Source organism: Miniopterus schreibersii (genome assembly GCF_964146895.1).
Source record: "Miniopterus schreibersii genome assembly, chromosome: 5".
In the NCBI taxonomy this organism is placed as follows: Eukaryota; Metazoa; Chordata; class Mammalia; order Chiroptera; family Miniopteridae; genus Miniopterus; species Miniopterus schreibersii.
This window is the reverse complement of record NC_138106.1, coordinates 47,830,280-47,936,796: the sequence shown is the minus strand read 5'-3', so window position 1 is coordinate 47,936,796 and position 106,517 is coordinate 47,830,280. Positions and strand designations below refer to the sequence as shown.

Here is a 106,517-nt window from a genome sequence, read left to right as displayed (position 1 = left end):
CATCCATATCTGGCATCGCGTGGGTCGTTCTACTCACTAAGCCTTAAAAGGGCTACAAGGATTTTATTTATTACAATTTTACTTTAGACCTCACCTATTTCCAAAGAGGATTGAAGGCAGGTAAAAAGGTTAGAAAATAAAAACTTATGGATAAGAAAAGAAGGAAAAGAAAAATACGTGTTTCAACGTTATGTTGGGTTCCTGTGGTTCAAGAATGGAGAGAGTGGAAGTAAGGCTGGGAACAGAGTGGCAGGTCCAGGCTCAGGGCCTCATGACTGGAGAGGGCAGAAACAGCTGTCAGTGAATGACCATGTCACAGGGCATGTGTTTGGGATGGGCACCGAAGCGGCCTATCCACGGGAGTTCCTGGGATAGAGGTGCTCAGTGTCTTTTTGATCAACCTGAGAAGAAAGTACAAAGCTGGTTAAAAAGCAACAGAAGAGACATGCTGGTAAATTTGAACTTGGAAAGGAAAAATTGTACTGCTTTGAAGGGGGTGATTTGTACTGATGCTACAGGATGATATTTGAGATGTTAACCACTGTGGGGTTTTTTCTTCTCTTTTTCCTTTCCTCCATCTCATTCTGGCCTCAGGGCAAGGGAAGAGAAAGTCCCCTGGACTTTCTAGGCCTTGTGAGTGGCACAAGAGGGTACATCTAGTTCCTAGGAGTGGGGTTGGAGAGAGACAGAGAGTGAGAATGAGGGGACATGCATTAGAGGGATGTGGTCTGGACTGTCTCCCCCAGCGAATCTGTTGAGGATGTGACCACAGCTCAGGGATCTCTCTCACTAGTGCAATCTCCACTCAAAGGAAGGTCTAATACTACTCAGGCCAACGCCAACTATGAGTCCCCTAAAAGCTGCAAACAGATACCACCTCCACCTAACGCTGCTGGGGGAACTTCTGCAGAATCCCATCTCGCTCCAGGAACTCAGTACCATTCTCAAGGGGAAAGGGAAAATCATCTTAAATTGACTAAGTTTTACATAAAAATGGCTAAAAAATACTGAATTTTATTGCATTTATTTGAAAGTGACTAGAATATATTTCTTTCATCAAGCAGAATAGGGCCTCGAGGTCAGAAATTAATTTGAGTTACAAGAGAATGAAGTCACATGTTTGCACGTCATAATCTGGATGTGAAATTTGTACCTTCTAGTCTGGTTTTTATTGCCCTTGTTGCCATGGTAACACCTCAATTAACCAGAGCTTTAAGTTTCAGGAATAACCCCAAAATGGAGATGAAAACTATTTCTAATGGCAAACAGTCCCTGGACATGGAGTGACAATGAAAACAGTAAAAGTAGAAAAGGTCTGAAGAGCTCACACTGAGACCAATTGATTTGAATGCCAGATGCCTTTGCATTTTTTTTCTCTCTCTTCTACCACTTCTTAGTTGTGTGACCTTGGACAAGTCATCCAACCTCTCTGAGACCAAGGCCTGTGGTGGGAGAACTGTGAACATGCCTGGGAAACCATGAGGAGCTGCACATGTGCGGTGCGTAATTCCCCTACCCCGTGATGACTTCAGGTCACACTGCATTGGATTAGTCCCTCAGCCCCCAGTGGAGTGTTTGGTGGGTGCTAAATGTTCCTTATGTGTCGACCTGAACTGAACCGAACAGACTGATGACAGCTAGTAAGTTCAAAATGCTCCCTGGAAAAATGAAGAATCCAAGAAAGGGGATACTAGAGGAAGGAGAAGAAACAGGGCAGGAAGCGGAGCCGAATGAGCATGACAGGAGAAGGGGGGGGGGTCAGGCGGCAGCGCCCAGAACCCACCCACTAGCTGCATGACCTTGGCAGGTGAATTCCTCATTGTGGACCCCATCTGCCAAGCGGGAATGGTAATAGTACCTACTTTCCCAGGCCCACGCCAGGATTCAATGAGTTAGCAGAAATGAAGTAGCCGGTGCACAGTAAGCGCTCAGTGTGTATTTCTATTAGTAGACATATCCACAGGGCATGTGAAAAATGGGTACATTCATTACTAATTAAAGAAATGGAAATGAAAACAAAACACCATTGTCACCCGTTGGCAAAGATTATTTTTTAAAATTATTTACAATTGTACAATTCTTCAACACTTCACATTCTACAAAGATGTAAATGAAATCGAGGGAACGGTGACTGGGGAGGAAAGGATTCTTTTAAGGGGATTTCTTTGGAGAGAGTTGTGCTGAGACACGCACACACGCAACACGAGTGTGGGGTGCCAGTGCCTATCCCCCACTCCGGGTAGTGAAGAGGGGTCAGCAGAGCCGCTCGGGGTGCTTGGGAGGCTGGGAGTGAGAGAGCCGCCCTGAAAGAGACACAGCGGGAAGTCTCAAAGAAACACCTGAAAGTGCCCCCAAGAGAAAGAGTCAGCTTTAAATATTTGCTCTGCTGTGACAGCACAAGGCCACTGCATGACAGCATCGGTTAAATAAAAACTTTCTTTTCCTCCATCCCACTCCACCTCCTGCTGTGATCACAAAGGGTTGGGAAGCAGCAGGTAGTGAGAAGAAAAAAAATCGGATCCCGGCTGGGGGAATGGGGAGAAGGCTTATCTGTGAATGAAAGATAAGAATTAAAGTGCGAATAGAATTAACATTCTATTACTGAGATTAAGATTGTGTCTGCATTTAAAGGGATCACAGGCTGCTTTTTATTTAAAAGTGAGTAGAGTTTATATATTCAGGAACGGGGAATAGGTTTCCTCCAGGAAGCAGGTTTAAAGAGACATGGGAAGCAGAAAAAAACCCACACTTTGTTTCTTTATTTCCTCCTATGTGTACTGTTTACTAATTGGGTATTTTTTTCAGGCAGCACTCAGCTGTTGCTGCCCAGCATCCAGCGCCCTCTGGTAGCAGCACCCTGATTTCCCTGTGGGGAGTGACTCCACCCCATTGCTGCAGTTTGGGGAGGCACGTTAACCAAGGTGCCTAGGAGAAGGGCATGTAGCCACGCTAAGACAATTGAATTTTCCAGACTTCAGACCTTGAGGGCAGGACCGGCATGCTGGAGTTAATTCATTCCAGCAACTGTGATTAGTTCCGCTACCAGGTCTCTGGAACTTCCCTTGATTCTATGGGCACCCCATGTCCTTCAAATAAATCCGCTTTCCACACAAAGTAGCCATTGCCAGTCTCTGCTGCTTGCAATGGGAAGATCCTAAGTGTCAAACTGGAGGGAAACCGTATGTGCCAGAACAGAGTTGGCGATGTGACAAGTGTCATCCAATCAGAGGGACAATCAGTTCCACTAATGGAAATGTCACAGAGCACATCTCAGCTTCTGTGGAATATGGACAGTTATAAAAGGTGGCAGGTAGGGAGGCAGAGAGAGAGCCAGGTATATGGGTAGTTATGATACAATTTTTATTTCTTATATTACATAGTCATCCTCTCTTTGGCCCAGTGTCAATTGAAATGGTAAATGGATTTGAATGAGCAAGTGTGGGGGATGGAGTCCTTGTATTTTCTGAAGAGCTGCTTTGGCATGTCCAAATGAGCTACAGAATTAGGAGGTTATACCAAGTTAATGAAAAGTAATCACTTTGTCATGAAGCTGTAGACCAGTTTTGTGGCTTTTTTCAAGGAACTCTTTTCTGAATAGTGTCTCTCTTGAGCAGTTTTATAGTGTTTCTGAGACCTGTTTATTATTATGTGAGGCTTAATAATCTTTATCCCAGCAGGTGAATCCAATGTCCTGGGGTTTAAGCAGAATAAAACAGATTAAAATCAAGAAATGTGCATTGAGCCCTGTAGCAGACGTTGTTGGTGCCCTGCCCAGTAGCCATCCCCACCCTCCAGCATCACTTCATTGCTAATAGAATATGTGCACTGTTCAGATATCAGGCAGTCATATTTCAAGGGTGGGTCACCTCAGCCCCATTCCAATGGACAGTCTTAGTCATGCAAGATAATTCTATTTATTTTGCTAGTGATTGGCTTTGAAAAGGACTTGTGACTGAATTCTGTCCAGTGGGATGATAGTACCCATTTGCTGGGTACAACGTTCCAAGACAGGTTTCTTAGTGTTAAACAGGAGCACAAGAAAGAGGTTCCCCCTTTTCTGCCTCTGGGTGGTGGCATGTGAGGCTGTAATGCCTGTAGACGGTGCAGCTATCTTGTGACTATGGAGAAAGCTAGCTGGTGTACTTGGGGTGGCAGAAAGGAAAGACAGAACTTGGGTCATTAATAAGGATAAGCCAATGGGATTGGACAATCCTAAAACTGCCTTACCTCTGCTCTAGCCTTCTTTGTTATGTGAATTCATGGTAAATCTCTTTAGTATTTCAGTCATTTTAAGTTGTTTTCTCTTATTTGAAAGCCTTTCCCTTCGGGGAGTTTGTAATCTCTCCTTATGAATTTCACAGAATGAATCTTCCAAATCTATGGTACCATTTGCTTTTTGACAAAGATGTTTTTCCTAACTGGCACTAACATCCTTCTAAACCTTCTATGAAACATTACTTGAAACCACAGGACTCCCCAGGTAAGCAAAGCTGTCCTATTACTAGGTAATTATAAAATGCTCCCTGAGGTTATGGTCTGATAATATTTTCACTGGCTTCCTGCCCTCCCCCGCCACCCTTCCCACTCCATGTTGCTTCCTGACCTGGCCTGTGGGCGGGAGGCGGAGGGGAATCCTGAATATGAAGTAGTATTACAAAACAAATGTCAGGAGCAAGCTGCTCTATCATGTAGATACTGTAGAGGATTTCTCCGGCCTTATGACAATATTAAAGGTACGGCTTTCATATCGCTTGGGCCTGAGAACCTGTTGCAGAAGTCAAATATTAAAAAGAACTTGAGGAAATCACAACGAAAGGCATATTTGAAGAAAAGTGTCACCTGAGGAGGAGGAGAATGATAACATCAATGATTTTTGAGTAAGTTGGTGTCAAAACACCGCTGCACAACTTCCTGGCGATGGCGAAAGCTAACCCTCCTTCACATGCAAGCACAAGCCTCCTACACATGAGACACGGTGGGTCCCAGTCTAGAGCACGGCGGTAGAGAAGCAGGAATAACTGATACAGTTTCCACGGCTGCCGAAGGGTTAAAAGACATGGGAGGCCACTGCAAAGAAGCAAAAGCTGTTCTGGGGGACCCAGCAATCCCTGGAGAGAAGGCAGCTCTAATCTTTGATTCGCTAATTAATTTTTCAGAAAGGTAACTTGCGGTCCATTGCCCCCAAGAGCGGACAGGATACAACCTTCACTTAGCTTTATGAGAAAGGAGCAAATAACCAAAAAGCAAGCTGACTTTGGGACTTTTCCAAGAGAGCAATTTGCAGAGCGTTTCCTGGGGTTGGTGATCATTCAGCCCTACGGGCCATCCTGTCTGCCACACTTGCTGCAGTGCATGGAGATGGCTGGTGTTTGGGAGGCTGACAGGAGAGTATGTGACCTGGAGGGGCGCCCCAGACTCTAAGGCCACCTGTCTCCTACCACTCCTGCCTCCTGTCTCCACCTATCCCTAGTTGTGTGACGCTGGGCAGATCCCTTATCCTTTTTCAACCTTAGTTTTTCGACTTGTGAAAAAGCAGATCATAGGCCCACCCAGAAGATTATTGTAAAGATTAAGGGAGATAATGTGAATGTAGTGGATGCTCATTGTCCAGGGAGGTCACCCTAGTGGGGCCGTGGCCCATGACCCTTGGCCACAGCAGATTGGTCCGAGATGCACATCAACAAAACTAGGCCAACTAGAGTTCTATCCAGGGAAGTTTAGGAACTGAAACAACCTGGAAAGAAAGACTAGTCTCATACTGAAACTGAGGACCAACAAATTGAAGATATGAGGATTGCTCTGTCTGCAGAACAGGAAAAGGTAGTCGGCAGTGAGAGAGAAGAAGGAAGGAGGAGCCCAAAGATCTGCAGAGAGGAGAAGGAGCTTTCCCTGGGTCACCCCAGTCCCAGGGCTCCAGCCAGCCCCAGTCAATTCTTAGCTCTTGGATTCAATTAGAAACACCATGGATCCCACTGACATATCTCCATCTTTGCCTAGCTCAGCAAGAATCTTTTTCTAATACAACCAAAGGAGTCCTTCATGATATAGGGCACTATAGGACAGGGGGTCTCCCTCACTCATTCAACAAATATGTCTTGAGTGCCTGCTCCATGCCAGGCCTGTCCTATGGGCCGGGATACACAGCTCCCATCCTCGTGGAACTTACAGCCCAGGGAGAAGTACAGGCATTTCAAAATAATCACCAAATAAGTATATGATATAACTTTCAGTTCCCTTTCCTTGTGTTATTAGAAAAAAAGCTAAATTATGTCCTGTTTAGACTCGGGAAGACAGAGAAGCACCTTAATGGGGTTAAAGGTCAAGTCCTGGTACTTCAACAGTTAAACTGCAGTCGTGTGGAAAATGCGCTAATCCCCACAGACAGGTCCCTCCTGCAAGAGGAATGAAGCTTAGCTGCGCCTGCCTCCGTGGGCCCTACGTTTCCCATCATCACCTTTATTGCTCTCTTTAAATCCCGGGGTTTCAATTTCCCTTCCCATCAGAATGATTCTGCTCATAACAATCCCGGACCGCGCTCCCTGCTATTCTGTAGCCCCAGGCTGCTGCATCCGCATCGCGTGAAAGAGCCACCTCTCCCAAGTGGAGGGCCGCACACGCCCCAAGGAGCTGCATTGTCAATGATTTATGACTCCCGGGCCTCTGCCTTTTGAGGAAAATCACTTTATCAAGACGAAAAGTCAGCGGTGGGGGTGGAGCAGGGCTTCCTGTTTGGCTCCGTGCACTCCGTTGCATATTCCTGAGGCTGCTATATTTACAAGTCATCAGGACTGCATCTGAGTGATGTTGAGAGACATGACTAAATATTGAACAGAGCTGTGTGACTTGCCTTATATTTATTCAGTTATGCTTTTCAGGATTTAAATGCAGGGCGGGGGGGGGGCGATGGTGGATGTAGATAGAAGGGGCAAGAGGCAGTCTGCCTGCAAACATTTTAGGGGAGACGCTTTGCTGCCTCTTAGTTTCCCATTTAATGAATCTGAATGCCCTCGGGGTTCACTAGCATCATCTTCATTGTCATCAGTATCATGGTCATCACATTTCAGAACCAAAAGATTCTTGAGTATCCTCTTAGTTGAACCCATTGTTTCACAGAGGAGGAAACTGAGGCTCAGAAAGGAGGAATGATGTGCTTGGGGTTATACTGTAGAATTGGGGCTGGGGCTAAAAGCCAGGTCTTCTGACCTCAGATTCATTATAATCAAGTCTTTTGTGCTGGGTGAAGTGCTGGGCAAAGCCTGAAGCATCAGATGTTGTCCAATGGTCTCAGTATGGTATGTAGCCACCTAACATTAGGGCGCTCCCAGTCTCAGACAGAAATGTGAAAAAATACACGAGGCAGAATTTCTTACTATTTGTTTTCATCTAAGTAGTAATGTAAATCATATTACAAAAATGTGGAAGCAGGCAAAAGAAAAAATTAACTCCACCATCCCAATGCAGTATCTGTTAGCATTTCTCTCTTTTCCTTTCTAGTTTTTCCTTTTCATTTAGATCTCTCTGCAGGCAGTTGTGATTATAGTGTGTTTGCACAGTCTTGTACCGTGTTTTCATTTAACTTAACGGCACAAGCGCTTTTCCATATTATCGCTCTGTCTTCATAGCCATAATTTCAATGATTACTTAATTTTCTACCAAACAGATGTATCACAGTTTGCTTACCCATTCCTATATCATCGGATATTTAGGTCTCTGCAGTTTTCCATTAATATAAATAATGCTGCAATGAACATCCTAAGCATATAGCTTCCCCGCATATTTATGTTATTTCTCTAGGATAGCTTCCAACAGTTGAATAACTAAGCCAATGATCCTGAACAGTTTTATGGCTCTTGATAAGTATTGCCAAATTGCCTGCTAAAAGCTTCTTACCAATTTACATAAACAATTTTGAATAAGAGTCTAAAAGTGACCAAATAAAAAAGTTAGCAAGGAATTAAATAAGAACTACTTCTTGTATGCACACTGGGTAAATGCACTCTGGGTTGTATGCTGTGGGATAATCCTATCTCTCTCATAGGGTTGAAATGAGAGGAAGAAAGTAGAGGCCTCCAGGCTTCTTGGCTTTAGTTCTTGTGGCTGCACAATAGAATCACCTGAAATACTTAGCAAACTGCTGATGTCCTGGGCTGGTCCCTGGAAGAGTCTGGTTGAATGGCCTGGGGTGTGGTCCAACTCTGAGACTGCAGACATTCCATGGGCAATTCTAATGGGCCAGTGAGCTCCTCTGCGTGGACCCAGAGGTAGGCAGGGAGGCTGAGGTCAGCAGAGGCAAAGACCCTGAATGATGTCCCCAAACCTACTTCCTTCTCTGCTTCCTGTGCCTCAGGGAGCCCTCAACCCATGGGTGTGGCATGTCTCCCACCACTCCTCCCATCCTGAGGCCGGATGTGACTGGCTGCATCCAGCCCCCACAGCCCTGACTTTGGAGGCCCAGGATTTCCTGTGAGGAGGAAATGCCGAGTATCACAATGCCAGGGACAATTATGGAGCCTGCCAGCCTGAGGGGCCTTAAAAGGATGGGAATCCCAAATACCCAACATTGAGGGACGTTCATAGTGTGTTCAGATCATGAAGTGTCACACAGCCATTAAAGAGACTGTGCTAAAATGGAAAGCTCTTCAAATACCGAATGGAAAAAGCCCAGTGCAGAAGAGAGGTAGAGAGGGTGGAGGTAAAACTACGCACTGTGTGCAGATTCGCCTGCATGTGCTCATGAGGTGTCTGAAAAGACAAATAAGAAATGAACAGGCCCTGGCAGGGCGGCTCAGTTTGCTGGAGGATCATCCTGCACAACAAAGGATTTTGAGTTCTATTTCCTGTGAGGACACATACTTAGGTTGCAGGTTCCATCCCAGGTGGGAGGCACATAAGGGAGGCAACCAGTCCATGTTTCTCTCTCACATTGATCTCTCTCTCTTTCTCTCACTCTCCCCTCTTCTCTCTCTGAAAATCAATAAATAGATCCTCAGGTGAGGATTCAAAAAAAGAAGGAGGTGACGAGGAAGGTGGCCTTAGTAGGGTCAATTGAAGGCGTGGGGGCGGAACAACAGAGGGAAGTTGAACTGCTTGCCTCAGGCCCTTCTCTACTGCCTGCAGTGTGTGTTTCAAGCATTTATTACTTTCCATTTTATTTTTTAAAGAATATTATAAAGTCTGCCAAAGAGTTGAGAAGCAGGGAAAAGTGGCAACCATAGTAAGAATAATAATCTTGTACTTTTGTTATAAAACATTGCAGTTTCTAAAAAGCGCTTCCACTATCCCTTTTGAGGTGAGTTGCATCACTATGTTTCCCATTTTCTAGACAAACTTTGAGAAACTGAAGCTCAAAGAAGTAAAGAAATAGCGAGGGCTAGTGAGAGTGGACTGGAGTCCAAGGCTCTGACTTCCAGGCTCTGACCCCAGCAGCCTTTCTACAATTCCATAATTCAGAATTAAATCCCAAAGGAGCAGGATTCTGATGTCCCAGGAAACACTGATTTTCATTTGCCATGGCTTTTCCTGCCCCCACCCCCACCCTCACACCGGAGCCCTGGGTAGGCAAGGAAGGGTGTCCAGGACTTGGCTCCCAGAGCAGAAGGGAGGTGAAGAGCTTGGCAGCTCACCTTCGGGGAGATCGGTGGCAGAGATGAGGTCTAGGAGGGAGGCAGGGCCCTGCCCGGAGGTCCTGTGACTGTGGCTCCTCGGCCTCCCAGGGTGTGGGAGAGAAGGTAAATCGGATGGAAGTGTGCATGAGGAGAGGGGGAGACGCAATCAGGGATCACTGAAAATGCACTGTGTAACACGAAGCTTACCAGCAGCACTTCAGGCAGCCCAACCCCATCCAACTCTAGTAGTAAAGGGTTAACCACCAATCACTGCTGGAGTCTGGGCCTGAATTCCCCCAGGGCTGGGGCAGAGCTCTTCAGAGCAAGAAAGAGAGAGAGAAAAAATAGCTCAAAGTCCACCGGAGTCCCATAAAACACTGCACCTGCAGAGAGAATCCTTTAAAGGACATTTGTGTGCCTGGTTTCCCGACTGCCTCCACTTCACCTCTCCCCACTATACCTGGAGTGCTCGGGGACCTGGGGAGAGATGCATCTTCCTCACCTCTGTGTCCTCTGAAGCACCTCGCCTGCTGAGGGCATAAAACTCCTCCGTAAGTACACCCAAGTAAATAAAGTGGAGGCCATCAGATGGTGATGGCAAGTACCTATTCCATTTTGCTAATTTATTTATTAATTTTATACACTTTATAAATCATAATCTATAATTTAATATATAATATATACAAATTTCTATAAATTATTAATTTATAATTAATTTATTATTAAATGTGTGAAAAAGAAGCTGGCCTTTATTGACTCCATTTTACAGACGGAGACGCTGAGGCCCACAGAGGTAAGGGAAGGTAGGTTGCCTGAGGCCACACTGAGTGTAAGAGGGAGCCAGGCCCCATTGGGCAGGGTGACTTGGGGTCCACTGACTCTGCCACTGCCCATATCACTCTCCAAAGACAGTGCGTTTGTCAGAGAGCAAGTGCCGAACCATAATTAGGCAGCAGGAGGTTTTCCACAGAAGGATGAGGTAGTCAGAGTGGTGGTTTCAGGGGTGGGATTGATAGGGGAGGGTTTGGGGTTGTTATGTAAAGAATGAATCTGTGAGATGTGTTCATCTGACGGAAGAATCTATCAAGCCACACTTACGATTTGTGCACTTTCTTGTATGTAGGTTATGCTTCAATAAAAATTAAATTAAAATGAACTAGCTAGCAAACAGTCCCCAGGGCTCCTGGTGCTGTCTTATATAGCAGGATGACTGGTTAATTCTTTTTTTGCCCATGGAGTGAGAGACGGTAGGTGTTGGTTCCCCTGGAATCTCTCCCTGCTCTGCAGCCTCCTTCGCACGGCCAGTGAGCGGTCATCCTGAAATAAAGGCCCAGTCAGGTCCTCCCCTGCCTGCACTTCCTCACTGGCATCTCGTTGCCTCCGGAATAAACTCCACATTCCTTGGCAAATCCAGCCACATTCCAATCTAATCTTTCATAGAAGAGGTAGCATAAGACCCTGGGCTCTACCATCTGTTGGCTACTTGGCCTTGACCAAGTCAGTGAAACTGATCTGTAAAGTAGGAGTGGTGGTGATTTCCGAGATTGTGGTGACGACAGCAGAGATTATGCACGTGGAAGGCATGAGACAGTGTCAGACACCCACTTAGCACTCAAGGAGTGTTTGCTATCACTTCTCTTTTTCACTTGACTACTGGGACACAATAGCTTAATTCCTTGCCATTCCCTGACCCCTTCGTTCCTTCTCACTCCTACATCTTCTTTACTCATCCAAATTCTTCTCTTCTAAGAGTAACTCTGCTGTCACTGCTCCAGAGAGGCTTTTCCTGGCCCCTCTTCCCCCTACTCCCAGCATGGAACTTCTCAACCCTCCAGCACTCTTTTAGTGCTTTGTCTGGGCTTCTATTAGAGCACTTACTCTGTGGCACCTGCTCTGCCATTAGTGCTTTTGCAGGGGACATTCTCCCTTTCTGTAGTATAAACATCTTGTTCATCTCCAGGAACCTCCCGGTGAGTGACTGGCAATCTGCGCACTGGAGTGGACAATGCCTGAGATGTTTGTCCAGCAGGTGAGCCATATCCCAGCCCTTTCTCTGAGATGGCACGCTGTCTCCAGCAATTATTTGATGCAGTGTTACTCCATGCCCCTGCTGCCCCCTCCAGCCACTGTTGATGGGACTGGGGATGAGCCATTGACCCAAACTGGGCTGAGCAGAATATTCAGTCCTGTGAATTCAAAAGGGAGGGGACATTTGCTGTCAGTCAGGCCAGCATTGCCCGACCCGGTCTATTATGGGTTGAATTATGCATACCCCCCCACCCAATAATGTGACCTTATTCGGAAATAGAGTCTATACAAATGACCAAATTAAGATGAGGCCATTAGGGTGGACCCTAGTCCAATACGATCGGTGTCCTTGTAGAAAGAGGAAATCAGGGACAGACACGTACAAAGGAACAATCTACGTCTATAAGCCAAGTAATACATAAGGCTACCAAAAACTAGGAGGGAGGCTTCCAACAGATTCTCCCTCATAGCCCTCAAAAGGAACCATCTTGCCCTCATCTTAACTTTAGACTTTTCTACACTCTGGAACTGAGACACTGTATTTCTGTTCTCAGCCACTCAGTTTGTGCTCCTTTGTTACAGCATCCTTAGGAAACTAATACACATTCTTTTGGTGAACTTCTCCTCCCCTCTCAAGCATATGGTTCAAGAAGAGTATACTCCTCTCCCATCCTCTTTCCTTGTGGCTGTCACCAGCATCACCACCACCACCACCACCATCACCATCGTCATCATCATTACTAAAACTTAGAGAGCCTTACTTTTTGGTAGGCACTGTCCTAAGCATCCTAAATTTAATCTTAATAATAATCTATGAGATGGGCCCTATAGTTACCCCTCTTTACAATCAAGAAAACTGAGGCACAGGAAGGTTATGTGCCAAGTGTCACACAGCTGATAAGTAACAACGCCAGAATTTAAACCCAGGCCATCTGACTCCAGTCTGTGTTTTATTCTTTACCCCTGTCAAGTTCGCCTCCCACTTAACCCAGGGATGGAGACATGCCCCAAGCTGGATCAATTAGAGTCCACACTGGAGATTTTTCTTAAATTGGAATTGTGGAGTAGAGCCAACCTTCTCTGGGGGCAAGCTGTATCAGTTGTCATCAGTGTCCTTTAACATGTGGCAGGAGCAGGAGGGGTGAGCAGGTGGGGTGAGTGGAGTAGGAGGCCCCAGGGGAAGGGCCCTGCCTGGATCCAATAGCAAGTTGGGTTTCAGGTGGAGAGTGCAGTGTGAGCAGATGGGTGGACAGGTATGGGGTGCCCTGCAGCCAGGGGATGCTGGAGGAGAGACCGAGGCAGGGCTGCTGCTGGGTCATCAGCATGGTCAGCCTGGGCGTGAGGTCTCTGGCCCTTCTGTAAGTGTCCTGCAAGAGGAGTGAGCCCCCTGCTCCTCCGCCTCACTGGTGTCCCATGGCTGGTGCAAGGGCTGTCGTGGGCAGCAGGATTTCCAGGGGCTCATTTATCTCCCCATTTCTCATCTGTGCCTTAAGAAAAGGACACAAAAGGCACAGATGAGAAATGGGAAGATAAATGACATCCAGTCCCTGTTACTGTCTGTCCAAGAGGCCTGGCCCCAGCCCTGCTCTTCCCAAAGCTTATTTATCAGACCCATAAATTATGCTTTTGTCCAAGCTAGTTATGCTGGGCGTCCATCCTTTGCAAGCAGAAGATTCCTGAATAACACACCTACAAATTGGAAACCGGACTAAAAGACTCCATTCCCATTGTGTGTGGTCTCTTGAGTGGTGGGGATAAAAATAAACCTTAGCTCCTGTGGGGCACCAATCTTCTGCAAGGGTCAGAGTACAGACAGAGCTGGGGTCTGCAGGGGAGATGGAGAATCAGATGCTGCAAAAGGCAGAGAGTGGGTGGAGAGAGAAGACCATAGAGCCCTGAGAGTTCTTCTGTCCTGAGGCTTGGCTGCATCCTGCCCTTGGGTTCTGTGAAATCTCCCTGTATCCATCTAATCAAACCCCATTTTCAGTTTAAAGTGGCACATGTTGGTTTCAGTAGGTTGCGTGCAAAGAATCATAAATAATACACACGCAGTAGGAACTCAATGCTGTTGAATATAATTGAAGGTTTTTAAGCAGAGCAGTCAATAGGATGGGGACTACTCCTCAGGCACGTTGCTCTGGAGCCTGTATGTAGGAGAGACTAGTAGGGGGAACACGGATAATAATAGAGAGGTACCCGCAGAGGCCAGTATGAGGGGTGAACGGGGCCTGAGCGACCTGAGAGACGTGGGGGATACCGAGGGAAAGGACTTGGTGGGACCGAGAAACTGAGGAGATGCGGGAGAGGAGAAGAGGGCGTCAGAGAGAGCTGGAAATTTGAGCCTGGTGTCCAGAAGGAAGGACGAAAGCACTCAGAGGAGGGAAGGCAGGGTCTCACCCACCGACGCTGAGCTGAGGCGCAGTGACAGAGCTAATTAGTGACTGAGCAGAGAGAAGCATGTCCTGCGTTCAGGAGAGGAGTTGGCTGTAGAAACAGAGACTGGGAGGAGGGGGGGAAGGGGTGTGAGGGGTCACCCTCAGCTAAGAGCTGGAGCTTGGCAGAGAAGCCAAGGCAGTTTTGTTCTGGTTTTTCATGGGTTTAATTATTTATTTATTATTGATTTTGAGAGAGAGAGAGAGAGAGAAACGCCGGTGTGAGTGTGGAGCATGGATCAGCTGCCTCCTTGCTCAACCCCTATCGGGGATGGAGCCTGCAACTTGGCCAGGAATCGAACCATCAACCTTTCAGTGCACCAGAGGAGGGTGCCCAGCCAACTGAGCCACACTGGCCAGGGCCAGGGCCAGGGCCAGGGCCAAGGCCAAGGCAGTTTGAAGAGGACATTCAGGAAGAAAAGGCAGGAGGCACCTTGCTCAGGAAGTGAGGGAATGAAAAACAGAAAGGGCAGCTGAGAGGAAAGCAGACCGGCATGTGCAATGTTGAATGAACCGAGGAAGGAGGCAGTTTCCAGAGGGGGACTGAGGTGAACGGTTTCCAAATGGCAGACAGGCCACAAGAGGCCAGTTCTCAGGGGTGTGGAACAAGGCGTTTTAACTCACTGAGGATGAGGCCATGGGGAAGCCCCAAGGGACCAGTGAGCGGGTGCTGAGGGTAGAAGACAGACGGCAAAGCTTTGGGGAGGGGTGGGCAGTGAGGAATTAGTGCCACAGCCGTCTGCAGCTGCTTTTGCCTTCTCAGGGGTTGGTGAGGATGATTTTACAACCAAGATACTATCTGGACAGCCTGTTTGAGTGAGAAACGTGAAGCCTTCAGGACATAATCTGGATGTGCTGGTGAGATCATAAGAAACCTGAACCTGATCTGTCAGGCCTCATAAAGGGGCAGGGGTAGGAGGCAGGGGCTGTGGGTTGGAGGCAGAGGGAGAAGATGTGAAGAAATGTTAACAGCCAGGGATCTTGACTGCAAACAGCATAAACTGACCCTGGCTAACTTAAGCAGAAAAAGTATTTCCTGGAAGGCTTTTTGGTGGCTCACAGAACCCAGAAGTGTATTAGCTACTTATGCCACCTAACAAATTATTCCAAAAGTTAGAGGCTAAAAACAACACGCATTTATTATCTCAGAGCTTCTATGGGTCAGGCATTTGGGAGCAGTTCGGCTGGGTGGTCCTGGTGTGGGGTCTCTCATTAGTTGTAGTCCAGATATCAGGTGGGGCTTCAGTGGTGTTTGACTGGGGCTGAAGGAGCCGATTCCAAGGTGGCTCACTTACTTAGATGGCAGGACAGCTCTGTACCGCATTGGCTATTGGCAAAAGGCTTCATTTCTTCACATATGCGTCTCTCCATAGGGCTGTGTGAGTGTCCTTATGACATGGTAGCTGGCTTCCCCCAGAGTGTCTAAGAGAAAGAGTAAGGGGGAAGCTTCACTGCCTTTTATGACCTAGTCTTGTCACTTCTGCCACATTCTATTCATGAGAAGCGAGTCACTGAGTCTAGCCCATCCTCATGGGGAGGGGAATTAAGCCCCAGCTCTTGAAGAAAGACATGCCAAAGGATTTGCAGGCATATTTTAAAATGAAAACCATTGCAGGAATATTGCACTAGACTTGGAAAACAGGCTGGAAGTTGGATATCCAGCACTCTAGCCAAGGTCACAGCAAAGCACAGCTGGTTAGGAGCGGACACTGTGGACCTTGCTGCCCAAGGAGGGGTGCCCCTCTTGTAAACATTCCCTACTTTTTTTGTAATACTTGCTCCAAAGACAAAAATCACTGGCCTAAGTAGCTGATTGGCTGACTTGGATCATGGTGCCCATACCCTGCCTGTAATAAGGCTTTGGGGGCTTCTGTAATATGAAACAGGATCTGGACTCCCACCAAGACCTACATATTTGTAGATCCCCCAAACTCACCCCCCCCCACCCCCCATAAGAGCAATGCCCATCACAGAAGGATTCCTGTCTCATTCTCTGATGGGAGTTTGAGAATTCAATTCTTACACTAACTCCTGGGGTTAGTGTAGACCTCATAGGTTAAGGGCTGGGTCTCAGAAGACTGTCCCCACTTCAAATCCCAGCCACAAATGGAGTCCCCAGGAGGCTCACACATCTGTCCAGCTGACTACAAGTTTGAGAGTTCCCACAATCTTCCACAGATTTGATAATTCACTAGAGTGATTGACAGAACACAGGAAAATACTTTACTTTTACTTACTCGCTTATTATAAAGGATACCACTCAGAAACAGCTAAATGGGCTGGGCATCTGGGGTGGGGGCACGCAGAGGTTCCATGCCCTCTCCAGGTGCACCACCTTCCCAGAACACCAATGTGTTCACCAACCCAGAAGTTCTCCAAATCTTATTGTTCAAGAGTTTTTTATCTTAATCTCCAGCTCTCTACCCCTCCCCAGAGGTGGAGGTGGAAGGGGCCATAACTTCCACCCTCTAATCAGGTTTGGTCTTTGGGTGACAGGTCCCCATCCAGAAGCAATCTAGGGGCCCACCCTGAGTCACTCCTTAGTATAAACTTAGATGTAGTCAAAAGAGGCTCTTTATGAATAACAAAGGACACTCTTGTCACCACTTCGGAAATTCCAAGGAGTTCCAGAGCTTCGGAGAGAGGCAACGCAGCAGCAGGGTGATGGGGGTGGAGGCAGGGGTCTGAGGAGAAGCCACAGCCAGTGACGAGGTCCTTGGGATGAAATGCTAGGGCTTATATTATTTATTCCATGTCAGTCACTTGCTATTTGTGGTGTTGTCTGGTAGTTTCGTGACGATGCTAACTCTCCCGCAATCAGCCAGTCCTTCAATCAGACTCTGCTGCATTCTTGTGTTTCTGCTCGCCTCAGAGGATCAAGGGCAAAGGGGGCTGAGTCATGTTACCGAAGCACAAGGTGGAGAGAAACGGAAGCACCAATGAGATTCAAATGCTTCAGTGGAAGCCAGATATTGGGGCTCTCATCCCTGAGACTCCCCCGAAGCCCATCCCTGACTGTCCCCAAGGCTCTCCAGAGGTATTTGGTGGGGGATGGTGTTGGGTTTCCCTTCATATGCAGGGTGAGGTTTTGAGATATTTATTTACCTATTTTTTGTTCTGGGAAATTTTCTTAGATTACTGGTTTTTTTAAATTGAATTTTTGGAGTTACATTGATTCACAACACTGTACAGGTTTCAAGGGTACAACTTAACAAAGCATCATCTGCACACTGCATTGTATGTCCACTGCCCCAAACAAAGTCTCTTTCTGTCCCTATTTGTCCTTTCTTTGCCCACCTCCACCTACCCCCAGAAGGGCAATCCCACAGGTAAAAGATATGAAGGCACCCTGGATTTTGACACTTGGCTTAAGTACAAACTTCACCTTTTTAGTAATGTGAATGTTATTGTTAAGGAAGAAAATGGTGTCATCTGAGGTCAACTCTGGATTTAGTTTTAGCCAAGCCAAAGATTTTTTTTAAAAGAGCTAAATAAAGGCTGGACCCTGTAGGTGAAGCCAGTTAGAGAGCTCAATCTTGAGGGGGGAAAAAGAGAGTAAAAAAAACATGCAGAGATGACAGGGATATAATTCTCTGGAGGGAGTCACATGGGGAAGACGATTTGTCCTAATTGAAGGCTAAAGGGTTGGCTTAGCAGGTTTAGGCAACCTGCTAGCTGGAGCCAGGATGGGCAGGTGGAGAGGAGTGTGAGGCAGTCGGAAGAGATAAAGATCGATGCCAGAGAAGACCAGCAGAAAGTGCTCCTACTAACTTGAGATCTGGGCTTTTTAATGTGATGTTTTCTTAATGAAATGTCAGGAGGAAGCCCTGCAAATGAGTCTATGACAAAGTTCAATCAATGTCCAATAATGAGTAGCTAATTGTTATTCAATAACCAACCACGCTCTTTCCGGGCCTACCATAGAAACAGGGGCAAGCAGAGACACCCTGAAGCTGTCCCTTCTACACCCATTTTTGGAAGAACATATTCTACCCCAGGTCTGTGAGGATTCTCTTTTGGTTTTAAAATTACTTGAGCAGCCCATGCTGCTGTTTGTCCATATTAATGTTGAGGTTTTCTTTTGGCAAACCCTCTTGCTCAAGTTCATTTCAAACATTTAATGAGTTCCTGCTGTATGCCAGGCACTGGCCTGATCGCCGGGAGATAGCAAGGAAAACCAGGTGTAGTCTTTGTCCTCAAAAGTGCACATCTACTGTGTGTGTGTGTGTGTGTGTGTGTGTGAGACAGGGGTGGGGGGGTATTGAGGTATGGGGGTTGGGGTGGCTGAGAAATTAGAGACTACAGAAAATTGTAATAAATAAGGTGGGACAAAAGTAGGTTTACAGTTGCATGTATGCAAAACACAGTTTATTCTTGTGTTATTATTTATTAATTATTGTATTGTTTTCCATACCAACAACTGTAAACCCACTTTTGCCCCACCCTGTACTGTGCACTGGGCTATCAAAGAAGAGAAAAATATTCATCTAGTACAAATGCTAGATAGACTTTTTGCAGATATAATCTCTTTTAATCCTCAATATAACCTTGCGAGGAAAGTACTGCTATTATCCCCATTTTACAGAAGGGGGACCTGAAGTCACGTGACTTCTCTGAAGTCACACAGCTGGTAAGTGGCAGAGTCAGGACTCAAACGCATGCCTTTCTAAGGTCACAGTCCATGTTGTGTTTTTTTATTATTGTGGTAAAATATATATAACACAAAATTTATCATTTAACCATCTTTTTTTAAAAAAAAAAAAGAACTGAAGAGTCTTGTTATTTATTTATTTTGAAATTTTCACAATTCTTTTTTCATAGTTTAAATTGTTTTAAAAATTGTGGCAAAATATACACAACATAAAACTTGCCATCTTTACCATTTTTCACCATCCTGCTGAAATTCTGCACTCATTAAACAATATCTCCCCTTCTCCTCTACCCCTGGCCCATGGAAACCACTGTTCTACTTTCTGTGTCTGAATTTGTCACAGTTCATGCTCTTAAGAACCACGTTCTACCCAGGAAACTGTGGGAGCACAAAGAAGGGACATGTAGGCCCAGGCCGCTGGGGGTGTTGGTGGGGGAGCGATGATGTCAGAAGAGGCTTTTGGAGGAGGTTTGCTCAGGCTGGGTAGGCAGCCCAGCAGGGGAGTGTGGTCATGCTCGATCCCTCTTGGGTGGGACTAAGCTGCTCACCCAGATTTGGGATCACCCAATGATTTTCCAGCTGTATCTTCTTTGGAATTCACTCCTCCTTTCACCTTCCTTGTTCAGAGCTGACTTTTCTTTCTTTTCATCTCATTTCTCCCCTTCTTTTTAAATTGTAAACTTCTTATTGAAATATAACATATGTACAGCAAAACCCATGAATGTATTTGATGAATTTTCACAAGTGAATATACTCAGGTGCCTGTACTCAGATGGAGTCATAGAACCCTAGCACCTCCAGAGGCCCCTTCCAGTGACTACCCCCACCCTTCTCTCAAGGTAACCACTACCCCAACTTCTGACAAAGTAGATTAACTTTTGCCATTTTTGTACCTTGAAATCATACAGAATACACTCTTTTGTGGCTGGCTTCCTTCGCTCCTATTTTGGTTGGCTAATTCTCATCTGCATTTGAATGTCAGAAAACAGTCGCAGTGCTAGTCCCAGCCGAGATGATGGAGAGGAACTGGCTACACAAATATTAGGCGGCAGCACAATACTCAGCAAATGGCAGGACGAGAAGTTTCTGTGGCTGCTGCCGGGAAATGGATGGTGCCCGTTGAGGGTTGTGATGTGGAGGGACAGCACTTGCCCTGTGCTTTCCCCCTAATATTTCAAGAAGAATGACACTTAAAATTGTTAAACATTCCCAGGAGGGCCATAAATCCTGTTTTAGCTACTTTCAATTGCAGAATGAAATGGCCTGTTTTCTTGGCAATTTTTGTTTTCCCTCTCAGTCCCTCGCCCTCTGGTTCTCTGGCTCACAGGCCCAAAGCTTCCTTCCTTCCGCTCCCAGATGCTTCCCCCTTTTGGCTGTTATATTTCTGCAGAGTTCAGCCCTCCTCAGGACCCAGGAGCTTGTACCAGTGAGGAGATATAAGTTACAAAGAATCCTGTGGATGAGCTGATTCACCTTACCCTTCAGTTTGGGGACTTTTAAAACTTTGAGATATGATGTACATACAGTAAAGTATACAAAACTTAGCATAGAGCTCAAATAATTCAGCTCAATTATTAAGTCAATTTTTACATGTATAGACTGTCATGTAATCATCATTTAATCAAGATATAGAATATTTCTCTATTGAGCACCCAGAAAGTTTATTCATACTTTTTCCCTGTTGATCTCACTTCCTCCCCTCACCCCTGCCACTGTGATAGCCCCTATTTTTCTTCTATCACCATAGATCACGCTTGCCTGTTCTTGAACTTGAGGTAAATGGAATAATACATACGTACTTTTTTGTGTTTGGCTACTTTGTCTCAACATCATGGTTCTGAGATTCATCGACATTGTTTTGTGTACCTGTAGCTTGTTTTTGTTGCTGTTGTTGTTTGTAGCTTGTTTTTTTTTATTGCAGAATATGTTATTTACTGATCTTTCTTTTTAAGGACATTTGGATTGTTTCCAGTTTGTCAGGGCTGCCATAATAAAGTACCACAGATGGGTGGCTAAAACAACAGAAATTTTCTTTCTCATGATTCTGGAAACTAGAAGTCCAAGATCAGGGTGTCAGCAGGGTTGACTTCTTCTGAGGACCTCTCTCCTTGGCTTGTAGATGGCTGTCTTCTTTCTGTGTCTTCACATGGTCTTTCCTTCTGTGTGTGTGTGTCCTAATGTCCTCTTTTAACAAGGACACCAGTCATACTACATTAGGACTCACCCCAATGACCTCATTTAACCTTAATTACTTCTTTAAAAGCCTCATCTCCCAATACAGTCACATTCTGAGGTACTGGGAGTTAAAGCTTCAACATATGAGCTTTGTGGGGGACACAATTCAGCTCATAATAGCTACAGTGAATAAAGCTGCTATACACATTTTTGTATATATTTTGCACATGTACCGTTGTCCAAAATGGTTGAACCAATATACACTCCCATCAGCAACATAGGAAAGTACAGTTTCTCTACATTTCCACCAGCCACTTCCTTTTACAGATGAGAGACAGGGACCCAGAATGAAAAACAGAGAGGAGCTGAAAGGTCAGCTTTCCCATATGCAGATCACGAGCTGGAGATTTCAGAGCTGAGCATGCAGAGGAAGCCCGTCCCCAGCCTGCTTCAGGAATTTTCGAAACTCCCCAACACATCACCTCATCCAACCTCTCAATCATTTATCAAAAAGAACACTGAGAACCACCGAGGCTCAGGTCAGGTGCTAGCCTCTGAAGTTAGGTGGTCAAAAAAAAAAAAAAAGATGTAAAACTGAAATTCCAGTGGTAGTAACAGGCAATGAACACACACAACTAAGTAAGTAATTACAGATTGTGGTGAAGTGCTGGGTAAGGAATGAATGGAACTCCAGCAATAGAATAAGGGGCTTGGGAGTGGGAAGAGTAAAATTTCCTTTTGATGGGTTGTTCTGAAGGGCATCTCTGGGAAAGGGGGGGACATACGGGAGGGCCCTGAAAGATTTGAAGGTGCCAGTCAGACCAAGGGACAGGGCAAGTGTTGAGGCAGGGAGAATGGGAAGAATACTAGCAGTTCCAGGGGGTGGGAGACAGGAAATAATGGTCTGTGTGGCTGGATGTGAGTGGACAAGGGCAGAGGAGAGGCAGGAAGTGAGGTCTAGAGGGCCAGGTCCACAGCATGCTGGGCTCACAGGTCATGCAGAGGAGTTGGAGAGAGTAATGGGAAGGCATCGTAGGGTTTTAGGGGAGTGATAACCAAGATCCAACTGACATTAACAAATGTCATAGGGGGTGAGAGGAAGACAAAGCAGACAGACACTCAAGGAGATTTCCCTCCTGCCTCAGGGAGACACGACAGTGACTTGGATTCAGGAGGTGGCAGAAGAGAGTTTTGGAGGTGGAACTGACAGAACACGGTGATGGGGTGGGTGGACCTGTGGAGAAGTGAGGGTGAGTCAAGAATGACTTCTAGGTATTGAGCTTTGGATCTTGCGCGTATTACCTACCAACCACAGCCTGTACACTTCCTTGTCCATCTTATTGCTGTACACTTTGAGCCTCTGGATGTAGTAGGTGTTCAATTAATATTCTTGAATGATTAACTGATTGAATATTTTAGCACATGGTGTAAGTTCAATAAAAGTTTTTAAAAAATGTTTTAATTGAAGTAAAATTCACATAACATAGAATTAACCATTTAAAAATGTAGAATTCAGTCATATTTAGTACATTCACAATGTTGTGCAACCATCCCCTTTGTCCAAATATTCCAAAATATTTTCATCACCCCCAGAGGAGATCTTGTACCCACTGAGTAGTCCCCCCCCCCCCAGGAAACCACTCATCTGCCTTCTAGATATTTTACAAAAATGTAATCATACAATAAGTGATCTAGTGCCTGGTTTCTTTCTTAGCATAACATTTTACCAGCATAATATTTTCAGTGTCTATCCACAGTGTAGCATGGCTGGAAAATACTCCATTGTATGGACATACCACATGCTGTTTAGCCATTCGTCCCTCAAAGGATGATTGTTTCCACTTCTTGGCTATTGTGAACAATGGTGCTATGTACATTGATGCACAAGTGTTTGTTTGAGTCCCTGTTTTCAATTCATTTGAGTAGATAAGCAGGAGGGCAGTTGCTGCGTCATACGGTAATCTATGTTTAACTTTTTGAGAAACTGACAAACTGTTTTCCAACAGCTCAGTAAAGTTTCCTCTAAATGAAAAAAAGAAAAGGTAGGTGGAAGCCTGGGAGGCAAGGAAGAGGGCTTTTCCGATCCTCCACAAGCAGCACCGGACAGTGCCATTTGCAGGCTGTGTGGTCTGGGTCAAATTGCTTAAGTTCTCTGGGCTGGCTTTTCATCCTCAAAGTGGGGAAAACCACCTCTGTAAGCTGAATGAGATCGTTTCTAAAGTTCTAGGCACAGAGTAATCCCCCAAATTAAGCGCCTTCCCTCACGCCCTGACCTTGCCATTTCATAGCCCATTCAAGCTTCTACTTGGCCCGGGGCCAAGTCCGCACCTGTGGCGCTCAGCCTCGCTGCGAACTACAACTCCCAGCAAGCACCGCTTCCTGGACGCCTCGCCCCGCCCGGTGCGCATGCTTTGGCGGACGTGGCACCGGGAACTCGGAGGCGGGGAGCGGGTGGGAAGTGGCAGTGGCGTTTGGACCCGGCGGAGCCGCGGGCGCGGGAGCCCAAGTGGAGACCAGAGCCTGCCGTGGGCGGCGGCGGCGGGGATGGCGCGGGCCGGGCCGGCGTGGCTGCCGCTGCTGCTGGCCATCTGGGTGAGGCTTTGGCGCAGGGACGGGCCGGGGCCGGCACGTGCGCCCAGCGTGCGGGTCCGCGCTCCCTACTCCCGGCCGGTCCAGGACGCGCTGGGCGATGATGCCTCCTGCCGCCGGGGTAGGGGCGTGCGTGCCAGCCCGGCGGGGACCCCGAGGCTGCAGGGGAGGCAGCGGGGCGGCCCCGTGTCCTCTCCGCAGAGCGCTCCGGGGCACAGGGGCTGGCGGGAGCCCGGAGGCGCTGAGCGAACCCTCGCAGTGTGTTCGCGCCCGAGACACAACTTTGCGGGGGTGCAAGCCAGGGGGCGGCCACCGGCTAGGGCGGGACACCCGCGGGTTGGGGGAGGGTGCGTTGTGCCCTAGACTTCGGGCCCTACACCTGTGTGAGTGCGGCGTGGGAATGGGGTGCTTTCCACCTGCAGTGCCGGAAACCTTGCTTTAGGGCCACCCGGTTCTTGGTTTCCACCCTGGGCGGTGGGAAACTGCCGGGCCACACCTGGGTCCCCGCCCGCAGAGAGCTCGGCCCCTGCTCCGAGCTGAGACTGGCTGGAGCCTCGGCCACTTTTTGGCTGTGTGACGCGGCTTATCATTTACTGTATCGGATTTAGTCTCCTCACCCTTGAAATAGGGACGGTAAAGATACCCACCTCGAAAGGTTGCCCCGAGGGTCGGATGAGAAGTCGGAGGGGGAAGCTCTGTAAACTGCAAAATCATACAAGAGTGGAGGAGGGGTGGGCCAGGGCGCTGGGGGTGGCGGGCTCTGCAAGAGGAGTTTGCTACACTTTGTGTGTGTGTGTGTGTGTGTGTGTGTGTGTGACAGAGAGAGGGAGAGGGAGAGGGAGAGGGAGAGAGGGAGAGAGGGAGGGAGAGGGAGGGAGGGAGAGTAAGGGGGGGGGGAGAAGGAGAGATGCATCCAAGACATCCCTGGGAGGCGCCTGAATGGGTGTGCCCACAGGGCCCAGAGATGCCAGCGGGGGCCTTGGTGTTGGCCTTGGTGTTTCCCTGGGTGTGTGATGGGATAATGTGCCCTCCTTCCACATTTTTCCATAACTTCTGGTTTCCCTTATCTTAAGACCATCTTGACTTCTTTTTTTTCCTGAAGTTTCAAGGAACTTCCTGCTGTTGGCACCCTCTCCAACCCAGATTTTTCAGTTGTGTGTTGTTTTTTCTTTTGGGTGTGGCAAGGATGCAGGGCAAACATGAGGAGAAAGAGTGGAGTGTGGATTGAGTTGCTTTAAATACTTCCATCTCCCAATACCCTGCCCTTTGGGGATCACCAGCGAGGAGTGGCCCCTGTCTTCTGGTTGTTTGGAAGTGAATGGGGAAGGAAGCTCCCTGTTCCCCTAGATGTGACCATTCTCCGTCTGGGAGAAAACCAGTTGGAGGAGGGTAGTGTCCCTTCACCGGGGCGACTAGGTGTGTTTGACAGTTGGCCTTGGCAGGTCTCTGGGCTAGGCAGGACTGCAGGATGGTGCAGAGGGGACCATCTCCAGTGCAATTTCCTGTCAGGTCTTTGCACTTCGGCTGTTTTAGGAGGTCCCACTTTTCCTCTCTACTTCCTTTTCTCCTCCCTCCCATGAAAATAAAGGGCTTGGGAATCTGCCCGGAAAGAAGTTTCATTCAACAAATATTTATCAACCACATTTCTGGGCTCTGGGTTGGGTTTTGGGTGGAGAGCAAAATACACATTGACCCTGCCATCGTGTCTTGCCCTGGATCCGGCAGGGGAGTAAGTCCTGTGAGCAAATAAAGACAGAACAGTGAATACTAACATCGAAGGGCAGGGAGCCTCTACTGCAGGGGAGCCATATATTAATTCAGAGGGAGGGTCAGCCGGGGCTTTCCTGAGGCAGGGGGGTGAGCAGTCCGGAGGGGGTGTGAGAGTCAGGAGTTGAGGTCTGCAGGTGCCCTCCACCCAGGGGTTCAGAAGAGTGGGCAGGTTTGCTGAGAGCACTATAACCTGGGAGTCCTCAGCAAGGAATTTACGTTTTCTCCTTTCCCTAAGCCCTTGGCTTAGCAAGTGTGAGGCATAGGTGTATGACTGGTGGACACTAGGGTGGGCTTCTGTAAATCTAAACTCTGTGTCCCTCTGATAAGGGCTTCTAGGTACTGGGAGTGGTTGAGTCTCTTTATTTACTCAGTATTTACTGAGGGCTGACATGTGCACAGCGCTCGACTGTGACCTGGGCGGTCTACAGAGTTTCATGGACAGGGATGTACACCCACCACATGTTTGTAGTAGCAAAAATATGGAAATGGCATAAGTGCTCAACAACAGTGGCACGGTTAAATGAGTTTTGGCCCTGTCTATACCGTGGGAAGTGATGTTTACGAAGAATATTTACGTTTACTGGAATGCTATGTTTATTATAAAAATATTCTGTGATGCTAATGAAGAATGTCTAAAGACATGGGAAAGTTTTCTAGTGTGATCAGTAGGAGAAAAGCAGGATGCAGCACCAAATCCTAGGGTGGCTGAAGATGGCTACATAAGTGTTTGAGGAATTAGCATTGTGTCTCAGTGAACCATGGTTGGTCTGGAAGGTGGAGCTGTGGATGGCTTTTGCTTACATCTTTGCTTATGCTTTTCTGTGTTTTCCAAGTTTTCTACATGAATATATATTAGTTTTTGATCTAGAAAGTTAATAAGGGAACATTTTTTAGAAGGTTCCTTTGGGGGCCTCAGCCTTCCAGAAGAATATTGGGGTAGAAAGTCACAGTCAACACTTGGGACACGTTGGTTCCAGCCCTTCCAGGCTGGGTGTCTTGCCCTTGGGGCCTGCGGCTGATTTGGCCAAGCTGTTTTGTCCCCATGCCTGCAGCTGGCTGCCCCTTCCTGCTGTCCAGCTCAGCTCCTTACTGCAGCTGGCCAACCCCTGGAGCTAGGCTGTGATGAAGTTTTTACTGGTCCACAGACAAATTGGAAAAATGACAATGGTGAATGTTTTTTCATGAATCCAAATATTTTCAGTTTAAAAACGTGTTCATTCTTCAGAGATGATGTTCGTATTTGGAGATAGGGAGTGGTTTACAGTATCCTTTTGAAAGGTGAAAATAGTGATGGCATATTGTGATTTTTTAAAAAGTATTTTCTTGATATAATTTACTTTTAAGTATATATATATATATATATATATACACACACACAACTGTATCCTGCCAATCTGTGAGATTCAAAAGTCTGAGAACTGTTGATCTAACAACTCTCGTTTTATAAAAGAAAAGTGAGACTTCAGGAGGGAAGTGACTCACTCAGGGCCACCTAGTTTCTAAAGGCAGAGCTGGGATTAGAGCCAGACTCCTGAATTATAAATTAGAATTCTTCCCACTCCCTCTCTGTCATCCCAGCTGCCCCCCCCCCACTTCCCTCCTCCAAAGCCACTGTTGGGGCTTCTGCCCCTGATGGTGGCATGAAGCTCAGAACCTGGTGGGTGGAGGTGCAGGAAGCAGGAGATGTTTGCCCCGGTCTCTCCTGCAGAGCTTTTAATGTACACGTATTTAGATTCCACATTATATATTTAATAGGCTTCTGTGGGTTGGCCTGGGGACCTAATTGCCATTTATAATGCTGTTTGGAACCTGGAGTGCACTTTTCCCACAGAAATAAACGCATTACAGAGGAAGTTTTAAAGCAGAACTACCATATAAGTTGGAGGAATGGCTGAGTGCTGTGTGAGTGGCAGACACCGAGTGCTGTGGATTAGGGCAAATGCCAGGCTGTGGGGTGCCTGGGGACAGGAGAAGGGCCCCAGCTCACTTCTCACAAGGAGGGCAGACTTTGAGCTCTACGACAGTGGGGATCCTCCCTGTGCTGGCTGTTGTGTCCCCAACAGCTGGCCCAGGACCTGGCATGCAGTCATCCCCAGTTCATGTTTGGTTGAAGGAATTCGTGTTGCCCACAGAGAAAGGAAACCTTTCCAGACAGAAACGTGGGCACTGAGGAGTGATGGGCCAGGTGGGCTGGTAGGAAGGATGTGAGTCTGGGAGTTGGGGAATGAGACTGCAGAAGTGGATCGTAAGGAAGCTTAAATGCTGACTTTGGGGACTCAATTCTGTACGTAATGGAGAGACATGATGAAAGCTGCCCTTTGAGTAGCAAGGGTTGGAATGGGAGAGACTGGATTAATTTTCTCAGAACAACACTTCATTCCTCTTACTTCTCTGTTATCTAGTGTAAGGTAGTGGAGAGAACATGGGCTTTTAGCCAGCTAGACATTCAGGAGCTGTGTGACCTTGGGCCCTGCCTCAGTTTTCCTGTTTATAAGTGGTGGTAATAATATCCATCTTGCAGAGTTGAAAGGATCAGAAATAATACAGGAAGCACCAGCACAGTGCTTGGCACATGGGAGTGCCCAGTACATGGGAGCCACAGCAGTCATCTCAAGTGGCTGAAGAAGAGGTGCTGAGGAAGCCCATTAGGAGGAAGAGATGAATAGTGAATGGGCAGAGCCGGTGTGAGCAGAGGCTTCCAGACGTGGGTGGCAATGCCCTGTGCTGCTGGGATTCTCTCCATCACAGTTCCTTGAAGCTGGGCTCTTGCCTGGTTCCTTGCCCCTCCCCACTGAGCCCCTGCACAGCCTCTGGATGGGGGGGGGGGCGGCTTGCAGAGGGGCTAAGGATTTAAGTGCTCTTTGTTTCTCTCTCCTTTCTTCTGAAAGTGGATCCTCTCTTGAGGATGGATATACCAACCACACGGCCTCCCTGGAGGGTTTGCCCAGCATTGTGGTTTTGTTCTGTAGGGCTCTTGTGTCTCGCTTGATCATTGTGGTAGGTTTAGAGGCTGTCTGAATGACAGTGGGCCTGAGAGTGATGCATGGGCTATAAGGACAGTCTAAGTTCTCTTACATTATCCAGACTTCGATGGTTTATTTGTTCACCACGTCCCCCTTCTCCCTTCTTCCATTTTTTCATACCTGGTGCCCTAGGTCCCAGTGGGAAGGGGGAGGAACACAGTGCTCAGCCATTGCCTAGCCCATTGCAGTTTCTCCTGCCTGGCCTATCCTGCAGCACTGAGTGGAGCCTTTGCCTGCCCATTTGATCTGTCGATGAGAATTATGATACACTGGTACATTGGAAGAGGGCTTTAGAGTTTGCAAAGCATTTCCACATAATTCATGTCTGTGTAGTCTTGAGTCCCATGTTAACTGGGTGAGAGAAGGTGATTAAATGCTGTTCCCGGTAGAGAGGGATGGGTGGGTGGACAGCAAGGTGGGAGGAGATACACCATTAAACAAGAGTGGGGGTGTGGCCTGGAAGGTGGAGGGATAGACTGATGGGCTGGGAAACAGTAATAGTTCTCAGTGGCTCACCTGAATGATTAAGCAGCCAGGTTGGAAGGTACTATTTTCTGAAAGAGCAACACCAGCCATTTTCCTGGGGTGTCTGTGAAACTTGCTCTTTAGCTCCCTGATGACCTGAGTAGGGGAGCAGGGGCCGCCAGCTGGGCACTCTTCCATCCTACCTTTCTCATCACTCCTTTCTTAGTTCTAGCTTGCTGTTCCCTCTGACCACCTCGGGTCCAACAGGACCTCTTCCCACACACCAGTTTACGACCACTTCTAAATAATTAGCTTTGCAGCCATGCAGTGGGGGGCTAAACACTTGTATGGAGTGTGGAGTTAGAAGAGCCTTTTTGCTCCGCAAGGTCATACTGAGTCTCCAGTTTTATGTGCACTCTGTTCCCAGATGGCCTGATGGTGAGCCTGAGCCTGGCTTCAGAGTTTCCAACTCATTACAGCTGGCTGGGCTTGGGGTTGAGGATCCAACCCCCCCCCCCCAAAGAATCCTACCACTCCTCCTCCAACCCCTTGGCACGAGCAAATGTCTGTAATTGATGAGCAGATTCTTTAATCCTTGCCTTAGAAGGTATTAATGGAGATTCAGGTCAAGGGCCCTAAGCTGGGGCTTAAACATAAAGGTGATTTAGTATCTGAGCCAAGACATGGGCTTGGCTGGAAGCTCTGCTGTTGGGCCAAGCAGGGCAGGCTCCTGAGGAACAAGCAGGCTTGTTCTATGCAGGGGTCTCACCTTGCTGGGTCTTGGGTCCTTATTTCAAAGGAGTGTGTGACAAGCTACATGATCCACATATGACAAGTGTTCATTCATTCCACAGGTCTTTCTTTTTTAAAAAAATTACAGGTATTTCTTGGGAGTCTTTTATGACTCAGACATGCCGTGCTAAGTCTTTGGGGACATAATGATAAATAAGATGGACACCACCCCTGTGTCCCATTGCTTAGTGGGAGAGCCACAAATTTATTATTTGATTCAGGTAGGAAGAAGTATACAGTAGTAAGAGAATGTGTAACAGGGGTCTCTAACCTAGTGCAGGAAGTCAGGAAAGGCTTCTCTGAGGACTTCTAGACCCTTTCTTAGAATAATGTTTTTAAATGTATAAAATAGAATGCATAGGATTTAGGAACCCAGAGATATTGAAATACAGTTATCAAAATATAACAAATATGTGATAAAATAATATTTACATTTCTTTATTAATATCATATGAGAAGATCTAGTGTTAGGTTTGCTAATTTTTATAATTTTAAGTAGTATAAACAGTGTTTCAAGATATCTGCACCAATTGTAATGTGATGAGACAATATGATTTCTGTTGATGGCAAAGCCACAGGTACTGCCAGTGTTACGGTTTGTTAGCTACATTCATAATAAAGGGAAATAAAGATATAGTTTCCCCATCCAAATTCATAGACCCCAGAGTAAAGGAAAATTATCCAAAAACTTGGGAATAGAAAATGACTTAGTGACTTCTTACTGTCATACTGCACCATTGCCTAAGAAGCCCACCTACAGTGCTCTGGGGAATGTAACTCCGCTTATTATCCTCTAGGACCCACTCTCTATAAAGTGAGATAAGATGCAGATAATTTCTGTTGGGTAGAGAAGAGAGACCCAAAGGTTATTGCCCTGCAGGACATTAACCAGTGTGACATCTGATTTTTTAGTCTTATATCAGGATCCTTTTTTAAAAATCATATGCATATTACTTTCTTATAACTTTGTTTCTAAAAATCTTTTTTAACCTTTTTTTTCTTACATCTATCCTCTTTTGACATGTCATTTTAGTGGGTCCCTTATTAAAGAATTCAGTAACACTTTGAAATATACTCAGTATCTATTTGTATGAGAGTTAGGCTTTTAACATTTGAGAATTATACTTGATCCTGGGTTAAGAACGGCTGAGTGAGCAGGATGTGAGGGTGTGGTGCTCAGAAGGGAGGTCTGGGCTGGACGTGTTAACTTAGAGGTGCTGCCCAAGAGGTGGGTGACACCCCTGAGGGAGAGTGGAGAGAGGAAAGGGAAGGTGGACTGAGTGAGCCCCGAGGAACTTCAGCATTTAAAGGATAGGGAAAGGAGGGTTTATAAAGAATACAGGAAGGGTGGCTGGAGAGGTAGAAGGAGGACCCAAGAGTGTTCACCTAGGTTCAAGAGGTTGAGCAAACCGAGAACTGGAGGTGCCTGTAGGGTTATCCGTGTGGAGGTCATTGTCGAGCCCTTACCAAGAACCTTTTTGGTGGTGGTGGGGTAGATCTGAGGGGCTGAGGAGTGGATGGGAGAGAAGGCGGAGATGGAAAATTCTGGCTGCAAAGTAAAGAGTGACATGGATTCCAGAGAGCAAGTTTTTAAAAGATGGGCCAGTGGTAGAGGTTTTCCAACCTGACTGTGGATCCAACCACCATAGGGGTGTATGTGTAAAAATGAATTTACTTCACAGATAAGGCCCAAGAATCTGTATTTCTGAAAAGTCTGTACTTAGAGCTGTTGTGCAGCTACCAACCAGGCAAACCTACACATTAACAACATTAATTTTACGGGGTGGATAATATTTGGGTAGCCAGGGTTGCTGCTCTTGACCAAGTGGTGTGGCCCAAGTTCTGCCCATGTCTTGAGCCATACACACCAGTGATACTGTGAGGCATCGCTAAACGTGCGGTTTTCGCTTTTTTTCTGAAGGCACGTGGGGAATTGCGGCTTGCAGGCAGAGAGGAAAGATGGATCAGGTTGTCATTGCAGCGCTTCTCAGTTGGTCACATTCAGTAGCTAGATTAGAAGGAAAAGCGAACTTTCTGGCTTCTGGGTCTTGTTCTGGGTGTAGCTGTAGGGAGTGAGAGGGAGCTGGAAGGACATCAGTGGGAAGTATTCACATTGACAGGCAAAGAGAAGAGCATGGGACCTGTGCTCACAACACCTGGTCTGAGTCCTGGTGCTGCCATTTTAGGATTCACCCAAGGTGAGTCCTTTAACTCCTTTGAGCCTTAGATTTCGCATCTCTAAAGTGGGGATAGTACCACATCCCACAGAGATTGTCTGTAGTTGTTTTTCAAACATTTTTACTGCAATCCCTGCAAGAATAATTGTACATTTTTGCATTGTAACCAAGTACATATGAATGAATATAAATATAACAGATACATTTCACTGAATACTTAGTCTTGCCACCTGTGGTACACACTGAAGTTTCTATTTAAAAAATGCAGGTGGTAACTCACTGAATTGATTTTATGACTTGGCTCTTGGGTTGAGGCCTGAGGGCTGGAAAACACTGGTTGAGACTCAATTCTAGAGGATTGATGGAGATAATGTGTGTAAAAGTACGATGAACACATGGGTCATGAGCACCTGAATTGTATTTTCTTATCAGTGATCGGAGCTTTGAGGCAGAGTTGGATTTCCAGAGTGGGAACTCACCTGCCCTCCCTCTCTCCCTGCTGCCTAATTCACTGTCGCTGTACTAGCTCTTTCTCATTAGCCTGTGTCATGTGTGCACTGGCTGGCGGTGAGCCAAGCCCTCTTGGCTCTCAAAGAGGTTTTCCTAAACATAAGGGCTTTAGGGCCTTAAGTCCTGGTTAAATGCACTGCGGTTGCAATTTCAGGATAAGAAAACCTGTTTTTGTAAGCTCTCTGATCAGTTGTCCTGCCCCCCCCCATTGTCCCCTGTTGACAGCCACATTTGTGCTGTGGGGAATGTGAGGGGGACCATCCTGTGTAGCCCACATATAAAGTGTGGTGATTAAAGCAAGCAAAAATATAAGAAATGCAGCTGGCTCTTTATTTATAGGAGCAAGCAGCCAGATGTGCGTGGCTCCAGGAATCTACTATCTTTGTGACTCAGGTGCCCGAGTCTCTCAGAATTGGGAATGAGTCACAACTCTCGTACGTATTTCCTGTGTGATACTTAACACGTTTCTTAACTACTCTTAGTCTCAGTTTCCTTCTCTATAAAATAGGTAGAATAAAGGTGCCTGCTTCATTCAGTTGCCAAGATAATTAAATTAGATTACCATGTGAACTGCTTAGCTTGCTCCTGGTCCCACAATAAGCACTCTGTACTTTCAGCTATTATCATGATCATGGGCTAATCGCTAGGCCCTGTGTTTTGGAATTAAAGAATCCATTCTTGGGTTGTATTCCTTGCCAATTACTTTCCCATTTCTCTCTTATTCTTAACAAGCACATTTAGCTTCCTCAGCTGCAGCTAGTGGGGGTCCCACATCCCAGGGCCAGTCCCGCTGTCTGTGTGACTGTCAATCTGTTTGTCTCTCTTCCCCCCCCCCCTTTCTCTCTCTCTCACACACACACACACATACACACACACTTGCCATCTGGTTACTCATGGTGATCGTTTTTATTTTGAAGGCTGCTGGGTAGACATTTGAACATGGAGAAGTATTGCTGGTGAAATCCCCAAACTTGGTTTGAGGTTAGGTCACACTCCTTGTAAAGAAGGGTGGTTAGCCATGGTGGTTGGTGACAGGTGCTTAAACTTTGCCCTTTGAAGGGGCATAAATTACCCATATTTAAAAATAAGTGTTCTTTTGTATATCTCTTTTCCAAGCCATTCTAGGTATGTGTTGTATGCAAAATACCTTGCAGGTTCCATATAATAGTTTTCTATTTTTAAAAAACTATGTCTTTATTGATTTCAGAGAGAGAAAGGGAGAGGGAGAGAGAGATACAAACATCAATGATGAGAGTCATTGATCAGCTGCCTCCTGCACTCTCCCTACTGGGGATCGAGCCCGAAACCTGGGTATGTGCCTTGATCCAGAATTAAACCGTGACATCCTGGCTCCTGGCTTGATGCTCAACCACTAAGCCCTGCTGGCTGGGCCATATAATAGTTCTTATTAAAAAACTACATAATGTCAGGTGAGCAGAGGAGCAGTCAGTCAGCTGGAAGTGAAGACTGCAAATAAGCACTGATGTCATGTGGAAAGTGCCAGTGAGTGCTTGCTGCGTGGCAGAGGTTTGTCAGAAGGCCCGTGGGAGGCAGTATTTGGTTGTGTTTTTGGCATCTCTGTTTTTGTTTTTAGGTAAGTTTTTTCCCCTAACTCTAACTTTGAATAATTTCGGACCGAAAGAAAAGTTGCAAGAAGAATACAAAGGATCTGTCCTTTACCCCAAGTTCCACAAATACTAACATTTTACCTCATTTGTTTTATGAAACTCTCCCTCTACACATATAAAGTGTACAGAGATGATGTTTCTTTTTTTTTTAAGATTTTTTTTTTTATTGAATTTTGAAGAGAGAGGAAGGGAGGAGGAATGAAACATCCATCGGTTGCCTCCTGCACGCCCCCTACCAGTGATGGGACAGGAGCCCTGACTGGAAATCGAACCAGTAGCCTTTTGGTGCCTCGGGAAGATGCCCATCTAACTGAGCCACACCGGCCAGGGCCTTCATTATCTCTTAAAAGACAAGGACATTTTCTTACATAACCATACTACAGTGATCAAAGTCAGGAATGCAGCATTTCATCTCAGGGTTTAGTCCAGAATCACATGGTGAATTTAAGTGTGTGAGCTCTTTAATCTCCTTTAATCTAGACTAGTTTCTCAGTCTTTGTCTTTTGTGACTATGACATTTTTGAAGAATTTCCCTTCATTTGGTTTTTGATGATGCTTCTCTCCAGTACATTCTACCAGGAGGCATATGATGTCCATTTGACCTGTTACTGGTAATGCTAGCGTTGGTCCCTAGTCAAGGGGGTTCCTGCCAGGCTTCTCCACACTACAGTGATATTTTCTTGTGTGGAGATACTTTGAGATTATTAATTATTTCCATGATGGTGGTCAAATGGAGGTAATTCTTTTTCTTTAAATATTAAAATTGGATATGCCTATTATAGCAAGTTAGGAAAAAGACAAAGGGGAACATTAAAACCTCTCCCAGGACAAAGCCTTACTTGCGTGCATTTTTTTCTTCCAGTCCTTTTCTGAACACAATTTTGCGTGTAGTTGTATCCATAGTGTGCACATTTTGAATTCTATCTTTAAAAAGTATTTTTTCATTGTAGAATCTTTGTGAACATCATTTAAATGGCTCTATTATTCTGTTGAGTGGCTTGCTCTAAATAACCTTTTCCGTCACTGTTGGACACTTAGGTTGTTTACAACTTTTGACTCTTATGAGTAGAACCATGTAAGTCATATCTATGTCAGACCTCCACTAATTTCCTCAGGACAGATTCCCAAAAGTGGAATTACCCAGTCAAGGAGCCTGAATACCACTAAGATAGCTGATAAATTGTGCCGAATAGCTTTCCAAAAGAATTGTACTAGTTCAAGCTTTTGCCAGCTCTGTATGACAGACAATTGGGTGCCATGTTTAAGAGATTCACAAATGGTGTTTCTCAACTTTTTTTTTTAAACTGTGACCCACCAGTCGAGATTTGTGTTGAGATTAATTTCCTGGATTTTGAATTATGAAAGCATAGGTATTTATTCCCCAAAATAAATTATAGTGTACTATAGCACATTACTCTTCTCAGGCTCTGACACATGGCTCCCAGCATTGGGTTAGCTCTGAGGATCATGAGCTTGGCTGTGTCTAGGGCAGGTCATTCAGGACAGTGCTGGACTTGAGGGCACACCTGAGGGATTGGTATATTTCACCTACAGAACCCTAAGAGGGAATGTGTTTGCTATCTTCAGAGTGGGATAAGCTGACAGAATGGTGTATTTTGGGGGAAGAATTTGAACTTTCTAATGGGAGCTATCCAAGATGAGATGGTAGGGTAGGATGAGATGAGATGTGTATTAGCATCTTTAGTTCCCACAGCCTTCTGGGCCCCACTAGATTGAGCAGCTTCAGGAGAGTTTGAGTCCTTGGCTCTGGGGGATGGGGGACTACCTGGAGTCTGGAGGTGTCCTGTGAAGGATGTTGAGAAGAGTCTTGTATCGGGGCACCAGCCAGCCTAACTAAAGCCTGTGAGCTGTAAGGGATGTCCTGGCCTTTGGGTCTCCTGCAATGGCCCCCTTATTAGCAAAGGCTGAGGTTGTAGGGAAATAGAGTTACTAGCTAATTTTCCTCTTATTTATTGGTAGCTGTCACCAGGTGACCAAGATACCCGATAGGAACAGGCACAGTGAAACCTGGGTAACTAGGAGGAACATAGTAAATCAAACCCTTGATATTCTCGCTGTCTCTTTCCTTATTACAGTGTATCTGAAGTATAAGGCATAGTTTGATGCCTTAGATACTTTGAAATATCCCAACTGGAACAGATGTTAATATTTCTTTCTAGTTAAAGCTTTTGTTCCAGTAGATACTCAAAATCCATTTGTATGTGTGCCAGAAAACACAGAATGATCGTGTCTTAAAAAGATCATTTACTTCACTAATGTGGAAACCTAGAAAAGGGTGGTCCAGGGCCAGTATATCACTCTGTAGTGTCTTGGCCCCAGGGACCCCCTATCTTGTTACTCCACATCTTTAGCAATCCTTTCTCCTCATTGTCTCAAAGTAGCTGCTTGAGTTTCATCTTTTCCAAATTCCAGCTGGCAGGAAGGAGGAGGGGACTAAGAAGACTTATACCAGATGTCTACTAGGGACAGTTCCTAAAGGTTAGCACATAACACTTCTGCTTACATTCCAGGGCCTGAAATTTACTCTCATAGCCATACTTGCTGCAGGGGAGACTGAGAGGTGTGGCTGTTAATGTGGGTGGCCACGTGCCCAGAGGAGCTCAGCTTCACAGGGTGTAATTACTTCGTAGTACTTCTCTAGTAGTGGTTGTGAGAATAGATTTGCCAAATGCCACAATTGGAAATCACTTTGGAAATCACTGAGCCCCTTCATTTACAGAGGAAGAAACTAATTCTTAGAGAAGGAGAGAGGACTCGTCCAAGGTCATACAGCCAGTAAACATCCAAGGCAGCATGAAACTTGGGTTTCTTTCCACCAAACCTCCACCTCTCAGTTCTCATCCAGCTCAAGTTCTCTGACATTGGGTTCAGGTCATCTGTTTTTACATTTTTCTGGGATCTCTTTACACCAGCTTCTTAAGAATCTAGACTTTTAGATTCTGACATTTCTAAACTATTTTGAGCAAAATGTGGGTTACACTAAATTAAACTAGTTTCTTCACAGCTCCCAACATAAGAGGGGCATCTTTTTTTCAGGTGACAGAGCAAAAAGGTCAAGTCCCACCTCCACCCTTTTTCCTAAATGTTAAACTTCTGCCCTTAAGTCTGCCTCCTTTAGCAAGCTGCTTTATATAATTGAATACCTCTGGCTTCATTATCTGCATTGAATAATGAATCTATGAGGACAGCCTCCCTGGCTATAGAGAGCGTGAGGGTGCTGGCACGTGCCCCAGAGAGCTGGAGCTTTTTAAAGCCGAGGGTGTAATGTGACAAGGACTGTTCTCCCTGTTATTTTCCAGAACTGTACGACTATCTATCTCTTTAGTCTGGCGGTGATGGTGGGTGAGCTTAAGAGGAGAGAGAGGAGCTTGTGTGTGCTGTGTGTTAGAGCGAGAGGGTGGTGGAAGGGGGCGCAGACTTCTGTACGAAACTTGACTAACAGCAGGTCTGGGCTAAGTGCCCCAGGACCCTGAGAATTGGGGCAGACCCTGGGTGCTCTGGGCTTGCAGGAAGCAGGGGGCCAGTGGAAGTTTCTGCTGGGACCCTCCTTGCCTCGGGATTCTGTAAGAGGAGGGCTCTTCATGGCGATTTTGATAGGCTGGGCCTGGGAAGGAGGTGCTCCTTTTCGGCTTGGGTTGCCCCTACCAAAAGAACTTGGGTTGAGAGAAGCAGACCACCTCCTCTGGGCAGGTGCTGGGAGACCTAAGCTCTGGTCCTAGCTCTGCTGTTTGCCTACTATGTGACCTTGACAAGTCACTTAGCCCCTCTCAGCCTCAATTTCCTCTTCTGCATGATGAGGCCAGTGCCCAATCAACAGGTTTTGTGAGGGGCAAATGGGCACAGAACCTGGAACGAGCACCTGCAGGTGCTGCTTGGCCTCTTGCCTGGGTTGCTGTGCGGGTGGGTTTTACTCCAGGTTTTATGATGCTGGTGTGTGTACGTGCACACTCCTTCCCGCCTGAGGTGCTGTTTTGCCTGATTGCAGGCTGGGCCCTGGAGAGGAAGAGGTGGTGCCCATTTTACTGTTGTCCTTGCTCTAGCTATTATTTGTCTCACTAATGGTGCTACTGAAGATAATTATGATTATTATGTACTTCTGTATGCCACGTGTTATGTTAGGTTCTCTATGTACTTCCCCTCCTCCCCTCTCATTCAGCCCTCAGCCAACCCCACGCGGCAGGTGCCAGCGTTATCCCCTCCACTCTACAGGTAGGGAAATGACACTCAAAGGTATAGGAACATCTGAGATCATCATGCTGTGAGATGGCACCTGGGTTTGACACCTGGTCTGTCTGACTCCAGAAGCAGTGCTTTCTCCATGGTGTCAGAGGGGTGGGGAAACCACAAAGGGAGCAGATGAGAGTGGGCTGCTAGGTTGGAGGGGTGTTTGTCTGGCTGGCCCTGATATGGGCAGACACCTGTTAGGAGAACTCTGCAGAGTCTGGAAGATGAGGAGAGAACCCAGTTTCCTCCACTGAATTGCCTTCTGGGGTGGTGGAGATAGGCTAAGGACTCATGTGCCAGAGACCCTGGGTGCTGCTGGGCTCTGAAGAAGGTCTTGTATTCTGCTGGGGGAAGGGCCTTAGAGTAGAGGGGGCTGCTACTCTGATGGAGGGGTCTGGTGTTCTGAGGGAGGTGACAGGGCCTGGGTGGGCGCTCTGTTGGGGGGCACTGGCTCTCTGATGCAAGCGGGACCTTTGGGGGCCTGTATTCTCCCACATCAGCAAAAGGGAGGCCGTCCTTCCCACGCTTTGTTTTGGTCTGTGCTGGGGGAATGGTCTGTGGGTCTCAGCCCAGCCAGCCCATGGGGGCAGCTCAGCCCTGATACAAATCCTGTTAAAGCTGTGGGTTGCTGAGGAGAAAGAAAGCAATTCTTGGAGCTGATCGGGAGTTTGCATGGAGAACAGAGGGGATTTTTTTTTCCTCTCTTCTGCCTCTAGAGTGAATGACTTGGAATGTAAAGAGCCTGCCAAGCCCAGGAACAGTTCTGTGGGTGGCTGGGAAGGTGGCTGGCTTCCCTGCACTCTTCAACACTGCCCTCTTCCCCTGAGGGCCTGACAAGGCAGAGAGTTTGTGCATCATTAACACTGTTATTGTTGCCGTAGTTATTGTCGTTATTGAGGTTTGTGGGTCGTGACTTAAAAAATCTGCAGGCAGGTGCTAGGCAGGCAATCCAGGGCTCAGTGGAGCTGCATCTTAAGGAAAGGAGGGAGCGAGCACACTGGAAAGGCTGAAGAGGGGGAGAAAGGAGAATGTTAAGTGACTGGAGCAGCGTCCCCTTGGGCTTGGGGGAGGGAGGAACGGGCTGCCTTCCTGGCTGTCCCTGTGGTTGCCTGCTAAGGTGAGGGTCTGTCCGAGGCCAGACACGGTTCTCATCGTCCCTGCTCTCAGACATGCTAAGCCGAGCATCTTAGCTCTTTGCACATCAAGTCCCCAGCCTCCCCTGGATCTGGCTCTACCTCCTGTTTTCCTCTGTCTCTCCCAAGTCTCTAAACCCTGCGTCTCCTGTGTCCACAGATGGGCAGTGGAGACAGCCCCTTCTTCTCCTGACCCTGCTGGGTCACCCGTGCTCCTTCTGTTGTCACCCCAGCTCCTGCGCTGGGTGTGCTGCCTCTTCTCAGCACTTGGCTTCCGACTCTGCTACTGAGATTCGTCTGGGGACTTTGCCGTGGCCTTTGCCTGTGGATCAACCGCCGCTTTCCTGTGTGTCTCCTCTTTGGTCTGTGTTGACGGCGCACGTCCCGCCTTTTCCTCCTGACTGTCCATCATCCTTCTTCCTCCGCTCACCTGAGGTGTTCCCTCCCTGGGCTTCTCCCCCTGAACCTCGACCCCAGACTTACTCTCCAGGCTGTATTGGGGTCTTACTGTCCACAGGCCCAGGCCTGAGCTCATCATCACCTTCCTCAGAGTAAGACACACAGAAGCCTCTACTGCTTCTCAGTTCTTCCATTTTTGGCTGTTCTGCTCCTAGCAGATTCCCTGGGCTCATGTTAGCCTCGTCTCTCTCCCCTCCTTGCTTACACATGAATAGTCATCGAGCTCTGCTGTTTTTCCCTGAGGCTCTTAGATTGACCCATTTCTTTCTGCTTCAGCAGCCATCCAGCTGGTCCCGCCTGATGGCTGTCCAGTCTGAAGTCATGGCCAAATGAAGTTCTTGAGCCAGGCTTTCAAGACCCATAGCCTGGCTCCACCTGGCCTCTCCCACCACGCTCCAGCCCAGACCCTCACTGGCTGTGCCTCGGTCAGTCTGGTGTCAGTGCTCCCTTCCAGGTCTCCGGGGAGCTGCCATGGACTCATTGTGTAACATGCTCCGAGCGGGTCATCTCTGCATAGGTCAGGAGTGTGGTAACCAGTGTGCCCTGCCATGTTTATTATGCTGCACAGATATTTCTGGGAGGCTTTCAAGGGCCCAGGGGCTGTTCTGGGCTCTGTCCTCCAGAGCTAGCTCCTAGTCTAGGGGATGGGGTAGGGGTGGGGAGGTGGGGAGGAGACAGACCCTCTATAAAGACCAGGATGTGGACAGCACCCAGTTTAAGCCCCAGTGTCCTGCTGGGGGACGGTGCTCAAGCAGAGGCAGTTTGCTCAGTGTATCTCTGGCTGAGCTTGAGTTTTCAACTATGTGAGGGTAAACACTGGGTCAGAGGTTTCGGTGGCTGGAATGGGGTTTGTTTACTCTGAGGGTGGCCGTTGTTTAGATGACCTGAGGGATCCACTGAATTTTATAGGAAGGAAGCTGTGGGTTTGCCGTGAGACTCGGCTCTTGTGGTCTCTGCTGTAGACACTGCTATCACTGCAGCCCAGCTGCGCGCTACTCTGCTACCAGGGCAGGTGGCCATGGGCTCCCCCTCCCTCCCCCTTTCCTCCCCTGCAGTTCCAGAAGCACAGGGGCCTGCCAGTTTCAGGAGGGCTGGTCCACAGGTCAGAATATCCAGGCACTGGGCAAGGGCAGTTGTTTTTCTTACCTGCAGATTATCTGAGGATTAAAAACAGAACAGAAACAGTGTGTTTTTCCAGTAGATTCCTCCCCCCCCCCCCCCTTAATCATGTGCATTGAGCTATGGACTTTTTAGTCTAATGTCCATTAGCTCTCTGGGAGCAGTAGAATAAATACCTTGTAATAATAAAGTGGAATTAACTTTTTGGTGAGCTCTCCAGGTGGGCTGCGTAAGGGCAGTGGTCTTGAGGCCTTGTCCACAGCTCTGGCAGGGCAGAATGAGGGAGAGAGAATTCCTCAACTCCTCCTCCTGGGTGGTTTTACACTGGGGAGAAGGAACCTTGAAATCTAATGGCAGGTTATATTTAGAAACACTAGAATATGGCCACATTTCTGTCTTCTACTCTGCTGAGATCGAAATTTGTATTATGTATTATGGTAATGATACTACTGGAGTGCTTTACGATTTATAAAGTATGTTCGATAAGTTATCCCATTTTGTCCTCACGGCCGTCCCATGAGGGAGGTATTATTATCTCCATGTCAGATGCGAGAGGCATTAAGCCTCTGGAAGGTTGAGTGATGTTGCTTAGACATCTTAGCTATTGAGTGATAGAGCTCAGACTATACTCAGGACTCCTGGCTACAAAGAGGCAGCAGACTGAAAGGGCAAGGGGTCAAATAGAGAGACTGGGGTTCAGGTCCTGGCCCTGCTTCTTATTAGCTGTGTAAACTTTGGTCAGATAATTTAACTGATCAGTATGATCAAGTGTATCAGATAATCTATAGTTGCCTCTTTTTATTGACCACATTCCTCCATATTCCTTCATCCTTGCTCCATTCTGGGCTGGTTGCTCTGTAGGCTGTTGAACAGTTATCCTGGACTTCTCTTTACCATCAACGTGGTGATTCTCCCTGCCTCTTTGCTCTCTTGGATCCTTTGTTTCCTAGATTCCACGTCTCTATCATTTTTTATTTACATTTTGTTTTGGTAGAGCAGGAGTTCCAGTAGCTTCCTGAGAAAGGCTGCATAAGGAGTTTTTTTAATTTTTGATGCTGGGCCCTCTCAACTGAAAGCTCACATCCTTCAATTCTGGGTATTTTTTTGAATCATTTCTTTGATAATTTTTTTCCCTCTGTTTTCTTCTTTTTCTGGAGTTTCTTTAGTTTGGCTTTTGCACTTAATGGGTCCATCTTCTTATTTTTTTTATCCTTTCGCCAGTTTTTTATTTCTTGATATTTTTTGTTTTATTTTCTAGGAGTATTGTTCAATTCTACTTTCAACTGTATTGCAATTTTGTGTGTGTGTGAGTTTTACTTTTCAGGAGTTTTTCCTGATTCTCTTTGATTGTTCCTGTCCCATAGCATTCTATTCTTGTTTTATGGATTCACTGTGTTAATTCTCTGAGGATAATAATTATAGTTTTGTTGTCTTTTTCTGTTCTTTTCCTTTTTAATCTAAGTTTCATCTTTCCATTGGTTTGTTTTTTGCCCCTTTGGTGTTAAGGGCTTTCCTCAGATATCTGGTGAACCTTGGTTATCTGTGCGTATTGAAGAGCAAGGCACTAGCACGTGACCAGAGACTGAGTATAGGGAGGGGGTGGAGGGCACTTGTTTACTGAGAGGGCCTCACAGTGGGTATTTGAGTAGGAACTGAGCTGTTTCATGAGAGGATCTCCAAGTCACTGTCTTTAGGTTGTTTTTCTTGTGCTCCTGTTTCCCAGAGAAAAATTCTCTAATCTCTTGCCTGGGGGAGTAAGACTGGCAGCATTCTGGAAAAGGGGTGCTGGGGGATGAGGGCTTATGGGGACGGTTGATCTCAAGGTTCAGTTTGTAGACTTTCCCTTAATCTCCTGTTTTCTCTCAGGGCCATACTTTTACCCTCTGCCTGGTGTCTCCTAGAAGAGCTTTTCTTATTCTAGTAACCATATAGTAGTCTCTATCTGCCAACTAGGCAAGGGGCTGTCAGCTAGCTGTGTGGGCTGGGTGAGGGGATGTGCTGTGTGACTGCTCCTTATTTAGACATTTAACAAACACACACACACACACACACACACACACACACACACCCTTCATCTTACCCCTCATCATGCCTATGGAGGTACCTGGTACCTCCTGTGCCCAAGGTTTTCAGGCTTCTTGAGGACGATTAGCTCATTTTGTTGGCTGGTTTCCTGAGATCATTGGCTGAGTAGGGCATGCAGAAAACCCCTCACCCATCTATTCCCATCCTGAACATCAGAAGTGATCTTATTTCTCTGTGGACTTTTGTTTTGGTGGTCCTAAGTGGGATGGAGTTTTCCCCTTGCTCCAGTGTGTGGCGCAGTGTAGAATGTGGACACTGACTCCCAGCGAGGTCTTGACTGAGGGGGTGGCGGTATGTCCCTGCAGCATGCTTGTGTTGTGTCCAGTCCATACAGTCTTATGAAAGGACACGGAGAAGAGGGTGACTGGAGACTGAGGGTGGACGGGGAAGTTTCTTGGGGGCTGTGGTGACTTGGAGAGGGGGTGAGGTGAAAAGACAACTCTAGTATCGAGAAGGGTTAGTGCACCCTTGTCCCTCTGAAGAACCCATTCTTCCTCGGCCTGGCGGGGACCCGGGGTTCAGGCTCATTGTCCTTGTCTTCTTCATTTCCAGGTGGTCCTGCCCATGTGGCTGTCCTCCACAAAGGTCTCTCTCATCGAGAGGATCTCTGACCCCAAGGACTTGAAAAAACTTCTCAGGACCCGGAATAATGTATTGGTGCTTTACTCCAAATCCGGTGAGTGCCTAGCCTGGCCTTGGGGCCACCTGTCAGGGATGGGTTGGGATAGGGAGGGAATGAGAGGGGGCAGAAGTGGGAGGCAGAGACCTTAGGGCCAAAACCCACTCAGGGAGGGTCCAGGGGATACCATGTTTGTCAGCTTTCCTCAGGAGACAAGTCAGAGGCCCAGAGGGGCGTCAGTTCTGCTGATTTGGGGTCCCTGAGGGGTCATTCAGTTCTTTTCTATAAGTGTTTCTTAGAAAAAGCCTCATTACCTCCTGAGGGAGAGGGTATATATGTGTGTGAAGGAGAACAGAGGACTGTGGACACTGGGGATGGACATTTTGACTTCCCAGATAGGCACAGGCCAGCCCTGCCAGGGCATGCTTCTCCAGAGCTGTCAATGAACAGACTGGCCAGCCTGTCGACAGCTGAATGGGTCCCAGGCTTGGGGGCATACACCCGGGATGGCAGCTCTGACCTTGTCTGGCCCCCATCTGTCCCACTGTGGGATTGGGACACAAGACTGTGCTTAGACATGGCTCCAAGCACAGGACAGGGCAGCTTCCGTGGGGGTGGGAACAGCAGCTTGCCTCTTCTGACCTTGGGACTGGCGAGGGCATAGTGGATGGAAAGAGGTTTGCTCGGCTCTTGGCTGTGACTTTGAACATTGGACTGTTGATATTGTTCCAGCAGAGTTAAGTATGTTCGCTGCTCCTGAGGATGCCAAGTTTTCTTTGCCCCGGAGAAGCAACAGGCAGTGGCTGGGCCAGCTCCGGGCACAGCTCTCCCTGCAGCTCATCCTTGACACTGTTTGGCACTGAGGCTGATGGATGTTTTGGACCTGTGTCCCTCCTGGAGCCCGCATCCTCCAAGCACCCTGGCACATGCTGCTCCTTGCCTTTCTGAGGGCCTGGCAGACGCTCCCTGAGGTTGTTGTTGAGAGCCCAGCATGCGACTAGCATTTTTCCGCTGTCAGGAATAGGGGTAAACTGAGGCCAGGGAGAAGCAGAGTTGCTCCTGAGGCCTGGGGTATAGGGCCCTAAATGAGCATGGCTCGCCCCCTTGGATGCTCCTGGAGCTGGCAGTTGTCAGTCAGGGAACGCACTCAGCTCCTTCTCAGGTCCTGTCCCTTTAGCTCCTCATCGTGCAAGGACTCTGCCAGGACCTTCTATAATACACTCTCATTTGCTCTGCTTCCACGAGGGAGGCAGTGAGGTGGTCAGCTAATGTCCAGGTTACAAGTGAGGAACCTGAAGCTGGGAGAGAACAGCTGACTTGTCTGAGGTCTCCCGGCTGGTAGATGGCCGAGCTGGTGCCCTGCACCGCCCCTGCCTTGTTTCTTCTGTTGGAGAGTAGGAAGAAGTGTATTAATTCTGCACTGATGGGCGGCTCTGCCACCAGGAAATGATTATAGTAAGTTAGAGAGTGGGGAGGTCGGGTCTCTGGATGGGGGCATGTGGGAGGCAGGGCCTGGAGGTCTTATTTTCTCTTCAGCCCTCACCCGAGCACGGTCTCACTCGTTGGCAGTGGAGACCCCATGCTTCCCGCTCACTGCTCCTCCCTGTTTTGGCAGTGGCCGTGGGTGATTATTCTACCTTCCTGCCTCCTTACCCAGGCCTGTCCTAGACTTGTGACTGTGAGTGGGCTTTCTCCCCTCCCTTCCTTCCAAGTAGGGCTCCCTTTCCGCTGCTGAAACGCAGGGTTAGGGGAGAGGTCTGCGTATTGTTTCCCACCCCCACTTCCCATCTGCATGGCAGAGTGATGGCCTTTCCCACCTCCTCCCTCCCCTCCTCCTGTTGTCCTGGTGGGGGTTCCTGGCACAGTTCTAGAATGATGCTTTATGTTCACTTCCATGAAAGGCTCAGCATGCTTTGTATTCATAAACAGCTACCATTATCCACACCAGAAAAGGAGATCTTTGGAGGCAAATAATTCAGACATCATTTCTGCTTGGCTTTGGAACGTATCATACGGTTTTTGGAGCTGGAAAGCAGCAGTCTGCTTTCCCCACCAGTGTCTGCCTAGTGGGCCTTTCAAATGAGCTCACAGGTATGACAGAGGAAGGTGACACACTGGCCACAGCCACTCTGCAATGGGGCCTAGCGGGCTGGCAGTGTTGAAATCCTGGCCACAGAGGCTCCATCCATAAGAACCTGCCCTCCTACAACAATGTCCAGGTGCTTTGCCCAGACCCACAGGGATTGACAACTGGACCAGCAAAGTACTTCCTTTCTTGTGTCACTCCACCCCACCCAAGGCGTAGTCCATGGTCCTGCAGCTAACTTCCAAGGTATTGCCAGGGCCAGTTCTTCCCCTGCTCCTTCTGGGGAAGTGGCCTATGAAGTCTCACTTGGACACACTTGGCATTGGTCCATCGGAGACTAGTGTCACAGCTAAACTTAATTTAATCACCAGGTTGCACTGAGCCCCTGGATGCATATATGATGGACACATGAAGGAAGAATCTGGTCCCTGCCCTCGCCAGCTCCCAGGTTCCCAGGTCGGGTGCCAGGACAGACAAGTGTGGAATTGGCAAACTCATTTCCTTTTTTCATTATAGAATTGTAATTATTTGGTTATAGACTTTTCAAAATTTATCCCAGAAAGCCGGCCAGTCAGAGATTCTCCTGGGAGTTGACCGCCTGGCTCAGAGATTCTGGAGGAGTGAGGCGTGAGGTGTGACTTACAGGAGGGGTGAGCTGGGGTTCTGTGTCTGTGAGGAAGGCACTTGATTCTTGTCGGAATCAAGTGCCTGCCCACAGGCAGGAGCAGGGTTTTCTGAGAAGAGCTGGGCTGTCCTCACAGAACTGTTGATCACAGGGACCGTGTTTTAACTGGTGCTCAGGACATCACCCCCTCTGGGACTGGTCTCCTTCTTTCCTTGCCCCTGAGGGAAGGTGCTGGTAGGGTGGCCCTGGTGTACTTAGGCACAGATGTTTAATATTTTGGTGGTTTGTGTGTTTTTTCTACAGAGGCTGCAGCTGAAAGTCATCTCAGGTTATTGTCCACTGTGGCCCAGGCAGTGAAAGGACAAGGCACCATCTGCTGGGTAGACTGTGGGTACGTCCTGAGGACATGGGCACGGTGGCTGGAGGGCAGGCGACTTGGGGGCTTTGGCCTGTGGAGTAGAGAATTGTCCCTGATTAATACTCTGAGACAGGATGTGGTGGAGGAGACATTGCAGAAACACCCCCCTGGCAATCCAGCAGGGACAGCTGTGGCCTGGAGATGGGCAGATTCTGGCTCTCCCTCCTGCTTTGTCCAGCCCACCCTCTTCCCTTCTTCCACAGTACTTCTACTTTTTACTTTGTTAACTTGGTTTTGTTGGAGGCAGAGGGGTTCTTGCTTTATAGACGGAGCCTTGATGCCCAGAGAGGCAAGGTAAGTTTCAGGGTGACCCAGTGGTCTTGCTTAGAGGGCGGGGGGGGGTGGACAGCAAGAACCTGGGCTTTACCCCCAGTCCAGGCCAGTAACAGTCTCCACTCCCTGCGGCCCAAAGGTGGTGGAATCTGCTGCGTTGGCTTCCTAGGTGACACCGTTAGACGTGTCAGTCCTGGACAGGCGGCTTAGTCCTTCCAGCTCTCTCCTCTGACTGTGTCTCCACCCCCCACCCTGACCTGTCCCAATGCCAGTCCCTGAACTCCTTTTCTTCCTCCTTCCTAACCTCCCTCCTCCCAGAGACTTTCTTGTCAGATTCAAGTGCTGGCCCTCAGGAGGGAGCCTATTGAAGGAGGGCTACTTCTTATGTGAGAAGGGACCTGTTGATGGGGTTCCTCTGATTCTCTTCAGTTTGGAAGCTGGAGTCCCCTTTCCTTTCAGTGATTAAGACTGATTTCCACGTCTCTGTGTGTTCAGTGCTTTGCTGCTGGGATTATATCATTAGCTCCCAATTTGGCATAGAGTGGCAGAAACACAGAAAGACACGCAGATAGCAAGTGAACATAGGAAAAAAGATAGCTAAGAACAGGCTTTCCCTTTGCACATTTATTGAGCACCAGCTATACGCAAGGCACATTGCTGCACCTGGCAGATAGCAGCACTTACATGTCCTGACTGAGGACAGGAAGTGTTTCCAGAGCCACTATGTCTGGCCAGTTCTCACCTGGACGTAGGGTTTGTCAGGAGCATGGGTTTGGGAAGAGGAGGGGAAAGGGAAATTGTACTCGAGGGTATTGTACTCTGGTTAGTATGGGGAAGAGGTGGGGCTCTGCTGGGAAAGAAGGCAGTTCTTTTCCTGGATGACCCATAAAGGTCTTTTTAACTTTGAATGTAGCTGACCCTGCTTGAGTCACAAACCTCGTTGCTACCCTGTGGGCTAAGTGAGCTTTAATGGGCTCCACTCCAGGGCAGTCTTCTTCCTCTGCAACCTGAGTTCTGAACGGCTGCTTTGCAAATGAACTTGATGGTCTCAGCTTGTCTTCCCATGACAAGAGAATTGAAAGAGATTCATATTTTGACGATGTACTGAATAAGACCCGCAGGAGGAGTGTTAGCCCAGTGGTGCTTGCTATAGGTGTGTGTGTCTCGCCTCACACCTCCAGATTGATTTAAACACCCAATTCATAGAAGAGACTACTCTCTAGACAGTTGATAAGATTGTAGCCATTGGTGAATTCTAGTTGATACTTAGTCTGGAAGTGTTCTTGTCTTCCAGGCTTGTTTCTGTCTCCAGTTGTTCACCAGGTGTGCACTGTGTGACTGGCAAAGTGATGGAGCCTGTTAGAGAGGACAGGGGGTTCTTGTGAGGCTTGCCGGTGGCAGAAGTGGGCAGAAGAGCTTTGATGTTGCTCCATCTGCCTGGCTCCACTCAGCAAACATTCCTGAGCACTTAATGTGTGCTTTGAGGTGCACAGATGGGTAACAGTGTCTCCAAGGATAACAGTGTCTTCAGTGTGCCAAGAGGTGGCAGACACCTAATCAGGTGATTACAATCCAGGTGAAAAGTGCTGTAAATGGAGGCTTTCTGTGTAGAGGCACTTAATTTTGCCTGGAAGGTTGAGAAAGCTTCATAGAGGAAGTAGAGTTCAAATTTGGGGCAAAGACCCCAGAGTGTCAGGTCTTTAATGTGCCCTGGCTTTTCCTGCAGGTATGGTGTGGGCCCTGAGCACTGCCTGGGGTCATCTGGCTGGTGGATTTATAGGCAGCAGTCCTGCTCTGCTCCCTGGACAGGCAAGACTCAATGGGGCCAGGTCAGTGTGTAAAGACAGACTGAGGCGATTAGAATGCAGGACTCATTTGGAGACATGTAAAAGTGCCAATGGGAGAAATAATCCTGTGACTCTGGTGTGCTAAAATGAAAACCAAGGGAGTACCTTAGAGCTTAAAAGAGGTAACCTTAAGACAAAAGGATAGATTGTTTCACGGAGTTGCCACTCATTGTATCCCTGTAAGAGGAAGTATAAACTGAAATGTTAAATAGCTTTTAAAATAGTTTAGATAAGTAGGTGGATTGAGGAGCTATAATGGATTATGTTGGAAGTAGGAATATCTTATGTTTGGAAATCAGAGGCAGAGAGAGTACAGCTAAATCTTCCCAGAACAGCCCAAGGGACAGAACTCAGGGCTCTAGTCCCTGCAGGCCACCCTGGGCGGCAGTTCTCACAGACCAGAGTTACGTAAGATTCCCAAGGGCACGAGCTAGTTCTGCCCTCCTGCTAGGCTCCTCCCGCTCCTAGACTCCTGAACGTGCCCTGTAAATCATTAAGGGACCCTACCATCTTAACTCCAGGGCTTGCGATGACAGCTCTCACTGTTGTCCTAAATGCATCCAGTCTGTGTTTATGAGTTTGAATGAGACACTCTGGGGATGGGCAGACACGCTCTCAGGAGTGCTTTCTGTTGCTGTCTGCAGTGGAGTAAGTGGGTGGAATGGAGCCAACATCTGCTCTTTTTATCTCGCCTGCTGTTAACTAGCAGGTGGGCAGCCAGAGCGCCCCTCCCCTCTCACAGCCCTCTGAGGTTCCCCAGCTCCCGTCCTCTCCAGCTCTGCCGCCTTCCCTGCCAGCAAAGTGTCGGAGGCTGTGATGGGGACGCCAGGGCTTGGAGCGGGATGACAGGAAGGTCAGGACTGAACAGCTCACTCTGCTTTTCCCCCTTAAGGGGCAGATGAAGGGAATGGGGGCATTTGAGGGTGAGAGAAGACAGTACTCTGATGGGAGGCGTCTTTGAACGTGGGTGGCATAATGGCAGAGGCCTGGGTTGAAGAGTCAGCTTTGCTACTTACTAGTCTTGTGACCTTGGATAGGATAGTTACCCTGAGTCTGTTTTCTCATCTATAAAATGGGACGGTAATTCTTTCTTCTAACTCCATGGTACGGGTCAGGTAACTGGAAGTTCCTTCTGGAATAGAATTCAAAAGTGAAGCCTCATGCTGCTATTGTTATTTTTCATCTGGGCAGGATTGTTCAGGGCATTTCAAGAAGCTGGAGGGGAGAAATGGTGTATTTGTTCCTCAGCAGCTTTTTCTTGGAGGAGCCCGTGGTGGTTGTGAAGATAACCCTGAAGAAAGTTTGGGGTGTGAGAGTCATCCCAGGCTTGTGGATGTTTTACTCTGACCCTGAGGAAGTGCAGGGTGCAGTGGAATATGTAGGACTGACTGCAGGTCAGGAGGCCTGGCTTTGAGTCCAGGCTCTGACAGCAAATAGCTATGGGACCTCTGACAAGTTGCTGCCCCTCTCTGGTCTTCTATTTAATTTTGTGTGAAATGTGGAGTTAAATCTTCCAAATTGCTCTCATCCTTAAATAGCCTAGTTCAGAAAACCCCAGAAGCTGCCAGACTTGGTGTGCAGTGTGTGTGTATGTGGTAGTGGTGTATCTTCCAGTCTTTTGGGAGCCCTTTTTTCTTTGTGTCTCTCCCACTCTGGGCATCTGCTCCCTACATCTTTCCAATTCTTTCCTCTGAGCATCTGTCCTGTCTCCCCCTTTGTTCCCTGTCCCTTACTAGTTTCTATTGCCTCTTCCCTTCTCTGGCCCCTGCTGCCCATTCTTTTGGTCTTTTTTTCTCCTCTCTTCTCTGTGTAGATACTTCTTTCCTTGTTTTTCTCTCTTTTCTGGCTCTTTCCTGTCCACCCGTGCCTACGTTCCCGCGGGCCTGTAGGCGCACAAAGCCCTCCCTGTTGGTCCTCTCCCAGGTCCCAGTAACTTGTTGCTGTGAGGTGTCTGCAGGGTGTCTGGCTTCTGTCCAGGGATTTGTCAGCTCTCCCTGCCCTTCACTCCACCTCCTGGCTCAGGCCTCAGCAGCCACGCTCGGGTTGGCTGCTGGTGGTTGTCTGGCTGTTAAGTGGGTTGTGTGTGAGAGAGTTGGTATTCCCTTCGTGCCCTGCAGCCTGGCATTGGGGCTCGGCCTTGGCGTGGAGTGCTGCTGTCTGGGCAGCTGAGCCGGAGCCAGCAGGCAGGAGCTGTGCCTGGTATGCTAATTCCTGGGGCTGATTCTCACTGGGCTGAGGCTGCCCTATCCGTGCTCACTGCTTTCTTCTCTTGAGGGTTTAAGGTCATTACCTAACCACATTTTCCTTCCTCCCTGCTCTTTCTCCCATCTGCGTGATGTCCCCTGGAGCAGTGCTGCCTTCCCAGAGCCAAGATTTAAGGCCTGCCAGGGTAGGCATAACATATTTTGAAGTCTTATGTTTTCTTCTAAAGCATATTTGAATTTAGCATTTGCTTCTTTGTATGTAAGCATGCTTAATGTTTCTTACCGTGGGATAAAGGAAACTCCCAGCGGAAGTGCTGTGTCGATGTGTCTTCAGTTTCCTCCCAGCGCGTTGACATGCACTCATTGGGTGATGTCCCCAGCTGAGGAGCAGAGCCTTAGAATTGCTGCGCTGGAAAGGCAGGTGGAGGAAGAGAAGACACAGTTCTCTCCCTCTATTCCCATCACTTTTACTAACTATGCTGCACAGTTCATACTTTATTCTGTGCCTACTTGAGGTAGGTACCAAGAACAGCCAGACCTGGGAGGATCCCTGCTGTATACGCCAAGTTCCCCCATCAGAGGAGCTACCTGACCGCCAAAGTCTGTCCAAGTTTAAGGCCAGCCATTCCAGGACAGTTCCGTCTCCTGTCTTGTGTCCCCCGGTTTATTTGTTCATATTGTCCTTGGTATTTGGCACCTAGAAGTCACTTTGACAGTATTTCTTGCTCACTTGCTCCTTGACTCCCATATTTTTCATGTCTCTGAGTGAGTGCACTTTCTACCTCTCCTCTCCCACCCAGCCTCAGGGGTCACAGGCCCATCTGCTTGGATTCCCTCCATGTCAGACCTGGCAGATGGGAGAAGAGATTTACCCTTTCTTTGATGGGGAAAGGGAACCCAGGAAGGCTGTGTTAGCCAAGGCTACATAGTGGCCAAGACAGGCAGGGGCCCTGGTGCCAGGTTCCTAGTGTGGTGTGCTTTCTCCCTGCTGCAGGAGGCTGCCCGGGGTTTGTGTGGACACAAGGATGCCAAGCAGCTGAGTGAGGAACTGGTCAGGGGTGCAGGAGAGAGGTGACGGAGGTTCAGATCTTTCTGTGTCTCCACCTCTGTCCTGGCCTCTGGCTCCTGGTTCATCCGTCAGGATATAGGCAGCCTGCCTTGGTGCTTTGGTAGTACTTCACCCTGTAGAGGAATTGAAAGCTTCATTCAGCTCACATGGACAACAACTACATTTTGCAGCTCGGGAAACCAAAGGCCCCGCCAGAGGCCACAGGCTGGCTAATGGTGGAGCCAGATCTAGAAGCCATCAGTCACTTCAGCTGGCAGGTGGGCTTGCCTCTAGGGAGGGTCTGGGACTCAGGCTACAACTTGTGGAAGCCACATCCCTCCCCTTCCTGACCCTCAAGCACCTTGTTTCTTCCTGCCTCCCTTATCCCTCCTTCATCACTGGGTCTCACTCCCAGGAGTGGGTGTTGCCAGTCTCCTGGATGATCAACACTGTGCATGAAGATCTAGTGAACATGGCTCTACACGCCCGCAGCAGCCACCCTGCACTCCCAGCCAGCCGCCCCCAACAAATTCAAATGAAACACCCATGTGCACGTGCCTGTCTGGGCCAGGTTGGGGAGAGGAGTGTGTACAGGTCTCTGAAATCTTCTTGTCCACATTCTCGGTAGAGGAGAGCCAAGGGACATGGGGTGGGATAGGAGGTGGCAGGTTGTGCGTCAGTATTTTTAAATGCCCTCACCACCTTGGAGGAGCAGCCACTGCAATGTCATTAGCCTTTCCTTTCTGAGTTCATCATGCATGTCTTGAGTTCCCACTATTTGCCAGGCCTGAGGCTGGAAGCTGCAGTGGCTACAGTGATGGCTACCACAGGCAGGACTGCATAGGGAGGGAGAGGCCGTGCTTCTAGCATTGCAGATTGTATATTTACATTTAAAATGAGGTCCCACAATTTTGCTTGTGCATTGACGAGCGCTGCTTTTAGAATTGAGCTGAATGGTTTAATTAGTCCATCTGTTCTGGGGCTGGTGCACAGCTGTGTGAAGCTGATGGCTGTAGAAGGTGGTGAGGTATGTAAACAGGTGGGAGATGAAGGGACTTCCCTCAGGTGGCTGTCATACCTGGCAGAACTAAGTTTCTCGTGCAGTGTAGTCAGTGGAGACCAGTGGAAGTTGGGTGGCCAACATACTCTCACTGAGTCCACTCAGATCTGGGAGAGGGCCCTGCTCCTTGCTGCAGGGCCATACATGGGTGGGTTGCTGGTTGCCTTTGGCTGGCTGTTGGGCACACTTGGCCGAGTGTGGTGAGGTCGTGGGGAATATATGAGAGCAGGTAAGATTTCTGAGGGGGGCTGGCACAGGGCACAGGGGAAGCCAGACCTTGTGGAGATTGGGGAGAGGAGGAAGAGCCAGTGAGGATGGTGGCGGCATCAGATCACCTGGAAGCTTCCTTAAAAGTGTCTGCAGAGTTTTAATTCAGAAGGTCTGGGATGGGGCTGAGAGTTAGTGTTTCTGACAGGTTCCTGGGTGATGCTGAGGCTGCTGGTCCCAGGGCCACACTTTGAGGTCCATTGTTCTAACAGGAAGGACATCATGATTAGATGGGATCATACCTGAGCACTTTGTATACAGTGAATGGCACCTGACAGACCTTTTTTTGGAATATTTTTATTTATTGATTGATTTTTGGAGAGAGGAGGGGAGAGGGGGAGAGAGAGAAACATTAATGAGAAATATCAATATCGACCGGCTGCCTCCTCCATGCCCCCTGTTGGAGATCGAGCCTGCAACCGTGCATGTGCTCTGACCCGGAATCAAACCAGCAATTTCTTGGTGCATGGGTCGATGCTCAACCACTGAGCAACACCAGCTGGGCCTGACAGACATTTTTTATTAGAATTGTGGGAGGGCAAGATTACAGACTAGGGCTTCACTGAAGATTCCCTTTTCTCCTTTTGGCTTTTGTCAGTACCTGGTCAGACTTCACAATTCTTTCAACATCGTAGAACATTTTCGTCTTATCCTGGTCAGATGGTCTATAGCAGGTGGCATATGGCACACATTAGAGCTTGACAAACAGAAACTTGCCTGGGCCCCAGGCAGAGATTCTGAAATAATGATCTAGGAAGGGCCAGGAATTCAGTTTTTAAACTTCCCCAGGTGATTCTAATGAGCAGCCAGGACTGGGAACCACTGATGTATACTGAGTTTATTTTTCTTCTTAGAATGGGCTGTCCACCGCCTGTGCTTCTGGGGCACTTCCTTTGTCTGGACCGCCCTGTGTTGTCCCTGACATGTAGTGATGCAGCCTCCTTCTCTGCTGGTCCATCTTTCCTAATCAGCCCATGTTGTGTTCATTACTTACCCCCGTTCCTCCAGCTCTCTGAGAATTCATCCACAGTGAGGTCCTCACTTGCTATGGAGAATTCTAAGTTACCTGGCTTATCCTTAGGCCACCAGCAGATTTTACTCTGTCAACACCTCTGTGAGAACCACAGGTAACAAATGGTTCCCGACATTTGTATCTTTCAGTGACGCAGAGAGTAGAAAATTGTGCAAGAAGATGAAAGTTGACCTGAGCCCAGAGGACAAAAAGGTCGAATTATTCCATTACCAGTAAGTGCATGTGGTCATTTCCAATTTCCAAGTGAGCGCTGAAAGCTTTCATTGGTATTCTCAGTGCACAGCAATTTTAGTTAGATCAATTTTATTCTGGAATGATTTTTTTTTCTGTTTACAGTTATTTCATTTAAAAACATCTTGAACTGTGTTCAATAGCTGGATCTTATTGAGATGCTGCAGGAAACTAAAGGTATGTCTCTTCACAACCACCTCTAAAGTTAACACCTTTTTCTCTTGTTTGACAGAGATGGTGCATTTCACACTGAATATAACCGAGCCGTGACATTTAAGGTAAATTTACCTCCCTCCTTCTCAGCAGAGCTGCAGTCTGAATGGAAGCCAAAAGTCTGGCAGCTTCCCTCTGAGAGAAGGAAGGGCAGAGTGCACAAATAGCTCTTCCAGAGGACCCAAGGGAGTCTTATCTCTAGAGCATATGTCAGCAGAATATCTAGGGAAGTTTGTAACTCAACTTAGTAGGGGTGACCAGCTTCCTGGTTAGTCTGTGATTGTCAGCAGTTAGGTGTGTGACGTCACGCCTCTCCCCTCCAGAGGCCCAGGTCTCCCTTTGTTGTGGCTTCTAGCCCTCCTTCGTCTCTGCAGCAGTGCCCACAGTGGCTGCCCATGGGCTGGAGGGAGCCTGCTGTGCCCAGGTTAGCACACTGTGCAGGACACCGGCAGGTTGGCACCTGTGAGCTGATGCAGCTTGTTCCAGATGAGCTGCTGATGTCACCAGGATTTTCCTTGCTCCAAATCTAGAAGTCAGTGGGAACACATCAGTGAGCATAAGTATGGGCATCCCGTGACCTGCAGGTGCTGGCCTATTATCACAGAGCCACTGCCCCGCCCTGAGCCCTTCTTCTGCCCTTGGATTCCGCTCCTTTGCCATACAGATTCCCTTCCTCAAACCAGCCTTTTCTGCCTGCGACCCAGGCTGCGTCCCCCGGCCCCTGGCTGGGGCCACACATTCCTTCTGTTCCCACATCTGCTGACTCTCCTGCTTCCCAGACTGGGTTCCACCCTATACCCCTCTTTCTCTGTCTCTCTCCATCTGTGTCCCCTTCCATTCCTTCCTGCCCGTGAGTCTGTGCAGCTGGCAGTACCCCTCTCCCCCCACCTCCCTGTCATCTCTTATTTATCCACCAACACTGCTTCATTTTTCAGTGGCTGCAACTTTTACCTGAATCAGACTCAGCCTTATTATTCATTATCTTAACACCCGCTTAGACACTTAGAGACAGTTCTACCAAGTAGAGTTCCTTAACCCCTCTTCTTCTGTATGAAGAAGAAACTGAAATCCTTGGAGAGAACACGTGTTCCCCAGGTACAAGATTTAGCGAGTAGGGTGGGGTGGGTGCCAGTACAGTGATGGAAAGCGGGGCGGGGGGGGGGGGGCATTTGTTTTGTTTGGGAGGTTGTGTTCAGTGTATATTTAGCTGGCCTCTGAGAAGTCTGTGCTGTGATTGTGGACCAGGGAATAGCAGCTGCTCAGAACTGTAGTAGCAGGAAAGGAGCAAGGAGCCCTGGTGGTCTGAGCTTGCCTGGGTGGGGTGGCAGAGTCCTGGCTTTTGTTTACCTCCTTACAAAGATTAGATGTGTGTGATCCTGTCCTGTGATTTTTATATCAATAAGCCGAAAATGTGGGTTGAGCATTGTACAGGGTAAGAGTCTTTAGTGGAGAGAGGGTATCCTTGGTCCCAGGGTCCCAAAAGCCCACAGGACCATAGGGACTGGGGGAGAGCCCCTGAAGTTCTCCAGGGCAGGGGGAAATGGTACATTGTTCCCAGGACTGCAGACAGCTTCTGCTTCCCAGCAGGAGCAGTAAGACTGGGGTCCTCCTTGTTCACAGATTAGTTCTCCATTCAGGGTTTCTCCTGGCCTCTGTCTCCAGAGAGACAGAGGTGGGGCACGGCGTCAGGCTCATGCTCTGACTGTTGTTGCTGTTATCCTACACAATTCAGCAGGGGCCTGGTTACAGTGACTATGCCTATGCCGAGGCCCCTGAAGAGGCCAGAGGCCAGATAAGTGAGGGTAAAGAGCAGGGAACTCAAAGAGGGAGCTTCTTGTGTAAGGGGCCTTTCAGCTTGTCAGCAGTCTGTTCAGCAAAACCTAGAAACTGAAATTCAGATGGCTCTCTAGTGACCTTCTTCAAGGCCCTGTAGCCATGAAGTCACCCTAAAGGCCAAGATGCTGGTGTTGGGCCATTTCCCTGAGATTCAGAGCACCCAGAATAGGATGGCTGAGAGTGGGGTCCCAGGTGCTGCTCCCTACAGACTTTTCCACCCAAGATCCTGTCAAAGATAACCTATGAATGGGATTATTTAACTTCAATTAAAGGGAAATAATCTCTACCTGAAAAGCAAAAGGTTGCTAGTATGAATGTTTCTGTCGTTACATTAAAAGAGGCTATTTCCTTCCTTCCTTTTCCATCCACATCCATGTTTTTTCCTTGATGCTGAGATGGAGGTGGGGGGAAAGGAGAGGCTGCACTAACCCTTTAACTCAGCTTGTGCTGGTGTGGGACAGGAGCCCCCCAGAGCAGGAGTTCCTGCCTAGTTTGGGTTCCTCATCCCACTGGTAGTCACCTGAAAGTCACAGACCTTCTCAGAAACATTGTGTGAGCATATATTTTCATGTGAGTCCGGAATTTCACAGGCTTTTGAAGCCCATCGTGTAGCCTAGATTGTGAACCCCTGCACCAGGTGTTCTGCAGCAGTGTGCAGGTGGGCACCTATAGCATCTCTCTTACATGGCCCCGTGGGCAGGTGCCTCCGCAGCCGCGGTGAGTATGGGTCTCAGGAAGGCCCTGCCAGTTTCATTTTGGCCTGTAACCACAGTGTAGCTTAGGGGACTGAGAAAAGGCAGAATCTGCCTTTGCCTTGCCAGGAGGTGTTTCAGAGCTCCATTTGGATGGACATGGAGCATCACCTGAATGAAATCCTACAAAGACTTGGCTGTCCCCCATCCTCCCATAATAGTTCTGTCCAAATAGCAGTTTCCAGAAATAAGCCTCACAGGGTCCTCTGTGGACTGATTGCGTAGCCTCACAGAGGGTCTTTCCCTTTCTCACCTAGACCTCCCTCCCCCAACACACCTAATTTATCATGTGCTCATCGAAGTTTGATCAAAGTGGACAGAAGTAAAAGAATCTTGTTTCAAATTGGGGGATACTAAGGACTCCTCCTGTTGACATGGACACCAACAATTCCCCTCCAGGGTGGAGGGGTAGAGGCTTGGCTGGTTTCTGGTACCCATTCCTGGTTCTTATAGACTTTGAGCACCGTTTCCCACAGTGACAGAGGGAAGGGATGCTGCATCTGTCCTGGACCAGTGAAGTGTGGCAGGTGGGGAGTGGAGTGGAGGGACCTGTCCCCTGGTCCCCACCCCATGCATGTAGTTCAGCCCTTTATCCTGAAGCTCTTTGTCAGATCTTTATCCTGGACCATCTGGAAAGGCGTCCAAGGAGAAAAGTATGGCAACCAGGCTGCCACAGAGATGAGCCCCCTGCCCTGGGGCTTCTCATCCTGAACTCCACAGAGGATGATCAGGATTAAACATACTCTCAAACTAGTCTAATCACAAAATACCTAAGCAGGTTACCAGTAGGTGTGATTACCTGCTTACGCGATTAACAGTTTAGTGGCTGTATGAATGTGAAAGTATCTACTCTGGACAGGACTGGAGACCTTTGTTCAAACTGATCAGGGAGACTTCCTAGAAGAGGTGAAATTTAGTAGAAGCAAGAGTGTGTCTCTGGTTTAAATAAGCCAACTAATTGTCTCAAATTTTCTTTTTTTGGTGCATGAAGAAGCATAGTAGGTATGGATCAGCTGACCAGAGTTAAGGTGTCATGTGGCTGAAAAATGCTAGTGGGGGTGGAGGGGGTGGAAGGGGTGCATTTTTAGGGCCCTTAGCAGTAACTTCAGTGGGCGATGGAATGGCATTCTCCCAGGCGTTTGCCCATAGGCCACATGCAGTTCCACTCCAGGCACTTGGGTCTCCAGGCAGGGAAACAGGCAGGTTCTCGATTCCCCCGCCTCCCTTTTTTCCTGGCTAAATTGAGTTTTGCCTTCTTTCTTCTTTTCCTCAGTCCATAGTGGCCTTTCTGAAGGATCCAAAAGGGCCACCACTGTGGGAGGAAGATCCTGGAGCCAAAGATGTTGTCCACATTGACAGTGAAAAGGTAATATATTTCCTGTCAGTTCTGATGGATGCTGGAAGCTTCCCCTGAACCACGGTCTCCCAAGGACGGGTGCCCAAGGAGCTAAGAAACAGGAGTGTTTCCTGACCAGCTGTGCTTTCCTCCAAGGGAGCTGGGCCAGGGCCCTCATGCCTGATGCCCCTTCCCAGCCTCATGCGGAACCAACAGGAGATCACAGGCTGGCTGCCTGAGAGCTTCCTCTATTCCTTACTCTTAATGTATTTTAACATGTTTAGAGTTTCCTTATAGGAATATCTATTCAAATATCCTCTCCTCATTATGTAATTTGGTTGCTGCTGGAATTGGCTTGGTGTTTTTTGCTTTTTTAAAAGTGAGTTTGTTTTGTTTTTGTTTGTCTTTTAAAGAATAACCTGTGAGGTTTGGGTTACATTTCCAGAGGCTTGGGTCGGGTCTCTACAATTCTGAGGCATCGTGTAACCTTGAACAAATTACTTAACCCCTTAAGCTTCAGTTTCTGGGTTTGGCCAGGATGGGGGATCGGAGTCGTGGAAGGGCACTTCTGATTTATTGTCTGCATACAGCCCCGACCCTGACCCTCCCGCTCTGGAGGCCCGCTGACCTGACCTGATGTGCATCTTCATCTGTGTGCAGCTGTGCGCGCAGCATGCGCTTGCCGCTCGGCTGTGCCTTCACACAGGGGTGGCAGGAACTCGGACACATCAGAGGGTCTGTGAGGCAAGCGGTGCTTTTCCGTAGATGGAGGGAGAGTGTGCAACATAAAACGCACCTTTTATTTTCCACTGCCTCCCCTCCCTTTTCATTTAACATTATTGACTCTAAATGCTTGTTACCCAAAAAGAAAGTGTTGCCATTTATACTTCCTGGAGGAGGTAATCATTGTGGCTACCCAAGTGGGCCTGCGGTGATTCCAGCGAGGGGCTGGACATCAGCATTTTCCGGGGATAGAAAGTGCCGGTATCATCAGTTAGAAGATAAAGCCTTTTTATAAAAAATTTATTTTTCAATTTAAATATAGTTGGTATACAATCTTATATTGGTTATATTAGTTTCAGGTGTACTGTACAGTGATTCAACATTTTCATACCTTATAATGTGGTCACCCTGCTAAAACCTTTTTAAAAAACATGTCAAGTGCCAGGAGGTGGTGGCACCTGTGCCTATAGCTTTGCAAAAACAAACAGCTTAAAAGGATTGTTGTTCCTAGCTAGATTTCGTGATAATGTGCGGTTTTAGCCTCTGCACAATAACTGCTGCCTCCCTCCCCCATGATGTGTCTGTCCTCAGACTCCTAAGATTGCTCTTCTGTGACTAGAAATATTATTTTCACATCTGTAGGCAGTCTTCTTGTTGTTATACTTTCTGCTGTTTTCTCTCATGTAGAAGTATAGGTACAGCTGCTTTTTTGCTAATAGAATCTCCACATAAAATAACTAAAAGTTTCAAATGCAAGTTGAATCGCCAATTTATATTTATAAGCGTAGAATTCCATCCTTATTGGAGGCAACTAAGCATCTTTTAATGTAACATAATATTTGTTACTACTCAGGGTATGAAACCAAATTGTGACTGGCTTTTCCAAGATCTTTTTACCAGGTTTTACCTGTAGGGATTCCAGGAGAGTATTTTTAAAGTATTTGCATCTTCTACCCCTAGTCAGGGTCAAAGATTGTGGTTACTAATTCTCTCTTAAAATGAATGCCTTTTGGCCAAGACATGGAAGCAACCTAAGTGTCCTTCAATAGATGAATGAATAAAGGTGATATATATATATATATCTATATATATCACCTTTATTCACTATATATTATATATATATAATGGAATACTACTCAGTCATAAGAAAAGATGAAGTACTTCCATTTTTGACAACATGGATGGATCTTGAGAATCTCATGCTAAGCGAAATAAGTCAGACAGAGAAACAAGAACCATATGATTTCACTCATATGGTATATAAAGCAGAAAGCAACAAACAAACAAAGAAAAAAACTCAAGGACACAGACAACAGTATGGTGGTTACCAGAGGGAAAGGGAGCAGGGGGAGGTAGTAAAGGGCAAAGGGGGCCAAATATACGGTGATGGAAGGAGATTGACATTGGGTGGTGAACACACAATGCAGTATACAGATGATGTATTATAGAGTTGTACACTTGAAACTTATATAATCTTATTCACCAGTGTCATCCCAATAAATTTAATAAAATTAAAATAAAATGCCTTCATTCTCTAGTTATGTAAACTAGAGTAAACATTTTCAGAATTAATTATAAAAATGTATTAAATTTCCATAAAATATTTGTAATCCTCTCTAAATAGCTGAGAAATTATAAGTAATACCTATTAGTTGTTGAAAATTTAGAATATATGGCTTAAGTGAAAAGAAAGAAAAAATCACCCCATCCCTTCCCTTTGAGAGATACCACTGCTAGTATTTTTTGTAGCCTTTTAAGCTTTCAATGTAATGCAGTACATAAATATTAACAAAAGTTTCATTAGATGTCATATGCTGTTTTGTAACTTGCCCCCCCCCCCCACTTAATGTCACACACACATCTTATTGTGACATTCAGTATTCCTCTTCATAGTTTGCAATGATGCAGCAATATTCCATTGTGCGGATATACCATCATCTGTTTACCTAATGTCTTGTTGCTGCCAGAAAGTGGCATTTTGAAATTTCCTCCTATTTTCCTTATTGTTCAAAAGAGAAAAACCTGTAATTTTCGTCTGTGGAAACTGGTTAGAGGAGCTTGTTTTAATCAAAATATGCTCTGTCATGGCTCTTCTTTGCAGTCCTTAATAGATTTGCCTTTTCCTGAACATCACTGGCTCTCGTAGGAAGAAAGGTCTCCTACCCTGTCTTACACAGAAGTTTCTCCATTAGCACTGTTGTGACTTTTCGTCTTTCTACATTTATTGTATTTATTTAACCAATAATTATATTTTGCCCAACAACATGTCAGGCACTGTTCTAAAGGTCTTATAAATACAAATGATCAGTTTAACTTGTAATTTCCTGGGGGTGTAGGGGCATGTCTCACCCTGTGCTCACAGTGGGCTCCTGGGGACATGCATAGTGGCAGTAGGGCTGGGATCAGGGGAGGAGTTTAGTGGGTGTGGGTTAACCCTGTGTTCCAGATCCCCGTCTGGCCAAGTTGGGCCCACATGAAAGCAACCACCCAGCACTACACAATCTTTCTATAGACTACATGAAGAGGGGCAACCTGGTCGACAGCCTTATGGGACTTAAAAGCTCCCTGTAGACTTTTAATTGTTCAGGTGGAGCTGAAAGTAAAGCTGGTGGCCTGCTCCTGACTCCTTCATCCCAACAGGTGGCCTTGGGAAGGCCATTTGTTTGCTTGGAGCCTCAGTTCCCCACCTGTAATGTGCAAGGTGGTCTAGAATAGATGGCCTCTTAGGTTTTATCCTTAATGCTCCTGATGTGCCATGACTTCGTACTGCAGCCCCCAATCCCCCAGTCAGACAGTGGGATTCCTGAAGTGCTGGTCTGCTTCTCCCACCACTGTGATCCCTGGGGGATGATGCCTCTGTTCTGTGTTGTATGTGACCTGTGGTGTTCTCTGTTTGTGCCTCAGGACTTCAGACGGCTCCTGAAGAAGGAAGAGAAGCCACTCCTGATGATGTTTTATGCCCCCTGTGAGTGACCTTTCACTTTTGCGCCAGAGTTGGTTCAGATTCTTGGCAGGGCAGCTAGGGGTTATGAGGCGGGGAGACTGGGAACAGGCCCCACGTCTCTCACTTAGAACCTGAATCATGCTGATCACTCCATCTCACCATCTGTGCCTCTTTTCTTCATCTTGGCCTTTTCATCTGGCTTTCCTGCCGTCCTGCTTCCACATCAGTTTTTCTCTTATTAGAATCAGTGTCCTTCTGCCCTCTTCACCCCGAGGTCCACCCAGCAACAGCACAGATCTCCTCTCAGGTACCTTCCCCCACCTCTCTGCCTCCTGGGGGCCTGAAGCCCCTTTCCTGCCAGCTGTGTGCCTGGTGGAGCCACACCTCAGTCTCGGTGTGCTCTCCAACATGCTGCTGCTGCTCACCACCCAGAGCCTGGCGGGCCTCTAGGCAGCTGCTCCGCCAGCTCTGGCTCCTGCACACCTCTGCTGGTTCCACCTGGAGGGGAGGGAGGATCAGGACCAGAGGAAAGTGGCTGGGTATTTGGGTTTAGCGTCTGTATGAGGCAAGAGGCCATGGGAATAGCAAAGGATCACAGATGACTGCCAGAAGACCGGGGTTCTAATTCTAATTATGCTGCCAGCGATCTGGGTGACCTTGGTCAAGTCCTTCACCTCTCTGTTCCTCAGTTTCCATTTATGTAAGAGAAGGGGTTGGATCAGAGCAATGGTCTTCAAACTTTTTGACTGCATTTCACAGTATTAAAAATTTTTCATTGCAAGCCAGTACTATAAGTATACATAAATTACATATAAACAAGCTGAAATAAAGTTTCACAAATCCATACTAACCTTTACTATATACTGTACCAGATATAGTGCACACTGATATTTTCTATTCTGTTTTATTTAAAAGAAGTCACTGTTTTTTTTCTACTACTTCATAACCTTCTAATAAAGGGTCAGCAAACTCGGGCCCCTAGGCTGGCTGCCTTTTCTTGTAAATTAATTTTTGTTGGAACACAGCCACATCCATTTGTTTACACATTGTCTGTGGCTCCTTTCAAGCTACAACAGCAGAGCTGAGTAGTTGACAGTATGTACCTCAAAGCCTCAAATCTCCTGTCTGAGCCATACCTGTAGTCTAGTGGGTCTTGACCTACAGATTAGAAAACCCTGAATCAGAGCCTGTGTGAGGCCCTCAGATCTGTGACTCTGAACTGCACATGCCTTTCAGGAAGCCAAAGGCCTAAAGGCTGGATTAAAGGGCTGTGGGTGGTGGGAGGTGAGTGTGCTCAGGCACGTCCGTGGCTCAGATGGGTATCCTGGGCTGTGGCACTGGGGTTCTATTTACTCTTGAAAGCCCACCTTCAGTCCCCCTTCCTGAGAAGTTCTTTGAGCAAAGGCCCTTCCCATCCCACCCTGATGACCATGCCTCCCAGCTGATGCCCTTCTGTGGGGTTCTGGTAGTTCTGCCTGACTTGGGCCTGTGGCTTGTTCACCATAACAAAAGCCTCTCTCAGTTCATGTTGATCGCTGGGTGACCCCACCTGACCTCCCCCAGACACCTCGCTGACCTCAGGGGTGTGCCTGCCAGTACAGAGAGGCCCTGGTGTCCCACTTCCTGTGAGACCTGGCTCTGCCTAGAGAGGTCTATACTTTAACCCTGGGTCATTTTCTTTATTAATGTTCACTGGTTAGTTTAACCTCATTTTGTTTCTCCTTGGAGAGGTCTCATTAACTGCCCAGTTGTGAATTGATTGCATCAGGAATTGTCCTGCCTACACATGAGGCCCCCTAGAGGATGGGCCTCTTTTGGCTCATGTTAGAACCCTCAGGACTCAACACATTGGTTAAGTGAGACTGAAACAGTGTATATCAGTATCCAGTACATGTCACAAGGCAGGATCCTGGTGTAACCATTCGGTTTTCAGTATAACACCAGTTAATGCATTACAAAGAGTGGTCTACCCGCAGTTTTCACCTGAATGTGTCATCTCCATCACCCACTCCCAGGCTATCTGGCAGTGTGCCCATCCTACTCATCACAGTGGGCAACAGAAGCCAGCTTGGTGATTATCTTCACATAATAGAAAGCCGGGTAGGAGAAGTTAGGCTCCTTGTAGGTGTCACAGCTATTAGTGGGGGAGGGAGGGAGAAAACATACAACTGTGAAGTTCAGATTTGTGGTGGAGGGGTCGGATTAGATGGTCTCCTGGGTAAGTAACTCCACGATTATTTTTGTTTTGTTTTTAATGCAACACAATTGTGCTTTTATTATACTCATGCACTCGAGCCTTCATGGCCTCATAGTTCAGCTTGTTCCTGGGACACACACCGATTCTCTACCTGAGAAGACTTTTAGGGCGCTGATCCTTTGATCATGTCTGGGATGAAGGAACCCAAAGGTGGTGGGAGCCTTTAGTTGTGAGAAGGAATCTGAGTCCCTAGGACCTACTGTTTATTTACTAAACATTTGTTGACTGAATTAATGAGAAAATAACAGGCCGACTGCTCTAACCTTTGGGGTTTGAGAGGGCCATTTATTCTTATCTCTTCCCCTGTCTCCCAGCTGAATGAGTGGAAAGATAAACTCAGATAGGGATCCCGGTACCAGCTCTATTTTTGGTAAAGTTCGATTGGAAACTGGCATGGCCTATAGCTTCCTGTTACTCTTCTATCACTTCTTCCCCCCAGTACTTCTGGCCGACTCACCACTTATTTGGGGGGTAAGGGGAATAATGTTGCTGCAGGCTGCAGATAGGCAGAGCTGGAAATGAGAGGCCATACCTGGGGGGACAGGTAATACATTAGGCTCCTGATTGATATGTATAGCATAGTGGGTGTTAGACTCACCCCATCTCATCAAGTCATCAAGTAAGAGTGGGTGAAGGGCTGCAAGTGTGGCCCCTATTTTTTCTCCTGAGGAGTGGAGCGACATCCTCTGTTCCCCGCAGAAGTGTTTTCCCTGTGGGCCGGAAGGCAAACTCTCAGGCCTCATGTTGACTGAGCCTTCCATGCTGGATGTCTGGCTCTGGCCACCCTCCCAGGCATTGGCTCTGTCCCTCAACCCACAGGGCAGGTTCTGTTTCTACTTCCTACGTAGGGAAGCTGAGACTCAGGCCACTTATATCACTAGCCCAGGGCCATTTAGGCAGCAGAGAGTCAAGGGAAGATGCTGACCTGGGTCTCGTTCTCCCCAGAGCTTAGCTTCTTCCTCTGCCATGTGGCCTCCCATCGACCCTACTGAGTGGCATCCACGTGGTAGAGCAGGGTATCCCGTGAAGTGGACATCGTTGTCCCTGTTTCCATTTCCCCTCTGAAACCCCGCAGTGGGAACTAAGTCCCCAGAAAAGTGTCATTGCTTCCTTCACGAGGCTGTGGGGATTGTGCTGTGGTGGCATCTCTTGGGGAGAGCACATCTTGTCTTCCGGGGGCAGATGCCTCGGGTTTGCCTGCAGGCTGACCTCACAACAGCTCCTGCTCTCCTCAGTCTCCCTGAGCCTAAGCCTGAACTAATGCCATGAACTGAAGCCCAGGCTTAATATGCTGGGGGGAGGGGTGTCCGTCTGTCTGCCTGGAAGGAATGTTGGGGAGGGGGCTGTGGGCATTTTGAGTTTTGTGTCAAAACATCCTGCATTGCATCTTTTCCCTTACACTTGGTGCTGGGAGGTTTGGGTGGTCCCGGGGAGTTTGACCTGCTCACAGTTCCTCAGTGTCTGTATCTGGCCTCATGGCTGTGAGCACCTCTCTGATCTGTATTACTCTGCCCACAGCCTGCCAAGGTGTTAGCTAAACATAGATTAGAGCTTGTCAGCTTGCTGCCACGTGGCCCTGTCCCCGCCGTGCCATGCTGAGATGAGATCCAGCCTGACGTGGAGTTCAGGCAGCTTTGGTGTCTGCAGCCTTCAGTGCCTCTCAAGGCCTGTTTTGCCGCAGAGCAGCTGTCAGAAGGAGTAACAGCCTTGCATGTCAGAATTCCTTACGTCTGAGGACATGGTGCTAGTGTCCTGGAGGGTCCATGCTCTGGTTGAAGGGAGGAGGGGGCTTTAAATCAAGGTCACTCAGAAGTAGTAGTGGATGTTTGGGGCCTGGCTGTCTTGGTCCTCAGCCCCCCAAACCTTGGGGGCTTCACTACACCAGGAAAATATGTGACTGTGATGGACCCCAGAACCCCAGGGTTGAGCCAAGGACATCCCAGAATCCTCTGACATCATAACTGTCTGGTCCAACCACTTCATTTGCCAGAAGGAACAGCAGCCTAGAGAGAGGATGTGACCTGTCCAGGGCCATCCAGCAAGTGGAGGGAAGATAGAACTCGAGGTGTCATCCTGGCCTGACGTTCTTCCCATGGGGCCAACAGCCAGCATTTCTCATGTCAGGCCCACCTCCTGTCATTGTGTAATTATCCTTGTTAATGAAGGGAAAGAGGCCCAAAAGTCCCCAAAGCTATTGTATTTGTGGTTACACATTTTTGTTCCTAATGGTAATTGATTCAGTTTCCTTTGCAGCCCCTGGCTGGGCAGAGAGGGGAGGCTCTTAGCTGTTCATGAAGCGGTGTCCTCCTGGCACCTGTTCTGATTCCCTGAATTCCTCTTGAGCTCACTGTCAGCTCTGAATGATTCAGTGCTCTGCCCTCCTCCAGCTGTGTCATGTTTGCTTTGTCCGTCCCACATGTATTAAGTCCACTGCTGGGCTGTGTCCTGTTTCATGAACGCAAGCTCTTTGGGGGCCAGGGCCCCTGCCTCTAGTTCCTTTTGTGTTCCCGGAGGCTGGGTAAATGTTTGTGGATAGAGGTCGTCCTGAGGGGAGGGAGGCGGAGCACAGGGCCCAGCACCCACGGTAACCGAGTTTGGTTTTTCTCCCTCTGGTGACTAGGGTGCAGCATGTGCAAGAGGATAATGCCGCATTTCCAGAAGGCTGCCACCCAGCTGCGAGGCCACTTTGTAAGTGAGGCACCATGGGTCGGGCAGAGCTGGCTGCTTCTTACCTGGGGAGATGGCAGTGGAGCAGGGGTGGGGGGAGGGCAGGTTTTGAAATCATGAGGGGGAACTTATCCTATTGCTGCTGACCCTGCAGCCCTGGATCTGGTTCAGAGACCTATCCTCAGGGAATGTTGAGAATTCTGTAGAGTTGCTGGGACTGGGACAGTTTAGCACCTGTCAAAGGGTGTGCAGGGGCAGAGCACACAGGGCACAAGGTTGTCTCAGGGGTGCCCATCTTTAGGGGACACGATGGGGAAAAGGAGCCACTGAGGAAATCCTACATGGGCCAGGATGGTCAGTGAGGGAGGAGGGCAGGCTGGGTGGTCAGACCTTGCCCAGGGATGAGGGTCAGTCACTGGTGGTCCTGGTTGTCTCTGTGTCCCCACCCTGCCAGGCTTGTCTCTTTTGTGCCATATGTCTGTCCATTTCTTCATTTACTCAGGTTTTCGGTTTTTCTCTTTATTTGGTTTTTGGTTTTAGTGGGGGTTTCTTAGTGGCAACAGAGAAACAGCTCCTCTAAGGAGCGTGGAAAAATCCATACGCCTTTGATAAAGGGTCATTGGGAGGAGCCATCTCCATGGGGCCGGCCAAAGTCCCATTAAGGGAGTTCTGAGTCTTAAAACTGCATCATGATCTTTACGGGTCAAATTAACTTGGTGATTAGTTCAAAGTCAATTTGAAAAGTTTCAATGGCAGCACCTGGCCATGGCAACAGCTCTGCTTGGCAGCTGTAAGATTGGGTTTAAAGAACTGGCGCTTTCTCTTTTGACCTCATTCTGAGGGATACCAAGGTCCTGCTTGTTTCTCACTAGTGAATTTTTAGCAACTTGCCTGGAGACATTTGGCCGTGGGGCACATGTACATCACTCTGGGGACGTTTCACTTTTGGGGCCTCAATAGATACCATATTTTAAGATTATTTTGCCTGGAGAAAAGACTTAATTACCCACAGAGTTCTCCCTACCTGCACCTGCACACACACAGAAAACCTCTCAGCTCAGCCTCCAAACTCTGGTACAGTGGGACATAAACAGCTCCAGCCCCCGTCAGATCATGAATCACTTGGCCAGCCCCTTCAAAGCAGGCAAGGTTGTGGTGCCAGTCTCGTGCACCTTCTGGAAGATTCTCAGTCATCGCTGCATCTACCTGTCAAACTCAGTATTCCTCCAACCCCCTCCCGCACTGCTGTAGAGGTTGTCTGCCACACACAGCCAGGTCTGCTCATCTTTGCTTTTGTTCTAAATCACTTTGTTCACCAGTTGACACTAATTATGATTTCCTCACTGAATTGTGAGCTTCTTGTGCTCTGTTGGATTCATGTCTGTTTCTGCAGCGTAGAGCACAGAGCCAAGCTCACAGAGCAAGCTCATATGCTGATGAATGAATGAATGAGTGTGGCTTACTACTACTGGGTACATTTTATTTTAAGCTCTATTTTTACATGAAAAGTGATGTTCCCCTTTTTAAAGGAATTCAGAGCATCAGTTACTAAGGACAAAAACAAAGTGGGAAGGATGTTTCTGGGATGGAGGCCTTCCCCCTTAGCCCTGGGTTCACACTAGGCTCTTTTGAGAGGATAGCCCTGAAGATTCCTTGTGTTAGGGTACCTGGGCCCAGGTTGAGAAATAGAAAATATGAGCTTTCCTATTCCCTAGACAACGTCACAGAAAAGTCATTGGGGTTATCAGGGTACCTGGAGAGCTGGGCTGACTAAGCCCAGCTTTGGCCAGGTGGTAGTTACCTCAGCCTAAGGCACCTGTGTGGTGTGAGCTCATCCATTTCCTTGCTTCTCTCATTTCTTTCTTGAGGTTTGTTTTGTTCTGTTTTCCCCTTAGTTTCTTAGGAAAGCACCTTTGCATTCCTTTGAAAAGTTCTTACCCTTTCCCAGGGTAAGGGGGAGGGTCCTGGCCAATATGGACACCACCCACCATAAGAAGGATCTGGAGGCCAGGCACATGGTACAGCCACAGCTCCCCAGAAACAAGATGACTAGAGGTATGGATTCCTGTCTTTCCTCACACACAGGGCAGAGATGGGCTGATAGTCCCCAGAAATCAAAAGCTCACTCCCTCCCTACTGCTGAAATCCAGCTGGGTTAGCACTTCCTGTCTGCTCTTCATCTTTGTCATCTTTGAGCCCTTTTTGGCTGGCCATGTCTATGGCAAAGGTCATGAGTCTGCCTCTTCTACAGATGTCTTGGGACGTATCCAACCTGATGATGTCATTAATACAGAAGCCAGGCCAGGTCAGGGATGCATAGCCTTTGCCATTTTCCAAACTCAGATCTGCCTTTTTTTTTTCTGTCACTGACATCTTCTGGTGAATCATCGGTGTCTGTTCCTTCTACTCCTAATTGACATCCTCATCAGCAGCCGTTGCTGCTCCCTGATCAGAGCCTCTATCAGAATGAGCGCGTCCCTGTCTGCCTTTTCTTCCCAGCCTTGCCAGATAGACATCCACACTGAGTCTCTTGTTAACCTTGGCCATGATGGACCCTTTGGGTGTGAACACTGTGAAATGGGTCAGTTGTGGTGAAGATTTGTGCAAATCAGACTCTGGTGCTGGCTCTCACTAACCAGCTGGAAGATCTTGGGCAAAGAGCCTTGGAGCCTCCATTTCCCCATCTGTAAAATGGGGATGATGATGGCAGCCCTGCCCACCTCCCTGGGGTGTTGTGAAGAGTGAATGAGCTGGAGTTTGGAGACAGGTCTATAACCTACAGACACTTAACAGATACAGAGGATTGACACCCACTGTTCCGTACTTACAGTTCCTCTCACAAACTAGATGGGGGTGCTCCCAGGGTGCTGCTTTCCACCCTCTTTCTTATCACGTTGGAGCAAGCGCCTGGCACTGAGCTTTCCTTGTCTTGTTATGGTCTGTCCCTCAGTGGTTTCATCCACCTCTTTAGCTTTGACATGATGTAGCTCCATGTAGCCTGAGTCCCTAAGCTCTAGTACTGTGTGTCAGACTGCTTGCTTGACATCTTGGTCTGGATTTTTCTCCCGGTGTTCCAAGTGCAGGATGTCTAAAATAAAATTCAGTGTCTTTCCATCTGGCAGACTGCCAGCTTCTCTTCACGACTCTCCTGAGTACCCCAGCTCCTCTGCCAGCATGCCACAGGGCATCATCATGCATCTCTCTGCAGCCTCCCTGCCCGAGTCCTGGGTCAGGCCCTGGTTAGCTCACACAGAGTGCTTGCCAAAGACTGTTGACTTGTCTCTCTGACCTACGACTTTCCCCTACAGCTCAACCTCAGTACTTAAAAAAAATGCAGCCAGGAAATCCTCCATAGCTCTCTAGCACGTCCTGAATAAAGTTTGGTTCCTTAGGCATGAAAGTCTTCCAGAGTGCCCTCAGTGAACTCATCCAGCTTCTCTTACTCCCTTCTGTGTCCTGTAGTCCAGTTAAACTGACACGTTCCTGGTTTCTTGGACCTAATCTCATTTTGTCTTGCTTGCTTTTTATCTTCCTGGATATCTGTGGAAATCTTATGCTCCTTTGGGCACTAGCTCACATGTCGCCTGCCTTGTGTAGCTTCTGAGATCAGTCCTGTCACAACGTGGGCTAAACATGAGGAAGAGTGTGTGTGCCAGCTGAATGGCCCCAGGCACGCATGGCTCAGTGTCAGCACTGTGGCCCCAACTTCTCCTTAGGTTGAGACCAGTTTTGCCTCATTCAACTTCTGAAACTCCAGAAAGGGTTTGTAAGTAGTTGTTCAAAAAATGTTTATCTTATTAACTAATAAATATCTCCAAAGTGGTACAAAAGTGCTACAGAAACTCAGAGAATTAAGTGTTCATTACAAGCAAAGGTGGTTTGGAAAGGCCATCCGGGAAGGTGGGATTTGATTTGCTTTAAGGATGAATGAGTCTCTGGTGGGAACCAAGATGTGTCGAGTGGACCTCTTAAGCCAAGAGACTGGAAGGCACAAAGTAGGGGCAAGAGCATGTGTTCTAGAAATGAGACCAGAATTGCAGAGCCTCTTAGTAGTAGTAATGAAAAGGTCTAAATTATTTTGAGCATTGTAGATACTTGTACTATTTCATTTAATCTTCACAGCAACCACAGGAGGTGGCTGCAGATGAGGAAACTGAGGTACAGAGGCAACAATGACTTGTTCAAGGCAATGTGTCTACTAAGTGGGGAGTTAGGATTCAAACCCAGCATCCTGACCCTGCGCCCACCTCCTCGCCCCTGTGGTTCACTGCTTGCCTGAGGGTGCCTTAGACAGCCCTCGGTCCACCTTCCTCCCTGTGCAGAAATCTCAGCCTGTCTCATTCCTGGGAGGAGAATAAACTAGACCCTAGCAGGTGTACAATGGAGGGTTTTGTAAGAAAGAAGAATTCAGAAATGAGTAGGACCATCTAGTCTTTGAGTGTGGAGTTAGACTTTCGCCTGTGTTCAGTGGAATTGGAAGGCTTTCTGCAGGGAAGTGATGTAATGAAAGAGGAGGATGCCGAGGATTAATCTTGTGGTGAATGTGCACCGACACCAGGGAGATCAATTATACATTAAAAAAAAAAAAAAGGAACTTTAAAGTAGACCATTACTACTGGAAAAGGCTGCTGAATCAGTCTGTCAAAATGAACAGGATGGCTTTTAGAGGGTCCCATGGGTCGGAGTAAGTTCTATTTCAGGGTTATTTTTCCTATATTTCTTGCAGCATCCCACAATGGGCTCAGGGAAAAACCCCAGTGACTTAGCAAGCATTTATTATATGCCCACTGTGAGCCAGGCATCGTGCTAGGTACTTAAAACAGTCGGAAAGACAGGTTTAGATGCCACTGGGGATGGAGTTGTCAGAGGCACAGGTGGCTGCCACACTGGGAGGATTTGTTGGGAAATAAGGCAACTTGATTACTGAGCACAAGTTTTGTGCTAAAATCTCTGACATGGATCATCTCATTCAGTTCTCTTAAGGGCCCTGTGATAGTCTTATCACCCACATCTTCCAAACAGGGAAGCTCACCCAGTGAGGGTGATTGACTTGCCCAAAGTCACGTGACTCCTAAGTGGAAGCAATCTTGTGAATCACGGTTATTGTCTGAGGAAACTGCTGTTTACCTTTTCTCTTCCTGTGCTTCCTTATGTATTGTTCTGTGAACTCCAGCTTCCTGGGTTTCTTCTTGCGAGTCTGTAACTGTCGCTGACTTTTTTGAACTTCCTTTCCCCTCTCCTCTCTGCCGCCTGTTTTCTGGAACAGCCTTCCTGTATCTGGCCATTCTGTCTACATTCTCTCGTGAGAACAGTTTCAGAATCCTCTTTCTAGGCACCTGATCCTGCCTCCGAGGTTTCTGCTTCAGGAAAGGTGTTTTAGGGGACCCAGATCTGGGTTGTTCTTAGAACACCCCTGCTGTCAATAAAATTCTCCTTGCCCATTCAGGGTGTTGGGTATGTGGATCCCTGCAGTCAGAGAGAACATCTTCAGACTTTCAGAGATGATGGTGAAGTCAGGCTGGTGATGGTTGCAAACAGGAGGAGAGAGTTGGGGAGGCCTAGGAAGGTCGGGAGAGAGGAGAGTTAGGCAGGTGGGTAGTCAAGAGAACCACACAGAGCTGCGAGGTCTGATAATGTTGCACCAGAAGCCTAAGTAGACAGACTGAGAACAGGCCATGAAGTATCTGGGAAGGTGTCCAAGGACATTGTGGAGTGGCTGAGTGGTGATTCCATAATTTGGGCATAGAGTACAACCTTAGTTAGCATGGACAAAGAAAAGGCATAAGACAGGGTGTCCCCAAAAATGTATATGTACTTTGAATGATTATAAAGTCAGTGTTTATTAACATACAGTTCATTTTCAGAATTTAAAAGACTCTACAGAAATAAATAATTTTTTTGTCAATGCCTACTTTCAAATCGATGACCGTTCTGGTCCAGTCAGTGCTGATAATGCGAAGCAATGGAATCGCAAACATCAAAAATCATTTTGTTCGGTATTTTGTGCCCTCAGTTCATGGACTGTGGCCGGTTTTGTACAGTAAACTTTTTCTTTTATGTATCCTGTAAAAAAAGGTTTAGTGGCACTTTAGGATAATTTTCTTTGTTCAAAGCTTAGTCTGCTTTACCCGTTATTTCAAATCAGTTAAACCTGAAAAAGAGTGAAAATGAAGTGAGATATCAGCTGTTAAAGTGTGTATACATTTTTTGGGGACACGCTATATGTGCTTGGATGGCCGTGATCCCACTCTAGGACCCGTTTCAACTTGGTAGCAAGGCCAGGTTTCTTCCTCAAACCCCAGAACTTTGTTTTTGCCCTGGGGTGGTTCTTTCTCCAGGGCAGGTAAAAGAATATCTGTGTGGAGGGCAGCACTTGGGCCTGGGTGCCTCTCCCAGGGCTCTTGGTTATCATTCCCAGCAGGCTTAGATGCCTTGCTCCCTGCTATCCTGGGCTGCACGTGGGTTTGCCGGCCTTTGTCCTATTCATTATGTCCCCATCATTTTTAGTGGGACAGTGGGACAGGAAGTACATGGACAAGGTGAGGTGTCTGCCTGGCAGAGGGTGGACAGATCTGTTTTCCCTTCACTCCTAGGTGCTGGCTGGGATGAACGTCTACCCCTCGGAATTTGAAAACATCAAGGAGGAGTACAACGTTCGGGGCTACCCCACTATCTGCTACTTCGAGTAAGTTCCCTGCTTCCCTGCTGATGCTCACCACCTCTGTGATGGCGTTTGCATCCCTGGTTGAGTCCATGTTGTCTCTCCACATTTTACAGGAAAGGGCGGTTTCTGTTCCAGTATGATAACTATGGGTCCACAGCAGAGGATATTGTGGAGTGGCTGAAGAAGTAAGTTGGACATTTACCTCTGGGGAGAGGGGGGAGCGGGGAGGGGTGGGAGCTGGTGCCCAGAGGGAGGGGCATCTATCTGCCTGGCCCCAGGATGGTCCCTGGTCCCAGGGCTCTGGCTGTGGTTTGGGGACAAGGGTGAGGAAAGGAAAGGACCTGCTGAGCTGCCCACACAGCTATTTCTGGGTTGCATCTACGTGTGAGGGTGGGGAATCTCTGAATTTAGGATGCAGGAGTTGGAAGGATTTGATGTGACTTTGGCTGTGATGACCGCATTTCAAATAGTTTTTTTCCTTATGCGATCTGTCTCGTGGATAGATGTGTTTCTCACCCAGGATGTCAGGTTTGAGACCTGTCACTGTAGCTCTCTCTGAAAATAGAATTGTCAATTGCGTGCTTATTTCAAACATAGCACTGTATTAGGTGCTGTGCAGCTACCAAGAAATGTTCTAATGCCTTAGGTTTGCAGAGTGCTTGGCCGTTCACCCTGCTCTCCTCACAGATGCTGCTCCTTAGCAGCCTTGTAGTCCCTGTTTTGTAGTGTGATTAGATCCTTATACCCAAACCACCCCCTCACCTGGAGGCCCCTCGTGCTCAGCATGTGACTTTGGTATGATGGGCATGCCCTTACTGTTGTGTTGGATGGAGAGTCTGTCTCCCCCATTCCTAGAGCTGGGACAGGACCACCTCTCCTGGAAGCCTCCCGGGCCACCCAGCTGAGTACTCACCTGCTTCCTATGTGGTTGGCCTGGCATTTGTTTGGCAATTACCAGTCGCTGCTGATCGGTGGCTATTTATGCATAATAACAGCTAACATTTTGGGGGCTCCACTTTGTGGCTGACACTGTTTTAAGCACTTTATGTGGATTCTCATATAATCCTCAGAACAGCCGTGTAAGGAAAATATTATCATCACCCTTATTATATGAATGAGGTAACTGGGCACAGTGATAAAGTAGCCTGTCCAGGCTCCTGCAGCTGACAAGTCACAGGGCCAGGGCCTGCCAGGCAGCAGCTCCCACTATCTGGATCCTTTCCTCTGAGTTCCGGTTCGGGGACCCTCCCCTGGTGGCCAGCCTGGTGGATATTTATTGACATCATCACCTGAGAGGCCCAGGCTTAAAGAATAGTTATCCAAAATACGGAGGTTGAAAATGTATATTTTCAGAATGGGAAAAAAGGATGCATTTTATACCCCCAAAAAACCCAAAAAACACAAACCCACTGGAAACAAACTGTTAGATTCTAAAAGTTGAAACCCTCAGTCTTCTGTGGGTTCCCAGCGGCCTGGGAGATAAAACACGATAGCATCATGTTTATGTAGCATCTTCTATTTCTTGGAAGCATTTCATATCTCTTTCCCCGTCTTCCACCTCATTTCCAGCCCCTGCCCAGGAAGGCAGCTGCCCGTTAGCACATATTCATTGTCTTAACCTGGGCCTTTGCCGCCTCCATCTTTTTTCATCTGATAACAAGCACGTGCTCTCCTACAGCAGGCATATCTCGCTCTGCTTTGGGAGGAGGTTTCAACAGTAACAATCTTATTTGTCACCGGAGCATAAAAATCTATCTGCTTCCTTCCCATTCTCTAACTTTTCCTGGTTTCAAAATAGATCCATATCTTTTTGAAAGGATAGGTTTGGGTTTTTCAAAAAAGTGTTGAGAATTGCTTGCTAACCATAGACAAAAGAAACATATCAGTGGAGTTTCTGAGGCGGATTATTATCTCCTCCTGTGGCCTGCCACTCTGTCCCCACCCTGCTGTCTGCACGCTGCCACCCCAGCTCCTCACAGGACTCGGCTCTGGCCCGTACCCCAGGTCTGCCTCCAGGTGTGTGTCCTGGGTTGGTGCCTCCCTACTTCCCACCTCTCTTCCCTCTCCTCACTTACCTTGTTAGCAGCTTCTGGTTCACTCTGGGTCTCCAGGTTGAGAAAGTTGGAGGGATAACTCCCGGGAAGGGCAGGTAGCATCTGGGTCTCCCTGACAACCCCTCCAGAGCTGTCCAGCAACCTGATCACTGTAGGGGACACACACTGAGGGCAACTTCTCCGAAGACATGGCTGCAGCCCACTCCCCAGCACAGCAGAGTAAGGAGATGGCCTCCTGAAGGACCCTCAGTGAGCCGCCTCATCTCACACCCCAGCCAGAGCTAGCAGTGTCACTGTGCTGCCAGCTGGCTTAATGTTTTAAAACAAAAAAATCTTTCAAAATTTGATTTTAAGGCTATTCGAGATATGTTATTATAGAAAAACTGAAATATATAGTTAAACCAAAAGAAGAGAGCCGCCCCCCCCATACACATGTTGCCTAAAGATAACATGTTCTGATATTTTGGCGAATTTCCTTCTAGATTCTCCCACACACATATACCCAGTGCCATTGTTTTCAGTCTTTACCGTATTACCTCAGATTATCCCCAAATCCTGATGGGTAGCAGTGACCCACCTTTCCTGTTCCCTGCCCTTCTCACGGCTATAGCAGCCCAGAGAAGAGAGGATGAGGGTGGCTCCAACCTCACTAATTCTCAGGAGGACTTTCAGAAGCTCAGGGGAGAAGAGCCCAGATCCTGCCCTCTGACGAGTGGCACTGGTAGGTGAGCACAGTGTGAGGGCAGGCAGGGAGTCCCTGGTGTCCAGTTCCCGGGGCTGTGGGGTGGATGCATTGATCACGGTAGCTGTGCCCTCTGCACTCCTGGCAGCTGTGTTTCTCAGGCCCCCTTCCACAGATTCCATGCTGTTGAGGTGGGCTCTGCAGGCGGAGTGTGCAGAAGTGGCAGTCTATTTGGCCTAGCCATCCATTTCTGCCTGTGTATTTTTATTCTAACCAGAAGCAAGCTGGAAAAAAAACCCCCAGAGTTTTCTTGTAAGGCTTAGAGTTGCATCCTCTCATCCGTGGCATGGGTGCCTGCCTCAGGCCAGGGTCTGTGGGAACGAACCGGGGAACTCAGGAATCTCAGGATTGGGAGAGAATGTCAACATCAGTGTGTCTGCCCCTAGCAGTTCCCTTTAATGTTTGCATCATCTCTAGGATAGATGCAATTACCTCAGCCCCACAAACACCCCAGGGAATAAGGCTGTGATTCATTTTGAGGCTGTCCGTTCCCGTTTGAATGATTCTTATGATTTAGGTTATGAGTATCTAGGAAGATTTGGGTAGTACTTTATAAATTTATAAAGTACTATCTCACATCCATTATCTGTCTAAATGTACCTGATGAGTAGATAAAGAAAGGCCCACATATATACTGTCTTGTACTTGTCTTAAGTTGGATGCCTAAGCCCCTGGAGCTGATGAATGGAGGAAACAGGACTCAAGTCCAGGTCTTCTGACTCCCTGATCAGCTCTCTCTCCCACTTATGTGTTGTAGATAGAAAGTTCTTACTTTGTTGAGCTGCAGTTCTTTCTCTGGAGCTTCCTTTGTTGGTGTTGATTCTCCTTTTAGGGGCCATAAAAGATAAATCTTAATTTCTTTTCCCGATGTGGTCTGAAATATTCGAAGGCAGTTATTGTGTTCCTCAGGTCTTCTCCAGGTTAAACACCTCCAGTTCCTTCAACCATTCTTCTCTCATTCTGTCCTATTCAAAAAGCACTTATTGGGGATCTGCTATGTGTTAGGCGCAGGGGGGTACAGAGATAAGTGGGACCCCAGTCTCCAAGGAGACAGACAGTAAAAAGCATAGTTCAGTAATAGTGTTTGGCCTCAGACTTCCACTCAGTACCTGTCTTTCCAGTAAGCCTCACCACTGTGCCCAGCTCTGCAGTCCTCTCCAGAAAGTAAACATCCTATTGTCTGCTGGGTGGGAGAGGGCTGTTCACCTGGCTGCTTGAGTGAGGGACAGGTCGGGCCTAGCTGCTCAAGCTTTCAACTGCTTCAAGGGGGTGGTGCCTTTGGGTCCATCAGAGCCTTTGCCTTGCATGTCAGTGTGGTTCTTCCCCCTACACCCCATACCGTTTTTGCACACGGCATCTCAGGATTCTGCCCTCTGTTTGGCTAAGTCATTTTTCTAACTTCTAAAATTGCACTGACCATTTTTTCTCTCTTCATTATTGTCTTCTTTTTACTCCTGTGGGTTCATACTTTAAAAAATAAAAAACCTGTGTGATTATTTTAGTGGTTTTGGAGTGTGTCCTCTGCTAGGTTTAACTAGAAGTTTTGCAGGCATTTTCATATGCTTATACCACTGCGAAGCCATGCCTTCTCCATTTGGCGGATACGCTTTTGCTGAATTTTAATTATTTTAATATTATTTTAATATTAATTGCACTCATATAATTAAAGTAATGTTTTTTAAAGACACTTAAAAATTATACATTGAAAAGTCCTATTTCCACTTGTTTCCTCCATCCTGTTCTCCCTTCCACCCCTTAGAGGTAGCAACTTTGATTAGTTTCTTTTTGCAGACACAAGCAAATGTGAATAAGTATTTTTTAAATCTCTCCCAAATTTGTTAGCAGACTGTAGCCTGTACTGTGTCCTGGTAGTCTGCCCATGTCAGTGTGCAGAGCTTCCTGGTCCTTTGCCCTACTCGACCCTCTGTTGGGTGGATGGACTGCGGTGTACCTACGCATCTCCCACCAGTGGACACTGGGTTATTTTCAGTCTTTGCTATGACAAATCATCTACGATGAATACCTCTGAATGCACACAGTTTTGATGTGTGCAGGTGTATTGTAAAGATAAATCCCCTGAAATGGAATTGGTGGTGTGTTTTGAGGGGTTGGTGTTGTGTTGGTGTGGGCCCATTGTCTGGCTGGTGATTCATTTCAAAACTTGATTTTGCCACCAGCCCCATTTGATGTTGGATGTGAAAGGCCTAAGAGTGGTTTGCCATCTCCCTCCTGCTTCCCATAACTTGGGACAGGGTGACTAGGCTGCCAGTGGGGCCTAGTCAGAAGCACCAGAGAGGGCTTCCGAGGATGAGGGTGGCATTACACCCAGGCCCTGCTGTGGGGTGGGGGTGGTGGGTTCCACTGTGTGGGCCACATGGTGGGTGGTGGATTCCATTGTGTTGACCACATTGCTCATAAATTCTCAGCTATGGCTGCTGGAACTTTACACTTTTCTACTATCAGCTCTGAGAAGTAGGAAACAATGGTTGTCTTTTCACATTTGTGATCCTAAGGGTTTTTTTCAAAGCAGCAATTAAGGGGCTAGTGGCAGTGAACACTAGGGCGTTTGTGTCACCAGCAGTCTTGTCCACAAGTTTGGAGCCATAGACGGCACCTGAGAGCCTCCTGCTCACAACTGGCCACGTAGATACCAGCGCACAGTTATCCCAGGCGGAAGCAGACTCCAGGGAGGCTGGGCAGCTCCCTGAGGTTTTGCAGCCAGCAATAGTGGAGTTGGGATTTGGACTAGCCCCAAGTGACTCTTTCTGCTCAAGCACTCTGCCTCTGGGGAACTAAATAACCTTGTTCCTGGTGTCTAGGAAGGATTTGTGATGTATTGTAGACGCTGCCGTACCTAGGTACCCCCAGCCTGGTTCCCTTGCCCTGCTCTTCCTTATCATGACCTCCTCCACGCTGGTCACCCATGGGGCAGCCTCCCTTTCCCTTCCCGGCCCAGATTTGGTCTGAGACACCCGGCTTCTCTCTTTCCTCCTCACCCCCACGTGCACACCCCATCCCCTGTAGTGTTCCTTCTTCTTGTTCCCGCCTGTGGGGCACTGCTAAACACGACAGCAAGCTTTCCAAAGGCCCCTCTTTGCTGTCCTATCTGTTTCACCAGTTTGCTCAAAGTTTGAAAGAACTTGAGGAGCTCACAAACCTCCAGATGCCTGGAAGGCACCGAGATTTCCTGAGCTGCCTAAAGAGCTATGAATGCCATTGTTCATGCTGGGATATCAGCACTTCTGTGGGGCTTTGAGGGGACAGTGGTGGTGGGCAGGGCAAGAACTCTCACCCCTCCTCTCCTTCATCAGAGGAATTCCTGGTGAGCCCCTGGAGCCAGCCATGCCGAGCCAGTGGGGGCTTTGTGCCAGGGGGCTGGATTCTGTAAGGGCTGCTCAGGCCCCAGGGCTTGCTCTGAGCTCTGCCTGTTTTTGGTCTTCCAGTCCGCAGCCACCACAGCCCCAGGTCCCCGAGACTCCCTGGGCAGATGAGGGCGGCTCCGTTTATCACCTGACCGATGAAGACTTTGACCAGTTTGTGAAGGAGCACGCCTCTGTCCTCGTCATGTTCCACGCCCCATGTGAGTGGAGCCTTGTTCCTCCCCACCACGTCCTTCCCTCCCTCAGCCTAGGACAGCGCTGCTCTGGGACCTGAGTCTACTGAGCGCTTGTTTGTCAGATGCCTCCTCGGTGCCAGGGGTGCTCTAGTGATAGCAAGGTCCCTGCCTTCACAGTGCACACAGCCCACCCTGTATCACTGTGGAATAGCACCCAAGTCCCAGTCAGGCTGCATGTGCCCCTCAGCTCAACCTGGCAGACCTGAGCCTCTTTCTCCAAGTCAGCGTGGATCAGGAAATGCAAATGGGGTTTCCAGAATTGGAGGAATTAGGATCAGATGGGCCCTTTGATATTGCCTAACAGTAGTCACCCCTCATCTTACAGGCGGGGAAACTGAGGCCCCGCGAGGGCCTATATGTTGCCCTGCAGCTGGGAGGGCACAGTGAGGCCAGGCTGGAGCCTCAGACCCTCCAGCATCTAGAAAGCCTTCCTTCTGCTTCACTGGGGTCGGTCATAGCCTGAAGTGGCCACAGTGGATCAAGTAAGGATAATGGGTGAAGCTGTAAAATGTGTTGACAATATGGCTGGAAGGCCTGTAGCTCAGGACTTTTCTAGGCCAGTATCCTTCCCATTCCCATGAAGAATGGAAATTGATTGTAATTTCCAAGAGGGAGAAGGCTGCTCTTGTAAGGTGAACAAGGATGGTGTGAGAGCAGGGAGATGACAGCCTGGGGCACAGAGCTCCTGGGAGCCGAGGCTGGGAAAGAGCGGGCCCATCCCAATGGTAGGAAGAAGGTGGGAGGAAAAGCAAAAAATAACTACTGATTAGGGTCATAATTGTTCAGTCCATAGTCAGTGACAATCTGTTTTTATCATCTTCATTATAGGGATCCTCATACTAGCAGTTGTGACTACCCTATGGTGATAAAGTGGCTTCCTACAGGGTCATCTCCTTTTAACTTTCCCACAGTGCGAATATGATTAACCTCATTTTACAGATGTGGAGACTGATGCACAAGGAAGTTACAAAAATTGTTCCCTGTTCCGTGAGTCTTGTACTGCTGACCCCTGGTCTGCGCGCTCCCCCCCCCCCCCCCCCCAAGCATCACATGGGTGTGGTTAGGTGGGAATTGCTCATAAATGGATTACTACTGGGAATTTTCCCAGCTCCTTTTTTCTTATAAGTGCCAAGTTCTTAAGATAATCCAAAGGAAAAGTATTCCCTTCAGCCCTTTTCCTTCTGGATTTTTAGGAAATGGACACATACACACACAATCCAAAACACTTAAGTTTCAAAAACCCTCCTGATTAAGGGCAGTGACAGTTAGGGCCTTAGGAGCAGGTCACCCCTGGCCCTACTAGGGCCTCAGTGGGTGTCCCTATGGTTGGAGGTACCTGGAAAACTGCCTGCCAGGCACCACTGCAGTACCCTCCCTAGCTGAACTGTGCTCTCCCAGCCAGTCTCAGAGCTGCTGATGGAAGTAAGTCTTGCAGGAAGTTATGTTGAACCTAGAGCTGAAATCACCCTGCCTGCATCCCTCTCCCTGCAGTAAAGCAGGTGCAGGCTGGCTGTTTTCAGTCGCCGCTGGGAACTTCACCATTGTGTTTCCGTCCTTCTGGTCTGCGTCAAGGAAGCCCAACCCGGCTCTGGAAAGAGTGCAGAGCGGTTTGTGGTTTATGCATTACAGCGTGAAGAGTAGGTGTCCCCTGTGATGAGTCCTGTAAATTATCCAAAATTATGGACCAGATAGATTGGAATCATTTAATAATTGTTTATTAAGCACTTTCTTTTTAACAACCCTGGTTGCAAGCTAGGTGTGTTTTGTCTGTTGTTTTTTGTAGTCATAAGTTGTGAGCAATCCATTGTAGTAGCTGATGCTTATAGGGTCTTGGGACCAGGAGCCCCACTATAGGTTCCCTCCTCTCCTGTCCCTCTTATAATACTTTCTCTTCCCTCCCTGAACCAGAAGGAGATCACTCATTACCCCTCCCCCAACCCATGGGCATAGAATAGAGTAAGGGCTTAACGAATGAGAAAATGAACAAATGAAGTTGTTCTAGAGCTAAATTAGAATTAGAGAAGAACTGGAAACCAGGTGGCAGCTTTTGTTTTCCCCATTAGTCATTATTAATTAATGTTATGAATAATACCCTGCTCTGTGCAGAGCCCTGCTGAGGAGCTCTGATTTCAGACTTAGCAAATGGAGCTGTCAGAGACTCCTCTTAGTGGGTGTCTGCCAGTTAGGGACGCTGCACTCCCTGATGAGGTGCCTGCCAGCCTCTGGCTCTGCACATGTGTGCGTGTGTGGGACTGGCAGAGAGAGAGGGCTCAGGGCAGAAGCAGGAGGTGAAGCTCCCTGATGAACTCCCTGTTCTCATCAGAGGGGAGTGGCTCTGCATCAGACAATCTCTCTACACCATCTTTCTTACCTAGGAGCTTGGTCTGCAGCTTGGACAGGGATGGAATGTGTGTGGTTTAGAGGGAATGCGGAGCCCAGGCGAGGTCAGCTGAGAACAGAGAGCTCCCAGCTGCCTAGCTGTGTGTCATGCCAGCTGCTCCAGGGAACCCACGGTGATCAGGGAGCCACTTTTGGGGTGTTTGAGAAAAGGAAAAATGTCAGGAGGCCAGAGACTGGCAGTGCTGTCCCAGGTTTCCCAAGTGTAGAAAAGATGAATTCTGGAAATCACAATATTACAGGTTTTAATCCCAGACCAAATAGAGAGTGGTTTAGAAACAGACCATTGTGGAGACTTAGAAAAAGAAATTGGGCTCTGCCAACATAGAAGACCATAGATTCTACTAGGGATTGCCACACATCCTTGGTTTGTTTCTTGGGATAAGATTACTAGATGGGTGAATTAGCATGTCTATCAAAAGTGAGTTGCTGTTTCCTGACTGCCAAGCAGAGAGCCTGGTGGGATGCGGCCTCCTGCGGGGGGCATCCCCTTGACGCTCTTAGTGCAGGCTGGCCTGGTTCTGTCTAGAGGGTGCTTGCTACTTGTTTTTTAACCAGCGGTTTCGTTAGAACTATAAAAAGCAAGACATACTTCTAAATCTGCGAGGGTTAGAGTTGGGAGAGGATAGCTAGGTAAATTATCGAACAATTGCACCAAGATTTTAAAGAATCCCAACAGACTGAAATAGTTGGGCTGAAACCAAAAAGCTGCATTAATTTTTATGTCGTTTTTGCTAATTAGAAAGGAATGCATGTACGTTTATCAAGGGTTACTATAGGAAACTATAGAGAAGAAAATGAACATTAATCCTGATACTGTCTCCCAGGAAGATCCATGGTCTCTCTCTGAGGGTTATTTCTGAGAGTAAGTGCTCCCTGTTTGTTTCTTTCCTAGCCCAGCTTTGAAAGGCCAGGAGAGACGGGGTCTTCAGCTTTCCTCCTGACCAGGCAGTGCTTTCTGGTACCTGTAGGTTCCAGGGCAAGTCCCTGGATTCTCTGCCTGGAACCTTCATGGGTGCCTACTGAGCCACACTCCTAGGTTCTTGGCAGGAAAGGGCACAGGCATGACTGTTTAATTGTCAAACACTCCACACACCCACTGCTTCTTTATTCTTTTCCCCAGATTTCGTGCCACTTACTTCCCCTCTCAGCCTCTCCTCTCACCTCCTCACCTGCCTTCTCTCTCCCAGCTGGAGTTGTAGAAATCCCACTCATATTCTCATATCTGACATCTGAGTTGTCACTGAACAAATAAGCATAGGCTCGGCCTCAGGGCTGGGGCCCGCCACAGAGGCTAGCTCCACTCCTGCCCCAGGTCATATGAGAGATCAGGGGGAACTGAAATTTAAAGCAGGTTTGCCCCATGGGTCCCCCCTTCCAGGAGCGGCCAGGCCTCCTGGGAGGACAGTCTGAGTGGGCAGTGTGCTTGGAGGGGGGTCTGTGTACCAGGAGGGATGAGGACTGAGCCTGGGCCCCAGCCTTGGGGCTGGCATCTCCATTGCTCAGCACCCCCTCCTTTGTCATCCATCGCAGTGGAGAACCTGGGTGGATGTGGGAGGCTGCAGCCCCAGGCCCAGCTCTCCAGTCTCACAGCAGACAGAGATGGTGTCTGGAAAGGGCGTGGCAGCAGGATGGCAACTGCCCCTCCTTGGTGCCTTTTCTTTCTTTCTGCAGCTTCCTGAATGAGAAATCAGATTGTATTTTGTCACTGATCTTCTCTTGTCCCCGTCTATTTTGCTGCAATAACATCCACCTGCTCCTCCCTCTCCATGTATCTCCAGCCCTTCGTTAGGCCAGGGAAGGACTCGATGCCATATTAACACTACCTGAGTGAGTGTCCCACGTGTGGGTTGCTAAAAGGAAGGGTGTTGCTCAAGAGCAGCTTGCCTCCCTCGCGGGTGCTGAGGAGTAGACAGGGAATCCAACAAAAGTGCTGCTGGGGGACCAGAACAACCCCTTGCCGCCCCCTACCCAGGGCCCTCGGGCCAGCCAGCAGCTCTGCCCTGGTCCTCCCCCTTTCCTTGGCAACAGGCCCCATGAGATGTTCTCTTTGCCACAACCTGCCACCAGCAGGTATGTGCTGTGGTGGAGGCCGCTGTGCCTCTGCCCTCCAGGAGCTGCGCTGTCTGTTGGGTGGCAGGTCCCTTCCTGAGTCTAGACTTTCTCTTTCTTTATTGCAGTCTTATTCTCAAAGTAATATGTGATCTTTGTAGAAAATTTAGAAGGTACAGAGAATTATAAATGATTAAGGAAAAAACAACTATAATTCATAATTCAGAGGGAACCACGTTTCTCTTTTTGGCATCATTCTTGCTAGTTTCTTCTATTTTTCCCTTGTTTTAACTTTTATTTATTAAATTAACATACAGTTAAATTGATTGTTTTCTAACATATGTACAGATTTGTAAACTATCATGCCATAAAACTCCTTAATGTAGTCACTTTTGTTTTTTAATTGCATAAATAATTTAAGCATAATATTAACATTTTTGTTACTGGTCATGCAAGGTTCAGGGGATACGTAAGAACACAGTGCTCCCCACCCCGTCTTCCTGTCTTCCTTCCCAGGTTTGACCTCTGTTAACACTTGGCATATCCCCCTTCTGTGCTTCTACCTAAATAAGGGGTTTTATTTTTTATGTAAAGAGGATCATTCCCTATCCATTTTTCTGTGATTTGCTTCTTTTTACTCTCCAGTAGGTCTCAAAGATGTTTTCATGTAAATGTAGGTGTTGGCATGCAAATCTATCTCAATCCTTTTAATCACTGAATAGTGTTTTACAATTTAGAGATGCTGTAAATCATAAACCATTCCTTTGATGACAGATATTCGCCTCCAGTCTTCCATCATTCACACATTGCAATGAACACGTGTAAACATATGTATTTGAGAACATGTCTAAATATTTGACTATTTCCTGAAATTTGTGAAGTTGCTGGGCCATGGGCTAAGTATGCTTGAGCTTTTATGGATCTTGCCACCCTGTCCTCCAGAAAGGTGTCACCACACCTGACTGTGTGTGACAGAGCCTGCGTCTTTGCTAGCATGGATACTGTCATCCTTTTCTGTCCCTGCTAACTTGGGCAAAAGGGCCACTTTTCCACAGCTTCTGGCCTCCAGGAAAGTCGGGTATCTTTTCTTGTGATAATTAGCTCTCCTTATTTCTTCTGTGAACCACCTGTTCATACCCTTTGCCCATTTTTCTACTGGGTAGTTGTTTGTTTTTCTTCTTGACCTAGAACTCCATTGTTATGGATATTTATCTGTTATCTATGTTCCAGATGTTACCTGTTATCCATGTTCCAGATGTCCTCTGTTAGTCTGTTGCTTGCTTTAACTTTTTTTAGGGTGCCTTTCATTGTACAAAAGCTTTACATTTTTAGTAGTTAAATAACAGCTAGAATATTTTTTGAGCACTTATGGATCAGCCATTGTTCTAAGCACTTTCCACATATTAACTCATTCAGTCTTTACAACAAAAACCTATGAATATATCAAGATTATCCCCATTTTGCAGGTTAGGAAGAGGAGGCACCAAGAAGTCAAGAAACTTGCCAAAAGCCACATAGTTAAAAAAAGGGAGCCCAAGCCTCAGCACTGAGCCTTCTGCAAGTCTGCCTTTTTCCATCCCAACCTCTGGGTTTCATGGGCTGCTTGGGAAATCCACCCCTAAGATGTAAAAATAGTACACTATATTTTGTTATAATATTTTTGGCTTTATATTTTGTTCTTTAATTCATCTGGATTTTTCATTTACTTATTGGGCCCTTAGAAGGAAGGGATTTAATTTTACTTCTTTCAGTCCCTTTTTCTGTGCACCTGTTGTTTTTTTACATTTTTCTCAACAATATCTTATATGTATTTTCTTAGTTATTAAAAATGCTTTTTTGTACATGCTTTTTGAGCTCACATAATATTCCATTGAATCACAGCACCATCAATTACTTAACCAGCATCATAATGTTGATGGTTGGAGTTGTTTGCCCTGTTTCCTCATTGTAAATCATGCTGCACAGAGTCATGCGTAAATATTTGTCCACGTGTCAGATTACTTCCTTAGGATAGAAGCCTGGAAGAAAAAAATTAAAAGCTTGTTATACACATTTTACACTAACATAAAGGAAGAAAAAAACCCAAATCTTTCTTTGCATAAGAAGAGGCTTGTGTGATGAATGGAAGCATCCATCAGTGTATGGGTTTGCCCGAGGGTGTCTGTGAGTGTGTACAAGTCGGCTTTGGTGTGTACACAGCTGGAAGCCTGAAAAAAAGCTCTGAGGTGTTGAGAGGAGTGGGAGGTATTCACTATGTTAAGACATCAGTGTGTCTGCTTGCATCTGTGGGCACTCCCCTCCCAGGCAGGCCGGAGCCAGGGTCCAGGCAACACAGCAGGAATGTGGGTAGGAAAATCCAGGCTCCTCTAGAGTCCCAGGTACCAGGGAGCTTTCCAAATTAATCTGGTCCTCTGGAAAATTCTGCTCCAGGATCTAGGAAAGTCTTCATAGCTGCTTTGCAATAAAATCATAAATATAATTGAAGATAATGGAGTCCAGAGGAATCTGAAGGCTTGAGGTTGATGGGAGGCCAATATTCCCACAGCCAAAGAGTGTGATTGAGGAGTTGATGCGTAGCCTCTGTGCCAGGTCATGAAAATCAGCGTAAGTGCACTTACACAGATGATAAAAACCCAACAAGGAAGTTTGGTGATAAAACTTAATGGCCTATCAAATCACAATCAAGACACTAAAATGCAGCGGGCCGGAGTCCTGCTCCGGATAACCCCCCTCGTCTGGCTCTCCTGCCGCCAGGATATCCTGAAGGCCAGGCCCAGGAAGCTGGAGCTGGGGTCAAGGTGACACCACCCGTGACCTAAGCTCCCCAGAACAGACGGGTGCCAGCCAGGTCTTTCTCCTCAGGGCCTGGCCAGTCTCCCCATCATAAACTTTGTTTATAGAAGTTTATTGCTTAGCCTTAGTACTTGTTCAGGGAGCAGAGGGAATTAATGTTAGAAGTGAAAACCATAACTATATCAAGGGTATATACATATGGGAAACTTTAGAACAACATCCATGGGTGTTGGAGATTTCCAAAGATGTTTTTTAGACCTAGTAAAGCGGGAAATATATAAATGGTGCTGGCGAGGGGAAGTACCTGCACAGTAATTGCCTTGGTGGCCAGTTATACTAAATAGAGGTGGTTAGTCAAAGTAGCAACTATTTAGGCGCAAGGCATGACTTGCCCCAAAAGAATTTAGTCCAGCCCAGCTGGCATGGCTCAGCAGTTGAGCATTGATCTATGATCTAGGAGGTCGAGGTTCAATTCCCTGTCAGGGCACATGCCCGGGTTGCAGCCTCAATCCCCAGTGGGGGGTATGCAGGTGGCAGCTGATCAGTGACTCTCATCATTGATGTTTCTATCTCTCTCCCTCTCCCTTCCTCTCTCTGAAATCAATGAAAATCTATTAGAAAAAAATACATATTTTAGTCCAGTTAAATCTTGCTATCACAGGTATAAACCTGAACAATATAGCCACGAGGTTAATACAGTCAAAAAGTGTGTGGAACACCATCATCAGTACCAGGGATGCAGTGGTGAGCTTGACAGACAACTAGGTCTGTCCAGAGCTTATGATCCAGTTGGGGGGATGGATAGGAAACAAGTAAGCAAGTTACTCTAGCTGTTTTGAGTCCAATTGAGAAAATAAATAGGATACTGGAAGAGATCATGATGAGTGAGGCTTTTTTGGGTTATGTGACCAGGGAATTTCTCTATAGCCCTGAAATTTGTATAAAAGTGTGATTGAAATAAAGGGCTGGGCCATACAAAGACCTGGGGGAAGATCGTGTTTGGGGCAACAGTGTTAAGAGCTCTGAGGTAGAAGTGAGCCTGGTATGATAGGAGAACAGAAAGAGAGCCAGGGCTGTGGAGTGGAGGGCAGGAGGGAGTTGAGTTTGGAGGGGTCAGGTGGTGTGGAGCTTGTGGCCAGGGTAAGGAGTTTGGATTTTGATGTACCTGCCATGGGAAAGGTTTAACCAGGGGAATTTTTATCTGATTTGTGTTTTAAAAAGATGCCCTGCCTGCAGACTGAAGGGTCCCAGGTTTGATTGCTGCCAAGGGCATGTACCTGGGTTGCAGGCTCAGTCCCTGGCCTGTCGGGGCACATACAGGAGGCAACCAATCGATGTGTCTCTCTCATATTGATGTTTCTCTCTCTCTCTCTCTCTCTCTCTTTCGTTCCCTTCCACTCTCTGAAAAGCAATGGAAAAATATCCTCAGGTGAGGATTAAAAAAAAAAAAAAAAAATTTAAAAAGATGCCCTGATTGCTCCTAAATATCTGAAGACAGAAATATGACGGGCGCAAGGCAGTACAGAATTAAATGCCACAGAAATATATGAATAAGAAGTATTTTGTGAGTAGGACAGAAATAGGCGGTTCTGTGGGGCTGAACCTTCCGCAGTGGATTAGGCAAAGATTTCTTTGTCTGAGCTGGTACTCATTCTTTTCTCCCAGTGCCCCTGGGAAAGGGCCGAGCTGTCTTGCAGAGGAGGCAGCAGGGGACATCACCAGAGCCTCTGTGCATGGGAATGGTTTCTCTCTATTTTTTCCCACAGGGTGTGGACACTGTAAGAAAATGAAGCCAGAGTTTGAGAGTGCAGCGGAAGTCCTCCACGGAGAAGCAGAAGCAGGCGTAAGTATCCTTCCCTTAATCTCCCCCCACCATTCTTGTCTGAAGAATCAGTGACATGAATCATTGCAATGACTTTTCCCTGCCAGCTCTGCAGCAGCTCTCCCAGTCCCTGGAGACCTGTAGTACTTCCACGCTTCCAAGTAGACAGGCCTTAGTCAGACGGGTGGGGCCCTACCAGGGGTTCAGAGAGACAGTGGGGTCGCATTCCCATGCCCATCCAGGTAACCTCTGTCAGGTCATGGCTCTGAGGTAAAGCCCCAGGATTCTTCCGCTTTTCTCTGGGACCCTGGCTATTGGGAACAGCCACAGGCTACCCAGCCCGCTTGGTGGGGCAGATTTAAAAGCCTCATCTCAGCCCATAATGTGAAATGATGGACATGCCAGTGTTCATTCATTCCCTGGGATATGTGAGCCCAGGGGCCAGCCACCCCCCAGTGAAGTCCTGGCAGGTCTAGGGTGGGCTGGGAGCTGTTGTCTGGGCTCCTCTGCTCTGCTAGCACGGTGTCTGAGGCTGTCATGCATGCTTGGCCTCTCCCCCATCCCAGAGCTCTGGTGTCCTTGCAGCTGTCGATGCCACTGTCAACAAGGCCCTGGCAGAAAGATTCCACATCTCCGAGTTTCCCACATTGAAGTATTTTAAGAATGGAGAGAAACTTGCAGTGCCTGTGCTCAGAACAAAGAAGAACATTATTGAGTGGATGCGAAAGTAAGTCTAATGGCCTTGATGGGACATCTTGACTCCTGGCTGTCAGCCACCAGAGACGGCCTTGAGGAGGGGAATTAAACCTTAAGAGCTACTGTCCTTGGCTCAGGGCCACGGGATCCTAGACAGATTTGACTTCCCCAATCCTAAAGTCTCCTCTGGTGTGCTCACCACATGTCCTCACCCAGCAGGTCACATAGCCTTTCTGGATGCAGCTTCATCAGCTGCAGTAAGCCTGTGTTTCTTTTTGTAGAGGACCCCCTTCCCCCTTTTCCAAGGTTTTGGCCCCAGGTTTCATCATCTGCACTTTTCCCCATCCCCTTTGAATGAAGGAAACACTCAGCTCTTCACATCGACAGCCAGACTCACTTGGATCCAGGTTTGCTGGTGGCTCACTGGGCCTCCTAACTGTCCACAGTGCAGCCTGCGGTGTTCTGGGGTTGAAAATAAAGATTTCAGAGAGCTCCATCTGCCTGCATATTAGTTTGCTAGGGCTGCCACAACAGGGAACACAGACCAGGTGGCTTCATTGCAGAAGTTTATTTTTTCATAATTCTGGAGACCAGAAGTTCAAGACCAGATGTGTCCAGGGTTCGCTTCTTCTGAGGCCTCTCTCCTTGGTGGTCTTCCTGTGCCCTCACGTGGTCTCCCCTCTGTGTCTGTGTCCTCATATCCTTTCTTAAAAGGATACCGGGAAGATTGGATTAGGGCCTGCCCCCCATGGCCTCGTTTTAACTTAATTACCTCTCTACAGACCCTGTCTCCAAATACAGTCACATTCTGAGGTACTAGGGGTTAGGACTTCAGCATATGAATATGGGGGTGACACAGTTCATCCCACAGCAGCCTGCAATTCCAGAGAACCTGAGTAACCTTGCAATTACTGACTCAGGGATCCTCCACCTTACCCCAGGACTTTGGAACATGCAGTTCATAACATTTCCCCGTCCTGTGAGGGACTAACTGGGCCGTCACACAGTTGCCCTGGGAAATGGAGGAAGTCTCAGGCCTTGCTTGACAGGCAGAAATTGTTAGGACACAACTGAGGAGCCTTTTTCCTATCTACAACCTTCCCCCAACACACACATGCACACACATGCACACATACGCACGTGCACACACAGATGCGTGCACGCACACACATATACACACAACTTGAATATTCGAGGCCATTTCCTCATTTCTGCTGAGGGTGGGATAAAGTAAAAGAAGACATTCCAGCCTTGGCAGAGGTCCCTGGGACATGGTATAATGACATCCATGTGAGAACCAAGACTTTAGAGTCACAAAGTGACATGAGAACTGCAAAATAGCAACATCTAAATTGAGTTACTCTATTAGGACCTCGGACCTGACTTGGATGTATGTCAGCGTCACCTGGTGTTGAGGTGCTTATTTAAAGCACAGCTTCTGGGCCGCTGTCCTGAAGCTTTGATTCAGGAAGTGTGAATGGGACTCTCAGCCATAGTGTTTTGAGAAACCCCAGCTTACGGAATGAATGGGAATCAAGTTCCCACTAGGTCCAGAGGAAGCCCCTGACGAGGTGGGTGGGCCGGTGAGCTCCTGGTCTCTGCTCCCCCCACTGTCCTGCTCATTACGCAGGTGGATTCTAAGAGTATCCAGGCCTTTGTCCTAGGGACCAAAGGGGACTAGGGGTTCACCTCCAAAAGGGACATGGCGCTCACTTCCCTGGTCCTTCTAGTGTGGAGGCAGGTTGCTATTCACCCCACCTCAGCCTTGCTCTAGTGCCAGGGCTGATTCACTGGGAGGGGTGAAGCCAGGTGGGGGTTCAGGCAAGGTCCTTGGTAGTTGCACATGTGGTTAGGGTGCCGAGGGAATCAGGAGCATTAATCGAGACTAATCCCTAGACACAGATAATGAGCATGAGGATCTCTGTCCGTTCTGTACACAGTCACCCGCTGAGTGCCTGAGAAAGCACTCTGTGAGAGCATGGACTTTGGGGTCCAAGATACTGCTCAGGTTGGGACCCCCAGCCAGTTCCTTGACCCTGCTAAGCCCCAGTTTCCCATCTGCAAAATGGAGATAATACTTTCCCCATAGACTTGCCTAGAGAATTAAATTAGACTGTTGTGCTTAGCATAGTGCATGGTGTGGAAATACTCACAGAAAGGAAGCTGTTTTTGTTTTTGATGCTGGCTGTCATGTGGAGCTGTGACTGACAGCATCACCACATAAGTAGTGGTAATACCTTCCCGCCTTTGCAGAATGTTTTTGTGTCTGTTACCCCGTCTCATCCTCAGATCCTACTGAGGCCAGCATTTTTATTCCTATTTCCTCAATGATGAAACTTAGTTCAGAAAGGTTAAGGACCTTGCCCAGAGATAAATAGTACTTCTTTGGGGGAGCTTGGAAGGACTCCTTCAGGAGGAGCATGAACAGCAGGTGGCTCTGAGATGCAGAGTCGAGGCTTGTCACCCAGAAGCAGGGCGAGCAGACTGGGTTGGGAAAGGCTACCGTGTTTCAAGGCTTGTGCACAAGTGGCCTTGCTGCAGGCAACTGAGACATACCTACCAGCAGGCCAGCCTCCGGAGGCAAGATTCAGGGATAGGACAGAGCAGAGAGGTCAGGGGGCAGTGTCAACCGCCTAACCAGGATTTATGATGGGACCCAGAGGACAAAGAAAAGGGAGGAAGGCTGGGAGGGGCGTCTTTGTTATGAGAACAACCGGCCATTAACCTAAGTGGAGATATTGGGGGGGTTGACTTGGGGGGTGTGGAGGAGGGGGAAGAGGAGTACATTCTAAGTCTTGTTGGGATTGGGATGACAGTGGGATCTCCTGGTGGAAATACCTGGGAATTAGGGGGCTTGGGGGAGAGATCAGGACTCGAGTCATCCTCAGGCATGGAGATTGTGGAAGCCACGCATATGGGTGAGATCTTTTGAGAACTGCAGGAGCTGAGAGATAGAACTGGAAAAAGAGGGGGCTGTGGGAAAGGTGGGGAGGTGCACTCTGCAGGCTCTCTGCAGAGAGGGCTCTGAAAGGTGAGAGTGGTCATGGGGTGTCTGGGTGCAGGGGCAAAGGAGAGACTGCAGGGGGGATGTGTCAGCACTGGGAGCAGACAAATCCCCCAGAGACACTTCCCAGAGAAGAGAGAGAAGCATGGTTGTAGAGAAGGGGTCAAGGGCAACAAAGGCTTTTAAAAGGCCCTGGAGGTCTATACTTCTGTGAGGCAGGTGGAGGGAACCAGTGGACAGAAAGCGAATGAAAAATTACAAGCATTTACTGAACACCTGTCATTTATTAGAGCATATAGGGTCTCAGCAACTGTTAGTTGCTTGGCTGACTAGTTGCTTTACATACGCCTCCTGCTCTTTATAAGGATCCCAGGAAGTAGGTATCATTGTACTCATTTAATAGAAAAGAAAACAGAAGTGCAGAGGAGTTTAGTAACTTATCTAAGTTCACACAGTTGGTAAGTAATCTGGATTTGAACCCAGACCACCGCACTCCTTGGCCTGTGCTCTGTCCACCAGAAAAAAGGTTCAGGAACAGGAGATAATGGAGAGCCTTCAGGGTCCCAGAAGAAACAAGAGGGAGGGGGAGGGGAGCCCTGTGGAGGAGCTTCTATGCCCATAACAAGGAGATGACAGCCCATACCTGGAGAGGCTGCCCTGCCCCAAGAGGGGCTCAGTTCTTCCACACCTTCATAAAATGGCTCCTCATTTGGCTCTTCTGAGGGAATCAGATATCTTTGCTGATAGTACAAATTTTTTCATGTTTAAACTGAGGTTTTAAATTAAATTTTAGCAAGGATGCAAAGTGATCTCTCTCATGCTCCCCTGCGTGGTGGTGGGTGGTGGTGTTGGGGGGAGAAGGTAGAATCATTTGCCTGTGCATGAGCCTCTCCTTATGACTGTGTCCCCTCCACCCTGGCTTCCTGCAGCCCCGAGGCCCCCCCACCCCCAGAGCCCACCTGGGAAGAGCAGCAGACCAGCGTGTTGCATCTGATGGGGGACAACTTCCGGGAGACCCTAAAGAAGAAGAAACACACCTTGGTCATGTTCTATGCCCCTTGTAAGTAGCTGGGGTGCTCGCTGAGGGGTGAGGTAGAGGGGTGGGCCAGGCTGAGCCAAGAAGATGCCCCTGGGACCAGGGCATCTGCAGATGGACTCTGCTTGTCTCTGCTGTAAGCAAGGCTCCCAGTCTCATTCCAGGCCCATGTCCTTCAAATCCAGGGCCCACTTTTGTCTGCCAGCTCTGTCAGGTTCTCTCCCTTTTTCCGGGGAGCGTATCTCATATCAGGCCTAAAATCCTCTGCTTCTGTCTGTGGCAGGGACCTGCCATGTAATTATTCAGTCTCCTCGTGTTCCTGGAATCTTCCAGGCTGTCTGCTTCTCACCAGGCCAATTCCTCCCGCCTCTCGGCTCCCTCCATCCCTCCAGACACTGACTTCACCTTCAAACCTTGAAACCTAGCAGCTTGGAGTTAGCCTTCCGAGGTGGCTTTGAAGCTGTGGTGAAGCAGCCACATTCGAGCTCCCGAGCTCCCGAGATGCTGTGATTAGTTTAAATCAAAGCTTAAGCTGAGGAAGTGACACCCCTCCTAACATGGGTATTTGTGACCTCAGGTTTTGTGTATTCCCATTTTGAAGTTAATTGATACTTAAAAGGCAAGGGCTCTTGAATGTCCCACTCTCTGTCACCCTTCCCTCTCCCCCAGGTTACAGCCCAGCGTCATGGAGTAGGGATAAAAAAGCCGAGCTCTGCAGAAGCCTGGCAGCTCAAGCTAATCATAAACCTGCTGGGTCGCAGCCAGTCTTCCTTTTTGCTCCCCTCCTGCCCCTACTTTTCAAGTATCAATAATCCCTAATGCCTCTCAGCTCTCACTGTCTGGAAGGGGTTGACTCCTGGCCCTGCAGTCCCCCAACCTCAGACACCCACTCTCAGGCGGCTAACACATCCGAATGGGTGGGGCGGTGCTCTCTCAGTTCCCTATAGAGCTTCTCACTGTCCTCACCTGTCCTTAGAGTGTGCCTGGAGGATGTGGGGATTAAGAGGTTAATATCTTCCTTCTGCAGCGTGGGGGGTGCAGGACTGAGACCTAGGAGATTGGATGGGTGACTTGCCCAAGGCCTCGCAGCAAGTTACTGACAGAGCTGTCCCGCAGCCTGGTGCTCCTTTTCTGTCACAGATTCAGTTCAGAGTTGGGGCCTTCTCAGCAGCAAGGGACAACCTGGCTGTAGAAGTATGAGTCCTTAACCAGCTGCTGGGTGGACTTTAGAAAGCTCACACTAAATATTTTCCCCTGGAAGTGTCCGTCTTACCCTCTGACCCTGGGGACTCCTACCCTGCTGGGGTGCTAAGGTTCTCCCTCTAATATCAGCTGTGTGCTGGGTGGTGTCCTGGACCCAGGACACAAGAGAAGGAGGCATTGTTCCTGCCAGGCCTCAAGGGCCTCACAGACTGCCCTGGCAAGAGAACTTTAAACGTAGGGTGAGTCACTGAGCCACTCAACTTCTGGCAAAGGGCTTGGCGCCTATAATCTCTGAACCCTGCTCCAGACTCCTAAGATGTGTTAATCAGTGGGTTAAAACAGTATTGGGGGGCAGGGAACTATTCAAAGACAGACAAATCTATAACACTTTAATAATAAAAATAATATATACTTATTTATAATAGATATATAATATATGCTCATTTATATACTAAGACTCTAAATACTACAGGAAGGTAGATATAAAGTAAAAAACAAAAGCCAACCTCCATATCCCTCCCCAGTCTCCCCTCCCCACACATCCCACCCCCCACCCCTTCACTCTCTCCACCCTTATGTCCCCAGTTTCCACACAGATCTTCCTCCTGCTGTTTCACTGTCTCTCCCGGTTCAAGCCCCTCTTTGCCCTGAATGGTTTGGCCATGGTGACTGCCCTTCTTAGGCCAGCTTGGCTGAGTCTCTAGAATTGGAATTTTCTGTCCTGTCCTCAGTCTTTGTTCCTGTCTCCTCACTCTGGGAGACTTCTCTGGTTTCCTGCTGTACAGAGGTGGTGCCTTTTTTTAAAGAGCCCAAATTAAAAAATCATGCCTCTCTGGCCCACCTGACACCTTGGCAACATCTTTATGCCCTTTCTAAAATCACCTTCCCCTCCAGTTATTCATTCCCTGTGCCCTTTCTCTTGAATAATGAAAAGATTAGATGCAACAGGAGGCCATTCATCTGAGACCTAGATACTCTAAATTGCTGGTAACAGGAGTTTGCACTAGGCTGACAGTTACCTTTGTACTTTCAGTAGGCAAAGAGGTTAGAAATGAGAAATTAGTGATTCCAGATTCAGGGGAACAGGGTAGCTTATTTCTGCCCGGCCTGATGTATTAGTGAGCGTCCACAGCACTCACGAGGGACCTCTAGCTGACCTAGGGCACATTTTGACGAGCCTTGTCACGCAGCACATACATTACACTCTTTAAATGTTTTGATAGCTGTATGCTATCGTTTCTTCACAGTACGAAATTTTCATGAATTTAAGCTATTCTTCCCTCTGTTAGGTCTCATTAGTGAAGTGTTCCTGTAATTGCCACTGAGGCCCTTTAAAAAACATCTGTTAGTATCTGCCATGAGTTAGGTTGTGCTAGGTGCTTCGTCTCACTTAGTTTTAATATAACCCATAACCAGCCTAGCTTTCCTCTCTACTCCTGGGTCAGATGATGGAAAGTCCCTCTAAGCCCCCTCCCCATCACTGGCCACACAGTGCTGGGGCCAGCTGGCCATTCTACCAGCCAGGCCACGTGGGTGGTCCTGCCCATCTCAGGAACGCATTCAAGTGCTGACTACAGATTAAAGTTGTAGCTTACTCTTAGTTTGGTTTCACAAAACCCTTTGAAATGCCAATCATTATTATCTTATTTTTGAAAGAGAGAAAGCAGATGAGCAAAGCCATTCTATTTCCCACCTTGCCTTTCCCAGTGCCTAGGGAGGGCTAGGGGTGGCCTGGGTGTTTGTCAGGAAGTTGGCTGGAGCCAGGCCTCCCCACAGGGCCTTTGGCCTCTCCCACCTGTGTTTTGATGAGAATTAATTACCACAGTCAGGGAAATCCTCCACGGAAAGCAGTCTGTTCTCTTGGCATTGTGTTCAGTGTCTGAGGAATGGTTGAGAGAGGAGGTGGGCTTGGTAAGTAAGGGCCAAGAAAGTAGGTCTGGGCCAGAGCAGCCTGCAGCTTCCCAGGCTCTCTCCTCAGTGGATGCTGCCCTGGGTTCGCTGGGACAAGAGGAGAAAGTGGCCCCACACAGTTGCCAGCCCTGTGCGTGAGACACTGTCATCAGAGCCTAAGGGTCTTAGCACACAGAACAAGAGACAGGATGCCTGCACACCTCTGTGCCATCTGGAGTCACAGGGCCTTGTCTACACTGATGGGCCTCTTCCTGAGGTCGCCAACCTAGGCCCCCCGAGAAGTGTCAGGGACCCCTTGCAGCTTGTCCTCCTCTTAGCCTGACCTTGGCTTTCCTGTTCCTGGATCCGAGGTTCAGGTTGATTGTAGAGTGAAGGGTAGAAGAACAGTGTGAGGTCCAGGGGCCTGGTTTGGCAGCTCTGTCTGGGATGAGGGTGGTGGTTGCTGAGAATGGGGAATTGAGCCCCAAAGCATGAGTAACGGGCTCAGGCAGCATGGTTGCTCCCTCACCCTCCCACCTCACCCCACCTTTCCCAGTTCTACTTTCTCAGTTATGAAATGGAGAGGTTTGCAAGAGAAGGAGGCTTTGTAATAGGCTCAGAGAATCCTGAGCACACATCGCCTTTCTGAGCCCAAAGCTCCCTCTGCACTGGGCTCTTCCACCCATGAAGGCAGCCCTCTGTGGAAGGCTTAGTCTGGGTGTGGGATGGGAAGTTCCCGAAGGTGTGGGCCTTGCACAGGGACACCGACAAAGCCCTCATGCCAACAGCAGACACACAGGATGGTAGTTTGAGTGGCAAGGTTGATGCATGGCCCTGATGTGGGGGGGGGAGGTGTAGGAGTCAGATGAACCCCCCATTCTGTTATGTAGACAGACGCTCCTGGGAAAGCCTCTCTGGAGGTCCCGGGAAGGGCTCCTGGCTCGGCAGCCTCCCCCAAGTACACAACATTCTCTCTCCCTCTCATGCAGGGTGCCCACACTGTAAGAAGGTCATTCCACATTTCACTGCCACTGCGGATGTCTTCAAAGATGACCGAAAGGTACGGATACCCCTCTTCATCTCTTGTCCTGCCTCCAACTTTGCCCTGTCAGCAATTCCCACACCTTCCTCGTTTCCATTCAGTCCCTTTCCCAAATAGGATCTGACGAGACCAGGGGATTCCTGGGAACCAAAACATTCTCTTTTCATAAGGCAGGATAGAGGGGGCTGAATTTATGCTGCAAAATCAACCAAAAGGGATACACTGAGCCATTGCAGCCCTTCCTTGGAAGAGGGGGCTGGTAGAGGGGTTATGTGTTGTTGTTTATTTTAGAACTTGAACCGTTTTACAGTAGGATTTGTACTTGTGCACTACTTAGATAATCAAAAATACAAAATAAAAAATCCAACAGAAGTCAACTATAGGCAGCCAGGGTGAAGGAAAGTAGGCTATGTCTGTGGAGCCTCATAAGTGAAAGGCTCCTGCAGTGTCCCACTGATGAAGCATAAAATTAACAAGCTAGACCTGCAGATTGGATTAGCGTGCAGGGAGTGGGGGCCCCTAAGCACCTCCAACAGCCAGGGCAGGGCAAACTGCCACCCGGTAAGGGCAGTGTGTGGCTGTGGGCCAAGTTGTTGTGTAGCCAGGAGAAGACCCCGGGACTCAGGCTGGTGCATTTTAGCCGCTGCTAACCTATGTGACCTGGGAGAAGTCACATCAACTCTTCAGGCCGTGAGCTCCCTTCTCTGTAAAGTTGGAGTGTCAGTCTAGATGAATATGAAGACCATTCCCAGCCTGGGACAACGTCGCGGGAACCTGTTCCCTGGCAGGCCCCAGAAATGCACCCACACACACGCAGCATAGTCATGCATCTCTGCCATGGTGCCTTATCTTCCTGGCAGAATCCTCAGGCAGAGCGGGGCTGGCTGGACACAGATGCCGGGATCACCTTGAGTTCGCTCTGAGGGAGTGGTACTAATGGGATGGGGAGAGCTTACAGGGACAGCAAGTGAGAGGAAGCCAGGCTGGGGCACAGGCGTGGAGAGTGTGGAGAGTGGGGACACACTGGGGACTCAGACCACAGGACCCTGCTCTAGACTCAGGGAGTCTTGTCATCACCCCTAAGCCCTGGCTGTGCCCTTGAAGGTATCCCTCATGCCTCCAGGAGGGGGTATAAGGACTAGAACCATTCTAACATGTTCCCCATCTCTTACCGCTTGGCCTGCATTGAGAAGGACATAGCAAGAAGGGGGTTCCCATCTTCTGTCTCCCTCACCACCCGTCCCACTTCTGCCACTAGGGCCTGTGCATTCGTCAGGGTGGCTGCTCTTACTCAGGCATCTCCAGGGAGGTCCAGCACAGCCCAGGCTGCCGGTCCCTGCAGGCCTCCCTCACACTGGACATTGGTTGGCATGGGGTGTGGCCTTTTCTCCCTGGAGAACACTGTGCTCTGGATAGATAGCAGAGTGGTGGAGGTATGTGGTCTTCCTGCGCCCCCCACCCACCCCAGCTGCTTAGATCTCCATGGCTCCAGGGTCTGTGAGGCCTCACAACAAGGCCAGGCTAGCTGTGCCTGCAGCCAGCAGCCAAGGGCCAGCCCTCCTTGTCCCCTCTCCCCTCTACTGATGCACAAGAGCCCCATTTTTATGGTGACCCCTCCTTCTCTGCGACATTGATACACCTTTGCTTAGTTGTCTTAACGTGGGCCAGTAATGTTGCTGCCTTTTCCTGGTGTCATTCCATCTGTCTCTCCTTCCAACTTCCTTTATTCCAAGCCAGGGATAATCCTTGTTTTCAGAAGCACACTTAACCTCTCTGTCCTGGGCAGCTGGCAGGCCTGGGGTTCCTGGAGGTGGCTCTCAGTAACCCAGGGGAAGCATTCTGTCTTTCTGGCCTGGGGGCCTAACGTTACTGGTTCCCCATTGCCGGTCACAATCCTAGAGCTATTAGATCAGACTCTTTTGGGGGTGGTTCCAGGAATTGTGATTTGTAAGAGTTGGCTCTTGTGCTGGCCACAGGCTGGCGTTTGGTGACTACTGGTCTGTCCAGCTCTCTCTTTCCACTTATGAGGGATTGAGGCCCAGAGAGGAGCTGTGGAAAGCCCAGTGGGTTATTGCAGCCAGAACTGGATCTCCTGACATCACACCTCTTAGCCGGAATTGTATTTTTTTCCACCCAGAAGCTGGTCCCTGTTCCTTCCCCAATCAATATGCAGTTGGTTGCTCACTTCCATTTTCATAGCCAAAGTCAATATTAGCTCCTACAGAGATTTATTTTACCGAATCAATAAAGCCATGTGAGGCAGCTCATATTTTAGCTAGGGAGCCTTCACTCCCTCCGAGGAGCTTATTGGGCGACTTTAGCAGCTGACAAGCTGAATGGAGAAAAGGCTGCCCCTGTTAGTGTTGGAATGGATTGCATTATGGAAGGGGCCATGGAGGACCAGGATCCAAGGTAGAAGGTTGATGGACACAGGCAGGGGCAGAGGACCATTGAGCTGCAAGGTGGGGCTCGTCTCACTGCACATGCAGGGGTGCCCAGCCTGGGTACAGAGCATGGCGCAAAGTGCAGCTCTCAGCCAGGTATGAAGGTCATTCCAGGAGGGGTTCCTTCCTCTGTGATTCTCCCAGAGGCTGCAACTTTGGCCATGGTGTATATAGTCCCCCCTATGTTTATAAAGCTGTCTGCCCATCAGGAAGGAAAGCTCCCTGAGGACAGGGACCTCATTTGTCCTTGAATTACCTGCAGTCTTTACTCCTGAGACCTCTGTGAATGTTGATTGAATGAAGGAACAATAATATATATGATATTTCTTACAAGTCTCTCATTAATACTTTTTAAAAGCATATGTCATGTTATCCTCACAGTAGCTTAATCAATAGGTATTATTATTTTCCCATTCAAAGACTGACTCTTAGGGAGGTTAAATGAATAGCCCAGAGTTACCCAGCTGGAAAAGGGGAGCATCAGAATCGAATAAACAGGCATTGTCAGAGTTTTTCCAGAAGCCTGGGGGGCTTGGGAGATGGTCTCAGGAAGCTGCTGAGGGAGGGGATTGAGGAAGGGAGAGGAGACAGAGAAGGAACCAGAGCAGGGGTGTTAATGAGCAGATTAGCTCATTGGTAACTAAGCTATGCCTAGAGACCTGGCCAAGGGGATATGTCCTTAAGCCCTGTCCATCCCTGGCCTGCCCTCTAGCTTTCTGCAGGCAGGATTTGCAGGTGCCAGTGGCAGGTGCTGGGCTACGGGGACACAGCAGGACACTGACAGCCAACTACCATGAAATAAACCTAGAAGTTAGTGGTGAACATTTGGTGCTGTGGGTGAGTTCAGTGCAACTCTTGAGTGAGTGTGAAGGGGCAGGCATTTAGGTGAAATTGGGAGAGATGAGAATGGTTTATTTGCTGCCTTCTTTCCAAAGAGTCCATGCCACTTCCTTTAGAGATGCTGCACTTGTCTCCTCTCTTATGGAAACTGAGTGTGGAGGAGCCTTTGCAGCTGGAAGTTGCCCTTTTTGTGTGTGCCTGGCAGCTAGGTTAGGTGATTCCAAATAAGAACACATTTTAAATTTAGTAGATTTATAAAATCATACACTACATTTCCCACAGCTCCAGGGCATGTATACAAATTAAGTTTATAATTTAAAGTGGATGCAGGGAGAGCAGCAGCCCAGAGCAACACTCATCAAACACTTTCACAGCATAGCTAGGGAGCACTGGCCCCTGGCAGAGGGCTGGACACAGATAGCCGCCCGGTGCGTGAGTTCTCCCCTGGGCCGGGCTGCCCCGCCTGCCCCGAGAAACAGAACTCGGAAGACAGCCAGAGGATCATCTGCCTCACATTTCTAAATAATTCAAAAAGCACTCTAGAGGGTGAGCAGAGGTTCTTAGAAGCCTGCAGGAGTCAGCCTGCAGGTCTGGTGGATCAGGATCCTCGTGGATGCCAGGGAACAGCAAGTTGAACCTGCCTGAAGGAGATAGCCACCCCTCTGCTCCAGCCAGGCGTTGCCTGTGGGAACACAGGGCAAGTGCTATCCAATGTGGCTTTTAAAGAGAAGCTGGCAAGCCAAACTTTGATATAAAAATCTTCTGGCTTATTTTCTGGGTTGGCAGCTAATTCAGATTTTTAAAAATTCTATATGGGTCAAATAGATCAGGACTGAGAGCCAGATAGGGATTGTGTACAGCGAATTTGCAAACTCTGCTCCATAGAGTCGCACTATAGAGAATGTTGTGTAGCCACAGAGGTAGCAGGGAAGAGGGAGGGCAGGTGAGGGAGGGCAGGTGGGGCGCACTGGTGACCTGAGGGCAGGCCATATCTCCCTCTTCCCTCACTGACTAGTAGCCCTGCTCACCTGAGCACAAGGTCATGGCAGGTAAACGTGACTGGTGACTGTTGTGGCCTGCTGGGCATTCATACCTGGAAAGGGGGCCTCCATTCAAATGTAAGTGACTAGCAGCCAAAGAACTGTGAATTGTGGTTATTCATCACTTCAAGCTGTGGTCATAGTTCAGCCGGAATTCCTTAATGAGTTCTGCTCTCAAAGACCCATGGTCATTCTTCTCTCAGGTCCTGGTGTGGGCGCGTCTCTATTTGGGAGCTCATCACACAGCTGGTTGCCCGCTCATTACTCAGGGCTCAGGTCAGATGTCATCTCAGAAGGGCCTCCTTGGCCATCCTGGCAAAAGCAGCCCTCTGGCTATTGTCTTATCAAATCACCCTCTTTTAATTTCTTCAGAGCAGGCACTGGGCTCAGAAATGATCTCACTTATTACGTCTTTCAGCAGTGAGAATGGCAGTCACTCAGTGACTGAACTTTGTCAAGGTCACCCTGGACCCCTGGCATCTGGAACACACAGCAGGACTTCCATCAATGCCGCCTCTCTCAGAATCGGCCCTCTGTCTTCTGTGATGCTTTTGTATTGCGTGTCGCCAGTACGAGACCCTGTCCCCTCCTTCCCTGCTTTGTGACCCTGAACGGGGAAACCGTTCTGTGTGTCTGCCTTATACCCTCTTTTTGAAAGAACAATAAATAATAAGGAAACACTACCCAGCATGCGGAATTTGTAAGATGGGCAAGAAGAGGCCAAAGGCCAATTTGGGAACCTCTTTCTGACCAAAAACTCTGTTTGCTTTAATCAGTTTCTGGACTGTGCCCCCCTGGCTGGCACTTTCTTTGCCTCCTCCTTCAAGCCTGGCTCAGATGCAGCCGTGCAGAGCGCCTCTGCTCCACTCCCCTGGGCTCTGCCGGAGCCCAGCACCACCTCCATCACACCTCCCATCAAGCCTTGGAATTGACTCTATCTGATTCCCTTTATCTGAACAGGCACTGAACTAGCAGGGACAGAGCTTGTGTATGGGGCCAGCGAGAGCGAATGTAACCACAATCGACACTTACCGAGCACTACCAGTGTCCCAGGGCCCTCCCTGTGCTGATGGGAATTGAGTATTAGTTGGTCAGTGAATGAATCCCACAGTGCCTCCTAGGAAATATCACAAAACCTGCTTTTAAGTCCAAATGTTCTTTATGGTCATTGTACAGTCCCTCGGTATCCTTGGGGGATTGGTTCCGGGGACACATACACACGCACACCACAACAGATACGAAAGTCAGGATGCTCAAGTTTCTTATATAAAATATAGTAGTATTTGCATATGACCTGTATTGACATGTAGGCCACAGCAGGGCGTGCCTGCACATCACTTCATTCCAGTGGGTTCAACATAGTGCTCGGTGCGTGGCAAATTCAAGTTTCACTTTTGGGAACTTTCTGGGATTTTTCTTTATTAGAATATATTTGATTTGCTGTTGGCTGACTCCACAGATGCCAAATCTGTGGGTTCAGTGGGCTGCTGTACTCTTGATTTTAAAAGGTAGCCTGAGCCCGGCTGGGCGTGGCTCAGCGGTTGAGCGTCGACCTGGGATCCAGGCGATCGGGGTTCGATTCCCGGTCAGGGCACATGCCTGGGTTGCGAGCTTGATCAGTGACTCTCTCATCATTGATGTTTCTGTCTCTCTCCCTCTCCTTTCCTCTTTCTGAAATCAATAAAGATATGTTAAAAAAAAAAGTAATCTGAGGTCACTCTAGACTGAGCCCTCAAACCTCACCCATATGCCTTGGAAATAGAAACAGGCACCATCAGACTCAAGGGAGCTCTGGGCTAAGGATGCTGTGCTTTAGCCCCTCCCTGCCACTGAGGAAGGATCACAGTGCAGTCTGTAGAGTGCCCGGGCCTCCGCTCTCAGACTGGAGCCCCCCGTGCTGACCCTCCCTTTCTTGCCTGTAGATCTGCTGTGCTGCTGTTGACTGCGTCAAAGATAAGAACCAGGACCTGTGTCAACAGGAGGCCATCAAGGGCTACCCCACTTTCCACTACTACCACTACGGGAAGTTTGTAGAAAAATATGACAGTGATCGGACGGTGAGTTGGGGAGAGAAATCTACCCAGAGCTCTTTCTGCTGATGGGCAGGGAAACAGCCACTGAGGGGCAGCAGCAAAGGGAGGCCTCCAGAAGTCCCTGAACTCAGCGGGCCCATCAGAGCTGAGAAGGGAAGGGTCTGGGCCTGGCTGGAAGAGGGTCTCCAGAGGTTGTCACAGAAGTCCTGTGCCCAGAGCCCAGGTGGCTTCCAGGGTGTGGGAGAGTTTCCTTGCCCGCTTCTCAGGGCTTCTCTGTAGGCCAGCAGACCCTCCTGGCACCACCAGCTCCCCCCACTGGCTCTGCCGGTTTCTCTGCCCAGAGGAGTGAATACATACATGGAGGGTCAGGAAAGGGGAGTGAGGGAGAAAATGCACGTCAGTATCAGGGGTTAAAATTCCCTTTTTCCTCTCGCTCCCCTTCCCTATAGGAATTGGGATTTACCAGTTTTATTCGAACCCTCCGAGAGGGAGACCACGAGAGACTAGGAAAAAAGAAAGAAGAGTTGTAACTTCTGCCTCAGAGAAAGCTTTCCCATTACACTGTGAATGATACCTGTTTTATTGTTCTTTCTGAATTTCCACATGTCTGAAGACAACATATGGACAACATGTTTTTTAGAGCCACTTATGGCCATTTTGTACAATTTTGAAATAAAATTAAACCAATTGTTTGGTGGTGTGGATTATTTCCACGGGGCCTGTTCTCCCTCCTTCCCAGGCCTGCCCCAGGAGGTGAGAGCCACGATTGGGGTCATTCACACGGAAGACATGAGGGAGGGTGGGTGGCATGCAGTGCTGGCCCCTGTGAGTCATTGGAGAGCAGAACAAGGAAACTGGACCACAGAATCTACTGTTGGAAAATGACAAGTATTGAGAGGAACTACACTAAGATGAGCAGGGAAAATGGGGTGCTGAAGCCAACGGTAACCAAGCATTAGCTCTTTCTGGGTCATGGTTTTGGTCTTGGTCTGTTTTCCTGGAACTCATGTATTTCTGTTTCTCCAGCTATTTCTGTCTTCTCTTCCTCTTTCCATGCCTCGCTGCCTCCTGCCTCTGTTGCATCTTCCAAATCATCTTTCCCACTAGTCCTGCTTTCTGCACCCCTGTGTAACCAACACCCAGCCCCGTGCCCAGAGGTGCCACCAGGGCCCACCACTGCATGCCGTGTCCGCTCGGTATTTCTCCACGGGGAGTAGAACTGCCTCACGCCACTGCCTTGGCTTTAGCTGTAAGCGTGGTCCTGGTACTCGGTGGCACAGTGCAGTGGCCTTGGGGAGTTGCCTGCAGGAATGTTCAGCCCTGTTTCCTGGACCAGCCCCCTCCCTCAGCCTCCGTCCCTGCTGATAGGTCCCTGGAGAGGAGGATCAGAGCCACAGAGCTCCTCGTGGTGTGTTGATGAGGTGTCACTGCACGGGTCTGTTAAGTGAAACGGAAAGTTTTGAGAGTTATTGTTTTGTGCGATGTCCCAACTTCCCAATCCCCACCCCCCACACTGGTTCGGCCTTTCTTTTTTCCCCTAACACCCAGTTCCTTAGTGCCCCACCCCCAAAATTACACATGGAAAATACAGAGCATGCCCTAAGGGAATAAGTTAGCAGCCCAGTTTTGCAGGGAAGGCCTGAGTTTAACTCTCTAGGCAGCGCTGCTTCCTGTGTGGCCAGGACTCAGTTTTCCTGTGTCCCCACAGAGTGATGCAGAAGTTGGCTGAGAGTCTGGCTGATGAGCTTACCAGAGGTGTCACTGCAGTGAGATCACAGGCCGACCTCGGAGGTCCACAGCAGCAGCGGGATGAGGTAGTGCCCA

The 106,517-nt window shown here is 48.2% G+C and overlaps 1 protein-coding gene across 2 annotated transcripts; it reads left to right on the top strand.

Moving 5' to 3' along the window:
* Positions 1-23,300: 23,300 nt before the first annotated feature.
* On the top strand, positions 23,301-105,383 carry PDIA5 (protein disulfide isomerase family A member 5). 2 transcript variants are annotated; one of them, XM_081137944.1, is made up of 18 exons: positions 23,302-23,483; positions 43,439-43,562; positions 46,520-46,607; positions 54,495-54,578; positions 54,830-54,875; positions 58,672-58,764; positions 62,362-62,422; positions 67,279-67,346; positions 73,919-74,010; positions 74,103-74,174; positions 80,229-80,365; positions 81,341-81,388; positions 89,410-89,486; positions 90,032-90,192; positions 94,095-94,225; positions 98,284-98,354; positions 104,583-104,717; positions 105,143-105,383. In XM_081137944.1, exons 1-18 carry the CDS (start codon positions 23,436-23,438, stop codon positions 105,221-105,223), a joined length of 1,617 nt encoding a protein of 538 aa, XP_080994070.1. In that variant the 5' UTR covers positions 23,302-23,435; the 3' UTR covers positions 105,224-105,383. The 2 variants fall into 2 exon arrangements, with proteins under 2 accessions (XP_080994069.1, XP_080994070.1); XM_081137943.1 differs by lacking the exon at positions 81,341-81,388 and having other exon boundaries at positions 23,301-23,483.
* The last annotated feature ends 1,134 nt before the right edge of the window (positions 105,384-106,517 follow it).

What these genes read in the sequence shown, in the direction of transcription:
- PDIA5 (XM_081137944.1), top strand. Translation starts at nt 23,436, where the DNA reads ATGGCGCGGGCCGGGCCGGCGTGGCTGCCGCTGCTGCTGGCCATCTGG. An exon ending in CCCACTATCTGCTACTTCGA is followed by an intron (nt 74,011 to 74,102) that starts GTAAGTTCCCTG and finishes CACATTTTACAG; the next exon opens with GAAAGGGCGGTTTCTGTTCC. An exon ending in ATTATTGAGTGGATGCGAAA is followed by an intron (nt 90,193 to 94,094) that starts GTAAGTCTAATG and finishes GGCTTCCTGCAG; the next exon opens with CCCCGAGGCCCCCCCACCCC.